This window comes from Anabrus simplex, chromosome 1 (assembly GCF_040414725.1).
Source record: "Anabrus simplex isolate iqAnaSimp1 chromosome 1, ASM4041472v1, whole genome shotgun sequence".
NCBI classification, from domain to species: Eukaryota; Metazoa; Arthropoda; class Insecta; order Orthoptera; family Tettigoniidae; genus Anabrus; species Anabrus simplex.
Window position 1 is genome coordinate 429,155,859 of NC_090265.1, and position 144,179 is coordinate 429,300,037.

At 40.0% G+C, this 144,179-nt stretch overlaps 1 protein-coding gene across 1 annotated transcript; it reads right to left on the bottom strand.

Annotated features, from left to right (window-relative positions):
- Positions 1-42,880: 42,880 nt before the first annotated feature.
- Gmer (GDP-L-fucose synthase-like protein) lies at positions 42,881-113,678 on the bottom strand. The gene is made up of 7 exons (XM_067144035.2): positions 113,440-113,678; positions 107,950-108,094; positions 103,844-103,958; positions 103,145-103,273; positions 92,458-92,671; positions 75,145-75,282; positions 42,881-43,176 (listed from the first exon to the last, which is right to left on the bottom strand). The coding sequence occupies exons 2-7, from the start codon at positions 108,084-108,086 to the stop codon at positions 42,941-42,943; spliced, it is 969 nt and encodes a 322-aa protein (XP_067000136.2). The 5' UTR covers positions 108,087-108,094; positions 113,440-113,678; the 3' UTR covers positions 42,881-42,940.
- Between the last annotated feature and the right edge of the window lie 30,501 nt (positions 113,679-144,179).

Below are 144,179 nucleotides of genomic sequence, written 5' to 3' on the forward strand. Positions count from 1 at the left end.
ACAGAGCGAAGGTTTTCGCGACGGATAGATCGGAAAAGGCTAGGACTGAGAAGGTAGCGACCGTGGCCTTAATTAAGGTACAGCTCCAGTATTTGCTTGGCATGAAAATGGAAATCCATGGAAAACCATCTTCAGGCTGACGATGGTGGGATTCGAACCTACTATCTCCCGAATGCAAGCTCACACCTGCGCGACCCTATCCACACGGCCAACTCGCTCGGTAATCCCTAGAATTTGTGAGCCAAATACTGTCGATGTTGGAAGATAACCAAAATACCAAGGGAGGCCAGATAGGAAAGAAGAAAACGAAGAATCTAGCATAAGTACATGAGAGCAATGCCCTGTGTGCACCAATCCACGCTCTCAAATGAAGAACCCATGAACGATAACTTACACAGACCCCGAAGTGGTACTTTATATAGGGTGAACCAAAAGATTGTACAGAAATTGACGTAGCTTACATAGGAATCAAAACACAACCTCTCTTGTATGAGAAAGCATAGGACAAAATCCGTCAGGAAAGTCTGGCAATGTTAGGAACGACATAATACATTGGATCTTGTGGGCGAAACTTCGAACAGCTTTTGTAAACAGAAGAGTCCACTCTGTGCACAAATTACCATCACTTCATTGATTATTCTGTATCGTTTACGAATGTACAACATTTTGAAAAAAATGAATAAAATATACTGCCCATTATGTCGTTCCTGGTCCAACCCCGCGGTGTAGGGAGCAATGCATCCGCCTGTCCCCCGGGTTCGATTCCAGTCTGGGTCAGGGGTTTTTTAATTGTAAATGATTAATATCCCTGGCCTGGGGACTGGGTGCTTGTTTCGTCCTTAACACTTTACACTTCCGCAATTACACGCAGGATCATATCATATGGTGCAAGTAGTGGCAAAAGATCTACAGAGGTCGACGCCACGAACAAATATAATTTTTTTAATGTCGTTCCTGACATTGTTAGGCCTGTACTGACGCAGGTCTTCGTTACGTTCCTATTGGGAAAGTTCCTCCCTCTATGGGTCTCATAACGGACTAACAGCGCTCCTTTCACAATGTAATAATAATAATAATAATAATAATAATAATAATAATGTTATTTGCTTTGCGTTCACTAACTACTTTTACGGTATTCGAAGACGTCGATATGCCGGATTTTAGTCCCGCAGGAGTTCTTTTACGTGCCAGTAAATCTACTGACACGAAGCTGACGTATTTGAGCACCTTCAAATACCACCGGACTGAGCCAGGATCGAACCTGCCAAGTTGGGGTCAGAAGGCCAGCGCCTTAACCGTCTGAGCCACTCAGCCCGGCCCTTTCACAATGTCTGGATGTTCAGAGAAAGTACAGCATTCACTAGTCAAGAAAACATGGGCTATCTGGTAGATATTGCTCACACTTCTTCAAAAGTTCTTATTCTTCTTCTTTATCTGTTTACCCTCCAGGTTCGGCTTTTCCCTCGGACTCAGCGAGGGATCCCACCTCCACCGCCTCAAGGGTAGTGTCCTGGACCTTCAAACTCTGGGTCGGGGATACAACTCGGGAGGATGACCAGTACCTCGCCCAGGTGGCCTCACCTGCTATGATGAACAGGGGCCTTGCGGGGGGATGGGAAGATTGGAAGGGATAGACAAGGAAGAGTGAAGGAAGCGCCCGTGGCCTTTAAGTTAGGTACCATCCTGGCATTTGCCTGGAGAAGAGGGAAGCCACGGAAAACCACTTCCAGGATGGCTGAGGTGGGAATCGAACCCACCTCTACTCTTCAAAAGCTCAAGTGGTACAATCTATCTAACTTTATTCGACAACCCCAGGACTGGTATCTGACATTCAGGAGTGACATTCTATTATGGCATAGTGGTGCGCACTAACAGTGTCCCATTAACCGATCGAAGTATGTCCGTTGTGGTTGACAATTTATCTATGGCCCTAATTTTAAATGCATGCACTTCAACATGCCGGGTATATAGCATAAATACCTGCTTAAGAAAAGCAAATTATCTACTGATCATTCAACTCCTTCAAACTTACCATATGAAGTGGAGGGTGAACAAAAATACTCCAGGAACCACCAAGTCGTCGCTCCCGACGCTCCACCTTCTTCTGAAAGCAACTATACCAGGCATTGTTACTTTCAAAGTACACACACCACTGGTTTCACTCACAAACACACAATAAGGTACCGGTACCCATCACACCATTCCATTTGTATGTCTTGTTAGAATATACATCACTCATTCGCCAAACATTTTCTCATAATAATATAATATTTTTCGTAATTCCTTTTATCACCCACTCGTTGAATTCTAAAATGTCTTCTGTTTGTTCGCCAGCACCACACGTGTCTTCGTAAGTCATTTGGTTCAACCGATTCGTTAATAACGTATTGTACAAGAGGTAAACTATTATATTGAGTAATATGTCGTAATACTCAATTATTGTATTAAAATACTATATCTATTTGCATGTTTATTTACATGAATACCCGAACTACGAACTTGTTTGGCGTTATTAAGAATGCATTTAATATTCACATGGGTCTATTTGGCACTGAACATTCTTATGGGCAGGACTGCAGCTAGTTTAATATTGTCGTATCTACACATTTTTGCATGGGAAATGAATCAATGCACTACCATAAAATCTAAGATAATGGATTATGCAATACGCACATTTTTGTGGTATGCATTACAACAAAACATAAAATCATCTTCATTGACAATCATGTAACCATACATGAAGCCAACAATGCCGATATCTTACACGAAACAAGAGAATGTTTTCACTATCGTAGCGCCAAGAATATTGTAAATTTTTCGGTACGTGTTTCATCTTTGAGGTCAGTCAAAACCTGACACGGATCGTAGGGTCTGGTATGATAAGCACTCGCTTGGATTTAACATGTCATTAATTCAGAAAGAAACAAAGGCGACTGTGCACAACATACTAAGCTAATATTCATTCCCCTTTACTACACTGTGAAGGTTGTGCAGTAATCTCAGCGCGCTCACATGCCTGCACTTCGCTGTCCGAGGAGCAACTAAGCCAAAGCGCACACGGTTCGTCCTGCTCTATCCCCTCTCCCCGCTATGCGACGATCCAACCCCATTCACAACACCCGGCGTCTGCCCATGCGCCAACATCGGGAGGGGAAGGTTGTGGATTAGAAGGTGAGGTACGGACAGTGCGGTTTTAAAATGGGGTGTGTAGACTAAATCTCGAAGAACAACTCGATAGTCCCAGCCTCATGGGAAGTATGCCAATACAGCTCATGAATGAATATTCCTAATGGTCGATTTGGTGTAACTAATAATAGATCACACTGAGACAGTGAACTACTTACTTTTGGCATGCTTTCTCTGTCTGTTCTGTCTGTTAGGTCATCAGCCCAGAGGCTGGTTAGATCCTCAAATAACACCACCGAAGGCTATGCAGTTATAGGGAAACCGCAAGAACTAATGACAGAGCCCAAATGAGGAGTGAGGTAGTTTGCCATTGCTTTCCTCACTGGGCCAGAAGGTGCTACTGCAGCACGACTGATCCTATGAGCAACACCTTTCGTAACACTCGGCACTAGTTGTGCTCCAAATGTCAGTACTCAGCACCACCCATACCCCAGCAGCTTCTATATTGTCACAGCCATGGATGAGACTGGGACTTCGGTGGAAGCTACACTTTGCTCTGGCCTGTGCCAAGAGACGGATACAAAAATACTGCATCCGTCAAGAAACGGCCGTATGAGCATTGAAGCCAAATGTTCGCTGGCCGACTACTTTTCTTCTTCTACCGCTTTTTTCACATCTGTGGGCTGTGGGTGCGAACTGTGTAGCACATATGGATATGGCCCTGTTTTATGGTCGGATGCCCTTCCTGACGTCAACCCTATGTGAAGAGATGTAATCACTATTGCGTGTGTCTGTGGTGGTTGGTTGTGTGGCGTGTTGTCTGAATATGAACTGGAGAGTGTTTGGGTGGTCGATTACTCAGCGGTCAATTTTCATTTCGATACCACACTGTCGAAGAAAGATATGGTGACACACGCAGAAATAGCGGCCTTGATGAAAATGAAATGGCGTATGGCTTTTAGTTCCGGGAGTGTCCGCGGACAAGCTCGGCTCGCCAGATGCAGGTCTTCGGATTTGACGGCCGTAGGCGACCTGCGAGTCGTGATGAGGATGAAATGATGATGAAGACGACACACCCATCCATCACCCGTGTCAGGGGAATTAACCAATTATGGTTAAAATTCCCGACCCTGCCGGGAATCGAACCCGGGGCCCGTGTGACCAAAGGCCAGCACGCTAACCATTTAGCCATGGAGCCGGACTGCGGCCTTGATGGCAAGATAATAGAACAAAGCAAATGAGTGAAAACTTGAAACCCCGATTTGTCACCTATACGTAAACACAAGCCCTGCGTGACGGCCGAGTGTCTTGGTCACTGCCTTCCGACCATAGCGGCCGTGGTTCAAATCCCGGTCAATGCATGTGGATTTTTGAAATGAAAAGTCATATCCCTGTGGTTCGGATACGTGAAACTGGAGGTTCTGTGGCAATGAATATTCTATCAGCAGTCATGTAAAATTACAAGCTTGATTTTTAATTACCTAATCCCTATTATAGATTAGTGGTTCCCACGCTCTATGCAAGGAATTGGAAGTTGAACCGACGTTTGGAGATCTGAGAATGGAATACTTGTAGTAGCAGTAGGTATTCAATTCCAACCCCCTCCCCGCCAACCCTGTTCACCATCGAAAAATGCTAGGAACATACCCAATATCCAATCCCAATACATCTAACCTAAATAATTACATGTCAACCTACTACCACAGATCAACATAATAGCATGGTACTATCCGAATGATATGCTCTTAAAATATATCAAACTGAGCTCGATAGCTGCAGTCGTTTAAGTGCGGCCAGTATCCAGTAATCGGGAGATAGTGGGTTCGAGCCCCACTGTCGGCAGCCCTGAAGATGGTTTTCCGTGGTTTCCCATTTTCACACCAGGCAAATGCTGCGGCTATACCTTAATTAAGGCCACGGCCGCTTCCTTCCCATTTCTAGGGCTTTCCTATCCCTTCGTCGCCATGAGACATATCTGTGTCGGTGCGACGTAAAGCAAATAGCAACATCGACTGGTTGTCGTAAATCCGAAGCTCTATTCCACACTGTGTCGAAACTCAGGACGAAGAGTATGGCGACGGACCATTACAGTGAGAAAAGTTTTATTGATATACAGTAGGTATACTTACATCGTTATATTAGTATTACGTAGTGTCTATTGTTCTTACCAGAATTCAGATGCATTTCCTAAAGACAACAACTTAACGTGTAATGCAGTCAGAGACCGGAATATCGTTGGATATTTTCGTATTAGACAAAAAAATGCACATTAACAAGAGCGTGAAAGACACGAAATGTTTTCAGTGAGCGATTATATTTCAGATAACACTCAGCTTCCGGTTCATTATTTATATCCTTGAAACAGAGTAAATAACAAACTTCCTTCCTCCTTCCAGTGTCAAGAAATATTCTAGAAACGACAAGTAATAAATTACCCTGGGACAACATAAGAGACTACAGTATCCATGCTCTTAGGAACTGTCTGCATCAATATTTAAAAAAATACCTCCATGGCTAAATGGTTAGCGTGTTGTCCTTTGGTCACGGGGATCTCGGGTTCAATTCCCGACAGGGTCGGGAATTTCAACCATCATTGGTTAATTTCGCTGGCATAGGGGCTGAGTGTATGTGTCGTCTTCGTCATCATTTCATCCTCATCACGACGCGCAGGTCGCCTACAGGTATCAAATCAAAAAACCTGTATCTGGCGAGCCGAACATTTCCTCGGACACTCCCGTCACTAAAAGACATACGTCATTTCATTGTTACTCATATCACAAATGTTCATTCTATTTTAAGTGTAACAATAAAGCACTGGAGAAAGTATCGTTGTAATTATCCAGTTTTTAACCCATTTCAGATATCAACTCGTGATTTGTTGCCGTAAAATAGTTAATCCTATTTGATTTATTTTACATTCGAAGTATGTTGTGTATTTTATATCATTTGTTGCTCATTGCAAGATATTCTTTTGTGTGTAATGTGAGATCAGAGAGAGCATCAAACAGATAGCCACCCCTTCTAGTGAATCACACTGATTTTTTAGTTTTCATATTTTTTTACTTGCTATATTTCTAGCTAGCAGATTCATCATATCAGGCACTGATATCGAGGATGTGGTTTTCTGTTGAATTTCCTGTCCTCTGTCCGGCTCCATGGCTAAATGGTTATCGTGCTGGCCTTTGGTCACAGGCGTCCCGGGTTCGATTCCCGGCAGGATCGGGAATTTTAACCTTAATTGGTTAATTTCGCCGGCACGGGGTCTGGGTGTATGTGCTGTCTTCATCATCATTTCATCCTCATCACGACGCGCAGGTCGCCTACGGGAGTTAAATCAAAAGACCTGCATCTGGCGAGCCGAACTTGTCCTCGGACACTCCCGGCACTAAAAGCCATACGCCATTTCATTTTTTCCTGTCCTCTATTTTATTGAAATATTCCGAAATGGGAGTGTCATATGCAAGGTATTTCTTCTGAATGCCGAAATGAATGGCAAAAGAAATCAGACAAGCTGTTTAGCAAGTAGAAGTTCGGTGTCTGCTCTACCAGACTTAAAAACCGGATATCTTGTACCAGTTTGACAGCTAATTATGCATGCCGACGTTTTCTCCAGGAGCGCGCACCTTGCGAGACGTGTGTGACGATTGTGGAGCCTCGGTTGATTCTGACCTTCGCTGAATGGCCACCGTAGAGACTTTAGGTTCAGAGAGTCCAGAGTTCGATTCCCTGCCGTGACAAGGATTTAAACGGCTTCTCGTTAATACTTTGTACTCGGGGATGTACCCAACAGAAAGCCACCTCTTTCTGGGAATCACAATGATTTTTTAGTTTTCATTATTTTTATTATTATGACTTCTATGTTTTATTGCTATGTTTCTAGCAAGCAGATTATTTTTGTACGCTTAGATGTGCTGCTGCTCCAACCTCGACACGATTAAGTTCGTCAACACTACAAAGTACACTTATATTCACACACTTCTATTCTTTACCTAATACCTTTATAACTTCTTCTTTTGGTAGGTTGTATGTTGAGTCCTCAGCCCGAAGGCCGGTTAGATCTTCAACAGGAGCCATATATAGCGTAGGAGTCACTGAAGAGGCGTACAAAGTAAATTAACAGTGAGGTAGTTTCCGGTTACTTTCCTCACTGAACAAGAAGGTGTTATTACAAATCAGTCTGCCAAACCCACTGAAAAGCACACACCAACCGACCCCCTGAACGACCCTTTCACATCATCCATAACAGTGACTGGCTGCATAATGGAATGGCTTTACTAGCTTTGCTCAAACCTCAGTCTTTCACATCGTTAAACCCAAGCATCAGACGAAGACAGGTCAATGAAATTAACACATTTGCTCTAGTTCATACCAGAAGGCATAGTACACTGTAAACACTATGCCTCACCACAAGTGGATTTGAAAGACTTCAATAGACCTCTTTGTGCCCGAAAAACATGATCGTCGGTCATCTGCTGTCATTCCTTGCCTTTTCCACGATTACGCTGATGTGAATAATTATGAGCCACTGATAAATTCCCCACCGACTGGAGTGGCCGCGCGTGTTAATCCTTGGTTTTTGAGAACCGACGCAAGCGAGGTGCGAGGCCGACGTCACGTACTTTTGTCGCGAGGCTCATGGTTTCCATGCTGCGAAGCGTATCAGTTGCCGAACACATGTCTTGTCCAATGGATCTCGTCACCTGTGTGCTTCTCTTGGAAGGGGAAGCGGATGATGAGGAAGAAATTATCCTGCGTCTTTTTGGTGGGAAAGGCAGCGATGTCTTAAAAATAGGAAGACCGTGGGTCCTACAATATTCTTGTAAAACGCCATTTGATTGACAGTGAAACTAAATAGAGAAGTTGTTTTCTGGTCTCAATGGACCTTCTACAAAGGAGTTTAAATTTCATCAACGGATATCACGAAGACGCCAAGTAATAACAAGTACAAAAGGGAAACAATATCTCAGCAGAGGAGAAACTCTGTGTCACATTAAGGTGAGTGTAATCATTTAGTAAATCTTAACCCGTTTGGTGGGAATAATATTAAGTGCTAAAGTTCAATATCCGTTTTGGTTTACCACATGGTCGCCCGCAAGGGGGGGCAAGGCCCCCCTGGAATTCTAAAGATGTTGATGTTCAATTGTTTAATATCATACCAGATTATTTCATAAACTGAAATTACTGACAGTCATCTAGCATATGTTATAACTGGAAGTTTCTGTAAACAATTTAATGTTGCTGACGTTATATTGGTTTTTATATTCAAGAAAATTGTTAATGTGCCCCCCCCCCCTGGAAAAGATCCTGCGGGCGCCCATGGTTTACCAATAATTCATATGTGGATCTAATACCTTAATACTCGTATGTGATGTAGTTTGCCATAATGCAATATACAGTACATATACATTTTTGCGATTACTACGCTAAGCTTTTCACATTGAAAGACCGATCATTATTGCCTATTGGCCAAGGGTATGTATTGCAAGGTACAAGTATACTTGCACGACCGTAGGTGAGTGCAATCAATTAGTAAATCTTAATGTAATGTATTCCATAAAGAAAATGATTATGACTCCTCCAAAAGTACTAGTATATTTTAAATTCCAAACAGATTATTGTTGCTAAGTATTTCCCAAGGTACAAGTATGAAAATGTTTTACAGTACGAGATTTTTCTTGAAAATGAACAATTACAAAAGAATATACTTCGTGAATTTACCGTCAACTATCACAAATCTCCCCAAAGAAAGATTAAGTTATCAGTAGCTATGAGCATGATTGTAATAAGACCAATCAGGGTAAATTGATATACTGGGAGAGAACAGACGACACTTTCATCTTGAACTGACAACGGGCTAGGTGACAATTCGAGATGACTGAATATCCTCCATATTATTTTATGTTGAAAGTACCTTATAGTGGATGAAGTGGTTCGTTGTTGGTACAGATGCCGCATCTCCATCTCCATTACAATTCGGCAAACTTTCATCCGCTTTCCGGCGATGAGCTCAGGAGAAAATTATATCGCAATCTTTGCCATACTTTTTAAAAAAATGTCACAGGGTGATCTTCTTTGTGTTCTTCTGATTTAATTGCTAATACCGGTAGTTCTTTTATAGTAGCTATCCTATCTTCACGTTCGTTCGTAATCTGTTTACCCTCCAGGGTCGGTTTTCCCTCGGACTCAGCGAGGGATCCCACCTCTACCGCCTCAAGGGCAGTGTCCTGGAGCTTCAGACTCTAGGTCGGGGATACAACTGGAGAGGATGACCAGTACCTCGCTCAGGCGGCCTCACCTGGTATGCTGAACAGGGGCCTTGTAGGGGGATGGGAAGTTTGGAAGGGATAGACAAGGAAGAGGGAAGGAGCGGCCGTGGCCTTAAGTTAGGTACCAACCCGGCATTTGCCTGGAGGAGAAGTGGGAAACCACGGCAAACCACTTCGAAGATTGCTGAGGTGGGAATCGAACCCACCTCTACTCAGTTGACCTCCCGAGGCTGAGTGGACCCCGTTCCAGCCCTCGTACCACTTTTCTAATTCGGTGGCAGAGCCGGGAATCGAACCCGGGCCTCCGGGGGTGGCAGCTAATCACACTAACCACTACAACACAGAGGCGGACTCCTATCTTCACGACCCTTTTTTATTTCATCAAGTATTCGATCCTTTAAAATGGTCTTCCTCTTTTTTTCTTTTTTGGTAAGATGAATTTCCATGGCCGACCGCTCCCTACTATGAGTTCTTTCCTTATTAAAATGTAATTCCTCCTTCACTTTTTCCTTTTCCGCAGTACCTAGTTGTTCTTCCTTCCGCGTTAGGTACTCTTCCTCGTCATTATGGTGACTCTCATGCTCATTCACAGTCTTCTCTGGTAATGACGATACAAGAAGAAGAAAACTTTACTAAACATCTGAATTGAAGACATTTTATTTCTGACAATGCCGAGGTTTAACTATTGAGATCACCGGGCGAGTTGGCCGTGCGTGTAGAGGCGCGCGGCTGTGAGTTTGCATCCGGGAGATAGTAGGTTCGAATCCCACTATCGGCAGCCCTGAAAATGGTTTTCCGTGGTTTCCCATTTTCACACCAGGCAAATGTTGGGGGCTGTACCTTAATTAAGGCCACGGCCGCTTCCTTCCCACTCCTAGGCCCTTTCTATCCCATCGTCGCCATAAGACCTATCTGTGTCGGTGGGACGTAAAGCCCCTAGCAAAAAAAAAAAAAAAAAAAACTATTGAGATCCATAAATCACATGGGAGAAGTATACAATTAATTATAAACATATTGGAGTATCAATAGACACCTACTGCATTCTCCCCTTTAATCCATTATAGGTTAGTGGCTAAATATGTGGCCACCGCTTTTTTCTCTGTACGCTCAACTTAATTTTTCTCCCCAGTCTGCAAGATATTGTGTTAGTGCAGTTTGTATGGCTGTAATTTTAATCAGACCCGTAAGTTTTGTCTGTTTATTACCACAGTTATTCCAGTATTGAGTGACTAAGTATGTAACTACTATTCATCCAGTTCGGAAAGCGAATGATGGTCAAATATTTATGGACCAACTGTCCACATATATAGCCACCAGCTACCTATGCAAAAAGGGCATGAAGAAATGTGGTGTTAAGGTGTTAAAATTATCACCACCATCAAACACCTACTTTCTTTCTTGCAGAGCAACGGCGAGGAAAGCTCACTTGGCTTCGTTGTTTAAGTACTTTGATTTGGATGGTGCTGCAGAATCAGTTTTATATTTCCCCTTCAACTTGATTTTTCTGTAGGTAACTCGAATCCACGGGAGAAACATTCAGATCATTAGCCTGCCAGTTCAAAATTATACATAGCTGGATAAGTGGCATTGTAAGGGAGACACTGAGAGCAATTTCCTGCAGGCTGAAGAGTGAGGCCTTACCTATGCTCACTGAGGAAGTGTTGAAAGTAGTCATAATTTTTTAACAAGTGTCCACATATGTAGCCACCAAATATTTATGCAAAAAAAGGGCATGCAGAATTGTGGTGTTAAGGGGTTAAAATTATTCTCTACGGCAAGCCGACTGATGATGTACCGATACCTGCTTCACCGAGCTCGATAGCTGCAGTCGCTTAAGTGCGGCCAGTATCCAGTAATCGGGAGATAGTGGGTTCGAGCCCCACTGTCGACAGCCCTGAAGATGGTTTTCCGTGGTTTCCCATTTTCACACCAGGCAAATGCTGGGGCTGTACCTTAATTAAGGCCACGGCCGCTTCCTTCCACTTCCTAGGCCTCTCCTATCCCAGCGTCGCCATAAGACCTATCTGTGTCAGTGCGACGTAAAGCAAATAGCAAAAAAAAAAAAAAGATACCTGCTTCGCTAACACTAATTAAACATCACGAGTCTACACAGAGCGGAACTTATCTTACGTATGCAGTGTTTATAATGTGCTGTTGTGAGCGGAAAAGGTTGTTTTTTTAATTTTCTTTTTTTTTTGCTAGGTGCTTTACGTCGCTCCGACACAGATAGGTCTTATGGCGACGATGGGAGAGGAAAGGCCTAGGAGTTGGAAGGAAGCGGCCGTGGCCTTAATTAAGGTACAGCCCCAGCATTTGCCTGGTGTGAAAATGGGAAACCACGGAAAACCATTTTCAGGGCTGCCGATAGTGGGATTCGAACCTACTATCTCCCGGATGCAAGCTCACAGCCGCGCGCCTCATTGCGCACGACCAACTCGCCCGGTGAAAAGGTTGTTGCAGAGAAATGATTGTGTGCTAAGAGTTTCTGGGGTGATATGTTTTTACTGTTTAGGTGGTTTAGATGTTATTAAAGCGAAGTCGCCGCAGTTGGGATGCTGGGAAGATGCGCTGTTTCTTGCTACCTACCCCAGGTTGGTTTGTGACGTACCGATATCGGTACTCCCAACGGAGCTCTGTTTTTGCTACCTAAACTTGTTTTTTTCATTAGTTGAAGTGTCGATTTTTCTTCCGCACAAAGGAGATACGAAGGTAACTGGCTACTTCCAACACAGGTAAATCGTGTTGAAAATACTCCAGAGTGTTCAGCTGCTGGAATCACAAACGTGAGTTGCTGTATCAGTTGGTACGTGAAGGTGCTTAAAATAGGCCACACTTCTGTGGGTAGATTTACTGGCTCGTTAAGGAGCTTCTGAGAGACAAAATTCCGGTACTTCGGCGCAATCGTACTAATGCCTCTGTTTACTGCACGACGCGGCGGTAGTGTTGCAAGTGCTATCTGTGCGGCGGTCCACGGTAACTCGTGGAGAGCGTACACTTATCACTCTATACACTGTGGTTAAAGTAATACCAAAAGTACTTTCATAATTTCTAATCCAGGCCAACAGGTACAAAGTTACATTATTCTTATTCCATATACCCACCTGGGGCTCAAAATTATCGATTGTCACTTTACATGGTCCAGCGATGGTTGAAGGTGCATGCACTCCTCTTTCCACGTTTCTATTGCTTTTAGGACTGGAATGCCTTGTAAGTTCCGCATTTTATAGCCTACATCTTTTCAATTACTGTTTTGCTCCGATAATATCGCGCTCTTTCCTCCCAAACTTCTGAAGTGGTGAAACATAGAACGCGACTATTCACATGTACCGATTTGGGTTTGACATTGTTTCCAATACAGTCTATATCTCATCATTACCCTTTCACTATGTTGCTGCCTGGGTATTTGAGGGCTAAAAAGTTCCCTTTCCCAATTTCATACCCTTTATGACACTTCCATTTCATTATACAACATCGATGGCTAAAAATCTTCTTTTTTTAATGAGTCTGAGGTTGATAAAATTGAGCCCTATTTAAAACCCAAAGCTTGAATCATCGAATTCCAGTATGTCCTAACACTAATATAATAGTCCCGGGCTGAGTAGCTCAGAGGGTAGAGCACTGGCCTTCTGAGCTCAAGATAGTGGGTTTGATCCCGGTTACCCCTTGTAGGTAGAGGCTGTAGAATACATCCACGACCTCCCTTGCCTGTCGTAAAAGGTTACTAAAAGGGTGACCACGGGCTCTGAACCTGAAAGCCTCGGTTGGCAACCACGGTACCTACCCCTGCTAAGTCTGGCATTGCTTCCATTAGTTGCGCCAGCCTCCTCACTTCAATCTTTCCTGTTCGACCGCCTTTGGTCAACTCTTGTTCTCTTCCGACATCGACGGCATTAGACTTGTGAGGCCTAGAGAGTCTCATCTCCACGCCCTTTCTTTGGCGATACCTTCGTTCTTCGAAGTGTCGGACCTCTTCCACTTTCCCTCTGTTCATAAAGGAATGGTTGCCCAATTGTATTTTCTCTTAAAACAACAATCATCACCACCACCGATCCGCCTGAATCCGATGATATCTGAAGGTGCTCAAAGACACTAGCCTCGTATAGGTGGATTTAACAGTATGTAAAATAACTCCTGCAAAATAAAAGTCCAGCACCTTGGTATGTCCGAAAACCTAAAAAGAAATGAGCTATTGGGGTGCAACCAATAACATTATTATTACTTATAATGAATAGTGATCTATAATCAAGCATATTGGACAAAAGAGTGTGAGATAAACCATCAAAGAACCAAGTCTATTGCAATTAGTTGAACTTTCTGTAATTATTATTACTATTATTATTATTATTATTATTATTATTATTAGTAGTAGTAGTAGTAGTAGTAGTAGTAGTAGTAGTAGTAGTAGTAGTATCATCCGAGGGCACCTAAATTCTCTTCTGCTCACAGTGGAATTACTGGGCACTTCACTTTTCGTGATGATCATGTTATTGGTTTTACATCCCACTACAGCTTAGCTTTAATGGACTGAATATGATTACTACCGAAACAGAGTGCACACTTCTATCTGCCGTAATACGTTAATTTCATATTAATTATCCTATCTCTCTTTCTCTCTCTCTCTCTCTCTCTCTCTCTCTCTCTCTGCATGTTTTGAATCTGAACATCCCCCACGTTTTCAAAGTTGGTGCTTTCGTGGTTCACTATTGCGTTATTTTCCATGAATCTCCAATATTATCTTCAGCTTTATTGCCCCAAAGGAGGCCATTTAGGACGCTGTCCTGTGCAGACGGCTAACATCGTGATGTTTACGACAACAAGTGACAAGGGAGAAGAGTACTGTAAAAAAAAAAAAATGATTAACAAAAAGGAACCGATATAAAATATGCTATATTATCTGATATTATAGCCCTTTATACTGATTAATATACATTTTCTTAGTAATAAAATACTGAAAACCTGTTCGGCTCCATGGCTAAATGGTTATCGTGCTGGCCTTTGGTCATAGGGGTCCTGGGTTCGATTCCCGGCAGGGTCGGGAATTTTAACCATCATTGGTTAATTTCGCTGGCACGGAGGCTGGGTGTATGTATCGTCTTCATCATCATTTCATCCTCATCACGAAGCGCAGGTCGCCTACGGGAGTCAAATCAAAAGACCTGCACCTGGCGAGCCGAACATGTCCTCGGACACACCCGCCACTAAAAGCCATACGCCATTTTATTTACTGAAAACTTATAAGTCGTGACGTTTTTTTCTTAGGCCGAAGCACAGTTTTCTGTCGCGGAAATAATGACTGAATTCTGGTCTCCTGGTCACCACCTCCACCATCCAAAATCAAGTTTCATAGTATTTTGGCCAGCACTACACTCATGAGGTACCTACTTCCAAACATGGACAGGAGCCATTTAACTTTTTATTCATATTGATGCTTTCACGGCCCGTGATTATAGACATGCTCGTAATAAGCTGTTTGTCTTTTCCGTGCCAGAAAACAAGGTGACATACTTGAAGTTTCGCAGAGAACTTTGCCCGCGTCTTCAGCAGAAAATCTCGTCTGTTTACGAGCAAAACTTCTCAAATAATGAAGGTTTGAATTTAAGAATGCTTTACCGTTGGTCTACAGTAAGTGGTACTGTCATTCACTGACTGGGTGCAGACTGAACCATCTCGTGATGAGGAGAACACGAATTTGGAACATCGAAACGAAATAACAATAGTGAAAGGACTGGAAAGAGAACTACCTACGTAAATTCTTAATGGCTGGCAACCACGAATTACTTAATTGATAGCCAGTGTCCGTGTTGAAATTGTTAGGACTCTTATGTACAGTATTTCCACAGCTTCCCGTATAATCATATACGTTTAGTGTTTAGTGTAGGTAAGAGCACGAACATCATGACCCGTTGATAGGGCTATTGCTATTGCTGACGTGTCTGCCTGGTTGAGACGGATATTTTCTTGATGTTCTTTGACATCCCTTGATACGAGTACCAAGAGACCGGCATTTTTGGCCAATGAACATCTTGCCGCAAGTACAGCGAATTTTGTACACCCTTGGGTGTAATAGTGGGGATAATTTTTCCTTGCTTTCACCAAAACTGCGAGCAATTTTTGTTTTTATTGTGCTTCAATCAATCAATCAATCAATCAATCAATCAATCAATCAATCAATCAATCAATCAATCAATCAATCAATCAATCAATCAATACTGATCTGCATTTAGGGCAGTCGCCCAGGTGGCAGATTCCCTATCTGTTGTTCTCCTAGCCTTTTCTTAAATGATTTCAATGACATTGGAAATTTATTGAACATCTCCCTTGGTAAGTTATTGTAATCCCTAACTCCCCTTCCTATAAATGGATATTTGCCCCAATTTGTCCTCTTGTATTCCAACTTTAACTTCATATTGTGATCTTTCCTACTTTTAAAGATGTCACTCAAATGTATTCGTCTACTAATGTCATTCCACGCCATTTCTCCGCTGACAGCTCGGAACATACCACTCGGTCGAGCAGCTCGTCTCCTTTTTCCCAGTTCTTCCCAGCCCAAACTTTGCAACATTTTTGTAACGCTACTCTTTTGTCGGAAAATCACCCAGAACAAATCGAGCTGCTTTTCTTTGGATTTTTTCAGTTCTTGAATCAAGTAATCTTGGTGAGGGTCCCATACACTGGAACCATACTCTAGTTGGGGTCTTACCAGAGACTTATAAGCCCCCTCTTTACATCCCTACTACAACCCCTAAACACACATAACCATGGGCAGAGATCTGTATCCTTTATTTACAACCCCATTTTTGTGATTACCCCAATGAAGATCTGTCCTTATATTAACACCCAGATACTTACAATGATCCCCAAAAGGAACTATCAACCCATCAACGCAATAATTAAAACTCAGAGGACTTTTCCTATTTGTGAAACCTACAACCTGACTTGTATCCCCGTTTATCATCGTACCATTGCCTACTGTCCATCTCACAACATTATCGAGGTCATTTTGCATTTGCTCACAATCTTGTAACTTATTTTTACTCTATAGAGAATAACATCATCCGCAAAAAGCCTTACCTCTGATTCCTCTCCTTTACTCATATCATTTATATATATAAGAAAATATAAAGGTCCAATAATACTGCCTTGAGGAATTCCCCTCTTAATTATTACAGAGTCAGATAAAGTTTCGCCTACTCTAAATCTCTGAGATCTATTTTCTAGAAATATAGCAACCCATTCAGTCACTATTTTGTCTGGTCCAATTGCACTCATTTCTGCCAGTAGTCTCCCATGATCCACCCTATCAAATGCTTTAGACAGGTCAATTGCGATACAGTCCATTTGACCTCCAGAATCCAAAAATATCTGCTATATCTTGCTGGAATCCTACAAGTTGAGCTTCAGTAGAATAACCTTTCCTAAAATCGAACTGCCTTCTATCGAAACAGTTATTAATTTCGCAAACATGTCTAATGTAATCAGAAAGAATGCCTTCCCAAAGCTTACATGCAACGCATGTCAAACTGGCCTGCAATTTTCAGCTTTATGTCTATCATCCCTTCCTTTATACACAGGGCCTACTACAGCAACTCTCCATTCATTTGGTACAGCTCCTTCAACCAAACAATAATCAAATAAGTAGTTCAGATATGGTACCATATCCCAACACATTGTCTTTAGGATATCCCCAGAAATCTTATCAATTCCAGCCGCTTTTCTAGTTTTTAACTTTTGTATATTATTCTAAATAATTTTTATCATATGTAAATTTTAATACTTCTTTAGCATTAGTCACCTCCTCTATCTGGGGATTTTCCTTGTAACGAACAATCTTTACATACTGCTGACTAATACTTCTGCCTTTTGAAGATCCTCACATACACACTCTCCTTGTTCATTAATTATTCCTGGAATGTCCTTCTTGGAACCTGTTTCTGCCTTAAAGTACCTATACACACTCTTCCATTTTTAACTAAAATTTGTATAACTGCCAATTATGTTTGCCATCATGTTATCCTTAGCTGCCCTCTTTGCTAGATTCAATTTCCTAGTTTCTCCTTACTTCCACAGCCATTTCTAACTCTATTTTTTTTCCAGTGTGCACCTCCTTCTTGGCCTATTTATTTCTCTATTATAATAAGGTGGATCTTTATCATTCCCTACCACCTTTGAAGGTACAAACCTGTTTTCACATTCCTTAACAATTTCTTTAAACCCATCCCAGAGTCTGTTTACATTCTTATTTACCGTTTTCAACCGATCATAATTACTTTTTAAAACCTGCCTCATGCCTGCTTTATCAGCCATATGGTACTGCCTAATAGACCTACTTTTAAAACCTTCCTTTCTATCACATTTATTTTTAACTACGACAAAAACAGCTTCGTGATCACTGATACCATTTATTACTTCGGTTTCTCTATAGAGCTCATCTGGTTTTATCAGCACCACGTCCAGGATATTTTTCGCTCTAGTTGGTTCCGTCACTTTCTGAATCAGCTGTCCTTCCCATATTAGCTTATTTGCCATTTGTTGGTCATGCTTCCTGTCGTTCGCATTTCCTTTCCAATTGACATTTGGTAAATTAAGATCCCCCGCTACAATCACATTCCTTTCCATGTCGTTTCCCACATAGCTGATTAACTTGCGGAGGAACCTTGGCTAATCGATCTGTGCTAATGTGAACGAAAGGAAGGAAGGCAGTTCCCTTCACTTCTTCATTTTGTGAGTTTTGCTTAGTCATCCCTAACCAAAGCGGCTTACGTTATAAGTCACTTTGCACACATGGCCAAAATATTAGCGCTTTTATTCTGGCCGGCGCAATCGTCAGCACCCACCTTGACCGAACTTCGCACTTCCATCATTCGCTCACCCATTTTTGTTACTTCATCAGCACCCTCCTCTGAAATTCCTTATTTTATTTCGAAACTGAAAATGTTATTGGATACGTTTGTTCCCCCTTAACCTCTCATTTTTTCGTAAAAAATGAGTGGTCTACATATCGCAGAGTTGTAGCCGATCTCACTGACAAGTTTATCTGGCGATCATCTTTTTCCTTGAAGGCCATTAACAATCTTTCCTTCGCTAACCAATATTATTGGTGCTGCTTGCTGCTGGTTGCAAGGTCTCATCATAAAAGTTATGTATTAGGTTTCCGACGAATCTAAGTTCCAATTGTGCTAGTAAGTTATTAAACCTCGCGTATTCAGTCATTATTCCCGCGATAAAAAACTGTGCTTCGACCTAAACAAAAAACAAAAAAACGGTCACAACTTATAGGTTTTAGTATGTTATTGCTAAGAAAATGTATATTAATCAGTATAAAGAGCCACAATATCAGATACCTTAATATAGCACATTTTATATCGGTTCTTTTTTTTTTTTTTTGTCAATCAACAGTTCCTTACAGTAGGCCTACTCTTCTCACTTGTTACTTGTTGCATCTCTTCTTAAGTGTTTTAACTTTAACAACACAAGAGGAAGTCGTCGACATCACCATCATCATCTTCTAAATTCAAGGCTTTGTCACTGCAACCATGTCCGGCGGTCCACTGCCATCTTCTTCATATCGGCATTTCTGTCGAATAACACACAAGAGTCTGCTCAAGGTTTAACGTCGCCATCCAACGAACGAATGAACATCAACAGCGTTAAGTGCCTTCACTCCATATCAACACTGCGGATAGGTTTGGAAATAAACCCAGGCTTTTGACACGCAATCTAATGATTAGAGATTGTAAACCGCCGTCTCATCTACCTCGCCGGCCAACAATCTGATCGGATAACCCAACGCTGTTGAGGTTAATTAATGGGAGACAATGTGAGGAATTCATAGAATGCCAATCCTGTACTACAAGATGCTTTAGTATCGTTCTTGCCACCATATGAAGTAACGCCCCTAAACTGATTACTCCTCGTTGGATGATGAGATGAGCCTCTCGCCCGGTTTTACACCAGTGCCTTCCAGAGCCTTTCCAAGATTCCAAGGCATGTACGTTCCACCGATCCTATCACTGTCGCGAGACGTAGTCAGAACGACCTAAGTTTCGGACAATTCATCGAAATGATCAACTGCCTCCTTTTGTCCTTTCACATTTCCATAGCCTCTAGTTTAGCTTCTTCCAGTTTTCCTAGAGTCCAGGTTGCACATCCGCACGTCAACACACTCCATACAAAGGTCTTAAGGAACAACTTCGTTGTCTCCAAACTACAGTAATGTGTTCATTTAGTAACAAATTCTGATAGTTTTGAAAGACTTGTTTCACCACCGTTATCCTTTTCTTTTCTCCAATAGGTATTTATTGTCAGAGTTAATTACAAAATTTTGTGAATTGTTCAATGGCTATACCGTTTAAAGTTATATTAGTTTGAGATGGCTGTTTAATTTTTGTCGACTACCATGAATTTTCTCATCCGATTCCAAATAATAATAATAGGCCTAATACCGGGCGAGTTGGCCGTGCGGTGAGGAGCGCGCAGCTGTGAGCTTGCATCCTGGAGATAGTGGGTTCGAATCCCACTGTCGGCAGCCCTGAAGATGGTTTTCCGTGGTTTCCCATTTTCACACCAGGCAAATGCTGGGGCTGTACCTTAATTAAGGCCACGGCCGCTTCCTTCCAACTCCTAGGCCTTTCCTATCCCATCGTCGCCATAAGACCTATCTGTGTCGGTGCGACGTAAAATCCCTAGCAAAAAAAAAAAAAAATTAGCACAATAATAAGTAGGCAATGAATCACTGAACAGTGCACGCTTGAATGCTTCACTTTGTTCAAGTAACACCCTATTGTACGCAAAGTATTCCAAATGTGATGTATTTAATTTGGAAGAAATAAGTTGTATTTAATGCTTTCGTCCCCTAATACTATAAATTAATTATTTTATGGCAATTTATAATTTTATATCAGTGATAAAATGGAATATTTAAGTCACACGCATAGTTAAGTATCAACCAGTCAGAACCATATATGGTCATGAGTAGGTATCATGGTCATATCACAAGTAGCAATAATGTTTGGAAGTATACTAGAAAAGGATAATGAGAAGGGTAGAAGGGCAATTAAAAGAAAGTTCAATATGGCTTTAGAAGTGGAAGATCAACACTAGACCACATCCTCTGTATAAGACACATGATGGAAAAGCAATGGGATTGTGAAAGAGAAATTGCGATCTGACAAGGACAGATTTCCTTGAATTGGGAAAAGCATATAATACCATCTCTAAAGGAAAGTCATGAAACAAAAGATTTGGAAAACGAATGATCGAATGCATGCAAACCATGTACATCAAGATTGTTGCAGTTCAGGGACCCCTGAGGATAGGAGAGATGGTTTTGAAATTAAACTGGACTAAAAAAGGGAAGTGTGTTCTCGCCATTGTCGTTGATAAATGGATGGATGAAACTGAGAAGGTGACAAAGAAAAAGTATGGGGACAGGGAGTGGAAGTTGATGTTCGCAAATAACATTGTGAGGTAGGGAGCAAATGGAGAGAAAATACAAGGTCATCTGGACATAATGAGTGAGTATTGTACAGCGGTAATTAAGAATGAAAATAAGCATGGAGAAAAGCAAGGTGCTGACTAGAGGAGAAAGAGAAGGAAAAGTTCCTGGAGAAACTGGGGCCAAGACCTCGAATAGTGGAAAGATTCAAGTACGGTACTTGGGAAGCAGGAAACTGCATTTTACCGCAGTGTGAGGTAGTTGATCTCTAAGAAAGAAGTGGCCTAGAAAATTTAAAGGTTTGTTATTGCCCCATACTGACAAATGCAGCAGAAACTAGACACTGACAAAAATACAAGAGAGTAAAATCCCAGCTAGTGAGATGATTTTTTTAAGAAGTATAATGGGAAGGACAAGAAAGGGCAAGATAAGAAATGAGAATGTCAGGAAGGAAATTGGAGTGGAAAAGCTTTCAGGCAGAATGGAGAGAAATAAATAAACTGACACGGTTAGGACATTTTAAGAGGTTGGAAGAACAAGAGATAGATCCAGAGTAAGATGATTAGACTCTATCAAGAAGAGCATAATAATAATAATAATAATAATAATAATAATAATAATAATAATAATAATAATAATAATAATAATAATAATAATAATAATAATAATAATAATAATAATAATAATTGTACCGGGCGGTACACCTCCATGCCGCTTATTTAAAATTTGCGCCAGTTGAAACTCCTCTGCTGGAGGAAGTCTGAACTTTATCTACGGTATTAATTTTCTACTTTCTCAGAAGATGTCACTACCTGGAAATTTTGGAGTTTTTGAACTGTGTCATTTTCGACGTATTTTTGTTTTGCTTGTAGTAAGAAGTGTGAACTTTCTCTTCTAGAGGACACTACTGAAGAACTACAATGGTGCACCCTAGTGTGAAGTGAAAGAAGTATGCTTTTGGAGAAATTTTTATTTCAAAAGTTTGTTTCTTGTTAAATTTCTTTCTGTTATTGTTTAAGTTGGCTGTATACCCCTCTCTTTCCCCTTGTTTTGTATTTAGCCAATCCCGAATTTCTTTAATTAATTTCTGACCAATCTGATGTATCTTCCCCCAACTGGGATATGTTGCTGTACCCTACCCAATAAAGTGATTGTGGGCGGGTGTTTTCTTCCCTAAAACGCCTCGAACTTTCCGCGAGAGTATATAAACTGCTGATTTTTGGGTCTCTGCGCCACTTCTGTTCCATCTTTTGGTGTGTAAAGTACATAGCAGGGGGCGGGAAGCGCCTCTTTCTTCGGCGGCAGTCAACAACAAGGTAATGGCCGATTAATAATTTCTTTCTTTGCTAGCTCAGCAGTTTAACTCTCGGGGCGGGTCCGAAGTTTTTCCATTATGTAACCTTCCTTAAAATGTAAAGAAACTTGTATCTATTCTATCTTTTAAACTACATATTGGGATAGAGAGTGCTTAACCCTCTCGAGCTCCCACTCATATTGTTTTGAGGTGAACTTATTTTCTCAACCTATTCTTCGTTAACTTAATGTAAATTGTTTCCTTCTTAAGTCACCTCTTTAGTATGGGATTAGCCCTTGTATTAACGGCCTAGTGCCAAGTAGGTTTTAAACAAAGGGTACAGTATTAGGAGCGCAAGTTCGCCTCCCCTCAAATTGTTATTTTAGAGGTCATGTAATTAATCTTTTCTCACTTAATAGACCTCAGTAGGTTGGGTATTTTACCCCTGTGTCTATGTCCAGAGAGGACAACTTGAAGGTGGAGTTTGGTGTGGCCTTTGAGAGGCTTAAAGTTTGAGAGCGAGCGGCTCTTTCTTGAAAATTGAGTGTTGTATGCCTCGAGGAGGCTTTTCGGTGTAATTTGGAGCAAGTGCTCCTGAGCATGAATGGGGTTTTCTGCCCCTCTGTTAATACTTATTTTGAAGTAAGGTTGGGCTGATTGCCCAAGCATTGTGAAGTCGGGGCGCGAAGCCCAAATCCAGTAAATATTGTAACTACCTTTTTTGACTTGCTACTCTGTACCTGCCATGCTTGTTATTTCTTTATTTTGAAAAGAAAATATAACCTTGTTAAATTTTAAATTAATTTTACTTTCGTAGCTTGAGACCTATTCACCACCCCGCACCTTCTTTCACCTCTAACTACCACAAAAACACGGTAACAATAATAATAATAATAATAATAATAATAATAATAATAATAATAATAATAATAATAATAATAATCGTATGGCCTCACATACCATGTGGAAGCATAGTAAGAAAGAACCTGGATTGGAACACAGTTGAGGAGCAGCAATGGTGAGTGGATAGACAGAGGAAGATGGAAAAGTGCCATTAACATCCCAACATGGCCAGATATGGAAAGGGGAAATTTCAAGCAAACAGATTCAAAAAAAAAAAAAAAAAAAGAAGGAAACCTACTCTGCAGAAAAATAAAAGCATGCGATTCTGATTTTTATCAGTAACTAGCTCCATCCACGTTGACAAGGCTTTGCGAATCCAAGTATTCGTGTCCTTTTAGTTACGTAAAAAAGAAAACTATGTGGAACAGAAAAATCCACCAGTTTTACCTAGAGCAGTGAAATAGATCCTAAAGGCCCCCATACACACGCCGACTTCGTCGGAGGTAAGTCTTCGCAAACCAGTCTCTTCAGACATGCCTTTGTGTACTATATGGCCGTGAAATTTAATAGCGTATGGCTTTTAGTGCCGGGAGTGTCCGAGGACATGCTCGGCTCGCCAGGTGCAGCTCTTTTCCTTTGACTCCCGTAGGCGACCTGCGCGTCGTGATGAGGATGAAATAATGATGCAGACGACACATACGATACACCCAACCCCCGTGCCAGCGAAATTAACCAATGATGGTTAAAATTCTCAACCCTACCAGGAATCGAACCCGGGACCTCTGTGACCAAAGGCCAGCACGCTAACCATTTAGCCATGGAGCCGGACTATATGGCCGTTAAGTCTGCCAACAAAAAGTCTGCAGGCAAGTCTCTGACATTCTGGCGCTACTTCAATTCAGCCGAAAACTTTGCGGCGAAAGCGCTCTCTCCTACTTGCGACAGAACGTGGTAACCTACGAAGATGAAACAAGCAATCTTTTCTTGCGTGTCTTCTTCGCGCAGAGCATAACATTAAGTCCAAGTAACAATTTATATCCCATATTGACTACCTAGTTCGCCTCTGTGGTGTAGTGGTTAGTGTGATTAGCTGCCACCATCGGAGGCCCGGGTTCGATTCCCGGCTCTGCCACGAAATTTGAAAAGTGGTATGAGGGCTGGAACGGGGTCCACTCAGCCTCGGGAGGTCAGCTGAGTAGAGGCGGGTTCGATTCCCACCTCAGCCATCGTGGAAGTGGTTTTCCGTGGTTTCCCACTTCTCCTCCAGGCAAATGCCGGGATGGTACCTCATTCAAGGCCACGGCCGCTTCCTTCCCTCGTCCTTGTCTATCCCTTCCAATCTTCCCATCCCCCCGCAAGGCCCCTGTTCAGTATAGCAGGTGAGGCCGCCTGGGCGAGGTACTGGTCATCCTCCCCAGTTGTATCCCCGACCCAGAGTCTGAAGCTGCAGGACACTGCCCTTGAGGCGGTAGAGGTGGGATCCCTCGCCGAGTCCGAGGGAAAAGCCGACCCTGGAGGATAACCAGATTGAGAAGAAGACTACCTAATTAATTTCAATCCATATTACTTCTTCAACCAACCGAAGCGCATTATCTTAAACAGAAAACAGCTGAGCGCGTATTCGACTACAGTACCTCGGAAAATTATTAGTCTGAGCGTGTGTGGGCAACAGCATACTTCCGACTTAAATCCCGGAGGCAAGCCTGTGCAGGAAAGAATCCCAGAAAGCTGCGCGTGTATGGGGCCCTTAATAAACCTCGACTCTCAGAGATAGAGTGATAGAGTGTCGGCCTCCGGATCTCAAGATAGCGGGTTCAAACCCGGCAGAGGTAGTCGGATTTTTGAAGGGTGGGAAAAGTCCATTCGACACTCCATGTCGTACGATGACGGCATGTAAAAGATCTCTGGTGTCACATTTGGTGTTTACCCGACAACATTCATTAAAATCTCAGCTACAGACATCCAAGAGAGATCCGGTTTACTCTGTCTGCCATCTAGTGAGTCTAGAATAAAACGGAACGTCGAAATTGACGAGCAGACAGCCAGATGGCGTCAAATTGAAATGTCTGCACACGGTCTACATACGATTATTATTATTATTATTATTATTATTATTATTATTATTATTGGCATAATATTATTAGCAGTTCATTGAAATTAGCATTTGTACGCGTCTCAACTTGCATAAAAGTAATTATTCTGACCCTTGTATTGTTTTAAAACAGAAATTCGCAAACTAATTTTTTTCACATAGGTGAAGCCATGTAAATATTTAGGTATTTAGTTGAAGGCTGCTTTGTACACATGTGTCCCGGCTGAATTTTTGGTAGAACATTTAACACACAATTCCTACACGCATAGCTCGAGAATATCTTTAACAGAGCAGCGTTAAGCTGAGTCTGAGGAATGCTATTCCCGTACCTAGCACAGAGTTTCTTCTCTTAAAAAATATGAAAACTGTTATTGTAGGCGACTTTTTAAAGATAGGTGTATGGTTTCACGGAATCCTTTATGGAACTTCTTATGCTCTGCAATTATTATGCATATAGTTTATTCATTCCTATGGGTACTTTGTGGATATCTTTAATGGTTTAGGCACCATAATCTGAGAAAAATGTTCGTATGGCGTTTTCTTTCAGTTGTTTCACAAAAGCCGCTACTATCCGGTTTCCTTTCACACAGTCCAATATATATATTTGCTATTTGCTTTTCGTCGCACCGACACAGATAGGTCTTATGGCGACGATGGGGTAGGCCTAGGAATGGGAAGGAACCGGCCGTGGCCTTAATTACGGTACAGCCCCAGTATTTGCCTGGTGTGAAAATGGGAAACCACGGAAAACCATCTTCAGGGCTGCCGACAGTGGGATTAGAACCCACTATCTCCCGGATGCAAGCTCATAGCTGTGCGCCTCTAACCACACGGCCAACTCGCCCGGTAGTCCAATATTTAATACATGGAATCCTTTACAGGGATATCTTCTAGACAAGAGTAAAAATAACATGAAAATGTAACCAGCACTTCTCGAGTTCTCTTCCCGTACCTAGCACAGGAATTCTACTATTAGTTGTGAGTGACCTTTTAAAGATAGGTAGTAGCTTTAAGCTGAGCCTGAGGAATGCTCTTCCCGCACTTAGCACAGAGTTTCTTAGGTAGAACGTTTTATTCTCTCAGTTCTCATGCATTCATGCATATACTGTAGTTTGTGTTCAACGGCATTAGGATGCAGAAGGCAACGGGAACCTCTGCATTAAATATTCCTAGTAAAAAATTGTCATGATGTCTTCTTTTGTTAAATGTTGCATAGGTAAAACGACTTGACTGCCTTTTTCAGTGCACTGTATGAAACTGCTACATGGCCAGAGGACTTTGTCTAGGCTGTGACGGTTCCAATCCCCCAGAAACCAGGTACCAGAAAATGCACATACTACAGAACAATAAGTATAATCTCCCATGCTGCCAAAATCCTGTTGAGGGTAAAAAATCGTAGAGTGGTACATACGAGGGCAAGTCAACTAGTATCTCCAATCAATTTTTAAAATTTATTACAAAACGAGTACACACTTTTTATTGATATCATTTTTTCAACATAGTCACCCTGCTTTTCATTGCATATGGTTCACCGTTTCACAAGCTTTATCCGATACCCTCTGCAAAAAAGGTCGTTGGTTGCGCAGCATGCCACGTATGCACCGCTTCCTTCATCTATTGATCGGAGCTGAATCGACGGCCTCTTAGAGCAGTTTTGAGTGGACCAAACAGATGGTAATCCAGGGGCGAGATCGGGACTGTACGCAGGATGCTTCAACACCTCGAAACGCAGGATCTGAAGAGTTTGGGCGGTATGGGCGGCGGTATGTGGACGCGCATTGTCATGCAACAAAATAACTCCTTCCGGCAATCGACCTCTGCGTTTGTTGCGAATTGTAGGTTTGCAGCTTGATTACCAGCATATCACTGTAACGTTCATTGTTTCGCCCCTTTTCCGCAGGATTGGCCCTTGAGATTCCCGAAACACTGTGAACATCACTTTTTCTGCAGAAGGTTGTCTCTTGAATTTCTTTTTTGACTGGGGATCCGAGATACTTCCATTCCAGGCTCTGGAGTTTGCTCTCTGGTTCGAAGTGGCGAACCCATGTTTCATCTCCAGTGGTGATCCGTTTCAGAAACGTTTCACCTTCATTAGCATGACGGTACAGTAGGTGCTTCAGATTCTCACACGATTGCGCTTCTGCTCATCTGAGTTGTTTTAGAACCCAGGTTAAGGCTGTTATGCACGATTTCATATGCAGACCCATAGCTAATGTTCATATGGTTTGCCACGTCATCAACAGTCACTCGTCTGTTATTTAGGATCATATCAAGCACTTGTTCAATACTGCCATCAGTTACGGCTGCAGATGGACGTCCGGATCTTTCCTCATCCTACACGCTCGTGCGACCTCTTTTGAACTGATCAGTCCATTGGTGAACACTTCGCTGTGGCAAAACATTGTCCCCGTGTTATGCTGAAAGTCTTCTGTGAATTTCTGCTCCTGGTACACTCTCGGACCACAAACAATTGATTACAGAACGCTGTTCTTCCTTGGTGCAAACAGAGAGTGGCACGACCAACTTTACGTGGCAACAGCGCTAGCTGTACTGATCTGATAACGCTGAAACCTACCACAGACATAGACAACGGTGCCATCTAGCGGCTGATGATCACACAGCGTCATAGAGCCAACCTGAAAACATTTAGAGCCAGATTGCATATACTTATTGACTTGCCTACGTATAATGGAAGAGAATGTAGGAGAAGAGCAATTTGGTTTTAGGAAAGGAATATGTACAAAATATGCTATTGGATTACTCAGAATGTTAGGTGAAAGGTACACAGAAAGAGGAATAGGAATGAGTTTATGCTTCACAGATCTAGAAAAAGCCTCTGACCATGAGAAATGGGATAAGATGATGGATATTCTAAAATTAAAGTAGGTGAACTGGAATGATAGAAGACTAATTAAAGAGTTTTATATGAGGCAGAAAGAAACCAATAAGTTAGGAAATGGTAAAACAATGGTTTGAAATTGGAATAGGAGTAAGACCAGGGCTATAGTCGAGAGTGTGACCTCTGCTTAACTTCACTCGGTTTGCCTTCTGATTTCTTGCGTTTACCCTCTGTTTTGATATTTTTATTTCCCATTTCGCCATTCCATCAGTGAGTTTTAACTCTAGGGTATCGAAGGTTAAGCTTAATGAATAACATCATCAGTCATCACTGTTCGTTGCTTGTATCACTAACCATATGTTCGTTCATTCATTCAAATGCCCCACCCTAGAGTTTGTTCCATTGAGAAGTATGATCTGAAATTAAAACCAAAAGAGGAATTTTGGAGTGTTTTCTAATAAGTTAAACAGCTCCAAACAGGTCCAGTAGAAGACTACTGTGTACGCAAAATAAGATTCTCAAACTAGTGGTCGGATTGAGTGGCTCAGACGGTTGAGACGTTTGCCTTCTGAGCCCAACTTGGCAGGTTCGGTCCTGGCTCAGTCCAGTGGTTCTTGATGGTGCTAAAATACGTCAGCCTCGTGTCGTTAGATTTACTGGCACGTAAAAGAACTCCGCCGGGACAGAATTCCGGCACCCGGCGTCTCCAAAACCGTAAGAGAATGTAGTTAGTGGACGTACAAATAAAGAGCATTACTTATTATCAAACTAGTGCATTAAATATTTATGAATTAATTATTTATCATCTTAAAATGCCTTCTACGCCTTAGTACCGTTTCAAGATAGGGGGTCGGGGATGAGGTGAGATTAAATTAAATGGCATGTTTTACGGCGGATTCCCTTCCTGACCCCAACCTCTGCTGAAGAGCTAATGAAGATGGTGAATGAAATTAGATAAGGAGTTGGAAGGAAACTGTTGTCGCCTAAGAATGGGAACAGCGCCAGAATTTGCCTTGAAATAAAAATGGGAAACGACAGAAAACCATTCTCAGGACAGCCGACAGCCCACTTGTCTCCCGAAAGCAGAACTTGAAATGGGAAACAACAGATAACCATTCTCAGGACAGCTGACATCCCACTTGTCTCCCGAATGTAGAACTTGAAATGGGAAACAACAGAAAACCACTCTCAGGACAGCCGACAGCCCACTTGTCTCCCGAATGCAGAACTTGAAACTGGAAACAACAGAAAACCATTCTCAGGACAGCCGACAGCCCACTTGTCTCCCGAATGCAGAACTTGGCTCTGACCACTCCGCTCGGTCTGAAAATGCCTTCTACAGTATATGCCGACTTTATGCCAAACTGAGGGTAATTTGTTGTAACTAACTGTAACCCACTATTTATTTACTAGTACCTACTACGCCAGGGTGGTCTGACATCCGATATTTGTCATGCGCTGACTTAGAGTAACTTACACTCTGCGAAACTTTTGGTACTCCGACGTTGAGTAAGGCAAGTGTAGTCAAGAAGAACAAAAACAAAAATCAGATGATTCCTGTATTCTGATAATATATTTGAAAGTTCTGAGTAAGCTGTGGTGTAGTGGTTAGCGTGATTAGCTGCCACCCCCGGAGGCCCAGGTTCGATTCCCGGCTCTGCCACGAAGTTTGAAAAGTGGTATCCTTGAAGTGGTTTTCCGTGGTTTCCCGCTTCTCGAGGCAAATGCCGGGATGGTGCCTAAGGCCACGGCCGATTCCTTCCCTCTTCCTTGCCTACCCCCTCCAATCTTCCCATCCCTCCACAAGGCCCCTGTTCCGCATAGCAGGTGAGGCAGCCTAGGCGAGATACTGGTCATCCTCCCCAGTTGTATCCCCAACCCAGAGTCTGAAGCTCCAGGACACTGCCCTTGAAGCGGTAGAGGTGGGTTCCCTCTGAGTCGGAGGGAAAAACCGACCCTGGACGGTAAACAGATTAAGAATAATAATAATAATAATAAGAAGAAGAAGAAGAAGAAGAAGAAGAAGAAGTTCTGAGTAGGTAGTTTAAGCCTCCGGCGTAATTTATATTTGCACCCTCGATCTTTCAGCATAAGAGCAGTTTTAATATCTGTTAGCTTGTATGAATAAAACGAAAACACTTTCTAATGAAGATTTAGTTTAACTACTTTTCTGTAGTCTCAATTAACCAGTTTTAAAAGGATACATCTAAAGGAAGTTTAGAATTACTGTAGTGTAGTCATACTATTAGAAATGATCGTGCTTACTGTATCATTGCGTAATATTTGTCTAGTAGGTTAAAATTTTTATATTCTGTTAGCGCGTAAGTAGAAAAAGAATAACAACACTACAAAGTGTCAAGTATTTAGTTTTAAGTCCATTTCTATTGTTTCAGTAAACCTGTTATAATAAGAATATGCCTAGGTGCAGTTGTGAATAGTAGTGTAGTTATTTTAATAGATAATATCTTGCCTGCTACATTCGTGCGTTATCCTTGTGTATGGTAACCCTTTCGATATTTGAGCATTTAACTTAACAGTAGTTTTTGTTTCTATTAGCCGAGCTGAGCAGATAGAACGGTAGAGGAATAGCCTTCTGAGCCCAACTTGGCAGGTTCGATCCTGGCACAGTCCGGTAGGCGCGCAAATACGTCAGCCTGATGTCGGTAGATTTACTGCTGCGTAAGAGAACTCCTGCAGGACAAAATTCCGGCACCTCGGCGTCTCTGAGAACCGTAAAAGCAGTTAGTGGAACGTAAAAACCAATAACATTATTATCATTTATATTAGAGCATAGTAGGGTAAAATAGTAACAATAATTATAATAATCGCTCTACGTATTTAGTTTTGTATAGTCCTTCCGAATTTCAACTTTTAATGGCAATTTTCATTTCTGTTTTGGCGTAGTAATAACACTTTGTAATTAAGATACGTCTGAACGCAGTTTAGAATTATTGTAGAGTAGCTATTTTATTATAAATTAGCGTGCATATTTTATTACTGCGAAATATTGTGTAGTAGAGGAAATATCTCTCTAGACATTTAGCTTTTACTAGTATTCTATCGTAATTAGGATAGGCTTAACTGCAGTTTACAATCTGTTTTACGTCGTACCGACGCAGACAGGTCTTATGGCGACGATGGGATAGAAAAGGGCTAGGAGTGGGAAGAAAGCTAGCTAGTGGCTTTACGTCGCACCGACACAGACAGGTCTTATGGCGACGATGGGATAGGAACGGACTAGGAGTGGGAAGAAAGCTAGCTAGTGGCTTTACGTCGCACCGACACAGACAGGTCTTATGGTGACAATGGGATAGGAAAGGCCTAGGAGTGGGAAGAAAGCTACCTAGTGGCTTTACGTCGCACCGACACAGACAGGTCTTATGGCGACGATGGGATAGGAAAGGCCTAGGAGTGGGAAGAAAGCGGTCGTGGTCTTAATTAAGATACAGCCCCAGCATTTACCTGGTATGAAAATGGGAAACCACGGAAAGCCAAACCAGAGTTGCTGACAGTGCGGTTCGAATTCACTATCTCCAGAATGCAAGCTCACAGCTGCGCACCCCTAATCGCACGGCCAACTTTCTCGGTTTTTAATTCCTGTTCTAGATGTAATACAGTGTTACATATTCTGGAACAAAAAGGTCTCTTATCCTTCATTATTTTCGTTAATGCTTGTTTTATTTTTTCTCTTTTGCCACACATTTTCCCGGTGCAATCCATTCTTTATTTAGCAAGTTAACGATTGCATAGAATTCTTTCTTTCTTTCTAGTTTTTCTTTATATTCCCTACCTAGATATTTTACTCTGATTGCATCCATCTCCCTACGAACTCTTAATAGATGCACCTCTTCCATTATTTCCCAACAAAGTAAACACCTGTTGTCGTCAAGTTTCCTCTCTGAATCTTATTCTTATATAGCCCCATTAACCATCATACCATACCTCTTACATCTCTGTTTCGAAGACTTTCTTTCTTAATTGACATTTCTGGATAATTTCACAGAACTCAGCGTCCTTTTAGCCTTACATCCTACCATAATCATTTGCTTCTCAATATTTTTCACTGTAATCGTTACTTTCTTGCACCATTTCTTTACAAGTTGTTTTACGTCGCACCGACATGGATAGGTGTTATGGCGACGATGGGACAGGGAAGGGCTAGGAGTGGGCAGGACGCGGCCGTGGTCTTAATTAAGGCAAAGCCCAAGCCAGAATTTGTCTCGTGTGAAAATGGGGAGACCACGTAAAACCATCTTCAGGGCTGCCGACAGTGGGGTTCGTACCCACTATCTCTCGAATACTGGATACTGGGCGCACTTAAGCGACTGCAGCTATCGAACTCAGTGCAACATTTCTTATCATTGTTATGAATCCCTTAACTCCAGTATTCTCCCATTCCTATTCTATCAAGCATTATTTTAACTTTCGTAAACCAGTAATAATCAATTAAATATTTCATCTGTTGTTGCTATGCTAATTTCAATATTTCCCTCCCGTTTCCCCTTAATTTTATTACCTTTCCAGCTATATCTGATTGTATACTTATATCTTCACATAATATTCTGACTCCGCTATTAGCTGTACATTCTGGTAGACGCATTATTATTTTGAGGAATGTGTTACTAATTGCATATGGTTCTTTTTTATCCACTTCAATACCTCATACTTCCGCCCCATACATTGCTCTTGATATCACAAGAGAATTAAAAATATTTATGTGTAGATTATATTTATTTGGCATCTTCCTTTTTCAAACATGCCGTGCTGGATAGAACGGCCAACCCTTTCAACCCTTTCATTCTAGCTCGCCGTATTTGTTGATTCCATATCCCATTTGATGTTATTATACCTAAGTATTCTACAGGGTGGGCAAAATAAGACTGACGCGGAATCAACTCTTTTTAATGAACAGGAGAACTGCCCATCACAGGAAATGCTGGAAAACATGATTTCGAAGTACCAATCGTGCACCCCTGTCCTAGACTATATAACACTGTTAACATCTAGGACAAAAATAAATAAATAAATAAATAAATAAATAAATAAATAAATAAATAAATAAATAAATAAATAAATAAATAAATAAATAAACAAATGTAAAACAAATTAGAAATTGGGTGTAAATACTGTGACCGTATCGGTCATATACATATTTATTTAATAATTATTTTAGGCGGTGAAAAACATTTGTCAAGCTCTATTGTCCATATTACAGAAAGTTGCATTAGGTTGCATCTGTTTGAACAACGCCTCCAACTTGGTGTAAACACGAGTCCGTCATAGCTGGAAGAATCCCCGGAAAGAGAGCGAGCTATGAAAAATGACAAGGAAAGAAAATCTATATTAATAACTCCGCCCACTAAAAATGGCCGAAACGCGGCAATGCCAATGTGCAAGTTTGATTTGTATTATAAGATTTCGAGATATGCATAATAATTAGTAAGGGAAACCTCGGCATGTCATATGTTTTCATAATAGACCTATGCCAAAATTCGAGTTGATAATAAAATTTTAACGTACGGAAAATTACGTTACCATTTGATTATATAAGCACAAATAGCGTGCCCACGCCAACTAAGCACGCAGACTCCGGATGGAGATCCCCGTAAAGGCATCATTTTGATAATAAAAATTAAATAAACCGTCGATCGATGCATTTTCCGCACATAACTACATTACTTAAAAGTCTGAGTCACACATTTGAGCGCACTGCCGATGTCACACAATCCGTAAAACCACTGATTTGCAAAAATGTGGTGGGGACTGAACGCCGCCTATTGTTCGTGTAGGGGTAAAATTATATAAGGGGTAGCCATGTTGAGACGACATCAACTTGACGCGAAAGATCGAAGGCAGACACACGGTTCGCTGGTGTTCTGGCCTTACCTGTATTCGGGAGTGATAATATACATTTTGCAAATACGCGGTGTGAAGAACTTTGTCCAAGTGATAGTATTGAAAGTATTTAAATAACGTGACCGTGAGAACTGTGTTTACAGTTTTGAAAAATTGTGTATCTGAATGACGCTACTTATTTCAACGTCATTAGATTTGTTACAGTGAAGAAAAGGACATTGGGATTATGAACGTGCTCAGCAGGACTAGAAGAGGAATCAAACCTGTGATCCACGTCAGCGCCATGAGAGGCTAACGACGATAAAGGATTTCCTGGGCCCGAATCATGGATTTTCTCGAAATGACGATAAGTACAAAAAATCTAAATAATATCCAAATAAATGCACGGTTATGTAATATGTAAATCACATAAATTAGGTTAGTAATGTAAATTGCATGCATTCTTGAATTAGAGAGAGACATGTGAGTGGTCTTCATATTGTTAAAAATATATTCATTTAGACGGGAATGGAAATTCTATTATATGGGCTAAAATTTCGGGCCTATAATATATATACATTACATACATTATCATTATAGACTGCTATGCCTTTCAGCGTTCAGTCTGCAAGCCTCTGTGAATTTACTAAACGTCGCCACAATCCTCTATTTGCAACTAGTGCTGTGGCCTCATTTAGTTCTATACCTCTTATCTCCTCCTCTGCGAACCATGTGACCTTGCCGCGGTGGGGAGGCTTGCTTGTCCCAATGATGCAGATAGCCGAGCCGCAGGTGCAACCATATCGGATGGGTATCTGTTGAGAGACCATACCAACGAATGGTTCATCGAAAGGGGGGTAGCAGCCTTTCGGAAGTTGCAAGGGCGGCAGTCTAGTTGATTGACTGATACGGCTTTGTAATAATACTCAACATGGCTTAGCTGTGTTGATACTGCTACACGGCTGAAAGCAACGGGAAACTACAGCCGTAACTACCTCCCGAGGACATGCAGCTCTCTCTCTGTATGAGTGGTGTACTGATGATGGCTTCTTCCCGGGTAAAATATTCCGGAGGTAAACTAGTCCCCCATTCGGATCTCCGGGTGGGGACTACACGAGAGGGGGCGATCATCAGGAAGATGGATACTGACATTCTGCGAGTCGGAGCGTGGAATGTTAGAAGTTTGAATCGTTGTGGTAGGTTAGATAATATGAAGAGGGAGATGGATAGGCTAAAGTTAGATGTAGTTGGTATAAGTGAAGTACGTTGGCAGGAAGAACAAGATTTTTGGTCAGATGACTACCGAATTATCAACACAAAATCAAAGAGGGGAAATGCAGGAGTCGGTTTAATAATGAACAAGAAAATAGGGCAGCGGGTAAGCTACTACGACCAGCATAGTGAAAGAATTATTGTCGTCAAGATAGACACCAAACCAATGCCCACCACAATAGTGCAGGTCTATATGCCTACTAGTTCAGCGGATGATGAAGAATCCTGACTTTACGTCTGATCTTAGAGGATCGAATCAAGAAGGACAAGCCCACGTACATGGCATTCGTAGATCTAGAAAAGGCATTCGATAATATTGATTGGACCAAGCTATTTATGATATTGAAGATGATAGGGATCAGATACCGTGAACGAAGAATTATCTACAATCTATATAAAAATCAGTCTGCAGTGATAAGAATCGAGCGCTTTGAAAAAGAAGCAGCAATCCAGAAAGGAGTGAGGCAAGGCTGCAGTTTGTCCCCTCTCCTTTTCAATGTTTACATAGAGCAGGCAGTAAAGGAAATCAAAGAGGAATTTGGAAAGGGAATCACAGTCCAAGGAGAGGAAATCAAAACCTTGAGATTTGCCGATGATATTGTTATTTCATCTGAGACTGCAGAAGATCTCGAGAAGTTGCTGAATGGTATGGATGAAGTCTTGGGTAAGGAGTGCCAGATGAAAATAAATAAGTCCAAGACAAAAGTAATGGAGTGCAGTCGAACGAAGGCAGGTGATGTAGGAAACATTAAATTAGGAAATGAAGTCTTAAAGGAAGCAGATGAATATTGTTACTTGGGTAGTAAAATAACTAACGATGGCAGAAGTAAGGAGGACATAAAATGCAGACTAGCACAAGCAAGGAAGAGCTTCCTTAAGAAAAGAAATTTGCTCACTTCAAACATTGATATAGGAATTAGAAAGATGTTTTTGAAGACTTTCGTGTGGAGCGTGGCATTGTATGGAAGTGAAACATAGACGATAACTAGCTCGGAAAGAAAGAGAATAGAAGCTTTTGAAATGTGGTGTTACAGAAGAATGTTGAAGGTGAGATGGATAGATCGAATCACGAATGAAGAGATACTGAATCGAATTGGTGAGAGGAGATCGATTTGGCTAAATTTGACGAGAAGAAAGAATGATAGGACACATCTTAAGACACCCAGGACTTGTTCAGTTGGTTTTTGAAGGAAGTGTAGGTGGTAAGAACGGTAAGGGTAGACCAAGGTATGAATATGACAAGCAGATTAGAGCAGATGTAGGATGCAATAGTTACGTAGCAATGAAAGTGTTAGCACAGGATAGGGTGGCATGAGGGCTGCATCAAACCAGTCTATGGACAGATGACTCAAACAACACCACCTCATATCTTTGAATCGTTAGAAACTGAGTCTAACCATCGTCGTCTTGGTCTACCTCTTACCCTCCATAACAGAGTCCAGTATTCTCCTAGGTAACCCATCCTCCCCATTCGCCGCACATGACCCCACCACCGAAGCCGGTTTATGCGTACAGATTCCTCCATCGAGTTCATTCCTAAATTAGCCTTATCTCCTCATTCCGAGTACCCTCCTGCCATTGTTCCCACCTGTTTGTACCAGCAATCATTCTCGCTACTTTCATGTCCGTTACTTCTAACTTATGAAAAGATATCCTGAGTCCACCCAGCTTTCGCTCCCGTAAAGCAAAGTTGGTCTGAAAACAGACCGATTTAAAGATAGTTTCGTCTGGGAGCTCACTTCCTTCTTACAGAATACTGTTGATCGCAACTGCGAGCTCACTGCATTAGCTTTACTACACATTAATTCAATCTCTCTCACTATATTACCATCCTGGGAGAACACAACCTAAATACTTGGAATTAACGACCTGTTCTAGCTTTGTATCACCAATCTGATATTCAGTTCTCTTGAATTTCTTACCTACTGACATCAATTAAGTCTTCGAAAGGCTAATTATCATACCATACTCATTGCACCTATTTTCAAGTTCTAAGATACTAGACTGCAGGTTTTCGGCACAATCTGCCATTAAGACCAAGTCGTCAGCATAGGCCAGACTGCTTACTACATTTCCACCTAACTGAATCCCTCCCTGCCATTGTATACCTTTCAGCAGATGATCCATATACACTACGAACAGCAAAGGTGAAAGATTACAGCCTTGTCTAACCCTTGTAAGTACCCTGAACCAAGAACTCATTCTACCATCAATTCTCACTGAAGCCCAATTGTCAACATAAATGCCTTTGATTGATTTTAATAATCTACCTTTAATTCCGTAGTCCCCCAGTATAGTGAACATCTTTTCCCTCGGTACCCTATCATACGCTTTCTCTAGATCTACGAAACATAGAAACAACTGCCTATTCCTCTCGTAGCATTTTTCAATTACCTGGCGCATACTGAAAATCTGAGCCTGACAGCCTCTCTGTGGTCTGAAACCACACTGGTTTTCATCCAACTTTCTCTCAACGACTGATCGCACCCTCCCGTCCAAGATGGCAGTGAATACTTTGCCGGGTGTACTAATCAATGAGATATCTCGATAGTTGTTGCAATCCTTCCTGTTCCCTTGCTTATAGATAGGTGCAATTACTGCTTTTGTCCAACCTGAAGGTACCTTACCAACACTCCATGCTAATTTTACTACTCTATGAAGCCATTTCATCCCTGCCTTCCCATTATACTTCACCAATTCAGGTCTAATTTCATCTATTCCTGCTGCTTTACGACAATGGAGTTTATTTACCATCCTTTCCACTTCCTCAAGCGTAATTTCACCAACATCATTTTCCTCCTCCCCATGAGCTTGGTTGTTCGCAACACCACCAGGATGATTTCCTTTTACATTGAGATGATGTTCAAAAATATTCCCTCCACCTCTCCAGTGATTCCCTGGGATCTATTATGAATTCATCTGAATTACTCAAAACACTGTTCATTTCCTTTTTCCCTCCCTTTCTATGATTCTTTATTACTGTCCAGAAAGGTTTCCCTGCTGCTTGACCTAGCCTTTCCAGGTTATTACCAAAATCTTCCCACTTCATTTCCTTTTTCCCTCCCTTTCTATGATTCTTTATTACTGTCCAGAAAGGTTTCCCTGCTGCTTGACCTAGCCTTTCCAGGTTATTACCAAAATCTTCCCACGACTTCTTTTTGGATTCAACAACTATTTGTTTCGCTCTGTTTCTTTCATCTACGTACAAATCCCTGTCTGCCTCGGCCCTTGTTTGGAGCCATTTCTGATGAGCCTTCTTTTTACGTTAGCAAGCTGCTCTCACTTCATCATTCCACCAAGATGTTCGCCTTTTCCCATCTTTACACACAGTTGTTCCTAGGCATTCCCTTGCTGTTTCTACTACAGCATCTCTGTATGCCACCCATTCACTTTCTATATCCTGAACCTGCTTACTGCCTACTGCTCGAAACTTCTCACTATTCATATCCATGTACTTCTGTCTCATTTCCTCGTCCTGGAGATTTTCTACCCTTATTCGTTTGCAGACAGATTTCACTTTCTCTACCCTAGGCCTAGAGATACTTAGTTCACTACAGATCAGATAGTGGTTTGAATCATCGAAAAATCCCCGGAAAACTCGTACATTCCCAACAGATTTCATGAATTCGAAGTCGGTTAAGATATAGTCTATTATGGATCTGGTACCCCTAGCTTCCTATGTGTAGCGGTGAATAGCCTTATGCTTGAATAATGTATTCGTAACTGCTAAACCCATACTAGCACAGAAGTCCAGCAAACGCTTCCCATTCTCATTAGCTTCCATATCTTCCCCACATTTACCAATCACCCTTTCGTATCCTTCAGTTCTATTTTCCAACTCTCGCATTGAAATCGCTCATTAGCACTATTCTATCCTTCCTGTTGACCCTGACCACGATGTCGCTCAATGCTTCATTCATCCTCATCTGCACCCTCACATGGTGAATACACTTAGACAATTCTCGTCCTAATTCCTCCAACTGACAAATCTACCCACATCATTCGCTCATTTACGTGCCTAACAGAAACTATGTTGCGTGCAATGGTATTCCTGATGAACAGCCCTACCCCATACTCTGCCCTTCCCTTTCTAATAATATGTAAATAATATGTAAATATATAAAAATATATAAATAATATATAAATTTAATGTAATGCATGCGCGTGATTTAACGAGGAAATGTCAGTAAGGTTGAGAGTGCTTTTAGATTAGCAGGGCAAAATATAGATTTGCATTATTGATGATTTCAAACCGTGATATATATATGTTTATTTTATGGAATATTCCACCTATTTTGGTAATGCATGGTGACAGTGTCTTCAAAATGCCGCTATTTGCATAATAATCATGGGGATAGGAAGGTACTCTTTTTAATGTAATTTTTCATGAATAGAATATGTAGATGGCTGTGTTAATTATTTATGCAAGTTGTGACAAGCCTGGACACGAACGAACGCCGCTGGCTGTCCGGCCCTGACGTTTCTCAGACAGTGTTGCCGATTTTGAACCATACGATATAAACAAACACACACACCTAAAATATTTCACGTATACGTAGATCAGATTCTGTGTTAATGCGTACGGAAATGTGCGAAAATTACCTCTAATATATTGAAAACCAACACTAGTGTCATCATAATAATAAAACGTTCCAATTAAAATTAACTGCACTCCAAAACAGCGTAAATATAACAAAACATTCCAGTCGAAGTTATGCACATTCCAAAAACAGCGTAAAGATAATAACAAAACACTGCAGTCAAAATTAAGCACACTCAGAGAATATAATAACTGTAACTCAAAAACAGTAGGCTATAGACGTAATATAAAATAACAACATGAAAACCGAACTGTGTGAATAGTTTCACCGTAATTTTAATAAGTCAGAATTTAAAAACCTGAAAATAGTATCAACGTGGCAATAAAAATGTCACTGTTACAATAAAACTTCAACATGCTCATAGAATAGTAGTGTCGAAATAATAAAATATTGTAATGAAATGAAACAAATTATGTACTCACAGGGACTAATCCAAAGGGAATACGCCACACTCTCCGAAAATATCGGTGTCTTCGTCCTTGTCACTAATATTACTGGAGTCACTGCTATCATCCTCATCCAGGGAAATAATAAGTTCTTCCACTCGACATTCAACAATTCCATCAGCTTCTTTTGCCTAATGTTAAAAAAAAGTCCTTGCCAGGAGGGAAGTAGCGTATTGCCATTTTCGTCATCATTCCTGTAAATTTGTGGTTGTTTGTTGGGTAGAAAGCAAAAGAGGCGTCAATCGGCCATAGTTGAACATTCAGTACTTTTCCAGGCTTTTGACAAAACGTACTGGCTCCCACGTTTTCATATGAGAACGTTATTTCACGCAATAACTGCCAATGATATACTACGGTATCAAGTTTACAGTCGTAGTTACTGGTACGTCGCACAGCTTGCAGTACAGGAGGATCGGTCTCGAGATTCTCGCGAGAGCGTTGCCCATCACTAGCCGTTGGTATGGAGCTGCGTTGATAGAGGCTAGGAAACCTGTGACAGGATTTCAGTTATCCACATCTTTGTCTTCAAGTAAAGGGGTGAAATACGTAATTACATAAGAATAGGGGCCCTACTAATGATCGAGAAATACCGGTACAGCACTATTTAACGTACCGTATAAGGTATAGAAATAGACGATACCTGCTCGAACTGATGACCTCCCTGGCCGATACACAGCTGCGCACGATTTTGTAAGGACCGTCTGGCCTGTTGCAACATCTCTGGCAGAGCGGATCGGCATGCCTCGGTGATGAGCTGTTTAAGGTGGCACGGACTGGCCGGCTCCTGTGTATACACCTTTTGTTTTACAGGGGCCCACAGAAAAATCCAGAGGCATAAGATCGGGCTATCTGGAGGGCCAGGGGACAGGTCCTCCCCTTCCTATCCATTTATCAGGATACGTCAAATTGAGATCGTTCCGGACGACCACCGCCACATATGGTGGAGCTCCGTCATGCTGAAACCACATCCTGCAGCAGTCGAGGAGTGGCACATGTTCAAAAAATGGTGGTAGTTCATCTTGAAGAAATCGCAGATAGCGTTGGCTGGTCAGATGGCCCTCAAAGAAATGGGGACCGATGAGGTGATCACCCATGATTCCACACCATACATTCACGCCCCACTGTACCTGAAAAGCTGTCTGTCGCACCCAATGGGGATTATCCACACTCCAATAATGCATATTATGGCGATTAATGGTTCCACTGTTGTGGAATTGTGCTTCGTCCATAAATAGGAGAGTTGCTAGAAAAGCAGGATCAGTGTCCACATGCTGTAGGATCCATAGACAAAACGCCACCCAGGCAGTGAAATCATGACCATGGAGCTCCTGGTGTAAGTGCAGACTGTACAAGTGAAACCGGTGGGTATGCAATATCTGCACAACAGAAGCTCGACTGATGTTCATCTCCTGTGAAATGGCACATGTGGTAGTGTGAAGGTTACACCAGACAGCGCCAAACACGACCTCTTCATTGTCAGCAGACATCACGGGATGATCTCGAACAGGCCGTATCCTTCCCAGGGATGCAGCATCCGACAGGAGTCTTTCCACACTCTGAAATGTCAGGTCCATCGGTTGTCGTCTATCCAGATAGCGTTCTTGGTACAAGCATTGTGCCTGGTATGCATTCTGTCTAGCTTCTCCATAGATAAGTAACATCTCCACATACTTGTCGCTGGAATACATCTCGAGGCAGTGAATAAACTGTGTGTTGTGAATTGCTTCGAAGGAGGGGAGTTCACGGCAGCTACATACTTATCTGCCATCGCATGTTATTGTTCCAATGCAGCATATTTTGCCCTACCTGTGGTCTACGAAGCTTGGAACATGTACAACGTAGCTAACTGGCCACAGACTATCACGGTATTAGTACATGATTTGCACACATTAAAATGAATCATTTGTCAAGAAGGAAGTCATACTTTTCTGTATTGACTTGGCTAATGTACCTTTAAAGCTTTTCAGTCTGTCAAAAGCTCTACAGCACATATAACATACCTGTATAAAAACACTCTAATAAACAATGATGGTGTAATCCCACAAGAACATCCTCAAATTCTACCAAACCACTTTAAAACATGCATATATATGCATAATATTGTTTATGTTATGTAAACTTGTCGATGATTGTTAATTGATGATGTTCTGAACAAGTCAGACAATTTATGATTTTAGTAGTCCTTCACCGTCACCTTAGCAACTTGAGAAATATATCTGTACTTGCTAATCATACGTTACTTCCAACAAATACATTTGAACTTTAGAATATGCATTAATATTTAAAATATTCACTATTACTAGAAATTATTTTGTAGAACATGTCAGATAATTCATGAGAAGAAATAGGTTAAACACTTGCATAATTAAGAATAGTTAAAAGAAGTGTGTTCATAATGAAAACTAAGATAATGAAGGAACAAGAAATGTTCAGACCAAAATTAGGGATACAGAGGACTGTTAAAAAGGACACAAACTGTGTGAAAAGGGAAACCACATAAAACCATCTTGAGGACTGCTGACAACAGGGCTTTTATTATTACAATTGGCTTTACATCACACCAACACTGATAGATCTTATGGTGATGATAGGATAGGAAAAGGCTAGGAGTGGAAAGGAAGTGGCCGTGGCCTTAATTAAGATTCAGCCTTAGAATTTGCCTGCTGTGAAAATGGGAAACCAAGGAAAACCATCTCCAGGGCTGCAGACAGCAGGGTTTGAACACAACAGGGTTTGAGCCTACTATCTCCTTATTACAAGCTTACAGCTACATGATCCTCTGCAGCGTTTGAAATCCACATCTCTGAATCCATGCATGAAAAACAAAACAAATACGAGCAGTTATTCAAACAGGTTTATTGATTAACAAATACATGTACAATTATTAATCCATCAAAGTCTAGCTGAACTACGATTAAGTTTGAACCAATTCACAGTCTCAGCAATGGCTTGTTTGAATGGTGTGAATTTGAAATCTGGTAGATGATGACGAAGCTTGGCATTGCTAGCTGTCTTCTTGAACTGACCATCTGCTTTGGATGTATCATACGTAAGTCTACCACGGAAATCAAATGCTTTAGCTACACATTCTGCTGCTGTGCTGATGGACACTTCATCTGCCTCATCAACTGAAATAAAATATTAAAACTTCATAATTTGCTAAAAAGATGGTCCAAAATTTTGAATGTGCTAGCAATTAAAAATAAGCCCATAATTAAAATGATTAAAATATTAGCTGAGAAATTTCAATTTATTTAAGCTAAGGACAGTTAAGCCTAGAAAGAGAACTTAGATCGGACTAAAATTTCAGTTTGAAAGCCAGTTGAGAGTATATGTATAACAGATATACAAATATCCATTAGCCTGCAAAAAGAGTTAAAACTGAATTGCAAGGATGGAAAAGGGCCAGGAAAGGGAAGGTAGTTGCTGTGGCCTTAATGAAGGTACAACCTCAGCATTTGCCTGGTGTGAAAATGGGGAAACAACAGAAAACCATCTTCAGGGCTGCTGATGGTGGGATTGGAAACTACTATCTCCCAAATGCAAGCTCAAAACTATGTGACTAACTGCACAGCCAACTCGCATGGTAAAACTCAACTGCTTCCAGTACAACAAACATTAACTCATTGCCATGCAATTACCGTATTTACTCGCGTATTAGACCCAAGGGCCTTTGCTGGCAAGATGTAGTGTTTACAGTGCACTATGTCTTCTGGTATGGGCTAGAATAAAATTGTTACTTTCATTGACCTGTCTCAGTCTTATACTTGGCTTTGACAATATGAAAGTGGCTGAGGTATGAGTGACACTAGTAATGCCATTTCTTATGCAGCCAGTCCCTGCTATGAATGGTGTGAAAATATTGCTCATAGGATCAGTTAGTGTATGCATTTCAGTGGGCTTGTCGCGAACTTACAAGGTAGGTATTTCACAACAGTAGTTGCACGATCAGGGAAACAAATTAAATAAATCAGTACTAATTTTCCCAAAAGAAGATCGTGGCAAGGCGTGGAAACAGCTAGGCTAAACAGAGGTCAAGTAGATAGAATGAGAAATAATGCTTACTGACTAAAATCATAATTCACTTTCAAATTACACCAAACTTTATTGAGAGAAGGTTAAATAGTAGTAACCAAATTTCAAATTCAGTCAGGCAATAAAAAGGATAAAATTAATAAATTGTAATTAAAAATTAAGCTCAAATCCAGAGAGGAAAAATTAAAAGAAATTAAATTAATAAATCTATATATATAAAATAAGAGTTTTGTCTGTACATTGCTCAGAATTTGAAAAGAATGGCATTTCTGTATCGGTCATGTCCACAGTAACAAGAAAATGCATTTTTTACTTTTCCGTAATTTCTGTCTGTCTGTCTGTCTGTATGTATGTACACGCATCACGAGAAAACGGCTGAAGAGAATTTAATGAAAATCGGAATGTAAAGTCGGGCGATGAACCGCTACAATCTAGGCTATAAATTATTTTAATCACGCTGAGTGAAATGGTAGTTTAGGGGAAGGCCTGAAATTTAATTCTCAAATACTTATGTTATTAGCGGTCGTGTCTTAATGAAAATCGCTAGACAAAGATGGGAAATAATTCGCTACAATATAGGCTATCCACGCTGAGAAAAATGGTAGTTTAGAGGAAGGCCTAAAATTTAATTGTCAAATATTTATTTTATTAGTATGCAATTGGTATGCAAAGTCGGGGAATAGGTTGCTATAATCTAGCCTTCACAATTAAGTATTTAATTTATTTTCCACCTAGTCGATACAATGATTGCTTAAGGCAATTTTTAATGGTCAAAAGTGGTACATGTTTCGTATATTATCAACATCTTCAGCCACATAACACTGTTTAGATGAAAAATATATAACATTGACAAAGTAATGCTTTAGAGGAAGTGTCCTTAAAATTAACATAAGATTGACAAGATTAAAACAAACAAATAACTCAAGAGAAAATATATAAATTATTTCTACAATAGAAAGCAGTCATCAAGGAAACACTTGTACAATATTCCATAGAGAAATTGTCCTAATAAATATTCTCTTCTTAATAATTCATGAAAAAAGATCAATTTATAAATTAAAAATTATACAATTTATAAGTAATTATCGAAACGAAGAAATCCTGATATCACAGTGCGGCTCTTATTATTAATGTAGATGAAAATATAACTAATTCCTAGTTGTCAAATCTTATTAAGCCTGCTTTCCTTTGGAACAGTAACTCCTGTCATTCTTTCACAGTTTTGCGCCGGGTGTAATATTGATGATGCAATCTTCCTTGCTCTTGCACCTGAGGAGGTGGAGGAGCGGGGGATATAGGTGTGTCAAGAACTTCCTTGCTGTCACCTATAGCTTCAACTGAGGAGGAACAAGTTGTAGGGCTATCTGTAGGTGGAGAAATTCCAATTCTTTTTTCGTGATCCTTCTCAAGCATTTTCAAATATACTAGAATTTGATAATATAATGGATTCTTATATTCTACAGCCTCATTAAGGTTATCATTTTTCTTTACAAGTTGGTCTAGATGAATGTACAGGTCTTCATATGTGTTCATTAAGCTGCCCTTTTTTAACTTTTTTATGATGGTCAGGTCTTGTTCTATGTTGGTAAATTTATGACCTGTGGCAGTCATGTGTGATCCCATTGCTGAGAATCTTCTATGTTTTTCAGCATTCACATGTTCCAAATATCTAACTTTAAAATTGCGGCCAGATTGTCCTATGTATGTATTCTTACATTCAAAGCATGTGAGTTTATATATTCCGGAATCAAAAAATTTATCTTTTTCCGAGAGATTTATTGTATCATGGTTGAAAATACTATGTTTCATGTTGTTATTGGTGGAAAATGCAATTTTGAAATTTTTTCTCTTAAATAAATTTGTTATTACATGAATGTTTGGATTATTATATGTGAACTTGATATATTTTTCAGTTTTACTAGGTTCGACTGCTAATTTAGATTGTTGCTTCTCCGAAAATTTATTAATTATTTTATCAATCATGTTATTGTTGAAACCATTCAAGAGGGCTTGTTGTCGGATAAACAACAGTTCTTTATTCCTTTCAGATTTGGATAAAGGAATACTAAACGCTCTGTTGACGTAACTATAATATGCTGATCTTTTCTGTGCCTCAGGGTGTAACGAGTTGTTCTTGATAGTGGTCAGTGTGAAAGTGGATTTTCTGTGTATTTTGAAAGAAAATCCTTTTTCTTCTCTTGTTGTGACTATGTCCAGAAAATTCAGTGATTTTTCAACTTCTTCTTCTAAAGTGAATTTTATATTGGAATCCAAATTATTCAATATATTTAAAACTTTATTGCTATCGGTGAGTCTGTTATCTATTATAGCGTAAACATCGTCCACATAACGTGTCCAAAAATCCAAACCCTCTATTTGATTAATAATTTTCGTGTGTTCCAAATAGTCTAAGTATATATTAGCCAATATTCCTGATGCTGGGGCTCCCATTGAGAGTCCTTTTTGTCGGTAAATTTTATTATTAAACGTAAAATAATTTTGATTTAACACGAATTTTAAAACATTAATAAAATCTTCAATTTCTGGTATGCTTACTAATTTGTTCTTCGTTAAATTCTTCTTAATGATTCTGATAGTGTCTTCTATTGGAATGTTTGTATACATGTTGGTTATGTCAAACGAACATGTCGTGTGAGATGATCCAAGTTTAAAATCTTTAACTTGATTCCAAAAATCCACTGAGTTTTTGATAGGTGTTTTACAATGAAATACGTATTTACTTGATAAGAAATTATGTATAAATCTAGAAGTTTTATAAATGGGGCTATTTTTGAAATTTATGATAGGTCTAATCGGTTCTCCCTGTTTATGTAATTTCGGTAGTGCTCTCGCAGTCGGGAGTCTAGGGTTCATATTTATTAATGTTTGCACATCATGTTCATTAAACAAGAAAGACGTGCTTTTTAATAGTTTTTTAAGATCCCTCTGAATACGTGATGTCGGGTCTTTATCAACTGTACTAAACGAATTGTTATTAAAAAATGTTTCTGTTTTTTCAATATAAACATTTCTATCTAGGGCCACAACTGTTCCTCCTTTATCTGCTTTTGTGATAATTAAGTTATTTAGTTTGATTTTTTGTTTCAAGTTATTAACCGCCTTGTTGGTGCCTCGAAGTGATTGTAAACCTTTTACTAAAATAGGAATTTTCTTCTTAGCTTCATACCTTATGTCATTCTGTAAGTCTACAGGTAGATTCTGTATTGCTGTTTCTGTTTCAGCTAATGTGGTGATTAAATCATAACTTTTATTTGAACTTGGCCAATTGAAATTAGGGCCTTGACTTAAAATAGAGGTTTCTTCTTCATTAAATTCTATCTCAGACAAGTTTTTAATTGGAGGTGGATAAACACTATCATCAAACGTAACATTAGGAACTAACCTTCTTTCTTCTCTATTAGATGCTAAATTTTTCAACTTAAATAATTTATTATCCAAAATTTCTTGTTTCATTTTAAGTGTGTTCTCCATTTTTTCATTGATATGTTTCTGGAAAGAATCCCATTCAAGAGGAAGCAAGTTCAGTGGTGCTGAGAGGTGCGCGAAGTACATTTTCTCATTAAGAAGTTTCTTTCTTTTATACATAAATTGAATTTCTCTTTTTAACCATATTTTATTGACCTTCATTTGAGTAAACTTATGATGATTAGAATATATAGTTTTTCTTTGGGCACTTTTTAGAAAACTGAGATAGTATTTAATGAAGAAGAAACCTCTATTTTAAGTCAAGGCCCTAATTTCAATTGGCCAAGTTCAAATAAATGTTATGATTTAATCACCACATTAGCTGAAACAGAAACAGCAATACAGAATCTACCTGTAGACTTACAGAATGACATAAGGTATGAAGCTAAGAAGAAAATTCCTATTTTAGTAAAAGGTTTACAATCACTTCGAGGCACCAACAAGGCGGTTAATAACTTGAAACAAAAAATCAAACTAAATAACTTAATTATCACAAAAGCAGATAAAGGAGGAACAGTTGTGGCCCTAGATAGAAATGTTTATATTGAAAAAACAGAAACATTTTTTAATAACAATTCGTTTAGTACAGTTGATAAAGACCCGACATCACGTATTCAGAGGGATTTTAAAAAACTATTAAAAAGCACGTCTTTCTTGTTTAATGAACATGATGTGCAAACATTAATAAATATGAACCCTAGACTCCCGACTGCGAGAGCACTACCGAAATTACATAAACAGGGAGAACCGATTAGACCTATCATAAATTTCAAAAATAGCCCCATTTATAAAACTTCTAGATTTATACATAATTTCTTATCAAGTAAATACGTATTTCATTGTAAAACACCTATCAAAAACTCAGTGGATTTTTGCAATCAAGTTAAAGATTTTAAACTTGGATCATCTCACACGACATGTTCGTTTGACATAACCAACATGTATACAAACATTCCAATAGAAGACACTATCAGAATCATTAAGAAGAATTTAACGAAGAACAAATTAGTAAGCATACCAGAAATTGAAGATTTTATTAATGTTTTAAAATTCGTGTTAAATCAAAATTATTTTACGTTTAATAATAAAATTTACCGACAAAAAGGACTCTCAATGGGAGCCCCAGCATCAGGAATATTGGCTAATATATACTTAGACTATTTGGAACACACGAAAATTATTAATCAAATAGAGGGTTTGGATTTTTGGACACGTTATGTGGACGATGTTTACGCTATAATAGATAACAGACTCACCGATAGCAATAAAGTTTTAAATATATTGAATAATTTGGATTCCAATATAAAATTCACTTTAGAAGAAGAAGTTGAAAAATCACTGAATTTTCTGGACATAGTCACAACAAGAGAAGAAAAAGGATTTTCTTTCAAAATACACAGAAAATCCACTTTCACACTGACCACTATCAAGAACAACTCGTTACACCCTGAGGCACAGAAAAGATCAGCATATTATAGTTACGTCAACAGAGCGTTTAGTATTCCTTTATCCAAATCTGAAAGGAATAAAGAACTGTTGTTTATCCGACAACAAGCCCTCTTGAATGGTTTCAACAATAACATGATTGATAAAATAATTAATAAATTTTCGGAGAAGCAACAATCTAAATTAGCAGTCGAACCTAGTAAAACTGAAAAATATATCAAGTTCACATATAATAATCCAAACATTCATGTAATAACAAATTTATTTAAGAGAAAAAATTTCAAAATTGCATTTTCCACCAATAACAACATGAAACATAGTATTTTCAACCATGATACAATAAATCTCTCGGAAAAAGATAAATTTTTTGATTCCGGAATATATAAACTCACATGCTTTGAATGTAAGAATACATACATAGGACAATCTGGCCGCAATTTTAAAGTTAGATATTTGGAACATGTGAATGCTGAAAAACATAGAAGATTCTCAGCAATGGGATCACACATGACTGCCACAGGTCATAAATTTACCAACATAGAACAAGACCTGACCATCATAAAAAAGTTGAAAAAGGGCAGCTTAATGAACACATATGAAGACCTGTACATTCATCTAGACCAACTTGTAAAGAAAAATGATAACCTTAATGAGGCTGTAGAATATAAGAATCCATTATATTATCAAATTCTAGTATATTTGAAAATGCTTGAGAAGGATCACGAAAAAAGAATTGGAATTTCTCCACCTACAGATAGCCCTACAACTTGTTCCTCCTCAGTTGAAGCTATAGGTGACAGCAAGGAAGTTCTTGACACACCTATATCCCCCGCTCCTCCACCTCCTCAGGTGCAAGAGCAAGGAAGATTGCATCATCAATATTACACCCGGCGCAAAACTGTGAAAGAATGACAGGAGTTACTGTTCCAAAGGAAAGCAGGCTTAATAAGATTTGACAACTAGGAATTAGTTATATTTTCATCTACATTAATAATAAGAGCCGCACTGTGATATCAGGATTTCTTCGTTTCGATAATTACTTATAAATTGTATAATTTTTAATTTATAAATTGATCTTTTTTCATGAATTATTAAGAAGAGAATATTTATTAGGACAATTTCTCTATGGAATATTGTACAAGTGTTTCCTTGACGACTGCTTTCTATTGTAGAAATAATTTATATATTTTCTCTTGAGTTATTTGTTTGTTTTAATCTTGTCAATCTTATGTTAATTTTAAGGACACTTCCTCTAAAGCATTACTTTGTCAATGTTATATATTTTTTATCTAAACAGTGTTATGTGGCTGAAGATGTTGATAATATACGAAACATGTACCACTTTTGACCATTAAAAATTGCCTTAAGCAATCATTGTATCGACTAGGTGGAAAATAAATTAAATACTTAATTGTGAATCTATTGAAGTGCGATACGGACCATGAAGCTGATTTTATGTAATAATCTAGGCTATCAATAATGTTATTCGCACTGAGTGAAATGGTAGTTTAGGGGAATGCCTGAAATGTAATCTCTATATAAAATAAGTGTTTTGCCTGTACATTGCTCAGAATTTGAAAAGAATGGTATTTCTGTATCGGTCATGTCCACAGTGACAAGAAAATGCATTTTTTACTTTTCCGTAATTTCTGTCTGTCTGTCTGTATGTATGTATGTATGTATGTATGTATGTATGTATGTATGTATGTACACGCATCACGAGAAAACGGCTGAAGAGAATTTAATGAAAATCGGAATGTAAAGTCGGGTGATGAACCGCTGCAATCTACTCTATAAATTAATTTAATCACACTGAGTGAAATGATAGTTTAGGGGAAGGCCTGAAATTTAATTCTCAAATATTTATATTATTAGTGGTCGTGTCTTAATGAAAATTGCTAGACAAAAATGGGAAATAATTCGCTACAATATAGGCTATCCACTCTGAGAAAAATGGTAGTTTAGGGGAAGGCCTAAAATTTAATTTTCAAATATTTATTTTATTATTGGTCGTATCTTCACGAAAATTGGTATGCAAAGTCGGGGAATAGGTCGTTATAATCTAGGCTATCAATAATGTTATTCGCACTGAGTGAAATGGTCGTTTAGGGGAAGGCCTGAAATGTAATATATATATATATAAAACAAGAGTTTTGCCTGTACATTGCTCAGAATTTGAAATGAATGATATTTCTGTAACTGTCATGTCCACAGTAACACGGAAATGCATTTTTTAACTTTTCTGTAATTCCTGTCTGTCTGTCTGTCTGTCTGTCTGTCTGTATTTACACGCATCAATAGAAAACGGCTGAAGAGAATTTAATGAAAATCGGTATGTAATGTCGGGTGATGAACCACTGCAATCTAGGCTACAAATTATTTTATTCACGTTGAGTGAAATGGTAGTTCAGGGGATGGCCTGAAATATAATTCTCAAATAAGTTACTTATGTTATTAGTGGTCGTATCGATAAATACTACATAACTAACATAACTTTAGTTATGACGTAAGTTAGTAGTAGTTATGTAAGAAGTTATTAAATTTCTGATCACTTATGTCTCATAAATTGTTACCACCGCATATAATCAGAGATATTCATGAATTTGGATTTTTGTTACTAAGTCCATATCAGCGCCGAGTCACGAGAACATGGGTAAACAGAATTTACTGAAAATAGGTATGTAAAGTCTGAGAATAAGGAACTACAGTCTACGATATCAATAATTTTGTAAGACACCCTAATATCACAGAGTCGAAAGAAAACTAATGTGAAGGCCTACAATATAGAAAGCTCATAAACTTTAACAACAATAACATTACATTGTCCATTGTTTGTTGTGATTTGCTTTTTGTCTTCTGTTTACTCTCATCCCCGATAGATAGTATTACTGCAGCGTACCGAGTTTTTTAAAATTTGCTTTAAGTCGCACCGACACAGGTAGGTTTTATGGCAACGATGGGATAGGAACTGAATAGTGGTGTGAAGGAAGTGGCCTTGGCTTTAAGATTACAGCCTGGTGTGATTGGTGTGAAAATGGGAAACCACGGAATACCACCTTCAGGGTTGCCGGCAGTAGGGTTCGAATCCACTATCTCCCGGATGCAAGCTCACAGCTGCGCTCCCCTAACCACACAGCCAACTCGCCTGGTCGTACCGACTGTAACAGCCTGCCTGTATATTGGCGGGAAGTAGCTGGGGAGTAAGATAACTTTCTTCTTTAGCATGCCATTCCTCTGGTTCATACATTTTCTGATATATCTGGTATGTAACACACTGGTTCATCATAGTATTCGAGCTATTCAATCCCTACTCTGAGGCACTGATTGGAATGAATAGTGTGCATGTTTAACACGTTGAGTGCCGAGCCGATTGTAGCACACTATTCCACTGGTGCCAGGCATGTTTTTGAATTGCATTCCGCTGGTGCCAAAGCAATTGTGCGCGTTGTAGTCTGTTTATATAATCTTGGGATGCATTTATATGATGTACTAAGTAAATTTTATCGCACCATACCATGGTCATGTGTGACGCCATATGGTGTCACATCAATTTTTAGGAAAGATAAAATATAGCGTGACGCCATATGGTGTCACAGAATTATTTGTCATGGAATGTGCAATACGAATTTCAAATATGGGATATTTATTTGCTAATTCAAATTAGCGCAATATTTATGAAAACCTAGTAAAATGTAAAACAAGTACTCATATTACATTACATATTGTTGTGAACAGTTTTCTGATAACTCTAAACAATGAAAATATGCGTCTCGGCACGCCCGAGTTCTTGTTACTCGTAATTCTTCAAACCTTATTGGCATCGTTGTTCAAATATCGTCCTTTGTACACTTGTTTCATGTGCTATTTTCATATTTACGTTTTGCACATCTGATCGGGAAGTTAAGGGGAACGCGCTAACTACACGCTACCTGGCTGCTAGCGCAGCTCGATGCAGTCCGGTTGGTTCACGTCCGCTGCTTCGCTCCTCCCTACCTCTCCGCCACACCCCGATACTCCCGCGGCACTTCTAATTTTATGACTATTTATTTGTTCAATTTTGGCGTTTAAACTTGCGCTGGGTACATGCAGTTTTCACCTTAGCATTCTACTGCCTCCCACGAATATTCCTACCAAATTTCAACTGAATCCGAGTGTAACACATGTATGTGTTCCCTCGTAAGATTATTACCAATATCTTCCATTTCTTATATTTTTGCACAACTATATAAACTGAGTGATAATACGTACGTAAACGAGGAATACACAATGCCTGATGCGCTTTCACCTGTGACAATGACCACAGGCCAGTCAGTGGCTTCGGAAGAATACTGTGGCGCCACATGGTGGCATAGAGTAAAAATACATAGCTGGAATAGACCCTGAAGTTAGCCCTTCACGTAGTACCAATTTTACGCGCATAGATGTCACAGCTGATTATCTACGGTGCATCACCTGAAACTCAAGTGTGCCGCCATATGGCGTCACGCCAACTCTGATTTCAAGAACGGTGTGCCGCCATATGGCGTCACGCCATCTCAGATTTGAAGACCACCGTGACGCCATATGGCGGCACGAGGCACCCAACGTGTTAAGGGAATAATGACAGAGGAGTGTTCATGGCAGTCTGCGACCTGGTTATTCTAGCTCTGAAAATTTGGACTCTTAGATCGGCACCGTAGTACTGTTCGTTGAAAGTGTGCACCTTTTCATTTGATCGACTATTTTATATGATAACATTGCTTTCAATCGCTACATTACTACTGACGTTTTTGTATTGACCTATGTTAAATTCAGTTAGGAAAACCACCAAGTCAGTCTTTCTGAGAATCCCGTAGCGAAGCACGGGTACATAAGCTAGTTGTAATTAAAGATAAAGCCCAAATTCAATGAAGTAAAATTAAAAGGAATTAAATTAACTATACGACCTTCAGGTTCTTTAAAATTAAAAAAACATGGAAACCAATTTAAAGGAAAAATAATCTGAGGTCACAAAGCAGTACTTTCAAGAAATCTTCAGAGAGGGTAAACTAGGAATAGGTAAAAACCGAATGAAATGAATCTAAGAATGGGGTACTTAATTGATCACTTTTTCCAAACCAGGTTTTCACACAATAGTATATTTCAGAGTGAAAAATGTTTCTTCGAAACCACTTCAACTGCAGAACGGAGCAGTAACATGTGAAACAGATACAACACAAACAAACTTTAGGAAGGAGAAAACAGATCAAATATTTAAGTGATGAACAGTTAGAACTAGTCGCCAAGGACCAAAATTATCGGCAATTAAATATTAGTAATTCACAACAGCAAATCATACGGAGTAATAGAGACGCATTACAGGATCACATCTCATCCCAAGCGCGGAATTCAACAATTTCACTCGAACCGTCCGTCAGCTGTCTGCACATAACAAAGGACAGAGACGGCAAATGTCAAAATAACAGGGGCAACGCCCACACACATGTAAACACTGCTGTCATGTCGACGGGGTCACATGACGAAGGCCCACAAAATGGCTACCCACCCAGAAAGGAAAAAAACACACAGCCGAATGGTGACAAGAAACAATTTCCAACTCTTAATCACTTCCCTGATGGGGATTTTCAGATTATAAGGAATTAACACGTTGAATAACATTACAAACAGTTACACAAAGCCCCAAATAATAGATAATTAATTTACAATTTAAAAGATGTAGGTTTACGTCTATAATTGATAACGGCAGAATACTTTTCTCGTGCACGAAGATGATTTGGACAGTAGAATATTATCCTTTTAAGTACTTCATTAAGCCAGACGAATTTAACCTGGATTTATCTGATTCCCTTCTCACATCCTTAGATTTCCTGGTAACAAAAGTGGATGCTTACTTACAGATTGTACTAAGGTCGTAGAGAAAAAAATTAAAGGAAATAGAACTGCGATAAGGGCATCGCCCCTTGGCGATGTGATCACCCAGGGTCAATTACAACCCACATCCTTTCTTCTTTCTTCTCTTAAAACCGGTCAAAATCCAACAGTAATCACAGAAGCAGCTCCGTCGTGTCTTCACTTTCCAAAACAACCACAGTCGCCTATTGTCGTGCGTACAAGGAGTAAAAGTGAGTCTAGTTCCGTGGTTGCTCCTAGGTGGCAGTACAGTCTCCATAGCATGCCTACGGTACTGAATGCCGGCGCTACAGTGGCGGACAGCGTAACTATCAGCTCGCAGCATAAGACACTCCTAAATCAATTTCCATGAGTCGAAATAATTATAAAATTTAGCTTTGATCAAAAGGTAACTTGACAAGTGTCTAGGTACACTACAATACGCATCCGAATTTCGTGACAGGCTTGGCAGACTGATGTGCAAGAGCAACTTCTGGCTCAGCGAGGAAAGCAACGGGAAACTACCTCACTCCTCATTTCCCTAGTACGCCTCTTCAGTGACACCCAGGCCATCTATGACAGCTAATGGTGAACCTGTTGAGGATCCAACCAGCCTTTGGGCTGAATACCCAACATACATACATTAGACCCCAGTTTTTTCTCCACTTTTACAGCCATAAAAAGTAAAGAGGGGTCCAGTATGTGATAACCTCAAATTTTGTGCAGTGAACATATGACTTATAGGCAATAAAGAGCTATAAAATGTACTTGTAAAGATTCTACACTATACTTTAACAAACTTATGACGTATTTGAATTAGACTGGCCATTTTTGTTGGAAGGCAGTATTTCTAAATGTAAAAAGACAATAAATGGTGAATACAACTTTTAGACCTACATACAAAGCAAATATTCCCAGTTTGGTAGAAATTTAGTGGGGAAGGCTATATAGTTTTGCTGTCAGTTTTAGTTACTCGTATCACATCATTCATTTCCTCTCATTATTCCTCTGATGAGGTTGACATCAGTAAGGGCATATGGTTGTAAAAACTCGCTATGAAGATCCATCTCACTTCATACTCGACCCAGTAGAGAAAAGGGATAAGGGTATCGTATTATCATATCATGCAATATTGATAAAAAATAACTTAATGGCCAGTCATTTGTAGGCCTACCATACAGTAAACCTGAGTAAACCCTGATCACTGCTTTCATCTGAATTATCGTCTTGCGCCGCCAACTTCCCTGCTACTGGCGTGTCGTCATTCCAAGTGATGCCATCATTACTGCCATCTCGTCAGCCATGCACTGCAATCGAGAGCATTCGAGGTACAGTCTTTTTGAACCTTTTAAGAGGTCTTTTGTTCCCGACTACAGAGTCCAAACAGTGTGAATCTATTCCCACATGGTTTCTGGAGATGGTCTCCGTTATTTCCAGTTGGTGTATGTGTAACAGAAGCCATTCCTTCCGAATAAAGCTGTGCTGTAGAAAGCGTGCCAAACCACCAGCTGATAGCCAGTGTATGTTACGAGCTGTACTTCCGAATGTAATACATAGTGACTGAAAGCATTTCCAAAAGTTACACGACGGAAAGAATAAAAATAAATAAGAGGAAAGTTAGCCGCATTTATGGATATCTAGGTGTGGCGGTAATGCGTGTTATGATGTTTAATTTTGTATGTCCGTTGTCTCCATTTTTTTATTAACACAAAACCTAGTATGTTTTGCTTGGCATTTCCAAATATCATTAAAAGTGGGGACATAAAATCATTATTATTATTATTATTATTATTTGTTAGGTACATTGGCGAGTAAAACAATCGTTATGATTGGATGGTTTTTATCACATTTTAAACTTACTTCTCTTCCATACCTATATTGGCCCGAGTTAAGAGATATTATACGATCACTTTGTTAATGATCTTGCCTGCTATATTAATAGCAACAACCGTGAATATTTCTCAACTAAATTTGTTTCCTCATCCCAAGGTGATGCAGCTCTTTTTAGACACGCCCCCAGTGGAGGGGAATTACATGTACCATTTTTAATGCATATTAACCTTCCTGTCATTCGTAAATCTCTGGCAGTACGGTAACAGGAATCGAACTAAGGGTCCCGAGAACAGCAGCTAATTGTACCAACCATTATGCTGGCAGACATTATTAACTACAAAACACACACATACAGCATGCTTGCAATGCGCAGGTCAGACACGGAGCAATTCACCAATTTGTGCAACGTCATCAGAGCTGCAGTAGGCCTCGCTACGGAGGCAGACATTTCTTAACTACGAAACACAGACGTACCAGTACCACGTGACTTCGACGTGTTTTCATTGCGTGGGTCATACGGATGAAACTATTCACAAAATTGTGCAATGTCATCAGAGCTGCAATAAGACTTGTACTCGCTTCGATGCAGAATCATTGTTCTTCTCTGACAAATTATGTTGGGGGGTCTTGTATGTGAGATTTCTTTTCATTTTCTTCACCTCGAGAAGCCAGGGGGCGGGGTCTAATACCGAGTAAATACGGTATTTTCCTTGAAAACTGTACCTTGGACTGCAGTTATTTTTTCTACATTTTATGTTATGGATGCTAAAATGGTTACAAAAGCATACTCCAACAAACTAACAACATTCTGGGTTAGAGCTTAACTACTATAATTAACGCTGGGCTGAGTGGCTCAGGCGGTTGAGGCGCTGGCCTTCTGACCCTAACTTGGCAGGTTTGATCCCGGCTCAGTCTGGTCATATTTGAATGTGCTCAAATACGTCAGCCTTCTGATGGTAGATTTACTGGCACGTAAAAGAACTCCTGCGGGCCTAAATTCCGTCACTTCGGCAACTCCAAAAACCATAGTTATTGGGTCATAAAGCCAATAACATTATTATTACTACTTCTACAATTAACCAAAGTGTTTTAAGGTATGATACACCTTGAAACATCCATCCATGTGGAGCGCAACTTTGCATTTGTTGCACTCGAAGCAAGATTCCTTCCGGATTCCATGCTCAAAACAGACTTTACATCTCCTTGATGGGGCTGATTTACTTGCTGTAGGAGCAATCTTTTCAGGAATATGACCCCAGTGTCTTCCCTGTAGTCTCATTGGTGTACTACCTTCAGATAGACGTCCTCTAGTGGCGTAATCAGAAAGGGTGACATCTTCCAGAATTTGCTCTACAACGCTGACTTGGAATGATGAGAAGCTCAGCCTCCTTTTCCTGTGCTCAGCATGTCATGTATGTAGCTAGAATTCAGCAATGTCACATCGAGCAAGCAGAAGTACCCTCTTGCATACCTGCGCATTAGAGGGTCAGATGCTAAGCGCTGGTCATGCGAATCCACGCCAACCTTTCCTGAATTGCAGTCCACTACAATGTTTGGCTATAGTTCCTTTTTACCTTGGCCATACTTCTTTTCAACCTCTACGAAGTGGGGTGTAGCATGTACTGTTGACATCATGAGCACAGCTTTCTTGTCGTTCCATTTTATAGCTAAGATACCACTGGAAGAGGTGAATGCAAGTTTGCTTTTCTTCAAACTTGTGGACTTGAAGGTAGGTAGGATGAACTTTGTTTGGTTGCACTGTTCCACAAACAACATTTAGTATCCCTCTCCAACAATAGCCTGAGTAATGTAGGAGAACTGTACCAATTGTCCATGTACATTGTTCTCCAAACACAAAGTAATTCTTTGCAGAGTTCAAGCACTACATTTTCACTTGTTAGCAGCTGGATTCCATCCCCTGCCCCACCCACATCCTGATTCTCTCTTCCTGTATAAAGCTCCAACAATATGCAATCTTAGGCTCACCTACTTTGTAGATTTTTAGTTCAAATCGTGCCCTTTTTGAAGGATTGCACTGGACATAACCTAATCTACCTCAGAACTCCATGAGGCTTTCAAACTACTTTTTCACCAGGAGTGTAAACTTTCTGAAATCTGTTCAAGAGATGGTCAATTACTGGTCTTATTTTCTCAATTTATCCCTTTCTGTTTCTTGTGAATCTGTGGCAAAGTGTAGGTATCTTGATATTGCTGCAAATCTTCTGTAGGGTTTTGTTTCTCCAAATATAAGGAACTCTACAACCGTTCATTTAGTCCAATAACTTTGCTGTGTTGACATCTTTGACTGTGACATCAATATACAAAGAGCAAGGTGTGCTTTTAGCTTGTCGTGAATAATGATACTGTTAGGAGAGCGACGTTAATGAAACACACTTTTAAGTAGCAATTCATTACTTTATTTACGGGGACAATATATAAACAAATGAACACAAACAAAGATGCTTTGTTCACAGAATAAAAGAAGATATATTAGGCAAGATCCTCAACATCCTCCCCACCCCGGTCAATCTCCAGAGGGCTGACGAGTTGTACCGGTAGGCTAATACTGGATCCACCTGGCTGACGTAGGATGACTGTTCTTACCCGTACGTCGCTTCCTTGGAAAAGTTCCTTGATGCGAGCTCTTCTCCACATCGACCTGAGCAGTACGTCATCTTGTAATAAAACAATATCCCCTACTCGGAGTTTCAGATGTTCACTAGGAGGATACCTAACTTTGTGGTAGTTCCGCAGTTGGAGGAGGTACTCCTTCCACCGCCACCAGAGATCATCCGTGAATTTCATCATCATTCGGTATTCCTTATTTAGGTCTTTCCTAGTTTCCGGCTCCGGTCCTGTTGGAAGAGTCGTAGTCTTTTCTCTGTTGAGGAAATGGGATGGTGTTCAGGCTCCTCAGTTGTCCCCGTCACACATGATGGGACTCGAGTTCAGGGCAGATTCGATGTTCACTAAGACTGTATTTAAACACTCTTCTTCTACTCGTGCGTGGCCTAGCACTTTTATGAGACACCGTTTGGTGGAACCTATCATCCGTTCCCACCATCCTCCCCACCAAGCCACCCATGGTGGTATAAATTTCGAGGTGACAGCATGATGGGCAAAGTAGTGACGTACCTTGGGATCTTCAATTGTCATGAGGAGCTCCATCAATTCTCAGTTAGCTGCGTGGAAAGTTTGTGCGTTATCTGAGTACACTGTGTGTGGTAACCCACGGCGACCGACAAACCATTGAAGAGCCATCAGAAATCTATCAGTCGACATATCTGTTGCTATCTCAAGATGTACAGCGTGCATAGTAGAGCAAGTGAATAATACGATTTCTTAACCTGGTGGCAGACATTGATGTAGAGTGGGCCGGTGAAGTCTATTCCCGTAACTGAGAAACGTCATACAGGTCGGACGTGATCCAGAGGCAAGGAAGCCTCTACTTCCTGAAGTTAAATGTTGTTAGCTATTTTGCACGGAAGACATGTGTGAATAACTTTCTTGATTCTCTGCTGAGCTTGCAGAATCCAGAATTTAAACCTAAGAATTTCATTTTTGTCCGTATTGAACTGAGAATGGAAGATAGGAAAACTTAAAGGGTCCACCTTTTCAATACAAAAAATGTTATAGTTTATTTATAACATGTATTTGCACTTGGAACTAGTTTCGACGCTGTTTGGCGTCATCATCAGCCAAAATGTGGGAAATAGGCCAGCATGTAGGCATTTATATTACACAAGGCATTACATTAAACAATACACATCTTACAAGGAGATAAAAACAGGGATGAATATAGAAACAAATGAATCGTTGAGAAAGCAAAAGTTATACATATTAAAAATAACCTTAACCACACATCTTGCAGTGCGAAAGTAATCTTCTTGAATGATTCCTGAATATAAAACACACGCGCACACATTTCTGAAGAGCCAGCGGGCAGGACAAAGTAAAGTGAAACCTTAAGAGTTCTTCTGAGAAGAGTTCATCGTTTTTTTCTATGTTCCGACAAACTAATGAAGTCTCCCTTGAGTTCCTGATAAACATACACAACAGGAAATTCTCCTTCACTCTCAACAATAGCTATAAAGACCAACGGTAAATTTCATTTTAAATATTGTGCATAGACGTGAAAGCATGAACTTGAACATGATATAACTCCTTCATTTAACCCAATTTTTTACACAAGGTGTTACATTAAATAATACACATCTTACGAGGAGATAAAAACAGGGACGAATGTAGAAATACATGCATCGTTGAGAAAGCAAAAGTTATACATATTAAAAATAAGCTTAACCACACAACTTGTAGTGCGAAATGTGTGCGCACACATTTCTGTATTCAGGAATCATTCAAGACGAATATTTTCGCACTACAAGATGTGTGGTTAAGGTTATTTTCATATGTATAACTTTCCCTGTTTTTATCTTCTTGTAAGATGTGTATTGTTTAATTTCCTGTTGTGTATGTTTATCAGGAACTCAAGGGAGACTTCATTAGTTAGTCGGAAGATAGAAAGAATGATGAACTCTTCTCAGAAGAACTCTTAAGGTTTCACCTTACTTTTTCCTACCTGCTGGCTCTTTAGAAGTGTGTGCGCGTGCGTTTTGTATTCAGGAATCATTCAAGGCAAATATTTTCGCACTGCAAGTTGTGTGGTTAAGCTTATTTTTAATATGTATAACTTTTGCTTTCTCAACGATGCATGTATTTCTACATTCGTCCCTGTTTTTATCTCCTCGTAAGATGTGTATTATTTAATGTAACACCTTGTGTAAAAAATTGGGTTAAATGAAGGAGTTATATCATGTTCAAGTTCATGCTTTCACGTCTCTGCACAATATTTAAAATGAAATTTACCGTTGGTCTTTATAGTTATTGTTGAGAGTGAAGGAGAATTTCCTGTTGTGTATGTTTATCAGGAACTCAAGGGAGACTTCATTAGTTTGTCGGAACATAGAAAAAATGATGAAGTCTTCTCAGAAGAACTCTTAAGGTTTCACTTTACTTTGTCCTGCCCGCTGGCTCTTCAGAAATGTGTGCGCGTGTGTTTTATATTCAGGAATCATTCAAGAAGATTACTTTCGCACTGCAAGATGTGTGGTTAAGGTTATTTTTAATATGTATAACTTTTGCTTTCTCAACGATTCATTTGTTTCTATATTCATCCCTGTTTTTATCTCCTTGTAAGATGTGTATTGTTTAATGTAATGCCTTGTGTAATATAAATGCCTACATGCTGGCCTATTTCCCACATTTTGGCTGATGATGACGCCAAACAGCGTCAAAACTAGTTCCAAGTGCAAATACATGTTATAAATAAACTATAACATTTTTTGTATTGAAAAGGTGGACCCTTTAAGTTTTCCTATCTTCCGAATCCAGAATTCACTGTGAAGTTCTGCTAGTGACCCGAACTCCTAGATAGTGAAGTCTAATGTGCATCTGCATAATCAAGAGTTGTATGAAACGAAGTCCGTCTAGGAGTACTGGGTGTTTTTCTGTCACAGACAAGTCGGAGAATTGCAGTCTTCCTCCAAGTTGAATAAAATCATTCTTTAAAAAGGGGTAGTAGCGTGCTATTGGAGATAATGAGAGAAGGGGAACATTATTCCGAAGCGCTGTCAATTCGCTGGTGAAGCATTCTTCTTGGACCTATCAAATCCAGTAGTTTCGAGCAACTTCCAGTTCCACAGCTGTCAAAGTGTGGGATGTTGATGATGATGATGATGATGATGATGATGATGATTGTTGTATTAAGGGGCCTAACATCGAAGGTTCTAATAAAATAAGAGAAAATACAGGGAAAAAAGGAATAAGGCATTGCCTGGTAGTGCAGATAAATATACATTAGATGTTAAAATAACACATTAAAATACACAACATAAACTAAAATGAAGTCAATGGGATAAAAGCGCAATTGACACAAATACACTAGGACAAAGGACATCATTAGATATGATAAAACAGAGCACTATCCCTCATAAAGCGGATGACGAGGTCTGCTGATGGCTCGTCATCTTGCAAGATAAGGGAAATCGTACTCGGGAGGTTAAGATTACGGCAAAGATCGACCAGGTCCATACACTCCATAAGGATGTGTACCACGGTAAGATGGTCGCCGCAGGTACACACCGGAGGGGGTTCTCCTTTCAAAAGATGCGAGTAAGTCAGGATACCATGGCCGATTCGAAGACGACGTAATACCACGGCCTCCCTCAGCGAAACCCGAAGGGAAGACCTTCATACCTTCGCTCTTCCTTTTATCGCTCTCAGCTGTGGGACTCGATTTTCTTGAACATGGTCTTGCGAATATGTCCTCCCTACTCGGACACGGAATAGACAGAGGAACAAAAAATTCGTAATAAATACCGGCAAGTTACCTCAGAATCTCCACTGATGCAGGACTGAAAGGATACCATATCGCCATGTGGTGTCGTAGGCCTTCTCTAAGTCGAAGAAAACAGCTACCAAATGCTGTTTGCGGAGAATAGAGCTCTCCAAGAGTACCAAGTGGTCAGTGGTGAATCGAGCGGCTCGAAAACCACACTGGTACTCGGACGAGAATCCTTGTTTCTCCATACACCACCCAAGTCGGCGATTTACCATCATCTCAAATAGCTTGCACAGGCAGCTTGTAAGACAAATAGGTCTGTAACTTCCTGCATACTTAGGAATTTTGTCAGGCTTGAGGACAGGAATGACGATGCCCTCTCGCCACTGATACTGAAAATCACCCTCCATCCAAATTCGGTTGAACACACGAAGGAGATATAGAAGACTGTCCTCACTAAGGTGTTTCAACATCTGGTTATGGATGTTGTCTGGTCCAGGAGAAGTGTCCTTGCAAAGCGCTAATGCGCTGCAGAGTTCCCACTCCAAAAAGGGCACGTTATAGTCCTCTGAAGCATGAGTGGCAAAACTGAGGTGATGACATTCTGCCTCCCGCTTCAGAGCGAGGAAATCATGATGGTAATTCCAGGAACCAGACACATCCGCGAAATGGCTAGCGAGACGGTTAGCAATCGAGAGTGGTTCAGTGACGATGTTGCCTGCAATGGAAATTCCCGGTGGAGAAGATGATCCATGGATACTGAAATACATCGAAGTTTAGTCCACACTTGAGATGATGGAGTTTGTGGCGTCACAGACGACACATATCTCTCTCACGAAGCTTACTTACTTTGGTGAATAAGGACTCACGCCTTAGCGCGGAGTTGTTTAAGTGTTACCAAGCTGGCCACAGTAGGCTGTCTACAATAACGTTTATGGCTCGACGGCGTTCTTTAATAGCTGCTGCTATTGCTTCGTTCCACCAAGGAACGAGTTTTCAACGAGGAGGACCCGAGAAGGATGGAATGTACTCCTCAGCAGCAGCAAGAATAACTTGGGTGATGTAAGTTATTTCTTCGCTGGTGGTCCGAATGATATCATCGTTAAAGACAGCTAGTGATGTGTACTTTGGCCAATCGGCATGTTTAAGAATCCATCGAGGGGGAGCCTCGACGGATTTATGTTTCAACAAAGTAAGGATGATGGGAAAATGGTCACTGTCACAGAGATCATCGTATGCATTCCACCAAAACAGCGGAACCAACGTTCAGCTGCATAGACTTACGTCCCCTGGGGCAAGGCGTCTCCGAGCCCCATATGGGGTGATGGGAGTTAAAATCTCCCAACAAGATGAAGGGAGGTGGAAGCTGATCTATAAGAACAGTGACATCATTTATGTTAAGAGGCTGGTCTGGTGGAAAATAAACGTTACACACTGTTGCTATGACAGGCAGAGGTACCCGCACCGCAATTGCTTCCAGTGGGGTCCGTAGAGGAACCTCTTCGCTATAAGTATCAGAACGGACAAAAATGCCCACGCCACCAGACGCCCGGTGGGCATAATATCGTTCTGTTGACTATAGTCTGAAATTTCTCAAGACTGTATGATGACCAGGTCTGAAGTTGGCCTCCTGAATACAGACTATACTCGGTGCGTACTCACTAATTAGCTGACGTAACTCAGCAAGATGCCTGTCATAACCGTTACAATTCCGCTGTAACAGTGCCATAGTGTGGACTATAAAAGGAGTGTTAGGCTATGATCGACAAAATGCTCACAAGCCTAAACACCATCAACATCTACATCCGTAGAGGTAAAGGACAGCGCGACATCCATCCCGCCATCAACAGACAGCGGGGATGCTGCACAGAACTTCGACGCTTTTCGGGGGCGAGCAGGATCCCTACGAGGAGAGCGTGCAAGTTTGAGAGTAGAAGTACCTCCTGGCGCAGACTCATACCCCCCAGATGGGGGGCAGGACTTCTCCTTCGCAGGGGAAGTGCGAGAGCGCTCAGCAAGGGCGCTCTTCTTCGCCGCCTTCTTCTTTTCTGGTTTAGACGGGCTGGGAGATGGTTTCCCAGCCCTGGTCGACGATGCCATCTCTGCCGGCTGGGGCATGGCTTTTGCCAACCTCTTAGCGAGGGGAGACTTAGGCCGCGTGCACACCGAGCGCGCTACGCATAGTGTGTCGCGTGTAGCATGAAACGCTATGCATAGCGCAAGGCGTGCTTGCTGTTCACACCGAAAACTCTACGCCTTGCTCTCAGCTTAGTTTGGCGCAAGGCGTTTTAGGGTGGTCACAAACTAATGCCGTTATCCCAGTGCACTAGAAACAGTTTACTGATGGACAACAGTTACCTAAAATTAAAAATTAGAAAGAAGAATCGAAAGTGGATTCATGAATTTAATGAAAGAACGAATTACTTTCGGAGAATTCCATCGTTTGTACAGAGATGCAAGACTTTATCGCGATAAATTTTATGATTATTTAAGAATGACAAAAAATACCTTTGACTTTCCAAACCCTGCAACTGAAATGTGGCGACAAGTAGCAGAGAAGTATTGGGAGAAATTCAATTTTCCCAACTGTCCAGGAGCACTGTGCAGCAAACACGTGGAAATTACATTTCCGGCTAAATCACGCTCTTTATATAATAATTATAAATAGTATTTCACAATACTGTTACAATTAGCATACACAGTTTATCACCGTAACAAAAGTGAAGTAAATGTGACACAAATATTATATTTACTTCCAAGCCCACAACTAGCCTGCAGAGTGATATTCTTCATATTACCACCCTCCATTTGCAAAATTATAGATTCTATGCACTTTGTCACAAAGTGTCTGGCTACATGGCTAAATGGTTATCGTACTGGCTTTTGGTCACAGGAGTCCCGGGTTCGATTCCCCGCAGAGTCGGGAATTGTAATCATAATTAGTAAATTCCATTGGCACGGGGGCTGGGTGTATGTGTGTATTCATAATCATTTCATCCTCAACACGACGCAGGTCACCTACGAGCGTCAATTCAAAAGACCTGCAACTGGCAAGCTGAACTTCTCCTCGGACAATTCCGTCACTAAAATCCATACGCAATTATTTTCGTCCTGTCACAATGTTAAGCCCAGTAAAGTGTGACAGTAGAAGTAATATTACTGTATATGTTTACTGTAGGAATGCGATAAAACTGTTGTAGATACATAAGTCCACTTATTTTGCAAAACAGTTACATTTGTATAGTTTTTGTATCTTGGGTTCCATATTTCTTCTCTTTGAAACACTACATGAATAATTTCTTCTTCCATAGCTTCAGAACAAGCTAGGTAACGCTAAGCAATTAACCAACACTGCGCGTTGTCTGGCGCTTCGCTTAGCTGTAAGGTAGGCGTTCAGCGCAGCAGAGCGCGGGCTGTGTGAACACCTGGCTTAGGAACAAAGCACTGGTTATGCTTAGCGTGACGCTTAGCGTTGAGCAACACGCAACACACTATGCGAAGCGCGTTCGGTGTGCACGCGGCCTAAGCCTTACCCTCTTGCTGTACCGCCTGGGGTGGGGTGGTCCCCCCATTTGAGCTTTTACTCTTTGCGACGTTGCTGGGAGCAGCAACAGTCGCCTTGGGCGCAGTGATCAGCACAGGTGACGATGTTGTAAATGATGAACCTTGAAGATTCTGAGCTATCATGCTATAGTCGAGTGTACGAGCAGGTGTATTCATGGAATTAAACTTACGGCCACCCAGGGTCTTGATCTCCTGGATCTTCTTCTCACTCAGATATGTCGGACAGTTCCGATCCCGAGGAGAATGAAAACCGGAGCAGTTAGTGCACTCGTATGGAGTTGTGCACTCCTCCGTGCCGTGAGCTACTCGTCCACATGCACCACATACAGACTGATTCGAACAGCGAGATACCATATGTCCGAATCGCTGGCATTGATAGCATTGCATAGAAGGCGGGATGTATGGCCTCACATCGCAACGATAACACTGACAACTTGAAAGAGACAATGAAGGCACCAGTGGCAATGTCTTCAACGTTGAGCTTGCGCATAATGCGCCGGACGTGTGTTACGCCACGGTTCTTCATGTCTTCCATCAACTCATCGTCAGTGTTCAAAATAAGGTCGCGGGGAAAGATGACTCCGCGAACCAGATTCAAGGAGTTATGCTCCTCCACTTTGACGGGGATTTCGCCAAAGTGGTCGCACTTAAGCAACTGATCAGTTTGCAGTGCTGTACGAGTCTTCATAAGCAAACTACCGTTGAGCATTTTCTTGAGGTCCTCAAGTTCGCCGTAGACGCCTTCAATGTGTCTACTAAAAAGGATCGACTTTACCAGCTTAAAATCATGCGCATTGCTTCTGGTAGCGACCAGAAACAAAGGGAAGCTGGATCCCATTCCTTCACACTGCGCATGTTCCCAGGGAGTTGAACCTCTCAGGGAAGCAAAAGTTAAAGACTTTGGTGGTGGACCACCTTGAGAGGGGCGACTTCGTTTGGAAGCCATGCCCAAAAACTTCTTCCCCGAATGCCACTCACTCCGATCAGGGGTCTCTGCAGCCGAACCAAGCAACCAAGGCAATACCCAACTGGTCATAGCAGGTACTGCCTTGGGTCCAATGTTGGACGATGCCTAATATGGGATGACTGAGGCAATGAGCACTATGACTCCCTTCCTCCAGTCACCCGCAATAGCATGTACCCCACACCGTGTACAGAGTACTAAATATAGAGAAAGAAAGATTAAATAATTAATAATAATATGTCCTCCTGGCATTCGGCTGTGTGGGGACCTGTATTGTCAGGCGGATACTACTGCCAAGGTACATGGTGCTCCCACCCGCAATATTCCTGGGTGGGCAATTGCGGGCTTTTGGGCGTATTCGCACACGTAAGAGGCCCATCTCCCGGCAGCACGCACATCAAAATTTGGAAATGGTCCACAACTGATCCTCGGAAAAACATTAAAAAATAAAGAGGGGACCATGGCCACATGACCCTTTTAGTCGCCTTCTACGACAAGCAGGGATTACCTGTGGATGTATTCAACCTCTCCCACCCACAGGAGGCCCGACACATTATACCAAACCGCAATCCATGTTCGCGCCTAGGTCGCCCCTTTTTGTCGCCTCTTACGACAGGCAGGGGATACCGCAGGTGTATTCTACATGTGCGTCCCCCACCCGCAGGGGGTAGTGTGTTTGGTCCGCGAGAGGTATTTTATTTCCCTCAAGTCACCGGCAAGCCGGTTAGGATCCCCCTATCCGCCACCTGGGACACGTCACGTGGGAATATCACCTCTCCCCCTGGTACGCCAGCGTAGTAGGATCGTGCAAAGTGCGGGATGTTCTTTGCTGCATCTATAAAGCAAAAGACCCAAGCTATGACTTGAAGTGTTCTCCAGTAGGAACTGAATCGTTCAACATTCACAAGCAGCTCTCACACTGTTATTGCTAGAACTTGTGGGGGCGATTTCTTTTCTTCTGGAAGTGTCATGTCAGAGTCACTGATGTCATGAGGCCAGGAAGTTAGTTCCTGAATCCACCAGCCTGGTAAATTCCACCAGAAATCAAGTGAGAGAAAATCATCAGCTTGAACTCCTTGGGTGAGATGACCGCTGGGCTCTGGGTTCCCGGACAGTGTCTCCATCGACTTGGCGTAGTGTAGCGTAGTATTTCAGTTGCCCTATTACAAACAAAAATCTTCCATTTGTTGGGATTATTTCTTACCCAACCAAGTGTCACCGTTGAGTCACTCCTTAAGACAGCTTTGGTTATGTAGAAAGCAGTTGCCTTACAGAAGTAGTTCAGAAGACGTGAACCGATTAATGGGGCGAGTAGTTCCAATCTAGGAAATGTGGTTTCCTTTACAGGAGCGACCCCAGTCTTGCTGCAGGCTAATCGTATCAGGCATGAGTTCTCAGACATGGTTCGCACATATAATACAGCTTTGTAGGCCCTTTCGTACACGATGCAAAACACGTGAATTTCGGACTGTTTTGGCCTTTTGGATATGCCAATCCACCTCGGTACATGCAACGCTGATAAAATGGGCAGTTTTGCCATCCAAGACTGCCATCATTGAGCGAGATCTCATGGTAATATTTCTTCCCAGCCAATTCCTCTGAGCCAAATGTCCTGAAAGAGAATTTTAGCGATGATGGAGACTGAAGTGAACAAAACAAGAGGATCATAAAATTTAGATGTGCACAGAGAATGTTCCGCTTAGTTCCAGGTTTTTCTAATAGGATCTCTGTGATATCAAACTGATCAGTAAAGATGTAGTCTTCCATGGTATTCCAGGCAACTCCTAAAACCATCTATGACTTACAGTCCTGGCCTTCATCTTTCCATATATATTTAAGAGATACAGAACTAGTGGCCCATTTCGAGAGAAGAAGCTTGATGTTCTTCAGTAAAGCAGCGAGGAGTTAGTAAAGCGTAATGACCTTGTTGTCTTCTTCACTAGCTGTAAAGGTAGACTTCTCTATTACTGTGGATGCCTGTCTGATTTCAGTGCTGTTACCTCTCGTTGAATGGCTAATAATAAAAACGGGCTACCAGTTAATCCAAAGGGAAGACGTGTAAACCGATATGTAATAATGTTGTCTTTCGTGGCACAGTTTCCTTCGTTATTCAGCTTCACCCAGTACCAAAGAAATCTAGCCAATTTCTGTCATCGTCGTAAAGATTCAACTGTAGGAATGCCTGACATACGCCGCAAACGATTGCTTTAGCGTGCGTTCGAAAACGCAGCAAAGTGGCAAGTAACACTGTTGTAGGTTTGGTCCCATTTCCAAGGCATCATTGAGGGATGGATAACCCTTTCCATGTGCGGAAGCGTCAAGAACTATTCTGAATTTAGTGCTACCTTTGTCTTTCTTAACTGCGTGATGGGGTAAATAAAATATCTCTTTACTTCTGTTGTCGGAAGGAACAATTTCTACTTGTGGTTTCAAAATGTAATTAGGCATCAATTGGTGATAAATAATCTTAAATTAATTTGTATGCATCTTCTTCTCTAGGCTATAGAAGCATCTCTCTGCGATGGATAGATCGTTAGAGGGTAGGACGTCTTTCCTTCTGGGAAGTTTTACAACTCTTATGCCATCTTCAATCCTGCAAGATTCATGAAATTCTTGAAGAACCGTACTGTCTTTAGTTGTCAATACGTGTTCTTGATTTTCTGTGATACTGATGGCCTCCAGTTCCCAGAATGTTCATAAGGGAATCGTCTGATACCTCAGAAATGTTATTGGTTGTTATTTCGTTGGAGAGATGTGCTGGACTGTAATATGGTTGACTGTAGTGTCTGATCTATTCCCACTGAGGGCCCATCCAAATATTGTTGGGAGAGGACTAAGAATGACGTTACTCGAATTGGTTGGTCTACCTTCACAACCTTCCAATAATGGTCTGAACCGATGAGAATTTTGATGGGTAGTTCACAATAATCATCCTTCGGGTCGGCTAGTGTCAATTTACCTACCGATGACAATGTATTCATGTCGTGTGGTACTACTGGATGGCGTGAATACGTATTACTACTTTCGAAGACTGAGAATTTGAGGTTGACCTTAGTGGAAAGTCCTATAATATCAAATTTTATCTGTCGTCTGGAACTTGTGATGCAAGAAGATGTCTTGAATGGAGTCACCACAATATTTCTTTTGTCAGTAACCTTCAGCTGGAGTAAATCAGCCAAGGATAAGTTGATGAAACTCGACTGGCTTCCGGCGTCTAGAATGCATCGAGTAAGTTTACTTTTCCCAGTTGGTCCTGTTATCCATACTCGAACGGTCTGAAGAAATGTGAAGTTTAGAATGTAGACATCAATTTTACCCACGGAGGTAGGCAGAGTTTCTCCGTTGTCACAGATGGAAACAGGATGTTGTTTCTTACATTTTGTGCATTTTGTCTTGCCTCGCCTGGTTAACACATTGTCGTGCATTATGTCCGTGACTGAGGCATAGAAAACATCTGTTTGTAGCCTTCAGTTTCTCAATTCTCTCCTTGAAGTTAGTCATTCTGTACAGTCTTGGCCCCAGTGGCCGCTATTCCCACAGAACACGCAGTATGAATTTGGTGAACATTTGTTGTTAGATTTGGACTTACTTGCTAGAGCGTTAATACTGAAATTGGCTGCTGTCGGTACACAAACAGTAGTTACAGAAAAATCCCCTCCTATCTTCTGAGCGTTCAAGGCACCCTGAACCTCGTCATTAAGAAATTCCATTAGTCGTGAAATGTTGCTCTCTTCGAATTCTCATCTCTTATAATAGGTAATACCAATATAAATGGTCCGTTATTGGACATTGTCTGAAATTTCTGGCTGAAGGTGATCAAGATAACCTAAGCGAGACTGAATTATTCTGTTTTTGTCTCCGTAACGCGACTGAAGAAGCCTTTTAGTTTGTTCATATGTTTCCGCTGTGACAGATATTCCATCAACCAAGCGTTTTGGTTCTCTGTCCAAGTATCCCCGTAGAAAGATGCATTTGTTGATAGTGGATACTGTCGGGTTTTTGTCCTCCAAAAACTGGAATTGTTCCCAGAAACGTGGCCATGCTTCGATGTCCCCCGTAAATGGTTCTAACCTGATAGTAGGCAATTTAACTTCAGGTGCGACTATAAATGAGGCAAGCAAAGCTGACTGTGGACCTAAATCCCGTGTATCAGTGAAGTTATTTGCTGCTAAGAGTTTATTAGCCTTGCGGATTGCACGCTTGGCACTTTCTATATATTCTTCGCATACCTGAATGTCGCTTTCATATTCGTTAATACCAATATAAATGGTCCGTTATTGGACTAGTCTCTTAGTGCATTGGCACTGCCGGTGGCTCCAGTTAGCCTACGCAGTGGCCTCCACGGTATGCACTAGCCAGCGTATTGGTAGGTGTGCTAGGTACCAACTGATGAGCCCACCCTAGCACACGAGGGCGAAACGCTGGCAACCAAGAATGAGCTAGCTGGAAAATTTATAATGTCCAATAACGGACCATTTATATTGGTATTATAAATTTGCTCATTCAGGACAAATATTTCAGATTCCCTATGGGAATCAACATCTATATCATCTGATGGCCAAGCAGGCATCAATTTTTAGTGATGAGACAAAGTCTCTTAGTGCATTGGCACTGCCGGTGGCTCCAGTTAGCCTACGCAGTGGCCTCCACGGTATCCACTAGCCAGCGTATTGGTAGGTGTGCTAGGTACCAACTGATGAGCCCACCCTAGCACAGGAGGGTGAAACGCTGGCAACCAAGAATGAGCTAGCTGGAAAATTTATAATGTCCAATAACGGACCATTTATATTGGTATTATAAATTTGCTCATTCAGGACAAATATTTCAGATTCCCTATGGGAATCAACATCTATATCATCTGATGGCCAAGCAGGCATCAATTTTTAGTGATGAGACAAAGTCTCTTAGTGCATTGGCACTGCCGGTGGCTCCAGTTAGCCTACGCAGTGGCCTCCACGGTATGCACTAGCCAGCGTATTGGTAGGTGTGCTAGGTACCAACTGATGAGCCCACCCTAGCACACGAGGGCGAAACGCTGACAACCAAGAATGAGCTAGCTGGAAAATTTATAATGTCCAATAACGGACCATTTATATTGGTATTATAAATTTGCTCATTCAGGACAAATATTTCAGATTCCCTATGGGAATCAACATCTCTATCACTTCATATTCGTTGTCGGCAATCAGATCATGAATGATATCGTCCGAAAGAGTTGCATTCTTAAAACTTCCCTGTAGTCGGTACAAATTGTGTTCTACTTCGTCAATTGGAGAGGAATGGTTAAATTTACTTATCGCCCTAGAAAAGCGAGAGACGTCTGAGCAATGAGTAGACGCTTTTGTTTCAGTTTGTCCAGCTGCACAGGTTGAGCCATAATTATGAATGATAGAATGCAAAGTGTGATATGTTTGGAAATTAGATATGAAGTTAACAGCTGACATATCTGACAAGATGACCAATGTACAAGCAGTCCCTCGATTATCCGCTAGATAGTACCATGTGTCAATTCAACAGTGTTTGAATCCTCTTAGTGAATCGAGTTTCTACCAAATAACCTCTTTGGAGATCCATTAACAAGATGGCTGCATGGAGTTCCGATGTAATCTAGTCCTATACCCAATCGTCTTCTAATTCTACAGCTACTTCAGACATGCAAGACATAGTGCAAAATCATCTACAAAGGGTTCAAAATAAAATTTAGTATTAGCTGGGAACTTATCTCTCATGATTAAGTATGCTCTTTTGTTGTTGAACAAGATGCGTTGCTGTGACACTATACCGTTTACGAACTTGTTAGCTTCTCGAAGTTTAAATGTTTCAAACACAACGCAAAACTTAAATGTTTTGTGACGCGAATATCCCGACTTCCTGCGTTTTCGGCACCAAAAATGTCATGAACTGTGATAGCGTTGGGAAGGTAAGGTTATTGAAACACACTTTATGTAGCAATTTCTCACCTTATTTACGAAGACAATATACAAACAAATGAACACAAACGTGCTGTAGGAAGGACAGGCTGCATTCTCCCTGAACCCTATTGGTCCTTCCAACTGGAAAGTCTGATTGTTATAAAAAAACAGGAAAGAAATGAAAAGCATCTTTTTCATACCTTAAGCTGCTTAAGATCATTTATATTTTCGTTTATGCAGACCTGGCATCTTCGAAGGAAATCCTATGACATGCCATAATTAGTCTTTTGTCAATTCACTTATCACTTCCCATTTTTCGTTTTCAGGGCCTTAGCTGTAAGCTGGTTGTTCTGATAGACTTTGTTCAAAATTTTCCCACAAATTAAAGTCACATATACTGAGACCTGGAGAACAAGCTGGCCATTATACCATACTAAATATCCGATCACCAAACACACTTCCAAAGTGCAGTGTGGGCTGTAGCACAGTGTCACTGAAAGTAGTCTTTGTCTTCCTTCCTCAGTCGACATGTTAGAGAAGGAATGCAAAATAGTACCCAGGTATGTCAGTTTTATAAAAAATAAAATGGGTCCAATTATTCTTCGTCCACTAACTGTAAACTAAATACCCAGTTTTGTGTCATGAAGAGGTACCCCGTGCATTGGATGGGGATTTTCAGTGTCCACCAAGTGTCAAGTTTTCTGAAAATTAATGTACCGACTGAGGTGAAACCAAGCTTCGCTAGACATGATCAAAAGCGAAGGATCTAAATCTCCATCACGCATGGATTGTAGCACCTACTGGCCAAACTTAACACAAGCGACATGATCTGCAACATTTAAATTGTGCACTACGAACTATGAAAACCTTGTAAGGAAAACATTTAGAAAATAAAGTCCTATCGGCACCGAGGTGGGCAAGACATCACACTCCTGTACTAAATGGTTAGACAGTTTATGAAGACTAACCTGAAGTCTGGCTCACATATCTTCAAGATTTCTGTCAGTTAAGACCCTCTCTCCATAATGCCCTTTTCTATTGAAGATGGATCCAGTTGCAGGCCACTTTTTAAACAAAGCACGAACATATGGTTCTGATGATACGCAACCTTATGGAAATTGTTTGCAATACTTTCGCACACACTGTTGTTGTGAACTTAATAATCACAAACAATAAATGCTTCAGATAAATCATTTGTCTCATTAGCAGAAATACAGAGCTCCACTAATGACCGAGCCTTACAGGACAGAGGATGGGACAAAGAGGCTGTTGTCTCCCACCAGGTAGCCCTTTGCTGATCCATTGAATGGGAAGGTATACAGCCTATCCTTCCCATCAGTTCGTTAGGTGGGCTTCCCTCGAGTTTGCCATCAACTCTTGTTTCATGGTTACTAAAATGCCTAAAAATTGAACTATGGAAAAGTTTAGTGATAAAAACCACCATTTTAATAATAAATAGAACAAATAAAAAGCATTAAATGCTGTACAATGATAAGGTCATGGAATCATCTTTCTTTTTATATCACTGAAGTAGTAATATTGTAATATTCCTTTAATATATAGAGTTGTAATCTACAACATGTGTTTTTCACATTCATGCTCTTTTTCTTATGCAGCTGGATTACAATCTTATATACTGTATACACACCTGATAAAATTATGGGTTCAACACTGTTGTATTCCCTAAGTACCCACAAAAACAACTTGGCAAGGTCTAAAGAGTAGATGAACTGTCTCAATGGCTTTCCACTTCCCAAAACAGTGAACTCGGCCTGTTCTGAATTATCTGAAAAAGAAAAGGAACTGCAGTTTCTGATGCAAGTAATCATCATCCAAATAAGAATGCATACACAAGAAAAATGAAATGATATTCTTATAATACAGTTCCAATATTCAATGGTGTAGCAAAGAAGTGAGGGGAGCTTTACTGGCTCATGAAACCCCACCTTGTTTGATCAATAATTTGGTTCCAATATTATTCAAAATTTTAAAACTAACTATTCAGTCATTTCTTTGCAGAGATACTGTAATAAAGAGTATATTCTCCACATGCCCATCTTCATAGCCCCAGCATGCTCAAATTTTCCCTCTCAAGTTCACTTTAGCCTTGTAATAACTTGGTGAATATTTTCAACTTCACAAAAGTACACTGCTGTTGTCTTGCAGTACCTATATTCTTAATGTATACAAAATAACCATCATGTAGATCATGCCCTTAGCAATTTCATCCCTCATCCATACGTGTAACAATGCCTTTCTTTCTACTATCTTTTTGAACTGTGTGTTCCCTACAATCACCTGATTCCTATTTAAAAACCTTTTTTTTTTTTTTGCTAGTTGCTTTACGTCGCACCGACACAGATAGGTCTTATGGCGACGATGGGACAAGGAGGGGCTAGGAGTGGGAAGGGAGAGGCCGTGGCTTTAATTAAGGTACAGCCCCAGCATTTGCCTGGTGTGAAAATGGGAAACCACAGAAAACCATTTTCAGGGCTGCCGACAGTGGGGTTCGAACCTACTATCTCCCGAATACTGGATACTGGCCGCACTTAAGTGACTACAGCTATCGAGCTCTAAAAACCTATTAACACATCTTTTTAAATTTATACTGCCACGTGAACTTTTCGCTATGACAAAGACTTTTGTGACTGTCTGCATAAGATTTGAATGGTGCATCGAGTGTCCCCTCTGTGAAAGATGATATTTCCTTATCATGACGACCTTTTTCGCTTCTAAGGACCTTTAAATAGGATATCTATTTAATCCAGGATTTTCACCGTCTTATAACACTAGTCTCTAACAACAGAGGCTGCTTGGATGAGATAAGGAGACACTTTGCCCTGGCCTGCGTGGAGACTGCCAAACTCTGCAAGATATGGGAGGGACAGTACCACCACCAAATATATGAAACTGAAGCTGGTAAATACATTGATATTTCAGATCGCTACATACACCGCAGAGACATGGACAGTTAAAACAGCAGCCAGGAAGAAGATAGAAGCGCTGGAAATGTTGGTCTACCACAGAGTGCTACACATATGTTGGACGGAACACTGAACCAACAACTCAATTCTTGATGAGATCTGAATCAAGGACAGAGTCATGGAGAAGATCATCCGAGCATTCTTGAGATACTTTGGATATATTTCAAGGAGGAAGGAAGACCTCAGGAACGGGCACCTGCAAGATGGGTTGATTAGATAAGGACACTAGTTGGAAAGTCTCTATTTGAGGCTTCACAAATGGCCAAAGATCGATCACCATGGCGAAAACTACGAAGGGTAAAAAAAAAAAAAGGGAAAGAGAGAGAGAGAGATAACAGTATCACATTTCAAATGCTTCCAGGCATTTAGCTTTGACGTGGGTTGATATTCAAGTTTTAGAGCTATATAATGCATCTGACAAAATGAACGTACATAGGATCCTAATTAGGAGCCATACAGTACCTAGCCAAGAAAGCACATTGAGCCCCAAGCAAACCAGTCTGGAGGCGCGCGGCTGTGAGCTTGCATCCGGGAGATAGTAGGTTCGAATCCCACTATCGGCAGCTGTGAAAATGGTTTTCCGTGGTTTCCCATTTTCACACCAGACAAATGCTGGGGCTGTACCTTAATTAAGGCCACGGCCGCTTCCTTCCAACTCCTAGGCCTTTCCTATCCCATCGTCGCCATAAGACCTATCTGTGTCGGTGCGACGTAAAGCCCATAGCAAAAAAAAACCAGTCTGAACTCCAGACTACTGATTCACCACCTGCAAAGCTACCCACGACAGGGCTAGCAGCCGCTAGCACAAAGGACGACTATGCAAGCATATACCCTGCAAACCGCTACGAGCTACATTTCATAGCACCAAGAGCAATTGTTCTGACAGCTTGATGCCCTGGGTTCATGACTTGCCTGTGGTGTCATCCACATAAAAAGCTAGCCTGGCATAATTCAGGCAACAAGTTGTAACTAAGACCAGTCCACAAGTGCATTTGACCACCTGATGTCCCTATGCACCCCTCCAACCACTATTCTTATTGCCACAAGTAAATTCCCTTTCCCACCATGCCAAAGCACCAGGATAAGCTCAATGGACCGAGTAGCCGGGTCCCTGGAACCATTACTCTCAACAAGATTGCCAAAATTTCAGAGATAATAACCCAGGCCTCTACCCCTTCCCCTAGTAGCCCTGCCAACAGTCAAAATCAATCTCTATCACCAATGCCCTGTAATGATTCAACTTCCACCTCATACTTTTCCTCTGATGTTGTGCCTCCAAATGACAAATATCCTTTTCGCTAAATCAGAAATGACTGCACATTTCCCGTATTGCCTAAATGTAAAATTATCATGTTCCCACTATCTCTCTTTGGACCAGTGCCTATATTACGGCGCACTATCCAACAGGCCATCTCAGAAGTCATCCTGACACATTGTATTAATTGAAGATTGAATATTGATGATTTGTCTGAAAAACCAAACATCCTTTTTGACTTCCTTATCTTAGTTTTCAAAAGCTTCAAGTTGACAAGTAGGCGATCGATCTTCCATGTTATACACAACACCTTCTCGCATTACTTGCCCTTACCACAACACACCCCTGACCCACCTTAAACTACTCCCCTTACTCCCTAACCCCCTCATATCCCATACCTATGTTCAGTTTTGAGTTCTTACTTCCTCTTGTACTTCATGGCAAGGCTAAATAATGTTGAGCCTCATAGTATTACTCGCCATAAGACCTATCTGTGTCGGTGCGACGTAAAGCAAAAAAAAAAAAAAAAAAGGATATTACTTATCTTACCATTTTTCACTGTTTTTTATTTCTTATTTTTAATTTACTTAATTTTCCTTAGATCTCATAAAATCCATATCAGTACTGATCGGTTCATATCCTACAACATATTCCAAGAGTTTTTATATATACCAATATGCACCTTTTGAAGTACCAAAAACAAAATCATATCATTTGTTACCTAGGAACAAGTTTATGCCTTGCATAACAACAATTGTGAATTATGCTGCATCCTTTTTTAACCTCAAGATCTACAGCAACAATGCTCAAGAACCTACGATATCTACAAAAAAATTATCTTCACTAAAATGTGCTACATGAACTTCAATTATGAATTCTTCAAGAAAAGTGTCGTAAGTGTTACAATTACCCTTTAATGTTTTTTGTGTGTTGACTTCTTGTTTGTCATTTTTGTATCGGCTGATGACAACATGGACATATGTCGAAACCAGTCCCATAACATATTAAACATGTTGCAACATTAATTTGTGCAACAATTTATTATTGTATTGAATAGGCGGAACACATCTTTCTCTTTTTAGCATTGTAACGAACAGATTTTTTTTTTTTTGCTAGGGGCTTTACGTCGCACCGACACAGATAGGTCTTATGGCGACGATGGGATAGGAAAGGCCTAGGAGTTGGAAGGAAGTGGCCATGGCCTTAATTAAGGTACAGCCCCAGCATTTGCCTGGCGTGAACGAACAGATAAGGCCAGTTAACTGCAAGCCTAAACGCGTTCACTTATATTCTGGCACTCACAAGTTACATTAGCAAAAGTTCCTAATTGACTTGTTGCATATTTACAGTTATCTTTTCACATGAGGGCTTTGGACCTCCAATGGCAGCTTTAAAAATATATATATATTTTTTTTTTTTTTGTATTTTTTACATATATATAATATTATGTACAATGTATATACAGTACTGTATAATGGTTACTATTTACAATGTAAGGATATGTTTGCATAAGTCATTTATCATCTACATCTGATATATTATCACTGAAGTGGAAATTATAATCGTTACTTTTGGAATTCGAGTTCTCACGGTCAATAATTGGAGGCTGTGTCATTAACGTATTTTCTGAGAGATGATCATTCTCCCAATAATAATTCTCAGTTTTCTGTACGTGCATTACACACTTTTTCCACAGTTCAGGTGTCACAGAATGTAAAGTTTCCTCACATAGATCTCTGATTACATTTTCATGGTTCCCTTTTTTTTTGTATATCTGCCACATTAACCCTTGCTATTTTATTTTTTCACACAAGCCCAAATGAGTTGTATGGCATTTAACTCGCAATCCGTGACAGGCAACCACACCAATTCAACATCTTCGCGCAATTCTTTCGTAATTTGGTCGGGTCTCTTTTGCGGAATTCCAAAATAAGGCTTAGCATGATCAATCAGGGCGGCTTTTGTAAACATGTTGTAGTTAGAGGCATCAGGGGGCAGAGAAATGTTCATTTTCTCTATCCAGGAAATAATATTAGTCTTCAGCCAAGCCATCGTTGGTTTTATTTTTTTTTGTTTCTAGGTCAAGCATCGTATGGTAAGGTGCCTGACCAATCTCAATAGCAGACTTCAGTGGGAGTTTCATTAAAGTCTTCCAAAACCATTTCTCAAAATGCCAAGAATTCATCTCCTTGTGATGGTCTGCAGTCCCTTTCTTTCCTACAGCGCAGAGTTCCGCCCCTTCCAAAAACCCGTCTTCACTACTTAAATGTAGTATAATTACATGTTTTCTGGCACCAGGTGGGGGTTTCTAAAGCCCCCTCTCCATCCAAAGGTCTGAAGTTTTTTTGTTTCAAATCGCTGTATACCCAAAATGTTTTCTTGCCAGGCATATTTAACCACGTGATTTTGACCGTACCAAGTCTCGTCTGTGTAATACACTTTATACCCACTTTCTATGAGTCATTGTATTTTTCTTAAAAATTCAAACCTAAAACCCATGCATTTAATCAGCTGACAAAGCTTTGTACGTGACAAAATTGGGAAGTCCAGCAAATTTTTTTTAACGTTTATCCTTCAATTGTTTTATAATTGGAAACAGTTTTGCCAGAAAAGTTTCGTGAATAGACCTGCGGATTACTCCAATAATGAATTGATCCACTTGAATACTCGGTCGTCCGCTCGATTATCCTCTTCCTCTTAGACGGGGTCGATAAATCAGCACAAGAATTTTTCGCATTTTCCACTAACTTCATGCACTGATCCGAGACAAATGCCAAGACAATTTGCACTCATTGGCATACAGGATATCGGGTTTCACGCACCCTTTCTCCCACTAGCGTGAAAAAGCAAATTGCACTTACAATCGTATGGATTTCACCTTCCGTCAAACATGACCTACAGGGCATTTTTAACTCTGTCTTAACTGAGTAATGTCCGGCTCTGTGGCTAATTGGTTAGCGTGCTGACCTTGGTCACAGAGGTCCCGGGTTTGATTCCCGGCAGGGTTGGGAATTTTAACCATCATTGGTTAATTTCGCTGGAACGGGGCCTGGGTGTATGTGTCGTCTTCATCATCATTTCATCCTCATCACGAAGTGTAGATCGCCTACGGGCGTCAAAATCAAAAGACCTGCACCTGGCAAGCCGAACATGTCCTCGGACACTCCCGGCACTAAAAGCCAAACGCCATTTTATTTCAACTGAGCAATACAGCCAGTGATACTGAAAGCCCATATGAACGCAAATAACTACACAAATAAGTCTCAAAATATCACGATTGACCTGCTTGTCATCCTATCATTAAAGGGAGCTCAGGCAAAGGGGTTTGCCCGCTTACTGGACAACCCTTTGCTCAAGCTGCTTGACACCCTTGAGTGCATATCGCTCGCTCGCTTTCAAATTAAAATCCGTATAAAATACAGGAATAATTGTAAGTTTTTGGTATACAATGATTTGAAACAAAAAACTTCAGACCTTTCTGATGAACTCAATCTCGAAATCAGAAGACCACCCAGTATCAAACGAGCAGCATTTCACAAAAACAGTAACTTTTTCCCAACATGTGCAAAGTAATTAAACTTCAGAAATATATTTATAATAGTGTATTCCATAATCCACCTAAACTGCATGAAAATTGGACAGTGCGTTTTCATGCAATAGTACTACAAACTAGTTGTTTACAAAAAAAGGGCAAAAAATTTTATACTTTTGCATTCCGCCTAATATAATTTTCACAAGAAACATAATAAAAATATGCAAATACCACCAAAGAACATAGAATAAAACTAGCTTTACGATGGTGTGATTATAGTTTAGATTGGTGGACTGGTTCAAATTTTATTAGCGCTTAAACTCGACCTCATTACGTAATGAGGAAATCCGCAAGCAGGCTCAAGTTGTAAGACTGCAGGACAAAATAACAGTGCATGACTGAGATGGTATGGACATATGCGACGTATAGGTGATAACAGATTACAAAAAAAAATGTACGATCTAAAACTGGAAGACAAAAGACCAAGAGGGCGACCAAGACTCGGGTACAAGGACATTGTGAAGATTGACATTCAACAGACAGGACATACTTTGGAAAGCATCGAAGAAGGAGAGAAGTTCAGAGACCGCAACTGGTGGAGAAGCCTCGTTCGCCGACCCATCGCTTAAGATGGAACGAAGTGGGATATGTATGTATGTATGTATTAAACTCTACTGCACATACTTTCTGTGCCGACAGTAGTCACTCAGCCCACAATCTCACAACAACTCAAACCGATGAGCAGCCTAGTGCACCACAATCTGACCTGCTCACAACATCCGAAGCTCCAAGTTACAATCATCAATGCAAACTGCTGCCTCCCACAAGGTCTGGACCAGAACGAATCCAATAAAACCTCATATCCGTCCTTCCCTGGTAACAACGTGTTACAACTGCCTCCACCTACATCATTCAGCCTCAGAATGCACAAGCGATATCCGCTGCAATAGATGTGGTAACCACCATCACCTCTCTCAATGCATGGTTCCATAGGAACAGGCGAAGTGTGCACATTGCCATGGCAATCACACAGCTTTATATCACTAAGAAGGCCATTAAGACACACTATGCCAGATGTGAACATCAATTACAACTGCAATCACAACCTCAACCACCCCAATCAATCCTAGGCCTCAAAATACCCCCACCCCATACCCTTAACCACAACAAACCCTGTCCCACAGACTTACTCAGAGATGGAACTTCTTAAGTCACTACTTTCCCTCCTACCAAACTTCTGTCATCCATAGAACCCCTTCCCCCCACCCCAATGTTGCACGTCCCAACAAAATCCAGAGACCACATAACTTACAAATCCACGGCCTCTACTACCCACAAATAAATTTTTATTTGCTAGTTGCTTTACGTCGCACCGACACAGATAGGTCTTATGGCGACGATGGGATAGGAAAGCCCTAGGAGAAGGAAGGAAGCAGCCGTGGCCTTAATTAACGTACAACCCCAGCATTTGCCAGGTGTGAAAATGGGAAACAATGGAAAACCATCTTCAGGGCTGCCAACAGTGGGATTCGAACCCACTATCTCCCGGATGCAAGCTCACACCCGCGTGCCCTTGACCGCCCACAAATTAAACAAAATCCTACTGAATATACCTTAAACAGATCATTCCAAAAAACAATCTCGTCTTCCTCAATACAAAACGTCCATGCTCCAAGAGCCCCATGTTAAATCGAAATTTGAGACCGAATAGGTCAGTAATTTCAAAGTTCTACCACAGCTGTTGCTCTTCGAGCAGCAGCAGTCACTCTGCGAGGCTCAGGCTCCTCATTAGAACAGGAAGACCAAGTTCACTGATGCAACAATACCTTTTACTTCAAAAATTCTGTTTTGACTTTTGCTTCTGACATTCCTGTTGTACATCTTGCACCAACAATCATCTTCTGTACAGGGTTGAGCAAACATTTTCACTTAATTTGAGTTTGTGAGTGATGAATTACTACAACTATAAAATCAAAAGTAAGTTTGTTCGTTTTACAAAGCTACACGCCTTCACCGATCAGTACCAAAATTTACACGTAGGTGTAAAGATAGTTATATTGTAAACTTCTAATTTTAACTCCATGTTTCAAGGGGGCATAAAAAAAAAATTAAATCCATAAAACAGGTCAAATATCAAAGATGTCTTAGAAAGACCATACACAGCCCATTTTATGCCCCTCACTGCGAAAACATTTTAAGGACCTATTTCCAAAAAACTCCCCACTCTTGGACACTGATCAACTGATTAGCCGTAACCATGATAACTCAAGTTCAAGATATCTCATTTAACTTTCACTTTAGCTCTGTAAGAGGCAGTGCCCAAAAAAAATGGCAGGGCTAACTACAACAAATGCGCATTTTGTGGGGACAACTCTCAACATATTCAAAAAACTTTTCTTTACAACTTCAAGGCCTATTGTGATAGGTACTTTACAGCTGGATTTTGCTCTAAGATACAATTTAGCACGTCATTCTCTGGATAATTAACTTCAATTCCATGAATGATCTTGGAATGACTGCTTTCAGGTGTGGATTACTTGCTTCAATCTTATGTACCACAGTTTTCCATTTCTCTTAGTTTCTTAATTCTAAAACAATGCTCTTATTATGTACTAGTAAGATGCCCGTGCTTCGCTACGGTATTATACTGAAATTTATAACTGAATGCTTAACATTTTATATATAATCTGCCAAAATTCGCGATCCGACGGCAAAGTTCCTCCCATTTTCCAATCTTTCCTTCCAGCAATCTATTTCGTACTTCCCGTGCTAGCTCCAGGTATTCCACCCGGTCAGTTGGGTCCCTAAATCTTTTCCTATAAGCATTTTTAACACTTAAGCGTCGATGTGTACATCTGCTTTTTCCGCGGTAAACTGCTGAAATGCCGTATCCATTTTTCAGGTTGTTGTGCGCTACGGATGTTCGTAATTTCATTTGTAGATGATAATCAAAGCCATATTTTATGTTCAAAGTTACTCTTTTTGTGTCCCCCCATTGGGGTGACATATGGTTATTAGGTTGACTATGCAACAGAGAAAGCGCAAGTCACCCCTACAGGGGTGACAGCCTTTTTACCTTTGTTGTTGTGGAACACTGTGCTCTGTACTGTGAGCTGTTCAATTACGCGCCTTTCAATGAGTTCCTTGTAATTTACAGTTTTGTGACAAGAAATTAATTCATGTTATGTGTTTCTGTGTTGAGTAAGCCATGATTACCGATAGAGAGATCGAACAACAACCTGAAAAGGGTTCGAGTGTTGAATCAAGAGATGTTGACATCTAGGATTTGCAATGTGATGCCACCTTTTCCGAGTCAGAATTCAACAGTAGTTTGTGTAGTGAGGACACTAGCAAAGATTCCGGTGCTGCATCGGGCAATGATTCAACCAAATCATCAGCCAGTGACAATTACTGGGGAACATTCCCAGGTTTGCAGAAACATTTTTTTAATTCACACGTAGCCCCGGTTTACAATTTCATCTGAGTGCTAAATCTCAACCAGTATGTAAGAATAAAGCAATAACAGACTCCAATCCACATTATTTTCCTTGCCATTAATAATTGAAATCTGATGGTTGCGTATGTCACCCCATATGGGGTGACAAATGTCAGAGAAATTCCACTGTTTGTTGCGCAATGCCCAGCGTGCTGAGAAAGGAATGGGCACTGCGCTGCATTCTATGAACACCTTACGTGAACAAGCAATGCAATACAACAGCGAATGGTAGCGCTAGTTTCGTGCGACAGCCTAAAGTTGAAAGGCCTGGACACACTGCCGTGTCACCCCATACTATATTTTGTATGAGGGTCCGTCACCCCACATGGGGTGACATCGTCTTCAAAGTGTTAATATGGATCAAATCCCTGAGGAGGTGGAGCGTGATGTCATCTGGGTGCCTTGGCGGTACTGAAACCGCGGCCAAACTGCATTGGTGGTCATCACCCGACCAGGTCCCGTTTCCAGCGCGGTCCGCACATTTTAATGACGGTCCAGAAGATTATTATTATTATTATTATTATTATTATTATTGATGGTCTGGAACCCACAGCAAAATGCAAGACCGCTACTTGGCGGTATATTACATCTGCTGCCATTGTCACTGCCGACAATGTGACCGGCACCATTGTCATGCGTAGGCAAGTGCGCGGGATTTCTGGCGATACGAATTATATACTTCCGTGCATTACTAACCTTGTTATAGAGGTGAACAATTGGACGTTTATCATTTATTTCAAAAATGTTTAATTTTTTATTTATATGCCAGGAGAATCTACTGTAATCTAAGTTCTCCAAAGGAAAAGATGGCTCTTGAAAACAAACCCAGGAAAGATGAAAAATGATCGGTTTACGATCAGAATCAAGTACATTATGAACAGTAAAATCAATTGGTCTCAACTCCTTTTAAAGGAGATTCCAAATACCAATGTTCACATCTGTTACCTTCAGTTTTGAGATATAAGTATCCCCATAAAAAGAATTCACTTTATTTCACTTCCTTTCACACTCCCTCCGTGAAGTGAATTTTCCAGAAAAAAAACTTCTTTATTAGTAAAGGATCTTCTAAATACCAATTATCATGACTGTAACATCTTAAGTTTTTGAGATATGTGTCCTCATAAAAGGAATTCAACTCCTTTTCACCCCCCCCCCCCCACCAGATGATTTTCCCCCACAAATGTGTTTTTCTTTGTTTTTAAAGGAGATCCAAATAATTTTCACGTCTGTAACAAATTTACTTTTTGTTAGATGTAAGTATCCTCATACAACTAATTAAATTAATTTTTTAATTCGTTCAACGCCCCCCCCACCATTGGATTTTCCGAAATCAAAGGAATACATGTTTCTTTACTTTTAAAGCAGATTCCAAATACCAATTTTCACGTCTGCAACATCTTTCAATTTTTGAGATAACAGTATCTTCATACAAATAATTCAACTAATTTTTCAATTCACCCCCCCCCCCCCCAAGTGGATTTTCAAAAGCAATTTTGCAACATAAAGGAAATAATTTATGCAAGGATACTCTGTTGAATGCATTTTAGTAATGATAAACAATGATAATACTTTAATAACAAAGGTTATTGATGACTGGCAGTTCTCCCCGGAGAAATCTTTAACTGTTCAGGTAGACTGCGTGGCTGTGGGCTGGGCCAAAGCTTTTGACCAAATGCTGCATGAACAACTTTTGTTAAAATTAAGGCAGATGAACGTTAGAGGAAGTGTACTGACATGGTTGCGGTCAATTCTCGAGGGTCGAACTCAACGTATTGTGTTTGATGGAGTTCGACCTTCGACCGTTAAAGTAACCTCAGGACTATGTCAAGGCACCGTCTTGGGACCTTTATTATTTAATGCATTTGTCTCTGATTTACCGAAATATGTGACCTCAACCATAACCCAGTACGCTGATGACACTGTAATGTACAGGGATATGTCTGAAGTTACAGTTGGACTTTGACACTATAGCGGTGTGGTGTTACGTCAATGGTCTCAATGTTAAAGCTGGCAAAGGTAAATACATTAGGTTAAGTAGTTCTCGACATCCAGTAGAATGTATATATAACATTAATAATGTACATATTGAGAGAGTTAGGAATAACCATTTCTGACCAACTAAAATGGAACAAACAGAGGAAGTGAGATGAAAAGTTGCCAGGGTGCTCGGTTTTATGCACAGAAGTCTCCGTGGGTGCAAGTCGAATGCTATACGGATGGCCTACCTGACACTAGTGAGACCTTTACTAACGTATCGTCTACCTGCCTGGCAACTTACCACGGCAGCTAACCTTCACAAACTAGAAGGAATCCAATGTCATGCTGAACGACTAATTAACAAGAACAGCTGCCTGCCTTCCTTGTCTAAACAAAGCGATGTCACCTTCTTACACAAGTCCCTCACAGGGGCCATTCACCTCTCACCATTCCCTCGAGACTATCCTTATGCTACAGCTCCATCTGCAGAGGTAAAGGGGTGTGTCATATACCCCCCTTTGCGCAAACCGAGTCCTACAAACTAGGTTCCTTCGTTCGTTCAGCACGGCTTTGGAACAATTTCCCCGCCAACATTAAATATAGAAATGTAAATATAGTTAAATGTAATGTTAGGAAGCATATGCAGTGAGAAAATGCATGTGTATATGTGGAAGAATGAACCAGGGAGTGAAAGGTTGTGTAAATGAGAAATATGTACACATTAGGCTATACTTCGTTATTTTACCCGTAAATAGTGTATGTCTGTTATAGTTTAGGATTTATGTAATTACCGTATTTACTCGTGTATTAGACCCTTTTTTCCCCCACTTTTACAGCCAAGAATAATAAAGGGGGGTCCAATATGCTATAACCTCAAAATTTTGTGCAGCAAACACATGACTTCTAAGTTATAAAGAGCTATAAATTGTACATGTAAACATTCTATACTATTATTTAACAAACTTAGAATGTATTTAAGTTATACTGGCTATTTTCGACAGAAGGCAGTGTTTCTAAACGTAAAAAGACAAAAAATGGTGAACACGACTTTTAGGCCTACGCTACATATATAAAAGTCTGTTTAAGTTACTCGTATCACGTCATTCATTACATCTCATTAATTCCTCTGGTGAGGTTGACGTCAGGAAGGGCATACGGCCGTAAAAACTCGCTACGAAGATTCGCCTCACTTCATACTCGATCCCGTGGAAGAAAAGGACAAAGGTATCGTGTTATCATAGAATTAAATATTGATACAAAAGAACTTAATGGCCAGTCATTTGTCTCTGTCAGTTCAGCAGTAGACCTACCACACAGTAAACCTGATCACTGCTTTCATTTGAATTATAGCCTTGCGCCACCAACTTCCCTGCCTTGCTACCGGCGTGTCGGCATTCTAAGTCACGTCATTTTCACTGCTATCTCTCGTCAGTCACGTCAGCCATGCTGAGCCATGCACTGTAATCCAGAGCATACAAGGTATATTTCATGCTTGTTCTCTACATTCATCACATCAGGATTTGCGTAAACAGCTGTCCATGAGATAATACAGACCACGTTGTTTAGGTTAGGTATATTATCGCCCAAAAATAAAAATAAATAACAGGAAAATATACTGCATTTATGGATATCTACAGCTGTGACGGTAATTTTTATTATCATAATGTTTAATTTTGTACGTTCGTTGTCTCTTTATTTATTAACACATATCCTAGTATGTTTTGTTTGGCGACTCCAAAAATCGTTTTAAGTACGTCGGGACATAAAATTATTATTATTATTTGTTAGGTACGTTGGCGAGTAAAACGATCGTTTTAATTGAATAGTTTTTATCACGTTTTAAACTTACTTCTCTCCAAATATATACCTATAATGGCCCGAGTTACGAGATATTAAATGACCACTTTGTTAATGATCTCGCCTGCTGTATAAATAGCAACAACCGTGAATATTTCTCAACTAAAGTAAACTAGTTTCCTCATCCTGAGGTGATACAGCTCTTTTTAGACACACGCCCAGTGGAGGGGAGTTATAGGTACCGCTTTTACCGCATATCAGCCTTCATGCCATTCGTAAATCTCTGGCAGTACGGTACCGGGAATCGAAGTCAGACCCCTGAAAACAGAAAGTAATTGTTCTAGCCATTACGCTGACGGACATTATTAACTACAAAACACAGACATATAGCATGACTGATGCATGCTTGCAATGTGCGGGTTGGATACGAAGCTAGGCCTATTCATCTATTTGTGCGACGTCATCAGAGCTGCAGTAGACCTACGCTACAGAGGCGGATATTTCTTAACTACAAAACACAGATGTACTGCATGGATTTGACATGTTTTTCATTGCGTCAGTCGTACGGACGAAACTATTCACAAATTTGTGCGATGTCATCAGGCTGCAATAAGACTTGTACCCGCTTCGAAGCGGAATAGTCATCGTTCTCTGACGAATTACGTTTGGGGGGGGGGGTCTTATAGGCGAGATTTATTTTTTCATTTTCATCTCAAAAAGCCAGGAGGGGGGGGAGGTGTCTAATACACATGTAAATATAGTATTTCAAAGGTCAGGGGGCACTATGTGTAGGGGGCTTGTCCTTTTCCCCTGGCCTTCCATAGATACTGTGATGGTTTATTGTAAAATAAATAAATAACGAATGAATGAATGAATGAATATATCCAATGAATAGATCAATACAAATCCAGAATACAATTTAAATGAAATTAATGAAAAGTTAAATTTATTAAACAAAATCTTCAACCCATTTCTTTGTAAACATACGCCCAACACCACAGTCCAGCCCCCAATGAATAAGCTCTTTACCTATCTCCCCAGCCCCTCCTTCCTTGCCCCCTCCCATCAGGAGCTCCAGTTCTCTGAACCAAACAACTTGGTTTGCACTAGTCTGTGTTAAGTAGCTTGCCATCTGACTCGGCAATGGGAGGTAAGCTTGTTATTTGACTATTTAACTCGACACTCCACACCCCTTTCCTCTCTTTTTTAATGAATCAATTAGGGTTTTTCCTTTCTTTCACAGACATTTCTAAGCTCTGCAGTATTTAATGAAGTTTCAATACCTTATTGGCAGCTAACCACATCTTTATACAAGCCTCACATTAGAAATGTTTTTCTCATAAACTGATATTTATTTCTTTGACAACATTAAGAACCTATTTAACATTACTCAAGACAAGAGGATTTACTACCCTAGTGCAAACATAATGAACTTATAAATAGTAATCTTCCATTTTAATATTATCCAGTTGGACTATGAACTCAATCTTCAAGATAATAGTGTACCATATGTCTGTAGCACATATCATTCCTCAACATAATTTTTAATTGTTTTGAATTATTACCACGTTTTTATATTTTCTACTGAAGATGGTCCAAATTAGGGCTGAAACATGTATAGATTTTAAATCTTAAGTGTCAAAACATTTTACAATATTGAATAGGAGGAAAACTTTGTAATAAATTATTATACAACTAAGCCAGGCCATTGCTGGCAAGATGTAGTGTTTACAGTGCACTATGTCCTCTGATATGACTTACTTGACTTATTTCCTGTGGTACCCTCTGGAGCATAGGGCCTTGGCAAAATTTCTCCACACAGTACGGTTCCTGGCCATTCTCTTCACTTCGCTCCAGGTCTTGTCAACCTCAGCGATTTCCTTTTCGATCGTCCTCTTCCAGGTCTTCTTGGGCCAACCTCACTTTCTGGAGCCTTGAGGGTTCCAGTCCAGTGCCGCCCTCTCAACAACTCCATCCGGCTTCCTTAATGTGTGTCCGATCCAGCGCCATTTCCTCTCCTTGATCTGGATGTCAATCAGCTGCTGATTGGTCATGGTCCAAAGATCTTCATTTGAGATTATGTCCGGCAACCTCACATTTGTTATGTGACGCAGACATCTATTAATGAACACCTGTAGCTGTTACTGATCTGTTTTGTAACTTTCCATGTTTCACAGCCATACAGAAGAATCGACTTTACATTGCTGTTGAAGAGGCGAAGATTAGTCTTCCTGGAGATGTTTCTATTCTTCCACACGGGGTAGAGCTGGACAAACGCACCATTTGCCTTCCGGATACGGCTTCGAACATCTTCCTCTGCTCACCCATCCATTGTAACTATACTTCCAAGGTAGAGGAAGGACTCAACTCTCTCTGGTATGGGCTAGAATAAAATTGTTACTTTCATTGACCTGTCTCAGTCTTATACTTGGCTTTGACAATATGAAAGTGGCTGAGGTATGAGTGACAATAGTAATGCCATTCCTAATGCAGCCAGTCCCTGCTATGAATGGTGTGAAAATGTTGCTCATAGGGTCAGTTGGTGCATGCATTTCAGTGGGCTTGGCAGACTGATGTACAATAGCAACATCTGGCTCAGTGAGGAAAGCAACGGGAAACTAACTCACTGATGGTTATGAATTTCATGTTTTTGGTCCGTATTGAACAATATATAAGTAATAATAATAATAATAACTTAAATGTTTCCACCTTTTCAATACAATATATTCACAAAATTACAAAATTATACGGTACTAGTTTCGACCCATCTAGGGGTCATCATCAGCCGTATTGGAGCAAAGATCATTTGTGGCGAAATCCTAAGACAATATTATTTTAAAGAATAACAAGTGAAATGAGATGTTATGGTAATAGTTAATAATACAAGGAATATACATAATCAGAGGTTTTTAACAAAGAATAAAGTATAAATGGGGTGTTGTAAAAATTATAATCATGGAAATCAGTAAGTTCTTGTATTGAAATGAAATAAAATACAACAAGTTTTCAGCCATCGGCCAACACATGCAAGATTATAACCATAATTTCACCAATATTGAACAAGACATGGACATCCTCGTATTAGCAAACAAGGGCCCTTTACTGAACATAATGGAAAATTACTACATACACCTAGACCAATACTTTAATGCCAGTCACAACCTCAATGAAATCTCTGAGAAACCCAACATACTCTTCGATCTATTTATCACTTTCCTCAGAAACAATAATGCAGCCAACCTAAACTCAATCCTAAATTTAATCAAAAGTACTTTTCCAAGACAATTACACTTTCTCCCGCACCCTTCAGCCCCACCTTAAGCCCTCTTCCTAAGCCATATTTCATTTCAATACAAGAACTTACTGATTTCCATGATTATAATTTTTACAACACCCCATTTATACTTTATTCTTTGTTAAAAACCTCTGATTATGTATATTCCTTGTATTATTAACTATTACCATAACATCTCATTTCACTTGTTATTCTTTAAAATAATATTGTCTTAGGATTTCGCCACAAATGATCTTTGCTCCAATACGGCTGATGATGACCCCTAGATGGGTCGAAACTAGTACCGTATAATTTTGTAATTTTGTGAATATATTGTATTGAAAAGGTGGAAACATTTAAGTTATTATTATTATTATTACTTAAACTAACTCACTCCTCATTTCCCTAGTACGCCTCTTCAGTGACACCTAGGCCATCTATGACAGCTAATGGCGAACCTGTTGAGGAAACAACCAGCCTTCGGGCTGAATACCCAACATACATACACACAACTAAGACAGCTGTCAATATGGAAACCATGAATATTATACCTTGTGGTATTTTAAATCTGACAAAACAGCAAAGCTTTCCACATGCATTACCTTACATAGATATTGGTATATATAATTCTCTTCACTTTAATTACCTTTTTCAATTAGATCATGCATTCTTCTAATTAATGCTGGAATAACATGGCTGGATTCCAAGCTGAAGTTATCATATGGCCCAAAGACATTGCACGGCACAACTGAGGTATAGCAGCATCCATGCTGTTCATGGTAACCACGATTTGCAATGTCTATCAGTCTCTTGGCATAACTGTAGCCGAAGTTGGAGGGATGTGGAGGGCCATTATGAATCTACACAACACACAAACACATTTGTAAGTACATTAACTTTGAAATTCTGAGATCAACCGTTCATAAACAAATCTTCTACGTCATATTAGTATAGTTTTAAAGCCATCCAATTCATACCTGTGACTACCATCATAGAAAATGGAAAATGATTCCTTTTCTACTATGTAATGTGGTGTTGATAAACAATTCAGCATTTTGAGTTTGTCGTGCAAGCCTGCACGAGACCCAGAATACTTCTTGCTGTATGATAGTGTAATTTATTTGCATGACTTATCAATACATAGGATGCAAATAAAAAAAGTGAGGTAAAATTTTAATTCATAAAGAGACTTATGACCTATATTTGACTGACAGTGAACAGAGAGAGAGAGAGAGAGAGATCCTCTTTCGGGTTGAACCGTGCTGTGTGTTTCTTTGTATCTGATATACAGGTTGCCGATGTCTCAAATATATTGCAGTATTCGTTATCAAGGCAACTGATGTAACCCTACTCGATCCAAGGTAATCAAGTTTCCCCAGGTAGGTGAAATCAACTATGAAGGTGTTCACTGTGTCTCACATAATATAGTCTCTTCCTCCCCATAGCCAGGTTGCTACTCATCATCTTACAAATGTTATCGAACTGCCTAGTAGATTTGAGAACATCCTCCCCGTAAGGGATTCTTATCTTAGATCTGAAGCTTCCACAGCCTGTTAATTTACTATTAAGTTCTCTTATTTAGCACAATTTCTCAAAGCTCCTACATGAAGCAAGAACAGCATAAAAGATTGTGAAATGGTACATGCATGTAACAAGATCAAATCTGTTGCAGTTTGGCCTGTTACAGTGAATCATAAGTTCCTTGACTAATTTTCAGCAACTACAATATGTGAATATGTTATCCTGCTTTACAGGCATAAACCTGTTTACATGTCACTGTGTAATGCTCACCAATTTGTTTATTCATTGTTCATTTTGATCCACTCTTTAACAGCAGTAGTGTACATCCCTTTTGCATATTAAATGATCGATCAAAGAATACCTCCATGACCCATTTATCTTGTAACTGTTTTAGTGTTCTGAAGTTTGATATTGAGTAGGCAGTTAGGTGCATGCAATTATCCCTCCTTCCCCTAACTTTATTGCATTATAATTCTGAAGATAACTATTGTACAATTTCAAAACTTCTGGAGACCTTAAAACAGTTAGTCTCCTGTGGTATCTTCATGTTATGAAATAAAATTCCAGGTAGATTCTTTACTGTTGATAGAAAATTAAAAAATGGTGATGCATACTATTACCCACCCATAAGGGGTAATGGTATGCAGGATTGTGGAGTAATAGTACAGGCACATAATTTGAACAGGATGATGAATTGGGTGTTTTAAATTAACATTTAGAGGTACGTTGCATAAGACGACTTTACTAGGCCTACTACATTACAGTACACAAATAACCTTGTCTTTAAAATCAAACCAATGGTTAAAAATGTTCTTTGTTTTTTTTCACTCACACTTGGCTATTTAGATTGGCAATAATCACAACCAAAATTATGTGGAGTATCAGCTGCATTACAGTTAGAGTGAATCCATCCCGAACACACAACACTACGATACCAGAGCTCATTGTCCTTACTGACTTCAAGACAAAATAAGCACTTAATGTTACCATTATTTTCCTCCCCATGAGTGTCATCCTCATTCAAAAACACAATTTCATCAAACAAATCTTCAAATATTTCTTCTTCTCTTTCATTATATGACCTATCGTTCAAAAAATGTAACACTTTCTTTACTCTCTTCTTATCTTCTTTTGTTTTCCTTATTCTCATGTCAACTGCTTCCACTTTTTGTTTCCTCTTCTTGTCCACCTCTTTAATGATTGCTTTTTTGGGTGTTGCAGTGAGGATTTCTGATTCCTGTTTAGTTCCCCATTTTGTGTTCTGGATACCTGTTCCCTTCAACGTACTTGACTGTGGTACAGGAGATATTTGCATGATGAGAAACTGTAACTGAATTGGAGGTAGCTTGAATTTCATGATCAGGTTCTTTTTCAGTCTCAGCTATAGCCCCACCAGCTCCTGGAAGGATGTCATCAGTGAAAACATCTGCATTCAGTGGGCAAATTCCTGGTTTACCATAACCCCGAAACAGCTCCTGAAACTCCTGCAGTATTTTCAAATGATATTTTAAACAACAGTGGAACATCCCAATTTTTGAAATCCATTGTTTTTCAAAAATAATGCACATTCCCTGTTTTAAGCTGCCTCCAATGGACCAAAGGAGGTCAGATCAAGTGGTTGCATGCTGCCAACGAGGCTGGCACGATTGTCTACAAGTAGTAAGATGGGATCTTCTTTGAAGATTTAGAGTGCAAGAAAATTTTTTTTTTAAAAAAATGCCATAAGCAAGTGAGAAACAATCCTCAGTTATCCACCCCGATTTTGACATCTTGTAAATGCTTCCTGGTGGACCACCACGTGTCATCCCAGCTGTAGCTCTTACTCAAGGGTGGAAAGAACATTCCTGTATTGCTCATAGCACAACGAACAGTAATATTTCTTCCATGCTGCAAGCGTGTAGAACTTCATACTTGTTTCTGACCTTTTGGTCCAAAAATTAAAGGCAGTTTTGAACTTCCATAAAATGAGACAATGTTGCTCATCGTGTATTGGCACTGTCAGTGGCTGCAAATAGCTTATGCAGTGGCCTCCGCGGTATGCACTAGCCATGTGTCTTGGTAGGTGTGCTATTTAACAACTGATGAACCCAACTTAGCACACTGCACAGTGGGCCAGGAATCATATCTAGCTGGACAAAAGTAGTTTTTATCTGGCATGCCTTATGTTTGACATGTACCTGTACTGTTATATACTGTATACTAGGCCCATACTATATACAATATACATACTATATATTATAAATACTCCTTTGATTTGAAAGTAGTCTCGATTTTACAGTATAGTAACACAACATGTCTTCGTCTTTACTCACTGCTCCTAGAAATCATCCTCGTCATCATTGGCACTCTCATTGTTGTCATCCTCATCCTCTTAGTCCGCAGCACACAAAGTTTGAGTTCCGCTGAAATTTGTCGGTTACTGTAGCGACAGCCACACTTCAAATGGCAAAGGCGCATTCTTCTTATGCAAGAAAGGAAAAGCACTTGTTATTACCGGGTCAGAACTTAGCAAAAGACAGTCAAACCCATCTTGAATGTTGTACTCTCGAGATTATTTTCTTGCATGACTCTCCTTGTATCGCCTAATGTGCTTATGCAGAACAGATGTGAGGCTTTTCAGGCATTTGCTCTATTAACCAGCGTTTTGTCTTAGGTCTGACACTAGACTCATCAGAGTGGGATGTGTCAGACCCTACCCACTGATGCTGGGGTGTATGCAGGTGAACTTATCAGAAGCCCATTATAAGAGGCACAGTCTGATAACTGCTGATGACATGCTCTATTGGTGAAAAATATCTAATTCCCTCCATGGGAACTTAGAATTTTCCATAATGTGCTTATGTCTTGCCTCGTGCGCTTCTTCACTCAGCATACCTATTGGCAGGATGGCCAATTCAATTATACTTCCTCCATCTATAAGGATCTTGTGCATGGTAGATGGAAGGAAGTACCATGGATATAACTCAAGATACAGACGTGTCGTGTCTGCAGTAAAGTTATAAAATTTATCCACATCAACAGGAGTTACAGTTGATATGGCATGCAGAATCACAGAATCTCTTGATTATTTCTTCGCTGATTCCGGTAATTCTAGCCGATTTGACTGGGTCACGAAACAATCTTCGAGCAGTATTCCCGTCATTGGAATTTCCTACTCCTCCACATCTAGGCTGATCAAGGATTAGACCTATTTCAGAGTGAAATCATGTTACTATCTGCTGTTTCCTCATAGCAACTTTGACGTTGTCTTCAGATTTTCTAATGTGCCATGCTTTTACATCAAGTTGGTAGGCAATATGCAGAAGGCATTCAAAAAATATAATGTATGCATGCAGAGGTGAAAGACCAAATGCAAAATGGCTAACATTATCTCTTTTTAATCTTAACTGAATATCCTTCATGGTTTTTAAGTGTAGCTCCACGTAACATTTTTGTGTTGGCATTTCACTCAAAGAATTGGAGACTTTACCATCAACCATAATCAGGGCAAAGTCTGTAATTACATTAATATTGCATTGAATTGTTGTCATCTGTACATGGGAAACAACCCAAATTTTTAGGGAACGATATACAGGGTCCGCCAGAAAAATGTATACACTCTTTACGGAACAAAAACTACTTATTGTGTGTTTTCTTACATTTAAATTTTTATTACACATGTAATACTGTCTTCAGTTAAACATATGGTTACATGAGATGTTTAAAATGTTCACCGTTGGCTGCCTGACACAGAGCAGAACGACGAGCGGTCACTGCAACTACGTCCGTCAATGTTTGAATGGGGATCTCTGCACATGCCGCTGTAATCTCCTGGCGAAGGGCCTCCAGCGTGCGTGGCTTACGTCGATAGGTTTGATTTTTCACAGTTCCCCACAAGTAAAAGTCCATAGGGGTAAGATCTGGTGACCGTGGGGGGAACTCAATGGGCCCATGTCCTCCAATCCAATGTCCCGGCAGAATGTCATCCAGGAAGCTGGTACTGCTACATGGTAGTGTGGTGGCGCCCTGTCCTGTTGGTAGAAGACTTCATCATCGCCTCCATAAAGCGCACGTACAGCTGGTAAAATTAATGTGCATTACATTCCAAGTACACTGGTCCATTGACAGTACCATCCAAGAAAAAGAGTCCTAGTAAAGACCTCGACAGTCCACACCAGACATTAACCCCTGGTAGATTTACCGCCTTGTCCACATGAATATGCAGATTTTCCAGAGCCCAGTTGACACAGTTATGTCGATTCACTGATCCATTCAGTTTAAACTGGGCTTCATCAGACCACAATAACTTCGTCGCAAATTGTTCATCTTGGCTTACCATTTGCTGATACCATTCGCAAAATTGCATTCGACGATCGGGATTGTCCTCATTAAGCGCATGCAGTAATCGTGGGATGTAAACTTTCCGCTCAGCTGTTTTCAAAATTCGTCGCGCACTTGTACTGCTAATCCCCACATTGCATAGCAGACATTACAACACGCGAGCTGACGAAGCAGGACTGGTAGCTGTGCGCGTTCTTCCCGTTCTTCCTTTGTGAATATCACAAATCGCTCCATGCGTCTCAAACTTCCCAGTAATGCGTTTTAGTTGGGGGTTCTGTTTCAAACTTCCTCCTCCACTTACATTGCACTTCAACGGCATTATCAAACCTGATAAACCACTTCAAAATGTACTTTCGTCGCACGAACGTCAAACGTGCTCCAGCCATTTTGTTTTCCCACTATCGTGATGCAAGTGCCGACATCTGTTGAGTGAAAGACCATACTACAACATTTAAAAACAATAACAGTTGACAATGTCCATATCCCGATATCGTCTAACAAAGAGTGTATACATTTTTCTGGTGGACTCTGTATAACTATATTACAAAACTCACTTCATACCAATTATAAATTACCTCATTTTCTAAGTTTACTTGCCTGAAGCATCAGAATCATCACATTAACTTGGTGTGTAATTGTTATCCTCACTCATTTTCTGAACCAGAGTCTTCCATAAAACACCCAGTAGGGATTCATGGTTTAAGTTTTGTACCATTGAACTAGATTTGCAAAATATTTGCAAGAATGACACCAACAAGCCTGCCTCTCAAACACACGCTCTTCCTGTCTGCATGCACTAACTTTCCTGCTCATTTTAAAGCTGAGAGTGAACAATGATGCAGCCTCAGATTATGTAGGAATGTGGCTGTGTTATCAATGCCTTGACAGAAGAGCTCTCGACTTATACTCATGACTAGTACTTTTTATGCTTAGAGAAGCATCCAACTGTATTCTGGTGAAGTCACAGCTTGCTAAAATGGCTGCTACTATTTCTATCTACAGTGAAAACATGCGTCCACAGATTCTCCGAGCTCCATCAACAGCAATGAAGTAATGTGCCCAGAGTTTCTTTGGGTGGCGTCTCCAATGTGGCGAGATGAACACAAACACTGTGCCCCCAAGCTACAGGATCCCAGACCTGGTTAGGAATCAAACCCAGGGCATCCTGAACCGAAGCCAAGGAGGCAGACATTCTTATTAACCCTTCTTTAGTCGCGCGAAAATTATTAAGTTACTAGTTGCGCACGGAGGTAACCTCCGGGGCTAAAAATGCGCGTAATTTTCGTCCTTTGAAATGTTTTGGCATGTTCGTTTGCAGTATTCTTCGGTATAATTAAAAGAAATCCTTTTAAGTATTAGTAGGTTATTCTTACACAGTTTGTTTGATCTAATATCAGAATACTGTAGACCTTAACTGTGACGAATGGTCTTATGATATTGCCTACGACGATCACATCATATGAAATAATATTTTTCTAAAATATGTTTAGAAGAACAGAACAACAAAGTCATCGACCTAGAAAATAAATAATATGCACTAAAATATAAGGTTTTTTGCTTATTTGCACACGGAGGAAACGTTCAGGTGATGTCACTTGTCACAACAATGATCCCACACTCGCTCACAGGATGCACGATCGGGCTTAAATGCTGACAGGACGAGTCCAAATGAACAAGGAGAAAGGTATAAGGGTGGGGAGACCAACAGTTCAACTAAGAAGTTCAGTACCGTGCAAAATGTAATCGGCCCGGAGGAAATCTCCGTGAGCGACTAAAGGAAGGTTAAAGCCCTATCTGAAGTAAAATATTTTAGTAAAAATGTTACCAACCACTACACAGCCACCCCTGCTTCCAAAGACAGTAATAGCAAGATGGGGATCTTAGGATTCAGGCTGAGTTACATTTTTCACTGTAACTATTTAGATGATGTAAAATGTGCAGTATAAAGTAGTTTTCAATGTGTAATTTAAAGCAATGCAATAGTAGTGTAAATAAAATTTTAATATTGACAAACTCTCTTACTTGAAGCACTATGAGGTATGGATGCACGATAAGCCAGTTAGTGTTCATCAAGATTCACTTAGGAGGACTTCTGTTGACTGTATGTCAAGAGGAGCAGGATTTGCCTTTCTCAACTTCATTAGACCTCTGATGATAACATAAAGGATATTGCATCTAGGCTGATCAAGTGTTTTTTTTTTTTTTTTTTTTTAACACAGAGAAAAACATTTGAATACTCATGATACTCTGTGGATGAATTGCTGCTTTAAACTATTGTCCAGTAACTTCCTCCAATGTAGGAAAAACATACTTAATTCATTAAAAAAATTATGTACAGTAACAGAAAATGTAATCATCATAATCATCATCATGTTTCCTGGGTAGGGTACTGTTGGTGGGCCTCTTCCACTCCTGTCTTATTGAGATATGTTCTGTTGTTAATGACGTCCCCTAGTGTCCTTCCCTGATCTGCAAGGTCCATTTCTACTATGTCCATCCAGTGCATTATTTGGTCTTCCCACCACCTGTTTTCCTTCACATGTCTCTCCAAGTTAACATAAGCGGCCCTTGTTGGCTCCATCCTCATTACATACCTGTACTACCTCAATCTGGATATGCTGACCCGATCTAACAACGATGTCCCCATCCCAGCTTCCTTTCTCACCATGTCAGTCTGTAACTTTTTTTTTAAACTGAGGACCTCAGAAACTTCATCTCAGATGCTTGTAATCTTAATGAGTCCTTAGTGCATGTTCCGATACCATAGGTTAAGATCTATATGAAGTATTGACTGAACATCACCAGCTTTGTTTTTGTTAATACTTTGGGGTCCCAGAGGATTATTATAATTATTTTTATTATTATTATTATTATTATTATGATTTTTTCTTTTTTTACAATTGGCTTTACGTTGCACCGTCCCAGAGGAATGTTTGTACTTGCTGGTAAATTTGAAAGCTCTTCTGCATTCCATTTGCCACCTCCTTTGTGGCTAGTGTGCCTTGAAAAATTACACTGCCCAGGTATGCAAAGTTTTCCACACTTTCTAGAGGATGGTTTCCTAGCATGATGTTCACTGGTTATCCCTCTATGTTTATTGCTATCAGTACTGTTTTGGCTTTGCTTATCCTGAGATTGAATTCTTGGAACTTAACCTTCCATTCATTGAGCCTAAACTGTACTTGTTCCTCAGTTTCTTCCCAGATCATGATGATGTCAGCAAAAGCCATTGCATTAAGTTCACCAGAGGTTTTCTTGATGTTCACTATGTTATCCATGATGGTAATAAACAATAATGGGGGTAGCACACCACCTTGATGGACTCCATTTTTGGTCTGGAACCAGGATAAATATCCATCACTAAATTGGATATACAGGTGGTACAGTGCTCATACAGCATCTGAATTTTCCTCCCTAGTCCCTCTGGCACTCTGCTCTTTCTCAGGTATTCCCATACCTTCTCTCTTGCAATGGTGTCATATGCCTTCTCAATATCCAGGAAAACCATGAATAGATCTTGTCTCTCTCCCAATGTATCTCCATTAACATACAGACACTGAAGATAAAGGGCTTTTGTGAACCTATTAAGCCTGAAGCCATTCTGTTCTTCAAACTGCGTGTCTAAGATGACTCCCAATCCGCTCTCGAAGATCTTCTCAAGAAAGGCTCACCGACACAGATAGGTCTTACGGCGACGATGGGACAGGGAACGGCTAGGAGTGGGAAGGAAGCGGCCGTGGCCTTAATTTAGGTACAGCCCCAGCATTTGCCTGGTGTGAAAATGGGAAACCACAGAAAACCATCTTCAGGGCTGCTGACAGTGGGGTTCGAACCTACTATCTCCCGAATACTGGATACTGGCCGCACTTAAGCGACTGCAGCTATCGAGCTCGGTAGGAACATTATTGGAAGCATTTTCAGCAATTTCATTTCTTAAACAGGGGGATAATGGCACCCTTGCTCCAATCAGCAGGTATCCTGTTATCCTTCCCTACTGCATTGAGCACCCTGCATAGCCACTGTAAACCCTGGACTCCTGATGCTTTAATCATACCTGTGCTGAATTTCTGAGGATTTCCATTATGGCATCTTCTGAAGTGCTGCTTCTGTTTCTGCCCATGTACTGTGTAGGATTCAACAGCTGATTCTTTTGTTCTCTGATCTGCTTCTTTTTTAATAAATGCATCATTATTATTATTATTATTATTACAACTTGCTTTACATCGCACCGACACAGACAAGTCTTATGGCAACAACAGCACAGGAAAGGGCAAGGAGTAGGAAGCGGCGATGGCCTTAATTAAGGTAAAGCCCCACCCAGTATCTGCCCGGTGTGAAAATGAGAAACCACGAAAAACCATCTTCAGGGCTGCCGACAGTGAGGTTCGAACCCACTATGCCCTGAATGCAAGCTCACAACTGCACGACCCTAACACACAACCAACTTGCACGGTCTGATCAGCTTCTGATCGGTACAATAGGTGATCAAAATGGTTCGTCAGAACCTCTATGATGTTCTTTTCTTACCTAACCATGTTTCCACTGGGATCCTCAATTGCCTTGATGGTTTTCACTGCAATCCTTAAGTTTTTGTTTAATGACAAAAATTTAGAAATTTGAAAATATGTTCAATACTTTTTTGGCAGTACTAGCAAATTGAAACCCAGTCAATAACTGCTATGCTAACGTCCAGAATATGACAAAGACCTCTAAGTCTACCAAGTTATAAGCTTTCTCATATATGTTACTACAGACATCAGTATAAATCTCTGATTCTTTATAATTTTATCTCATCTCTGCTAGGCTTCATAAGTCAGCGGACATTGAAAGGATCTTATTCTTGCAGCTGACAATGTGATGAACAAGCATTAGGTTTAGATCATAAACTGCCGGGCTGAGTGGCTCAGACGGTTGAGGTGCTTAGCTTTCCGACCCCAACTTGGCAGGTTCTATCCTGGCTCAGTCTGGTGGTATTTGAATGTGATAAATCACAATCAATCAATCAATACTGATCTGCATTTAGGGCAGTCGCCCAGGTGGCAGATTCCCTATCTGTTGCTTTCCTAGCCTTTTCCGAAATGATTTCAAAGAAATTGGAAATTTATTGAACATCTCCCTTGGTAAATTATTCCAATCCCTAACTCCCCTTCCTATAATGAATATTTGCCCCAGTTTGTCCTCTTGAATTCCAACTTTATCTTCATATTGTGATCTTTCCTACTTTTATAAACGCCATTCAAACCTATTCGTCTACTAATGTCATTCCACGCCATCTCTCCGCTGACAGCTCGGAACATACCACTTAGTCGCTCAAACATATCGGCCTTGTGTCGGTGGATTTAATAGCACGTAAAAGAACTCTTGCAGGACTAAATTCCGGCACCACCAAAAACCGTAAAAGTAGTTAGTCAGACGTAAATAACAGTATTATTTATTAAATCATAAATCAAACACATTTCATAAGTTCTAATATAACTGATTAAAAAACTTACCATGGTTTCATCAATAGGATAAGAAGTTTTATCTGGAAAGATGCATGTGGAAAGACATGACACAACTTTCACAACTCCTGTTTCATAGCTTGTCTGGAGCACATTATCATTGATGTGGATATTTGTGCGCTAGAAAATACAAATATGGAAACTGTCAAAGGAAAAGATAGAGAAAAATATATTAATAAACATCTCAAATTCTTTTCCCTAAAAATTATTAGATAATAAATTACAAGAAAGAAAGAAAACAGAAATGGAATTGTTTGAATGATCACAACAATCGAACAGTTTATGCACTGTAGTCATAGAGAAAATCCAGGCAAACGATCAAGGCATATACGAGATCTGCACATTATTGACTCTGAAATGGAGGGGTTCAAACCTTCTATCTCTTGAATGTAAGCTTACAGATACATAGCCTGTATTGTATAGCTAAATTTGTCAGTTTGAATGGAACTGAACAGATTAACAGATGTTCATACTATCTTCAGATAGAAGATTTGAAGATCAAAATTGTTGGCAAGATGCGACTTTCAAAGCATTAAACAGAAGATAATTTATATACATTTCAATATTCCTAACAACAAAAGGTGAAAGAAGTTCTTAACACACCAACAATACTATTACCATCATCCTTTTAAAGTTCTCCCAAAAGGTAAACAAGAAACTTGACACAAAGTATTTAAAATAAGATCTTACCAAAAAGTCCAAGTTATGCGACATATTATGGAAGAGCCCTCCAACCATAGCTGCCAAATGAATAACATGAGTTGGATGATGTCTGTCAAATAGTGCTTTTGTTTGCTCACGATCACTGAAAAATAAAAATTACTAAAAATAATATTGCTTGTTGTTTAAAGGGGCCTAACATCTAGGTAACCGGCTCAAAATAATATTAATAGCAAATACGAGGGGGTACACAAAAATAACCGGAATAACATTACCGTGGGCGAAGTTTGTGTAGTACGCATTTCTCCACTAGGCTTGTATAACGCAACTCATTGCCAGTTCAGTGCTGCCTGTGTAGTTGAACTGGCTTGTTCTGTTCACCTGCAGTGATTGTTTTTCCTAGCACAGTTTTGCTCTTGTTTCATTTTTTATGATGGCAAGCTTAAGTGAACAACGTGCAAACCTTTTCTTGGGAAGTTTTAAGAAGATTGTGCAACAGTGTTCATCAAAAAAGACCCGATTTGTGGCAGACAGGAGACTGGTTCGTCCACCACGACAACGCACCTGCACACACAGCCACCGCTGTTAGATATTTTGGCTAAAAATGGCATGGTTCCGCTGCCCCACGCCTGACCTGGCTCCGTACAACTTTTTCTTATTTCCACGCATGAAAAGGGACTGAAAGGACATCGATTTGACAACACTGAAGAGGTCAAGAAAAAAACGAGGGAGGAGCTGTCAGCCATTTCTAAAGATGACTACAAAAAAATGTTTCGAACAGTGGAAGCACTGGTGGAACAAATGTATTACAGCAATGGAGAGCACTTTGGAGGAGATCAGGTTGTTTTGTAAAAAATTTGAAAATATGTAGCTTTTAAAAAATAATCCACTTGTTTTTTTGGGTACCCCCTCAAATGTAAAAGGTTCACTGAAATTTAAAAATTTATTTAACAATTTGCAGTTTATTAAACAATTTGCTTCATGTCGCACCAACACAGATGGTCTTATGGCAATGAAATGAAATGGTATATGGCTTTTAGTGCCGGGAGATCCCAGGATGGGTTCGGCACGCCAGGTGCAGATCTTTTCATATGACGTCCATAGGCGACCTACGTGTCGTGATGAGGATGAAATGATGAAGACAAATACACCCAGCCCCCATGCCAGCGAAATTAACCAATGATGGTTAAAATTCCCAACCCTGCCAGGAATTGAACCTGGGATCCCTGTGACCAAAGGCCAGCACGCTAACCATTTAGCCATGAAGCCGGTCGTTTTATGGCGATGATGGGATAGGAAAGGGCTAGGAGTGGGAAAAAAGCTAATATGGCCTTAATTAAGGTACAGCCTCAGGATTTGCCTGGTGTATATATGGGAAACCATAGAAAAACATCTTCAGGACTGCTAACAATGGGGTTCAAACCCACTATCTCCATATTGAATTGTCATTTGTGTATGTTTGTACATTTGTTTTAGTTATTACATGTGTTTGTATAAATTTGTCTTATGGCTGAAGATGGCTGAAAATAGTTCAAATAAAAAATGTAATGTAAACATTACATAATATAGTGGACCATTTCTGACATAATTTTTGTTATTATTGGATCAAAATGTATCATGTTACCACATCAAGAAATGGCACTGGCCTCTAATCACGTTCCTTCTAAATGTTTTCATGAACAATGCATGGAAAGTTTGAACCCAAAGGGCAAAGAGGAAAATCTAGACCTGCTAGCCTTACATGGTACATTGTTAGGGCATATATCCTATTTTGTGCCACTGCATGTCCCAACGCAGGAAGACCGAGCACGAAAGTATCCTCATGCATGTATCCAGAAGTGTTCGAAAGAAGGTAAAGGCAAGTGCCATGCGCGCAATGTAGTAAAGCGGTCAGGAAACATTGTAAAAGAGTGTAATGTTGGCTACCATGTCCTTTGCTTTGAGGCATTTCCTTCACACCGAAATAGACTGGATTACAAAAAATCAGAGTGTAGCCTCAAAATGCAGACTAAACTGTTCTGAAATTATATTATCAGTTATGCATTTTTATTATTTGCAGTGACCATACTTGGTCAAAATTTGATGTGTGTATTATAGGGAGAATAATTTAAGTGTTCAGACTTCTTCTCGCATGTCGTGGAAAGTCCCGAGCGAATGCCATATGGCTTCTGTCAACACAGCAAGATAAGAAGTGTTCTCTGCAGCGCGCAGCTGTCACTCTGTCCCTCAGTTAGAAAATATTGGACTTTTAAAGTGTGGGTAGTACTGGTTCGGTAAGCAATAAGAAAAAGAAGCGAAGGAGAACAGCTCTCACACAAGAGAGGTTAGAAGATATACAGGCAAGACTCCAGGTCAGTCCACATAAGTCGTTTCGGAGAGTAGCGCAGGAAAGTGGTATTTCACCGTCTTCAGCACGTAAAGCAACAAAATTGTTACGTTTACGATCTTATCGGACTCATTCAGTCCATAACATACTGCCTACAGATTTCAATGCAAGAATACGATTTTGCAATTGGCTAATAAATAGTGTCCACGACGGTATTGTGGATCCGAACTTTCTTTTTATGAGCAATGAAGCCTGGTTTCATTTGAGTGGACATGTCACTTCACAGAACAATAGAATCTGGGATACAGACAACCCGCACATTTTACAGCCGAGACCTCTGCATGATGTGAAGGTGGGTGTGTGGTGCGCTGTCAGTGCCCGACGAATTATCGGTCCAATATTTTTTCAGGACACAATTACTTCTGACCGTTATATTCACAACATTCTGGAACCATTTTTTGCTGAACTGACTGAAGAAGAGAAAAGGTACGGCTATTTCCAGCAGGATAGTGCAACGGCCTATGCGGCGCGTAGCTCTATGCGGCGGTTACGGGAAATTTTTGATGATCAGATCATCAGGAAAGGCTTATGGCCCCCTCGTTTGCCTGATTTAAGCACATGTGATTTTTATCTATGAGGAAATCTTAAACGAAAGTTTTACAGGAATAATCCTCGAACTGCAGAAGAATTAAAAACTGAAATTAGGAACATTGTGCATTCTATCGGTATCCATGAACTACAAAGTTTGTTTCGAAATCTCATTACAAGATGTGAAGCTTGCATTGCAACTGAAGGAGATCACTTTCAGCATAGTCTGTAAATACTGGTGAGTTCAGTTTAATTTCCCAGTTGATTTATTTATTTATTTGTTTATATATTTATTTATTACTGGCGAGTTCAGTTTGATTTCCTAATTGATTTATTTATTTGTTTATTAATTTACTTATTTGTCCACAGCATCTATGTAGCCGGTGAGTTCAGTTTCGTTTAGTTTCTATAGGCGCAATCATGCCACTTCTTTGAGCCGACTATGCCTGCTCGTCATGGCGGGCACTGCGCTCGCCGTCTCCGCTTCCCAGCACGCCTAATCCTCGGCACTCCGCTCTGCACTTTCAAATTAATCACCCTGTACAAGTAATACAAACAAAGTAAGATTGTCCTTTTGTTTTGAAACAGTGTGCATTCTAAATTGAGACCAAACTGTTCCTCACTTATGTTTTAAATCTTGTATTTTGTATTTTTCATTGTGCTAATTCAACACGTCTGTAACTAATACTAAATTCTCAATTATTACATTCATATGAGCTTCAAATGCGAAGAAATGTACCTTCATAATCTCTTTTACCCTACCCATCCATGTTCACTGCCGACATATGTCAACGTGAAAAATCTCTGGGAAAATATGTTAATGAAACCTAAAATCATCAATAACCTGTCCATTTAGGTTACAAACATTTGATCTAAAGAAATATATTGCAATATTAAAAGAAAAATAATTTGGGTAGATATGGGTTAACGTCACATTAACACATCACAGGTTTTCGGTGATGGAAGGATGAGAAAGGGCTAGGATTGGGATGGTAGCGACCATGGCCTTAATTAAGGTATAGCCCCAGCATTTGCCTGGAGTGAAAATTGGAGACCACAGAAAACCATCTTCAGGGCTGCCGACAGTAGGATTTGAACTAAAAGGTCATTGAATGAATATTTACATATATTTTTGCAGAAGTTGATTGCAAGTAATAATACGAGAATTTCTGTATGAAATTAATTTAATTTCTTGCAAGGAGAACCCAAAACAAAATCTTACCTTAAGTCAGCATCCTTTGATCGAACAAAAATCCATTCTTCATTTGGTCTCTTCTCCTTCTCTACAATGGTCTGAATTGCCTTTCCCACCAGTCCTGATCCACCAGTTACAAGAATAATCATCTTATCACCAGACATGATGAAATCTGTAAACATTGAATTCAGTATTACATAATGAGAAAATGTATATTTGTGAACAGGTAGGCTATACACTGACAGGCAACTGAATTACAGATACCTTGGTAGTAGTGTATAGCACCCCCCTTTCACCCTGATGATGGTGGCGATGCTGCACGACATGGACTCCACAAGACACCGGAAACATTGGGGAAACATACTGACTCATGACCGAAGCACAGACTCCCGTAAGTTTCTGGAGATTGGTTGGAACAAGGAACAGAGTCTAAGGTTCACAAATCTCTCCTGATGGTTTCCCAGATATGGTCAGTATGACAGAGGACAGTTAACTTTGGCAAGCATCCTCATGTCCATGGAGGGTTCATCAAACTAATCAATCACAATTCGGTCTGACATCAGGTTCCTGTATCATTCGCCAGTGAGGGATATTGACAGTTGTACTAGGCATCCCATTTCATCCCACATAGAGAACAGTTCTCAGAAGATGATATCACCACTATCTGCCTGAACTGTACCCTATTCGGCGATACACTCATATCCTGCCATTGTCAAGTATAGTACCAACTGGTACCTCAACTCATCTGTCCATTCAGCCTTTTTCCCCAGCTTCGCGAGTCCAATGGCAATGTTCTTCTGCCCCTCTCAGTCTTCATGCCTTGTGAGCAGAGGTACCCTAGTATGATGGTGATGGAGATGGGCTCTGGATGGCATGGCTGCTCACACATCACTGTTATCCAGCATTGAATTTGCGAACAATCTGCTGCACTATGGCCCATCTATCCCCTCTTACCATCCAAGGTACTAGACGGCAACCCCCGCCATTAATACATTGTACACCACAGCTGCTGACCCATGTGGTGAAGGTTTTGCCTGAATCCATGAACTTATGTAACAATGTTGACACAGTGACACATGGAAAGTTCTATGCCTGTATGACTTCAGAGATGAAATGGCCTGGACATTAGCACTGACAATTTAACCAAGATCAAATGCCTTGAAATCTTATGTCCAACACATCCTGAGCTCAGCTCTTATTGACATAGACAGTGCAAGGTCTGACAATATCTTAGTCACGTGCCACATTGTACTATTATATTCACTGTGCCGACCACAGCTCCATTTTGGCAAAACTGAAGCTAATTCAACTGTTCATCAGTGTAAATATAGTTTGCTAATTTCAAGATCCAGAAAGGTGTCTAGCAGGTCTGTATACTGTCACCTATGCTCTTTAATATCTATACGGCAAGTACATCACGAGAGTTGCACTTGAGAAGTTCGATGGTGGATTTCTTCTTCATCATAATCATCATCATAAGTCGTGTAACTCATTACTGAGCGTCGTGACCCCATTTGACTTCACACAATATTCTTGATTAAGCCGCGCCAACTTTGACGATGTTCAGCTTCCCTTCAAGCCTGCTGAAGAGTCAGACCGGTGATACGCAGAACTTTATCAATCCACCTGATCGATGTCCCTCCTCGTGGTCTTCTGCCGACAACTTTGCCTTCCATGATACACTTCCCCAGATTTTCACTACCCCTTCTTACAATATGTCCGAAGAATTGGACGATTCTCCTTATGACGCGAGAAGAGAGACGTTCAGAGATATTCAGTTCTTGAATAATAGATGTGTTAGTTCTTCTTTCCGTCCAAGGTCAAGGGAGAATCCTTCTCAAACACCACATCTGAAAGGCATCGATATGGTACTTATCTCTTGCCTTGAGGGTCCAGGCCTCGGAACTATAAAGGAAGACAGAAAACACAAGAGAATCAACTAGTCTAATCTTTGTACTGTTTGTTACTGCTCTGCTCTGCCATCAGCAAAGCACAGGTTACTGATTTTTCATCCTTTAGTAGCAAATCTGGGAACTTTGGCCATACAAGTTGCCCGAAGTATGCAAGAGATTTCTGGTTAGTGAGTCTAAACTGTCTTGCTCTTATCTTCTTGGTGACTTTTAGTTTTAGCCATATTTTCATGGACAACAGATTGTGGTCACTGCCACATTCCGCTCCAGGAAAGGTCTTACAATCTAGAACAGATGTCTTCCAACGTTGTCTCACCAAGATGAAATCAATCTGATTCCTGACTCTATCATCAGGCAATATCCAAGTGTACAGGTGCCTTGGGTGATGCTGGAAGAGGGTGTTGCAAACTACCATGTCATTGCCAACACAAAACTCCAGTAGCTGCTTTCCTCGTTCATTCCTTTCGCCTAGACCATAACGACCAATCACAGATCTGATGTCAGTGTCTCCAATCTTAGCATTGAAGTCACCTTGGATTATTACAATTTCCCTATTTGCAAACAAATTGATGGTATATTCTAACAGTTCATAGAACTCTTCTATTTCAGCATCTGATGCTGCAGCTGTGGGAGCATAGATCTGGATAATATTAATCCTGCAAGGGGAAGCATTCAGTTCAATGGTAATGATTCTATCACTGATGAGTTCATAGCCTAGGACAGTGTTATTCAGTTTTTCAGGAGCAACAATTGCAACACCATTTTGACTCGTATCATCGCTTCCCGAAAAGTATACAGTATTCCTTCCATGAGTTACAAAATGTCCATATCCTTTCCAATGAGTCTCGCTAAGGCCAAGGATATCCACATCATGTGAACTATTGCAAGTTTCCCTGGCTGTAGGGCACTACGGATGATCCATGTTGCAATCCTTCTAATGACTCTCATAGAGAATTTACTGTGACTGGTTAAAAGAGGGGCTTCTCTTCTTAGTGGTATGAAAATATCTATCCTAAATTATGCAGATGATACTGCATTTATTGCCAATGGCTAAGCTCAGTTTTTCAGTCAAAAATGTCATTGCTAGATTGGGACTGCAAATTGTCAAGAACAAGACCAAAATAATGATGGTTGATACAGCCAAAAAATCAGCCCATATAGACATCTTCGAGGTACTGGAGAACATCATTGCAGTCATTTTCATTTCAGGTAACTGTGCTCCTGAGATTAAGAGAACAGCTATGGCCAAACCTGTAATGATGAATTTGTCCTGTTTGTAGTACAATTGCTCTGTCACTGAAAATGAAAGTAGTATTCAATCTGGTATTTTCAGTTTCCCTGTATGGAGCCAAGATATGAACTCTTCATGCCACAGAGCTCAAGAAACTCAATTATTTTCAAATGTGGTGCTGGCAAATAATGTTACAGTAAGCATACCTTGGACAGCATTTTTCACCAATGATTCCATTATTAACCAGCTCAACCTCAGAATCAAATTATCAACAATATGTAAACAAACAGTTTTACAATTCTTTGGACACACTATGCAACATGGGAATGACAGCACAGAAAAACTGATCATTCTTGAAAATGTTTCCGGCAAGAAAGATTGTGAAAGAGTGCCCACTCGATGGTCGAATAGTCGCCTTGGTAAACAAAGTGACGGGTTCCAACAATTTTATCGTAGGATATAAACTTCATGGTTTTGATCCGTATTGAATTGTGATCACAATCAAAAGGGGCTCTGGTTAAGACGCAGCAGGTCGTTATGCTACTTAGGTTCCAAAATGGGTAAAAAATAAATAAATAAATCCAATGTAAATTTTAATCTTATACCAGTTGTAGGGCCTATAGTATTATTTGAAGTAATTCCACATACTGTATATGAGTTGACTATGTTTGTAACTACAGGAGATATTATAAGTAGAATTTTGTAAATATAAATTTATTAAGGATGAGCTGTGTGTTTAATAGAAAACATTGTTAGCGTAAACTGTATGATATTGTATTCTAGGAAAATTTTCTTCTCTTGTTAATTTAAAATGTAATGCTTGACAATATATTTTAGTGTACCATTTGCCACCGGGTAGACACCTCATTTGCAAATAAAGAGATTTTGATTTGATTTGAAATGACCACCAGATTCTGCAATGGAGTTTTGGAAATTTAGATATGCCAGCACTGTAGCAGAGCCTGTGGTTCTAAAATTCTTTTCTTCAGCCATCCAAGAAATTATAATCTATGACTCTAATTCACTCAGTATATGACCAGCCACAGAATCCTTATGATGATGATGAGGAGGAGGAGGAGGAGGAGGAGGAGGATGATGATGAGGTTGCTTAAAATGTAGAAGGCTTGGAATAATTAAATAAATAATTGGCATGAGAGAGAATGGATTACGGTGTGTCATTTAGGTTCCTTTCACTGATTAAAAGTTCTAGAAAAAGTTTAATGTTATACTGTATATACATATATACTGTGTGTGTGTGTGTGTGTGTGTGTGTGTTAAGCAGAATATGCTTGTAGTTTATGGTTGCTGATATTGTGATGGTAGTCAAGAGATCTACAGTCTTTTGAGAAATCAAAATGATAGGTATAGTAATTTATTCATGACATTTCAAATATCCCACAGGTGTCTGTCTGTTAGGTCATCAGCCCAGAGGCTGCTTGGATCCTCAAATAGCACCACCAAAGGTTATGCAGTTATAGGGAAACTGCAAAAACCAATGGCAGAGCCCAAATGAGGCGTACTAGGCAAGATGAGAAGTGAGGTAGTTTGCCATTGCTTTCCTCACTGGACCAGAACGTACCATTGCAGCACGACTGATCCTATGAGCAACACCTTTCATAACACTCAGACACTAGTTATGTCCCAAATGTCATTACTCAGCACCACTTTTACCCCAGCAGCTTCCATATTGGCACAGCCATGGATGAGACTGGGACTTCAGTGGAAGCTACACTTTGCTCTGGCCTGTGCCAAGAGACAGATACAAAAATACTGCATCCATCAAGAAATGGCAGGTATGGGAAGAAAAAATAAAAGTTGAGAAATATGGTACCGGTACACAGTTATAGTATATAAGAAATGGAGAAAAAATAGGATTAAAGAACCAGATTAAAATCGTCCATGATCTTCAATTTCAATCACTACTGATCTGCATTTAGGGCAGTCGCCCAGGTGGCAGACAGAATCACACAGACCTACGACATGCAACAGAAAAAGACACCGCCTATTAACTTTTAAGAATCATGCTAATAATTTCTTTTAATGATCTCTCTAAGTAATAACACTAGGCTAGGAATATCGGCAAATAACCCAAACAATAAAATAGGCCAAATTAGTATAAAATATTAATGATAACTGAAATGCTTAGTATTGAATTTCTAACAACAAAAAAATCTCAACTTGATTACGAATAACAACTTGTGTGACAATTCTTAGCAATGAATGCATGCTGCATAATTTGACAGAATTTTTCTTTAACTACCGGTACTTTGCATTCATCATAGCCGTACCAGTACATTATTTGACTGAAACGAGAGACGTCCATAAGCGCCTAACACAAGATATGTGAGTAAAACATTCTAGTATAACACCACTTACTTGCGAAATCCGGAACACGTAGATCACTCACTATCTAGGCTAGTAACACATTCGGAAGCTGCACCGGTATCCCATAGTTCGATGAAGTTGATGCAGATTTCATTAGTTTTGATAACTAACGCATTGCCAATCATGATTGACAGAAAAATCACTGTAAAGCTGTCCGAATATCACTTTGTGACAATCAAATACAGAGAGTGTAATTTCTGTCCTTAACAAAGGTTTATATTTTTTTATACATTCCTAAAAAAAGAATAATGATTATGTTTAAATAATAATGTTCTTTCAAAATTGAAACACTCTGTTAACTAGTGACATAATCCGTACATTGGCGAAACTCATGCTACGTAACACTTTTCAAGTATGGCCAACTAAGAAAAGAACACCCTGTTTAAGTTTCAAGAGGGATCATGTATGGACATACTTCCTCTTTGGTTATTTGGATATGAATGGGATGGGATGCAATACGGGTACTAATGCTAACAAAGAGGATGTAATAAACAGTCAAACAGATCCTGCCTAGTGATAGGATAATCGAATAACCTCCAACCAAGACCAACTATATTACGCGAACCTTTTCTTGATACCTGAGCTCCCTAGTGGTGAATCGGGAATGACAGCACAGAAAAACTGATCATTCTTGAAAAATGTTTCCGGCAAGAGAGATTGTGGAAGAGTGCCCACTCGATGGTCGAATAGTCGCCTTTCTTTCTTAACCTGTTTACCCTCCAGGGTTGGTTTTCCCCTCGAACTCAGCGAGGGATCCTACATCTACCGACTTGTGAAGAAATGTATAGATGAACTGTTATGAAAAATAAGTAGGTCTATACGGTAGGCCTACGCCTTTTTTAAAGTTCAAATTCAGCTTTACCCTATTCTGAAACTAGGAGGGCCGGGCTGAGTGGCTCAGACGGTTGAGGCGCTGGCCTTCTGTCCCCAACGTGGCAGGTTCGATTCTGGCTCAGTCCGGTGGTATTTGAAGGTGCTCAAATACGTCAGTCTCGTGTCGGTAGATTTACGGGCACGTTAAAGAACTCCTGCGGGACTAAATTCCGGCACCTCGGCGTCTCCGAAAACCGTAAAAGTAGTTAGTGGGACGTAAAGCAAATAACATTATTATTATTATTATTATTATTATTATTATTATTATTATTATTAAACTGCGAGGAGAGAGTTTCTTTTGAAATGGCAAATTATTAAACATAAACTGTTTCAATATCTTGGAACCTGAAAATAAGTACAGTGAGACGGAATCTTTTTCTTTATAAAAAAAATTGCTTTACATTGCACCAACACAGATAGGACTTATGGCGACGATGAGATAGGAAAGGCCTAGGAGTGGGAAGGAAGCGGCTTGGCCATAAGCAAGCTACAGCCCCAGCATTTGCCTGGTGTGAAAATGTGAAGCCACTATCTCCCTTATGCAAGCTCACAGCTGCGCATCCTTAACCGCACGGCCACCTCACCCGGTGAGACAAGCTGCAGCAAAGCTAATGCTGTGAGCTTGCAGTTGCAATCAACAGTATTCTGTAAGAAAGACGTCGGCTCCCAGACAAAACTATCTTTACACTGGTCTGTTTTCAGACCAACTTCGCGGTACGGGAGTAAACGCTAGTTGGACTCAGCATATCTTATTCATAAGCTGGAAGTAACAGATGTGAAATTAGCAAAATGATCGCTGGTGCAGACAGGTGGGGAACAATGGCAGGAGGATACTCAGAATGAGGAGATAAACGCTAAGTTAGGAATGAAAATGAACTCGACTGATAAAGCTGCATGTATAAACCGGCTTTGGTGGTGGGATCATGTGAAGTGAATGGAGGAAGATATGTTACCTAGGAGAATAATGAACTTGGTTATGGATAGTTGGTGAAGTAGAGGGAGACCACGACAACAATGGTTAAACTCAGTTTCTAATGATTCAAAGATAAGAGGTATGGAGTTCAATGAAGCTATAGAGCTATGAGGGCAGATCAAATATAAACAGGAATTCTTTCTTTCTTAATCTGTTTACCCTCCAGGGTTGGTTTCTCCCTCAGACTCAGCGAGGGATCCTACATCTACCGACTCCATGGTAGTGTCCTGGAGCGTGAGACTTTTGGGTCGGGGGATACAACTGGGAGGAGGGCCAGTACCTCGCCCAGGCGGCCTCACCTGCTATGTCGAACAGGAGCCTTAAGGCGGCTACACACGTTACTGTATAACTGTGCGATTTAACTGCACCAACAGAACTGCGGAGATTTATCTCACGTGTGGATGGTTAATCGTTGCAGTTATTTCTGCTTGCACAGTTCATCGGAGCAAGTTCATTTTTCTAACCAATAAAACTGTGTTGATTGCGTTTGCACAGTTTTATCGCAATGTGTGGACCTTGGCGGCTGCCGATTGCTCAGTTCAAGTGAGTCACTCGTTAAGATAACACAACATGTCTCAGGAAGACCAAAGCGGATATCGTGAGCATTTAGAAGCTTTCATTGAATGCTATAGAAATGAATCTTGTCTCTGGCAGACGAAGTCTAAAGATTATCACAATCGGAACAGAAAAGATGCCGCCTACAGTAAGTTGCTTGAAAAATATAAATTAATTGACTGCAAAGCCAACAGAGACGTAGTTGTAAAACAGATTAATAATCTTAAGAGTTCTTACAAAAAGGAGTTAAACAAAGTTAAACAATCTAAAATAACGGGTCTGGCACTGACGAGATATACACTCCGCGTTTGTGGTACTTTCATCTATTGGAATTCTTATATGAACAACACATACTACATGTAACGCTAAGAATAATTTTATCGTAAAATCAACGTTAAGGCGGCTACACACGTTACTGTATAACTGTGCGAAACCGATAACTGGAATGTATTATCTGCAGCTGTCTTGGAGTCTTTTCCCCGAAATATAAGATGCTTAATGGAAATTCTGCAATATCCTGTAAATTTCCATGTGACAGTTGTACTTCTAATGTTACGCCCTGCCAGGAATTGAACCTGGGACCCCTCTGACCAAAGGCCAGCACGCTAACCATTTAGCCATGGAACCGGACCGAACAGGACTAACGTGCTGTTATTCTGTGGTACGAAGCGTAACTCATTTAATAAATTTACGTGTGAATATTGCTTTCTCTGTAGTAGCCAATCTTTAGACCACACGCTGCGTGTCTTCTTTTGCTTTTTCATTATACACACACATAGGCCCAACACCGCTAGTACGTCATCATCGTCCGTCGATGACATGTTGCTTTGATAAATGTCTGATGAGGTGATGAGTACTGTCGATCGACGCAGTTATCTGTACCGTGTGGAGGCTATAGGGATTTCAGTTTTACTGCGCAGTTCATCGTTGCAGTTAAATCGCACAGTTATACCGTGATGTGTGTAGCTGCCTTTATGGGAGAGGGGGATAGGAAGATTGTAAGGGACAGACAAGGAAGAGGAAAGGAAGCGACCGTGGTCTGAAGTTAGATACCATCCCGGCATTTGCCTGGAAGAGAAGTGGGAAACCACAGAAAACCACTTCGAGGATGGCTGAGGTGGGAATCGGACCCACTTCTACTCAGTTGACCTCCCGAAGCTGAGTGGACTCCGTTCCAGCACTCGTACCACTTTTCAAATTTCATGGCAGAACCGGGAATCAAACCCAGGCCTCCAGGGCTGGCAGCTAATCACGCTAACCACTACATCATAGAGGCAGACATAAACGGGAATTTTTTAAAAATTTATTGCATCAACCAAAAAAATACATACACATATAGAGATCACATTTCTACATAGTATCCTGCCTTCAATACACCTTTTCTCTATCGGATTGGTAAGTTCTTAATGCCGTCCTGATAGAAAGAAGAGGGACATGTATGGAGCCAGTTGCGCACGAACTCTTCTACACTTGCATCATCATCGAACCGCTGTCCTCTTAGGTCTTGTTTGAGTGGTCCAAATAAATGTTAGTCACAGGGTGATAAATCTGGACTGTACGGAGGATGTTCCAGAGGTGTCCAGTGAATTTCCTCCAGTTTTTCCTGTGTTAAAGCGGCAGTATGCTTTCTTGCATTGTCATGGAGAAGAATGACATTTCACATCGGTTACCGGAGACACGCAGCTTTTGCTTTATCCAAAAGGCAACAGTAATAGGCTGCATTAATTGTCCTTTGTTAGTGAAGAAAATCCACCAGCAAAACGCCTGCGGAGTCCCAGTAAACGGTTGCAAGCACCTTTCCAGCAGATGGGCATGTTTTGGCCATGACCGGACCTGCTTCGTCTCTTCACCGACACACTATGCTTGCTTGCTTTGACTCTGGGGTACAATTTACCTTTGGGCTAAAACAATTCGCAAAATTTTTAATCGCTGATCTTCACCAATAATGTCACGAATGGCAACAGTGTTGTCTGCAGTGATGCTTGTCCATGGTTTTCTTTCATGAGGTACATTTTCTACAGCTTCTCTTCCTGCCACAAATTATTTAGCCCACTCGTACTCTTGAGTCTGTGAAAGTGTTTCTTCCCCAAACTGTGCACGGAACCATCTCAAAATTTTGGAAGGTTTGGTGTCCTCTTTTGCGAGAAATTGATAATAATGCGGTACACAACAGATGTGTATACCTCTTGCTCACTCATGGTGTACTGAAGCAGCCCAGCTATCCACCAACATCCTGGCAAAGCCCCCCCTCAGAATTACTACTAACAGCAGCGGTACATTCAAATTCCCGTTTATATTTGATCCGCCTTCCTAGTTACAAATAGGAGATTGTGGAGGCGTTTAGTAAATTCACACAAGCTTGCAGACTAAACACTGAAAAGCATAACAGTCTATAATGAAAATGTATGTACAGTATGTTTCAATCAGTAAAAAATCCAAGCTTCTGGTATTTCGTGGCTTTCAACCTTGTGACTACTAGCCATGGGGAATCGTATTTTACGTAGACACTGAACCACAGTTATAAGTAATACCAATATGCAATGACCGGGTACCAAACCCAGTCTGCCTTTGTGGGAAGGCAGTGATTAAGTCACGAGCTGACATGCTGCCTTAGTCATTCAATTTCAGTGAATGATGAATCATTTTCTTGACAACAGGACATATCGTTATTAATTCAATTATTCTTAAGAAACTGTACTCTACTGGAGAAGTAGATGGAGACCAAGACAATGATGGTTAAACTCAGTTTCTAATGATTTCAAGATAAGAGGTATTATTATTGTTATTGTTATTATTATTATTATTATTATTATTATTATTATTATTATTATTATTATTATTATTATTATTATTATTATTATTATTATTTATTTTCCACTAATTATAGGTACAAATTAGGGATGGTGAATGGAGAAAGGGCATAGCCCCACATACACGAAAGTGCTTCCATCACCACTTAAAATTACAATATTCAGATATACAGTTGCATTCTACATAGTGTGCTTATATACATTTACTGTATTTACAGAGGCATATTTACATAATACTCACCAGACCTGTTCAATATTCCAGTAATTCGACACACACACGCACTCTCTATCTCTAGGATCCCCACATATACCTTAGCTAGGCCGGCTCACTCATACCCACACACAATTTCACTCACACGGGATCCCATAAACTTTCATCCATCCTCCCACTCATACTGAACATTCACACAGTAAAAAAATTATGTTATGTACAGAAGGTTTCGTTATACTGTATATACATCCCTTTTTTCCTCTTTACAAAAATTTACTGCAGGTAGTTCTTTTATCTGTGGTGGGAGTTCATTCCACAGCCGAGCAGAATGAATAAAGAATCCACTTTTATATGATGCTGTCCTTGCAAATGAAGGGAAAAGGGACACACCTCGACCTCTTTGAGCGGAACGACAGTTAACTGTTTTTTTTTTTTTTGCTAGTTGCTCTACGTCGCACCGACACAGATAGGTCTTATGGCGACGATGGGACAGAGAAGGGTCAGGAGTGGGAAGGAACCGGCCGTGGCCTTAATTAAGGTACAGCCCCAGCATTTGCCTGGTGTGAAAATGGGAAACCACGGAAAACCATTTTCAGGGCTGCCGACAGTGGGGTTCGAACCTACTATCTCCCAAATACTGGATACTGGGTTGAAAGGGTTTATACGAATGTAACCTGTGAGGGATTTCCTCAGGAAAGCAATATCTATTTGTTTACAAAGGGATGTTATGGAGGGCAGTGATCTGGCTATATTTAAATGACCGGCATCTCCGAAGACCGTAAAAGTAGTTAGTGGGACGTAAAACAAATAACATTATTATTATTATTATTATTATTATTATTATTATTATTATTATTATTATTATTATTATTATTATTATTATTATTATTATTATTTAAATGACCGTGTTGAGTAATTAGTTGTTCTGCTCGGCGTTGAACTCCCTCTAGTTTCATCATGTTCTCCACTGTAGTAGGGTGCCAGGAAGGAAGCCCGCACAACAGTATTGGCCGTACTAATGACAAATAGGTTGTCTGAACTGCTTTCTTCCTGGCTCCCAGTAGAGATCTATGGATAAATCCCAGGACTCTGGATGCTTTGCACCTGATTTCCTCAACATGCTTATTCCATTTAAAATTGCTGCAAATGTGAATGCCAAGCAATTTTATTGAAGTACAAGGCATCAGGTTTTTACCACACAGTGAAATTTGGTGTTGTAACTGTGATCTTGCTCTAGTTAAGCGGATATATTTACATTTCTGTACATTTATAGATATTCTATTTATTTTGCACCACACAGCCACATTATCCAGATCTCACTGTAACTTATTTACGTCAATCTCATTGCGAATGGCTCTGTAAATGATGGTGTCATCGGCGTACTGTGCCATAGAAGATGATACACAACCTGGCGGATCCAGCGTAAATATCATGTACAGAAGCGGCCCTATCACACTACCTACCTTGAATCACACCCGAGGTGACTAAAGTTTGTTCTGACCTGGCCCCACTGAACACAATGCTCTGCATCCGACCTACCAGAAATGATCTAAACCATACCTGCAAGTTGCCTTGAATGCTATACTTGTTAAGTTTTAACAACAGTCGTTGATGAGGTACCTGATCAAAGGCCTTACTCCAGTTGAGAGTTACGCAGTCCACTTAGATATAGAGCTAGTTACAAATAGGGGATTATGGAGGTGTTTAGTTTTCTGACACAAGGTTTAATACAAGAATATCAGTTACAATTGATGTAAGACACTCGAAATGTAGCCTATACTTAGTAGGCCTAGTCTATGTGGAATCTGTACTGTAGGTCCTTAGCTTTTAATTTTGAAATTTCCACTGAATTGACCAAAATATTTCTCAGCCAGGGGTCTGGCAAGAAATTATTTTCTTTGTCTCTTTTTCTGAGGTTTTTATCTTTTGAATATTGTTCTTACCAGTATATTATTAGATTAGATCTTCCCTGCCCAGGTGGACTCTGAAATTGGTCACACTCATCCATCTGCTAGTGCTCCAATTCAATGAAGCCCTCAATCTAAACTTCAGAAAACTGATCCCTTAGGGGCTTAGTGAACAGGGAGTGTTGACCACAGGATCCCCACCTGAGTCTGGCATTGCTTTCATTTATTTCTGCCAGGCTCCTGTCTTTCATCTTTAATATCCAACTTCCCATGGTCAATTCATTTCTTAATCAACCTGACATATTAGATTTATGAGGTCTAAGAGAGCCCTTACTTTCTTCCACCATTCAGCCCTTTCCTTTCTTTAGCCAATATGTTATGTTTTGGAATGATCAGCTCCTTTCCTTTCTATGATTGATGTTAGCAGCAGTAGTTGGCAGTCTTGTTGTTTTGCCCCTTAAAACAACAATCACCTCTACTGCCACCCTCCCCATTCATCATTCATTCTCATCAGCAAACTGTTACACTTATTATTACTGTATTCGTTTTGCTTCATGGCTGAGGTGTCATGACTATCATTAATTCCACCAGCTAGCTGGTGGATCATACTCCCTCATTCTTCTCTACCCAAAGCTCAATGTGGGTACTCAAAGAGATTTCTGTAAGTCAAGGTTTCCCAAACTTTTTTGCAACTGAGGCCCCCTCAGATTATTGCATGCATATCCAAGGACCCCTAGTCACAGAGCATAATGCTTAATTAAGTGGGCAAAGGACAGAATTTTGTAATGTTACCATGTTTAATTTTATTCGTATATTATTGGCCTAATATTTACTTTGCTTTAAACTTTAAAGTTTAATTTAACAATACATAAACATACTTCTCATCAGCATAACAATTATGAAACAATATGACATTTGACTGATAATTAGAGTAATGTTGGGGCCGATGACCTTCGATGTTACGCCCCTTAAAGCAACAGGCAAGCAAGCAGAGTAATGTTGATCTCGACACTAACTTCAGAACATTCGCTTGGTACAGTTGCTGGATCAATAGGATGGATGGCTGCTTTCCAGAGACCAAGCGTTTTAAGTCTGCTTCAAATGTAGTCACTCAAGGTCGAACACCAATCTGTATATTAGCTCTGTTTCTGTACTTTGTTTTCATTTGTGTGAGAGCAGAAAAGGTACACCCATGCAAGTAAGTTGTCATGAAAGGCAGTACTGCTTTTCGAGAAATGTCAGGGTATAGGGGACGTGCTTGGATGCAGAAATCGATCATAGATGTGTAATTAGGATACAGGGTCTTCAAATAAGAGTCACAAGAAATTTTATTTAGTTGATCTTCCTCAAAGGAGGGCAGTTCATACTGTATTCAGTTTCCAAGAAGGGATTTCTGATCCATGAGATTTTTCTCAGTCAGAGGCAATAAAATATTGTCTGAATGAGGATCCTAGCAATTCTGGGTGTTTTACCATTACATCACTTATGTTGTTTGGCAGTATTTCTTCATTTGCAGACAGGAAACCATGAACTGTTGGGAAAGAATCAAATTTTCAGTTTTGCTGATTCAGTGTATCTATATACTCATATTCTTTATGTTCTATCTATTTTATCTTGGACTGTGAAGAGTGTGACTTGCATTCCCTGCAGACTTGAATTTTTTTTTTTGCTTTACGTCGTACCGACACATATACGTCTTACAGCGACGATGGGATAGGAAAGGCCTAGGAGTGGGAGGGAAGTGGCCGTGGCCTTAATTAAGGCACAGCCCCAGCATTTGCCTGGTGTGAAAATGGGAAACCACAGAAAACCTTCTTCAGGGCTGCCAACAGTGGGGTTCGAGCCCACTATCTCCTGGATGCAAGCTCACAGCTGCGCGACCCTAACCGCTTGGCCAACTCACCCGGTGACTTGAATTCAATTCATTCAAGTGACTGAATATATCTCCAAAATAACCAAGTCTTGCAATTCATGAGAAATCCTTGAAGACGTCTTTGAAGTTGCATATCCCATTGAGAAAAAATAGTCTAACACTATCTTCATCTCTCAGTTCAAATGAGCGAGTCAACATGCTGCCTCTTGACAACCACCTAACCTCTGTATGCAACAGCAAATGTTCATGATCTATAAATTGTGTGTTACAAACAATTTCACTCTTTAAGTACTTATAACTTACATTATTATTGCGGAGCCCTAGGATTATTGACATGGCCCCCAACGGGTCCGTGGACTACAGTTTGGGAATGACTGCTGTAAAGGAATATTCCCCATGTTGATCCTTTGTGTTGGTGCTCATCCTTGTTGTCTGGTTCCTTATACCTTGCCTTCAACAATCAACTTTTGAAGACTATATCTTGATGCATGACATATCCAAATATAGTGTGAGACTTTGCTTGACTCCAGACATCTGAATTTTATTCAGAATCAACATGTTAGATGCAATGAACTGTTCAAGGAATTCTCAGCATTTTCCTCCAGCACCACATTTCAAAGCTCTCTGTTCATACAAAATTGCATTGCAGGATGGTCCACGTCTCTGCACCATGCAGAAAGACTGGAAAAATTAAAACATTCAACAAGTTTCTTTTTGTGTGTGTGTGTGTGTGTGTTTTGATGGTGATGTTATCATCTTTTTAGATCTTCTGCAGACAGATCATTGCTACCTTTGCTATTTCAATCTTTCATTTTTGTTTTATCTGTGGAACCACCAAGATTGGACAATAAGGAGTCTAGACATACGTAGGCCTAATGGTTTACAACTTCGCATCCTCCAGTCTGTTGGATGTGACAACTTTTATTGTTGTTCTCACAATCAACAAGCATGACCTAGGTTTTCTGTCAATTTAGACACAATCCAGAGAGGATGGTTGCTCAGTTGTACTTCCTCTAAAACAATAATCACCACCACCAGCTCTCCATGGCTAAATGGTTAGCATGCTGGCCTTTGGTCACAGTGGTCTCGGGTTCGATTCCCGGCAGGGCCGGGAATTTGAACCATCATTGGTTAATTTTGCTGGCACGGTGGCTGGGTGTATGCGTCGTCTTCATCATCATTTCATCCTCATCACGAAGCGCAGGTCACCTATGGGTGTTGAATCAAAAGATCTGCACTTGGCAAGCCGAATATGTCCTTGGACACTCCTGGCACTAAAAGCCATACGCCATTCTTTTACCACCACCAGCTGATGTAATCCAGTTTCTAGGCTTGTTTCTTGATTAGCTCTGTCAATTCCTCTTAAAATACTTCAACTTCATGTTGATAGATTTACCAGCACATTAAAGAACTCCTGCAGGACTAAATTCTGGCACCCCAGCATCTGTGAAAACTGTAAAAGTAGTTAGTAAAGCCAATAACATCATTATTAACACATTAACCACTGGCATATTTGTAACTTTCTAACTGCTGTGGTAAAGAGACTGTGAAACCATTTTAGGAATGAGTGGAAAAGCAAACTATACGGAACACATGTTTGCTATTCTTTGAAAAAGGCTGGGCTGAGTGGCTCAGAAGGTTGAGGCGCTGGCCTTCTGACCCCCCAACTTGGCAGGTTCAATCCTGGCTCAGTCCGGCGGTATTTGAAGGTGCTCAGATATATTAGCCTTGTGTTGGTAGATTTACTGGCACGAAAAAGAACTTCTGTGGGACTAAATTCTGGCACCTCGGTGTCTCCAAAAACTGTAAAAGTAGTTAGTGGGATGTAAAGCCAATAAAATTATTATGATTATTATTATTATTACTCTTTGAAATAATCATTGGTAATCTATCCAACAAGGGTCAATAGTCTTATCTAGCAGCAGTATAAAGGACTGTTATGCTGTCATTCTTGTTTTCCAGAGGAGACACAGATGTATTTACAGCATGTGATGATTTATTACATAAGAAAATCTGCTATCAAGGTGGTGTCATCTCAAGATGTTGATCTTACATCCCCCAATAGAAAATCATTTATCCACAGTCATCCATTGCAGTTCTCATTGCATAAACACCACAGAATCACGTCCTTGTAGTTGAACACTATTAACGGATTGAGTGCTGAGCCGATTACAGCACACTGTTCCACTGGTGCCAAACATGAATTTTAATAATATTCTGCAGGTGCCAAAGCAATTATACACGATGTAGGTTGGGTGTTTATACAATCTTGGAATATATTTATACAGTATACTAAGTAAATAGTATCGCATCATACCATGGTTATGTGTAATGCCTTATGGTGTCACACCACTTTTTGTGAGACTTAAAATATAGTGAGATGACATGTGGTGTCACAGAATATTGTTGCAATGGCAAAGGGGTGGAATTTATGACAGAAATTCTGAATATAAGTTAATCTTCTCCTGATTTTCCCACACACTGGTGAAGTCACAGATGAAATTTATGTTGCACATATGGACTTGGACACCAGCCCTATGTGGAGGAATGTATTCACTATTGCATGGTACTTTGGTGATTGAGAGCATGATGTGTTGTGTTTATGAAGAGAAGAGGGTTGTGACATATAACATGAATACCCAGTCTGTGAGACAGAGGAATTAACCATTAACCACACAGGATTAAAATACTTAACCCAACTGGAAATCAAACCCAGGACCCTCTAAGCTGAAAGCCTTGATGCTGACCATTCAGCCAAGGAATTCTGAATATTATAACTTTATTCACAAATTCAAACTAACCAGCATAAATTGTGTAAGCCTAATAATTATGAAAACTTTAAAAAATGCTAACATCTGAATAATGCTAATAGTTTGAAAATATTTTCAAAGTGCTCATATTAACTTATTTGAGCTTTATATTTGCAATATCCTTTTTTAGACCATTTTCATTTTTCCTAATCTTGCCAATAAAATGTGTCTTATGTTTCAGGAGCATCTCAGGCAGCTGTTAGTTGACATATAGTACCTGTTAGCACAGATAAAGTGACCACTGTCCATATATGGGTCTGCAAGTTCCACCACAGTGGAAGCTATTTATTGAAGATACCCTTGCTAGTGTATACTTTAACTTTGAAAATGTGTAGATGTAGTATGTGTTGTTGCACGGCTTAAGTACTTTGTTCTTACAATTTGCTTTATGTCGCACAAACACAGGTATGTCTTATAGCAATGATGGGATAGGAGTGGGAAGGAAGTGACCATGGCCTTAATTATGGTACAGCCCCAGCATTTGCCTAGTGAAAAAATGGGAAACCACAGAAAATTATCTTCAGGGCTTCTGATGGTGGGGTTCAAGTGCACTATCTCCCAAATGCAAGGTGACAGCTATGTGACCCAAACCATGCAGCCACTCCCTTGGTCTTAAATTCTCTGACACCATTTCTGTGGTCCCAGCAGGCATAAATTGGCATGACAATTGGCAGCCCCTCCAGAGAAGTATTGATTCATTATACTGTTTTCACCCACTACATCACCTCTTCCATTTCTTTATATTGTTACATATTTGTATGTGTAACGTGCTAATTTAGACATGAACAAGGTTATCCACAATGTTTGGCGTGCATGTAATTGCAAGGTTCACCATTGCTAATCAGTGACTTCAGAAGAATTCTGTGGTGCCAAATGGTGACACACAATTGAAATACATAGCTGGAATAGGCCATGTATTTCACTCTTCATCTAGCACCAGTGTAGCATTCATAGATGGTGCAGCTGACATTCAACAGCACATTGTCCAAAACTCTGTTGTGCTGCCATGTGATGTCACGCCAACTCAGACTTCCAAGAACTGTGTTGTCACACCATCTCAGATTTGAAGACCAGCATGACACCATATGGCAGTAAGTGGCACCTAACATGTTAAAATTGTTTTCCTCTCACCACTTTTAATTACTTTTTGCCCTTTTTCCCTGTAGTCTATTGCTGTCATTGAACATTTACAAGTTAAATACACTATTAGTCACTCCAAAGTATTTGTCAAAATCACAGAGCTCTCAGATCCACTGACACACAACAACTGAAAACTATTTTTTAAACCGCCAAGTGGGCTACCACAATTTTGTCCACATTCATGTGAGAGTTGAGGCACATATGACTTGGTAATTTGTGTGCCTCGTCTGCCCCCTGTGGGTGGAGGTGGTAGAATAACTCCCATTGTACCCCTGCCTGTCATACAAGGCAACTAAAAGGGACTCCAGGAGCTCTCAACTTGGGAGCATGGGTTGGCGATCACTGGGCCTTAAGCTGACTCCTGACATTGCTTACACTTCTTGTGCCAGGCTCCTCACTTTCATCTATTCTATCCAATCTCTCTTGGTCAACTCTTGTTCTTTTCTTTTATAGGTTTCCGAGGCCTAGGAAGTTTTTAATTTTCATGCTCTTCATGGTCCTAGACTTTCTTTGGCTGATACCTTCATTTATTGAAGTATCAGACCCCTTCCATTGTTTCCCTCTGTTTGGTGTTAATAAAAGATGGTTGCCTAGTTATACTTCCTCTTAAAAATATAATCACCACCACCGCCGCCACCACCACCACACCACCACTACCTGTGCTTCATACCTTCATAACTGGTAAGTTATGTTTATAATTCTTAATATACCACATTGCTATCACCTAAGAGAACAAGCTTTCATTTGTAAGTAAATAATTCATCTTTACTTGCGGCAAAGTTAGGGCGCAAGGCCCTATGTGTTACTTCCATGTTTTATTGGTCATGAGGGATTTTCTGTTTGCTCTGGAAGTTATGGAGGGAATTGAAGAGAGTCAATGCCAACACTTCAATACTAATGCTGTCAGTTATATTCATGTAGAGTAAGAATATTGCTTATGAGTGATAAGATTCAAGTTATTGCAGTTCTCTCACAATAGACTGAGTAAAATGCTATTTTTGCTATTTCATTAACATCACATTAACTACTGATGACTTTCAGCAGCAATAACAAAGGAGAGGATCAGTACTGGGAAAGTAATGACCATGGCCAACATTTATGGTCAGCATTTGTCTGATGTGAAAATGGGATACCATAGAAACCATTATTAATTTATTTATTGAATAACCTTAGTGAGTAATTTAATTTTTTTATTGATTCATTTCTTGGCTAGAATGAATAAATATCATGGGTGCCTGCAGAGGAGTCAGTGAACAGAACATTGCTTCCAGCCAGAACAGGGCATAAAATTTCTTTATGAAAAGAAACTGCAAATTTTTGGAAGTAATATTTCTTCGGACCTTCATCTGAAGATATCAAGGGAAAGAACCATAGAAAATGCATGGGCATTCTGAGTATGGTCTATCTATGTACTGCCAATTAAGAAAAGTCTCCAAGAAGCTAATAACAAAAGCACATAGACAGTACATTTTTTAGTCAGAAATTAATATTAAAAGAGATCCTAAATCATTCTGGAATTTTATAAAACACAAAAAGCAAAGCAATTTAATTCCGTAATATATGACCCTGAATGGTAACTGTCTATCTAAGTGTAAGGAAACAGTAGAGGGATTTATTTGTTACTTCTGAAGTATTTACGTGACTCAGCCTTCCCCATATGCTATTACTGAATGAAAATTTACAATTACACCACGTTGACTATGGGCAGATATTGTAAGTGATGAATATAATCAAGCAGTTGGTGAGTTAAAGTCAAGTAAGTCTGCTGGTTCAGATAATATACCACTGTACATAATCAAGGGATGTGCAGACATATTGAGATTTCTATTGTGCCCCTAGTGCAGTAGAAATAAATGAAAAAACACCTTGAGGTAAAACTAATTGCAACAAAAATTGTTCTTGTTGTAAATAGTAGGTACCATGCTCTTAATCAACATACTAAAAATGCTCAAAATGCATGTTTGGCTGCCATCTTGAAAACAACAAAAATTAAGAAATAACCAAAAAAGTCATATGTGGTATCAAATCACAGGAAATTTCATGCTGAAAATGAGTATGATATTGGTTGATATGAGAGACTATAGTAGCATGGTCCTCAGGATGTATTCTCTAAGCAGACTGGCACAGTCACGTGACGTTCAAAGTGACATACGTGTCATGCCTGTCTTTCTTGTCAGCCTTGGGCACACCTATACCTTCTAGGCATTCCCAGATCATCTTCCTAGGGACACTGTCATAGGCCTTCTAGATGTCCATAAAATCCATCACTAAGTTCTTTCCATATTCCCAGTGCTTCTGGAAGCCATGTTGCTCCTCCTCTAGTAATGGTTCTACTACTTTCCTAAGTCTTCTTTCAATTATTTTCTCCAAAAGTTTAAATGAGTGAGATAGTAGAGTGATGCCCCTATAATTTCCACATTTCCTCCTGTTTCTCTTTGTATACAGGGGGACGATGATGATGCCTTTCATCCAGTCCTCTGGTATCCTGTTCACTTCCCAGATGAGTGCTCCAGCTGCTTTTATTATGTCAGCAGTGAAGTCATCAAATCCTGAGGACTTACCATTTCTCATGTTCTTCAGCTCAGACTCTTCTAGTCATGTTAGCTGGTGTTGTGCTCCATCACGCGCACTTAAACTGCAATCTTCAGTGATATCATTTCCAAGACTTTCTCCATTTAATAAAGCATTGAAGTAGTTCTTCATCTCTTCTCTGATGCCTTGATCTATCTTCACTAGGTTTCCATCATCTGTTTCCAGTGCAAGGATATAGCCAAGCTCACTTTTCCTGTTCTTGACTATTTTATAAAGAAACTTCCTATTACTTTCACAGTTTTCTGTTTGCCTAGTAGTGAACTTGTCCCAACACTTCAGAATGGTACCTATGCAAATCAAATGAGAAATCTATGACATTGAAGGATGATGTATATCATCATAAGACATCAGAAGTAGAAGTAGCACAAAATAAGATGAGAAATGGGAAATCCCCAAGAATGATTAAATAAGTAGATATAGAAATGGTTTGAGCTTCTAGGAATTTTGTAATATATTAGGGTGTTCAAAGCAGCATGGGGACCAAAGAGAATCCCAGAAAATTGAGAAAAGGGAATTATTGTCCCTATATTTAAAAAAGAAAACTGGAGAGATTATGGAAACTACAAAAGAAATGCCCTGACTTCTCCTTGTAATGAAAATGTTCGAAAGAGTTCAAGGAAAAAGATTAAGGCCACTGGTGGAACCAGGATTCATAGACCAGTGAAGTTTTCTTCACTCCACAGTTGAATGTAATGAGTTTGGTCAATTGATTAAAATGCATGTGATTGGTTAAGCAAATTTTCAACCTCATCAATTAATCAGTAAATTCCACAGTACTAATTTATACTTACTTGTTACTTTTTCAGATGTTTCAAGTTTTAGCAGTTGCCTGTTCCCAAATGCCTCATATTCCTAACCTGCCAGCCTTCTTCAGATAGACCTCTCCTTTCCATGGTTTTAGCTATTGTTCCCCTCCAGGTTGCCTGGTCTCCCTCGACATCTCCCTGGCGGAGACCAGTTGAAGAAACACTGTGGCCATCACTGTTCCTCCATCTGCCGAATATGTCAGTACCATCTTGGTGCTCAAGTATCACTCCTATCCCTAACTGGTTCTTCCGTATTCGCCTCTATTCTTACATATCCTCAGCCGATCCAAGCAGGTAGATCTCCATGTTCCACCATAACGCATCCATTTCTACAGTCTCAATCTTACCCCTTTGTCTCTCATTCAGTGTTTAGGACTCCAAGCCATATGTCAGAATACTTTCAACCACTTTCTTTGTTTGTCTGGATATGTGCCAACTACAAAAGATCCCATTTAAAGATCTAATTTGCTTGATTCATCCATATCACATCGGCCATTAGTGAACCGAAGTACATCTGCGTTTCTCACATGGCCAAACTCAAATCTCAAAATCTCACCTTACTCACTATCAACAAGATATTCTGTTTTATCCATATTGACTGCAAAGCCCCTGTGTCTGTATCCATCCACTAACTTTCTTGTTTAACAGATGCCTTCATAATCATAAGCCTTCTCTATGTCAACAAACACCAAATGAAGATCTTGATTTGATGCCATCATCTTCTGACACATCTGACGAACGCAAAAAGTGTTATCCACACAACTTTTCCCAGCAGTATAACCCACCTGCTCCTGAGACACAACAACATGTGCAACCATTGCCAATCTATTCTTTTACTGTACTACTGAACAACCTATTCACCGAAGTCATAAGACTTATTCCTCTATAATTAGTCGGATCTCTCCTTTCTTATATATGGCAGTAATGTATTGTATGCATTTGCTGGCGGGACCCAGTGTTTACAGTGCACTATGTCTTCTGGTATAGGCTAGAGCAATTTTGTTACTTTCATTGATCTGTCTCTGTCTTATCCTTGGCTTTGACAATATGAAAGTGACTGAGGTATGAGCAATGCTAGTAATGCTATTCCTTATGCAGCAAGTCCCTGTCATGAATGGTGTGAAAATGTTGCTCATAGGGTCAGTTGGTGCATGCATTTAGGTGGGCTTGGCAGACTGATATGTAATAGCAACTACTGGCTTGGTGAGGAAAGCAATGGGGAACTACCTCACTCCTCATTTCCTTAGTACGCCTCTTCAGTGATGCCTAAGCCATCTATGACAGCTGATGGTGGAACTGTTGAGGATCTAACCAGCCTTAGGGCTGAGAACTGAACATACATACAATGTACGATATCTTCCATTCAAGTGACATATGAATTGAAAAGCTTCTGATAACCTGTTATAACCAACCATGCTCTACCTTGGCACATTTCTTCTCCCACAACTCCTTTGTAGCTCAAATAACCATCTGACTTCTCTCTTAATTACGGTATGTTGTACTGGTCTCTATATTCTTGTCTATTAGAACTTAAACATTTCTGGTAACCAACCTTCTTTTCCTCAGCCCTTTCTCTTAAGGTCCGAATCATCCATTCAACACCCCTCCTTCTTTTCCTCAGCCCTTTCTCGTAAGGTCTGAATCATCCACTCAGCACCCCTCCTTCTTCCTCTTTCCATTCTGAGCTTCTAATAAACATTATTTTTAATCTTCATACAGCAGTTTTGCAGTTCTCTCCTTATCCAATCTGAGTTTCTGCTCAGCTCATGTCTGATACAGATCTCGTACACTCCAGTCCTGCAAAAGCCCCGTATTAGTTGCGGCATATCAGTAACAAGTCCTTCTTCTTGCTCCCTTTCTATGTATATATCCTTAGAACTTAGAGGAATTACAATTCTTCCTACTACCATATGGTAGTACTGTAGTCACTTCACTAACAAATATTTCAATCACCAATTTCAAGAACCTGTCATTAATCTTCTCCCAGTCCTGTATTCTTCCCTTCCATTTATTCTTGACCAAAATGGATACCCAACTTTTAGCAACACCACTCCATATATGCTGGAATTTGCCAAGATTTTCACTTCCTCTATCTTTTTCCTTCATCTCTGTCAAAACTAGGTCTGTTCCATATTCTAGTCCATGAAATGCTCTCACATCCTGAACTACAGCTCTTCTGTCTTGTCTTGTGATTACTAAATAAATATCAACATCATCATCATCATCATCTTCAATGTCCCACTCCAGTCACCTGGGTGTGGTTAACAAGCCTCCTCCACTCCTTTCTGTCCTTCCACTTTTCCTGCTCCATCACTTCTGCCAAATCCAGTTCAGCTTCTCTAATGTCCTTCCAAATCTGATCCATCCACCTTCTTTTCGGTCTTTCAACTGGTCTCTTTCCCTTAACTTCTCTTTCTAATTCCCTTCTTGCTACCTATTCCTTTCCCATTATTTTTATATGTCTGAACCAGCTCAGTCTTGCTTTCTGTATGTTCGGTACTAACGGTTCTATATTTAGCTCTTCTCTGATTTTGTATCTTGGATTCTATCTCTTCTTGTCTTTTTAACCGATGTTCTTAAAAGTTTCGTTTCTACTGCTTGGATCTTACTATCTTGTCTCTTATTAGTTCCCAGCATTTCTAGTCTGTATGTTACAATTAGTAGGAAGTACTGTTTATATAATGTTAATTTCATTCTCTTGGGTACTTTGTCATCCCAAAAAAGCTCTCTGACTTGATGATAAAATGTTGTACCTTTATTTAGTCTGTTATTAATTTCAGGGTAGATTTCATTACTTCCATTTCAGTTCGACTCCTGTTATGGTACATTCTGGCATTCCACAGGGCAGTGTCCTAGGTCCGCTTCTTTTTGTCTTATTTATTGACGATCTCATTAATTCTATATCCTCCGTTTCTTGTGAAATTCTACTATTTGCAGATGACTGTAAAATATTCAAACAAATCGATTCTTTATCTGACGTAAACTCCTTACAGAGTGGGCATAATTCACTCTCTGAATGGTGCTCCACATGGCGTCTTAAGCCTAATCCTGCCAAGTGTTCCTCTATTTCGATCACGCTTCGTAAATCCCCTATTCTCAGTAAATACTCCCTCCTCGGTAACCCGTTCCCAACTCTAACAGAACAAAATGACTTAGGAGTGATGTTTGACAGTAAATTGTTATTTGTCCCCCATATACAAAAGATAACCGCGCGAGCAATGTCACTTCTCGGTTTGTTGTATAGATTTTCTGACATCACCGATATCCGCGCCCTCCGAGCCTACTATGTATCTTGCATCCTACCGATTATTGAATTCGCGTCTCCCATTTGGTCTACCTCTTCACCCACTAATCTGAATCATATTGACCGTGTGCAGTCATTCTTCTGTGCCATTGTTAGAGCCAGAGTATCTGATTGTCGAAACTTGAGCAGTAATCAGATACTAGACAAGTTAAACCTTCACCCGTTATCTAGTCGCAGGAATGTAGCCGACCTTAGATTCCTATATAACACTGTTAACGGTTTATTTCGTTCTCCTGAACCTGCATCCTTCTTTTCCTTACATGTTCCAACTCGCAAAACCAGGATTACTCCGCCCCTTCATATTCCGTATTCCCGCCTCTCTCTCGTTCAAAGAAGTTTATTTATCCGCATACCAACCCTCCTTAACTCTTTATCTTCTGACAGGAACTTGGACGTTTTTTCTTCGTATGCCTCCTTTAATCGATTCTTCCTTAACTTAACCTAGTTCATTTTGTTCATATTCCTTTTTTCTCTTCTCATTACTGTCCTCTCTTTTGTACATAATATAATATTTATTTATTTTTTACTGTACTATACAATTACTTAAGTGTTATATCTGTATTTATCTTACTGTGCCTAGCTATAAGTTCTTCTCTTCGTTTTACGTTCAACAATATTTCTCGTTGTTTCTTTAGCCTTTATCTTTTGTTTGTATATGTTGTGTCTCTAATTTTGTTAGTTTTTAATTTTTTCCTCTATTTTTATCGTTAGATGTTTTTTCGTCATTATTCTTCCACTTTTCTTTATGCTTGCCTTGTGCTACTCTATTGTAAATATGTATTTCATTGCGGAACTCTGTAATTCGGCTTCTCGCTGTTTTGGTTTCCCAAATAAATAAATAAATAAATAAATAAATAAATAAATAAATAAATAAATAAATAAATAAATAAATAAATAATGCTACCCAGATATGTAAACTGTTCTACGTTCTCTAACTGTTCTCCGTCTATGTTCACTTGGCTTCTCTTTTTCTCTGTTCCACAATGCATGACTACAGTTTTCTTTTTACTAATTACCATTTCAAGCTCCTTCAGATTTTCATTCCATATGTCGAGTCTTCTTTGTACTTCTTTTTCTCCTTTTCCCCAAATCACCACATCATCTGCAAATACCAGAGCATTCACTTCATCACTACTGATACTCTGTTTTACATGTTTTATGATTTCATCCATCAATATAATAAACAATAATGACGACATTGCACTTCCTTGCTTGAGACCTTTTTACGTATAAAATGTTTCAGAGTCGCCACTCCCCACTTGTACACTGCTTTAACTCTCATGATAAAACATTTTTATCTTGTTAATTAATGATTTTAGTACATTCATTTTCCTTAGGCATTCCCATACATGTTTCCCCTCAACTGTATCATAAGCTTTTTCAAAATCCAAAAATATAAAGATGATTTCCTTGTCCCTTTCCAGGTGTTTTTCCGTTATCGTTCGCACTATAAATATCAAGTATATTGTTGATCTATTCGGTCTAAAGCCATATTGTTCTTCTTCTGTGTTTCTATTATATCCTTCAGTCATTTGTCTATGATTTTCTCCATTATTTTAGCCCATTTGATAATAGGGTTATGCCTCTATTATTTTCACATTTCTTCCTATTTCCTTTTTTGAACAATGGTATAATGCTTCCTTGTTGCCAGTTTTCAGGTATCCTTTCATCCTTCCATATGGCACTGAGGGCTCGGTATAGCTACTGTAGGCCAATGCTTCCTGCTGCCTCAATCATAACAGCACTGAATTTGTCTTTTCCACTTGCTTTACCTTTGGTCATTGCTTTCACTGCCCTTTCAAGTTCCAACCATGTTATCGGGTTCTCTTCTTTTTCTCCATCTGTTATTTCCATTTTCTTATCTCCTTCTTCCTCCGAGCAGTCATTCTCATTATAAAGTTTTTCAAAATATTTTAATGGATGCTACAACGCTAAAACAGGCCAGAAAAATTTCTCCGGAACTTACAGGCGACAGGAAGAAACGATGTGCTGAAGACCAGGCCTCATCAACATTCTCATCAGGCTCTACCTTCATGTCTCCAAACTTCATTATTCGCCAGGGTTCGATTTCTGACGCACCACCTTACAATCTCGGCATATCTCCGCTGCTGAATCTGAACACGGCCAACGTCGTGGCGCCTTTCCATCTTCCGCCACGGTCGCCTCCGTCTAATAATGAATACATGCCTCGCAATGTACGCAGTTGTGCTGCGGCGGCGAAGAATCCAGCCTTACATCCTGCTATACGTCAACGCAGTGTCGTCAGTCCTGTACCACTGCCATCAGCACCATTCTACATTATTAAACTTATGCATGTGGACCCAGACAAGGCTAATACTCGTGCTATATACACCATTCTCTCCAGATTCACTCCAGACTTCAGTTCCTATAATCTTGAACTGCAACGTACTAGGGACGGCTATTTCCATATCAAGACTTCCAAACCTTATTATAATCATCTAACCACTACCGTCGGATTGGCACACTTTGGGAAACACGCTACTGCTGCCAACATTACGCAGCAAACACCGGCCCGGCGCTCTGCTCCATCATCTCGTACAATGCCTCTTTTGTCTGTGGTCGCCTATCGGGTGGACAAAGACTGGACAAAAGACGAAACTGAGGCCCAACTCCAACTTGAGGGTCATACTTTCTACAAGGTCGTCCGCATTCGCAACGCTCAGGGCCCCACCTCCCTCGTCCAAGTGCTGTCAAGGGACGTAGCTACGCTGGATGCCCTGCTTCATGATGGTGTCGTCATCTACGGTCAACGTCACCGCGTCGAACCGTCCCGCTCTGAGGCACCCCAGCAGATCAGATGTGAGCGGTGTCACCGGTATAACTACGCTCCAGGTGCTCCCTGTGTGAATAACGAGGTATGTGGTATCTGTAGTCAGGAGCATCCTACTTCTCAGTGCACCAATAAGGCTTCTCCCAAATGTGTGAATTGTGACCAACCTCATCCCTCTTTTTCCTACAAGTGTCGTGCTCGCCCTGTACCTGATCCCACTAAACCTGAGTATGTCATCCCTGTCATTTCACAGGATCTTTCTACCTCTGCCCCCTCCTCCTCCCTCCCCGCCCCCAGTTCTGAGAACCTTATCAGGTTTCTCACCATGGTTCTCCAGAACGTTCTTCCATTTAACCGGCCTCATATCCTCTCCCAGGTCCAGTTAGCAGCGCGGCTGGTTCTAAATACTCATGTGGATGTTTCAGGTATATTATGTTAACCTTCGATCTCTTCAAACCAGTCGTGCTCTCCTGGACTTCGCCCTAAATCTGTACGCACCGGACATTTTCATTCTTAACGAAACATTTTTGACCTATAAACAACAGCCCCATTTTCTGAAGTATCGCCTCTATCGCGTTGATAGGCAATATGAATCTCGAGGTGGTGTAGCTGTTGGAGTTAAACGCGGTATTACTGCTAAACGTCACTATTTCACTTTCCGTAACAACTTCTCTGAATATCTCATCTTAGAAACGTTTCTCCCAAATAATACTTCTATTACTTTTGTTACTCTCTATCTCCCTCCTCGTACACCTCCTCCAATCGACTTCATTCGATATATCGATACCACTTTCTCTCACTATATTTTTGTCGCTGACATCAATATTACTTCATATACTGCACCTGAAGTTACTGCTTTTAATACGATGCTTACTCATATCCGGTACATGCAGATCCCCTTCCCTTTTCCCACCCGTCCCATTTCCAACTCTACCCCTGATGCCCTCATAGTTTCCCCATCCCTTTCCACTCTCACCCTTGATAAGCTTCTCCCTATAAATTCCGACCATACACCAGCTCTAATTACTGTATCTAATTATTCCTATACCACTCGCTCTTTTCCCCCCTCGCCCTCCCCCTACACGCCGGTTTTCCCAGACAAACTGGACTAACTATCGTACGACAATCACTGATTTACTTCAGGACTTTCCTCCCCCTATCTCCCTTCCTAACCTTAAGGCTCTAATCTCCCAAGTGGAACATGCCCTTTCTGTTGCTGATCAATGCCATATCCCTCGCCATTCTTACCACCCCTCCAAACCCCCTATTCCCCCTAAAGCTCTCTCTTTACTTCAACTTGCTCATGACTATTACCGCTCTTAGTTACGTACTCGCGATCCTGTGACTTTACGTGAACATCGACGTCACTTACGTCACGCTCAGTCTTACATCAAAGCACTTAAGAAACGACAATGGATGACAGCTTGTAATAACCTCAAAGATGTACATGAACCACATAAATTCTGGACAACTTTTCGACGCTTGACTAAAACGAATCAATCTTTCCTGACTTATCCTCTTCATTTTGGCCCTTCCCCACCTATTACTGACAAAGATAAAGCCGACGTTTTTGCCGATCACTATTCACGTCTTTTTTCCCCTCCTTCCCTCCCCCACTATTCCCATCCTGACGAGCCACTTATATCCCAACACGCTAACCCTGATCAACCACATTTGCACACATCTTTCTTACATTTTCGTGATATTGATTATTCCCACCCGCTCAATTCCCCTATTATCCCTACTGAAATCCTGACTTTTTTACGCCATAAACGTAACACCGCTCCTGGACACGATCACCTTACCTATCGCCATATCCGCGAAGCCCCTCTACTCCTCATTCATATTCTTTGCTCTATTTATAATACCATGCTCTATACCGGTTTTTATCCCCCACATTGGGGCCATGCTATCATTCTTCTTTTTCTTAAACCATATAAACCTCCCTCCGATATCCATTCCTATCGCTCCATTTCTCTTCTCACTGTTCTCTCTAAAATTTTTGAAGGCATTCTTAGTAACCGCCTGTCCCATTATTTACATTCTCCTAACTTATTACCTTCTTCCCAAGCCGGTTTCCGTTCTCACTTCTCTACCCAAGATCACCTATTTCATATTACTGCCTCTCTGCCCACCTATTTAAAGTCCCATAAACCCACTGCCCTAATTTGCCTTGACGTAGATAAAGCTTTTGATTCTGTTTGGCATGCCAGCCTCTTATTTAAACTTAGTCATCTGCCTATTCCTACCACTTTCATTCGTTTCTTTTCCAACTATCTCCATTCTTGCACAGCCACTATTAAAATTCATGGTTCGCTTTCCTATACTTTTCCTATCACCTCCGGCCTTGCTAAAGGTTCACCCCTCTCTCCGCTTCTTTATGTTCTCTTCGCATATGATATTCCCCATCCTCAGTCTCCCCTCCGTCTCTATCAATATGCTGACGACCTAGCTATCCTCGCTTTCAGTCCTACTTACACTTCGCTTACTCGCCACACAACAATATCTTAACACCCTTGAATCCTGGTTGAATAAATGGCACCTTTCTGTAAATCCTACCAAGACTCAGTTCATCGTCTTCCATGCTAAATTCCGTATTTGTCCCTTACGCCATAAAATCCAACTAACAATGTATAACATCCCTTTCCCCGAAACTCAAATACTAACCTACCTTGGCATTCAAATTCAAAATAATTTCCGTTGGAACCACCACTTCAGGACCCTTTATAAAAAAGTTGCACAGCGTTTCAGTGCCCTTCGATCCCTTACCAGTTCTACGTGGGGTCTTTTCCCCCCTCAGATACTCCATATTTATAAATCCTTTATTCGACCTCTCATCACCTATGCCTCCTTGACTTGGATCGACGCCCACCCAACCGAGTACTTACGTCTGACTCGACTAGACAGACATGCAATCCGTATAGCCTATCGCCTCCCTTACGACACCCCCTCCGCCCACTTCCGTCCCTATTACTCTTTTCCTGGCATCTTTACACATCTTCATACTCTTCGCCTCCAATATCTCACTCGCGCTATTTCCCATAATAATCCCATTGTCACTGAAGCCCTTACTTTATCCCCCCTAGCCACTGCCATCCTTACTGACAACCGAACACCACAATATTCTCATCTTTTTCCACCCCTCATTACTTAGCTTCCACTTTCTTCCAGACTTACCGCCCGTCACTACTACTACTAATAATAATAATCATAATACTCATGTTTCGTTTTCAAGATGCTCCTGGTTGCGGTATTGCTCCTCTTGTCCACCACCGATGATCCGGCACCACAAGCGCCCTCAATTAGTGTTTTACCGAGTGCAGTAAAGTGTAATTCACACGCGTTTCTTTCTCTCAGTGTTTGTTTCTATTCGTCATGTCGCTATGGTTTCCTTTCATGTGATCTTATTCCCTTTATCGTATATCACTAAATATTACATGTTCTCATGTACTCAATGATTTTGTTTGATGTTCTTAACCGCACTCGCTACTGAAGTATTCCATAAGACAATTGAACAATCTCTTCCAATTTTACTCATATTTTTGTCGTTGTGTCTAGTTTATTTTCTCTTTTTATTTTGTATTTGTCTCTAATGTTAACATAGCAGCGCAAGAAGAGCTGCAAGACAATTTCTGTTTTTTTTAAATTTTTTTATTTTTTTATATTTTTTATAAAGTTGCTCAGTGTACAAAATGCTGCAGGACTTTCACACTTTTAATGTATCCCCCTGCGCTGGGACATTCTACATTTTATTTTACGAATGTGCAAAACATACTTGCCATTTCTTGTTAATTTCACTCTCCCTTTTTGATTCGCAAGGCCTAAGAGCCGCTAGTTCAGCTGATGGCCCGCCCGCCGTGCTCGCGGCGGGAATGAAATAACTTTTGTTTGTTTGTTTGTTTGTTTGTTTGTTTGTTTGTTTGTTTGTTTGTTTGTTTGTTTGTTTGTTTGTTTGTTTGTTTGTTTGTTTGTTTGTTTGTTTGTTTGTTTGTTTGTTTGTTTGTTTGTTTGTTTGTTTGTTTGTTTGTTTGTTTGTTTGTTTGTTTGTTTGTTTGTTTGTTTGTTTGTTTGTTTGTTTGTTTGTTTGTTTGTTTGTTTGTTTGTTTGTTTGTTTGTTTGTTTGTTTGTTTGTTTGTTTGTTTGTTTGTTTGTTTGTTTGTTTGTTTGTTTGTTTGTTTGTTTGTTTGTTTGTTTGTTTGTTTGTTTGTTTGTTTGTTTGTTTGTTTGTTTGTTTGTTTGTTTGTTTGTTTGTTTGTTTGTTTGTTTGTTTGTTTGTTTGTTTGTTTGTTTGTTTGTTTGTTTGTTTGTTTGTTTGTTTGTTTGTTTGTTTGTTTGTTTGTTTGTTTGTTTGTTTGTTTGTTTGTTTGTTTGTTTGTTTGTTTGTTTGTTTGTTTGTTTGTTTGTTTGTTTGTTTGTTTGTTTGTTTGTTTGTTTGTTTGTTTGTTTGTTTGTTTGTTTGTTTGTTTGTTTGTTTGTTTGTTTGTTTGTTTGTTTGTTTGTTTGTTTGTTTGTTTGTTTGTTTGTTTGTTTGTTTGTTTGTTTGTTTGTTTGTTTGTTTGTTTGTTTGTTTGTTTGTTTGTTTGTTTGTTTGTTTGTTTGTTTGTTTGTTTGTTTGTTTGTTTGTTTGTTTGTTTGTTTGTTTGTTTGTTTGTTTGTTTGTTTGTTTGTTTGTTTGTTTGTTTGTTTGTTTGTTTGTTTGTTTGTTTGTTTGTTTGTTTGTTTGTTTGTTTGTTTGTTTGTTTGTTTGTTTGTTTGTTTGTTTGTTTGTTTGTTTGTTTGTTTGTTTGTTTGTTTGTTTGTTTGTTTGTTTGTTTGTTTGTTTGTTTGTTTGTTTGTTTGTTTGTTTGTTTGTTTGTTTGTTTGTTTGTTTGTTTGTTTGTTTGTTTGTTTGTTTGTTTGTTTGTTTGTTTGTTTGTTTGTTTGTTTGTTTGTTTGTTTGTTTGTTTGTTTGTTTGTTTGTTTGTTTGTTTGTTTGTTTGTTTGTTTGTTTGTTTGTTTGTTTGTTTGTTTGTTTGTTTGTTTGTTTGTTTGTTTGTTTGTTTGTTTGTTTGTTTGTTTGTTTGTTTGTTTGTTTGTTTGTTTGTTTGTTTGTTTGTTTGTTTGTTTGTTTGTTTGTTTGTTTGTTTGTTTGTTTGTTTGTTTGTTTGTTTGTTTGTTTGTTTGTTTGTTTGTTTGTTTGTTTGTTTGTTTGTTTGTTTGTTTGTTTGTTTGTTTGTTTGTTTGTTTGTTTGTTTGTTTGTTTGTTTGTTTGTTTGTTTGTTTGTTTGTTTGTTTGTTTGTTTGTTTGTTTGTTTGTTTGTTTGTTTGTTTGTTTGTTTGTTTGTTTGTTTGTTTGTTTGTTTGTTTGTTTGTTTGTTTGTTTGTTTGTTTGTTTGTTTGTTTGTCATCACCTTCAGAAGCCCCTTTTTGTCATGTACTATGGATCCATCTTCTGTCTCTAATGCCTTGATTTTTTCTTGATTTATTATTTTTGATTTTATTACTCTATATAATAGTTTCTGATTTCCTCAACTATCTTGCTCAATTTTGTTCGTAAACTTTCCCCAACATTTCTCCTTTTCTTCCTTGATACTCCTCTTTACTTGTAGTTTCAGTATTTTGTATTCCACATGTAACCTTTCTATCTTATTCTCATTCCTCTGATACATTTTTTGCTTTTCCTTATCCATTTCTTTCTTCACCTTGTTCCTTTCTTTTATTTCTTTTTTATTTTGTCTGTCTACCACTGTGTCCCTTTGCTTTTGTTTTCCCGCATACCTCATCTGTTGTTTCCACAAATGTCTGTCTTAAATTATTGTCCCACTCTTCTTCTCCACTTTGGATTTCTGTGTTAGGCAACTTCCTTTTTATACAATCTTGGAATGCCAGTCTTTTATCCTCCTCCTTCAGTTCCCAAATCCTGATATTTGGTTTCTTCTTCAGTATAATTTTAGGGACTTTTACTTGTTTTAATTCCACAATTAATAATCTATGATCACTTTCCATACTTTCACTGGGGTTTATCTTTGTATTCATGATGTATCTTCCCCATTCTCGGTCTGTTATTATAAAATCAATGAGTGTTCCATACTGTCCATCCCAACTATATCAGCTGATCTTATGGCTATTCCTCTTCATAAACCATGTGTTCTTTATTATCAGGTTATTTCTGATACCAAAGTCCAACAGTTTCTCTCCATCTTCATTTCTATCACTATACCCATGTGGGCCCAGAACATTCTCATATCCCATTATATCAGTTCCCACATAGGCGTTCAGATCTCCAACAATATGTGTTTCCAGTTCATTGAGGAAATCTTCTTTTTCTTCCACGTTACATCCTGTCTGTGGAGCATACACCTGTACTATCTTCAGTAGTTCCTTGTCATGTATGTGCATTATTATAATTCTTTCATTTACATACTCAACTTCAACTATTGGTTCAACATTCTGATTCACTACAAATTCCATTCCATTTCTTTTCTCTTTACTGTTACCCTTCCAGTACAAGGTGTACCCCTTTCTTAGTTCCTTCATTCCTTTCCCTTTCCATTTTACTTCACTTAATCCCAGGATGTCGAGTTTTTGTCTCTCCATTAGGTCAATCAATTCATTTTCCTTCCCATTCATTGTTAAAATATTTATTGTTCCAAATTGTTTTTTTTTTTTCTCTTATCTAACACTTGCATGAACATCAGCATTACCATCATACTGTGCAACTGTAGCCAGAGACTTGCCAATTCCATTTCCATTTTTAAACTTCCTTCTGTGGCTTGTATTATAGTTGAAAGCAAGTAAAAATTTACTCATCTGCTGACCTGCTAAGCCTAACACATCTGAGGATTTTCTTTTGGGGTTTACTCCCTTAGCCTTTGATGATCCCTCTTCTCCACAAGGCAGTGGTTTCCTCTTCTAATTTTTCCCAGAGAGGATGGGTTGCCTCATCCATCATCTTTGCCATTCCAAAGGTCTCCTTCTCTGCCTAAGATGCTGTTAAGGTCTTCACCCATAATACCGTTATACCCCATGAGACTGGATCCCTGCCTGAACTTAGCTCTCCTTCACACCGGCCTCCTGATGTGGAGGATACCCACTCCCGCAACGTGGATGCACCAGACAAGAAGTACTCAAATGAAGGGTAGGGACGGTGATCCTATCTCCCTTTAGCCGGGTTGTATATGATGCCACAACCAATGGCTCTAATTCAATAATTGATCTTAAATTCCTGGTTGGTTGGATCCATGTATACTTATGGGTATCCCTATGTTGAAAATGCCTATTCATAATTTGACATTGTGTCTGATCACATATCCATTGTTGTTCAGTGTTAATTTCTCAACCACATTATTATTTGACTGAGACCCAACTCTAACGTCCCCCAGTACAAACAGTTCTTGATGTGAAGAAGTTGCCTTGTTAATCAGTGGCGTGCGGTGCCTTCTGCAACAGGGTCGGCTCTTCATGTTTCCATGCTACTTAGCAACCGTTCAAGTTTTACCAAAGCATATTTGTAGTATTTTAGAACCCCCTCCTCCTCCACACCCTGTAAGCAAGAATAAACCTTTGGTTGCCTGAATCTTTTATGCTTATGTAAGATTTATCTTTCTTTATATTACATCACTGGCCAAACTGCTGGTTTCAATATTTAAATTCACAGTCCACTTTGAAGTAGAAGTGTATGGGTATCAAAATAATAACAGTAAAGACCAATGAAAAATAAATGATAACAACAAAAACTATATCAAATTGTTAAACAGTTTTCATTCTTTGTTTAATAATAGGAAATTTTCAGTTTTGTTTGTTCTTTCCTCCCACTTGCCAACAGAATAAGCTAGGTTTGAATCGTAAAAATTTACCTAATACTTCATCGGTCCCTTACAATATCTTGAACACATTGGTAATGAATATAATTTATGGCTTCTGACATCAAACCAGGGCTATACCAATTTTGGTAGAAAATTATTAAAATAAACAATTACCTTATTTACTTAAAGGAGAACTCCATTATGTGTTCTTGTTTGGAAAACACCTCAATGACATTGCTGTGAAATGTTGGCAATTTTTGGATTTCTTTCAACTTCTTCTTCTCAATGGACATCAGTGCAGG

Bases quoted from the DNA above. Each gene is read 5' to 3' on its own strand.
- Gmer (XM_067144035.2), bottom strand. From the start codon at position 108,086: ATGTCTGGTGATAAGATGATTATTCTTGTAACTGGTGGATCAGGACTG. The intron at 103,959-107,949 runs GTAAGATTTTGT...TTTATTTTTCAG, and splicing joins TCAAAGGATGCTGACTTAAG to TGATCGTGAGCAAACAAAAG. The intron at 75,283-92,457 runs GTAATTAAAGTG...TTTCTTTTTCAG, and splicing joins GCATGATCTAATTGAAAAAG to ATAATTCAGAACAGGCCGAG.